The sequence below is a fragment of the Ostrinia furnacalis genome, unplaced genomic scaffold, assembly GCF_004193835.3.
Source record: "Ostrinia furnacalis isolate ACB-3 unplaced genomic scaffold, ASM419383v2 OfSCF5051, whole genome shotgun sequence".
Lineage (NCBI taxonomy): Eukaryota > Metazoa > Arthropoda > Insecta > Lepidoptera > Crambidae > Ostrinia > Ostrinia furnacalis.
The window spans coordinates 1,092,976-1,209,185 of NW_021135290.1; the positions used below are offsets into that span (position 1 = coordinate 1,092,976).

Sequence of the window (116,210 nt, forward strand, 5' to 3'; positions counted from 1 at the left end):
CAAATAAATATGATTTAATAGAGGGATTTGAAGATTTTGGTGGTGGGGATAGAATTAACAATGAAGCCAAATATGCACTTGTATTTGTTGCCAGGGGAATCTACACAAATTGGAAGATCCCCATAGCATATTTTTTATCGCAGAAAAACGTGCATGCTGATAAATTAAAAATGATTTTAGAATCTGTAATCGACAAATTATTTGAATGTGGCTTGTTACCAAAAGTAACCGTTTGTGATCAAGCTACAACGAATGTTAAATTGATCAAAAATTTGGGTGCTAGTGTTGATTCTCCTTTTTATTTTATAAATGGACATAAAATGTATGCAATTTTTGACACACCTCATTTGATTAAAAATATCCGGAATAATTTACTTCAGCATGATTTTGATTTAAATGGTGATCAAATTTCATTCAATGATATTTTGCATGTGTACAATATTGATAAAATGAATAAAAGTAAATGTTTAAGAAAAATAACGCCAGTGCACATAAATCCAAATAGCTTTCAAAAAATGAAAGTAAAACTGGCCACACAAATATTAAGTAACTCTGTTGCTGGTGCAATAAAAACAGCCATAGATAGCGGAGAGTTGAAGAGCACTACTGCAAAAAATACAGCTGATTTTGTACAATTATGTAATGATTTATTTGATTGTCTTAATTCAAAAAATAAATTTGATTCGAATCCACATAGATGTGCTATAACNACACCCCCTTTTACCGGCCTAGAGGCCGTAATCAATTTATTCGATTATGTATTCGATCATTATAGAACCTAATTAACGTTTTATTTTTTTGTTAACTACTTAGTCAATTAATTTATTCCATTAGGTATTTGATAATTAAAAAACCTAAATAAACGTTTTAATAAATAAGCAAGTCAGAACCTTATTAATTTTATAAAGATTAAGAGTGCCAACCCTAACACTCAGTCGAAGTGTAGGTATTTAACTCGCCGAAAGGGCTAAGTTTCCGTACTGCTTTAGCTCATATATCTACTGTGGTATTGCCTTTTTGGCGAAAATTTCATGTTCATTTTCTTAATTACGAAACAGATTAATTAGTTAATTTGAGCTAATTGACATGATGTTGCTAACATTAATTCTGACTATTCTTGACGTCGCTAACAGATGTGCTATAACAAATAATAAAAATTCGATTGTTAATCAAACTCTAATCAAAGGTAGGGAAATGTTTATGAATATAAAGAAAATTACTAAAAATCGTAAAAATGAAATACAAATGACACGACCCCCATGTTTCGACGGTATGATTCAGACGATAAATAGTGTTCTTCAACTCTCAACAGAAGAATTTTCGGATGGCACTGGCGTTAAATTTCTAATAAGCTATCGATTAAATCAAGATGTGATTGAAAATTTATTTGGAATTTATAGACTTAGAGGAGGATGCAATAAAAATCCCACGTCTAAATCATTAAGAGCGATTTTCCGATCAAACCTGTTGAATAATTTAATGAAATTTGATAAAACAAATTGTGAATCTGATTGTGAAATGTTCGTACCCATCCACCAAGCACATACAGAGCCTAAACCAACAACATCATCATCATCAGTAATGCAAGTTGATACAGATGATGAACATTCATTGACAACACATCTGCCGAATTCAAATTCGATATTATCGGAATCTTCCGAAGTATTCAGTAATTCTTCTGAAGTCAATTATGCTAATGCTGCAGATGAATCTGTTACAATGGAAACTTGTTCAGTTGTCTATTTTGCTGGGTGGTTGGGTAAATCATGCATTGATAAATTTGATTGTTCTGATTGTAAGAAAACACTGTTGAAGAATCAAGTTGATTTAACAGATAAAAAGCAATTGCTATTGATCAACAGGACATATTCCAATATAATAACTCCCACACTGAAATCTCCCAGTGATTTTTTATTTCAATTAGTAAATCAGTTGTTAGATTTTTACAATGAGCATATTGGCGACTTGCACAAAGTGAATTTAGTTGCCGATTTAATGAAAAATTTCAAAAATAAAATCAATTTTTCAGGTGATTACCATGATCCGAATCATTTTGACTACTTAATTAAAAAATTATTGGAGGTTAAGATTCATGATTATTGCAAATCGCGCAAGAAATCATTGCAATCAGTATCGAAATTACGAATCCTTCAAAACAAATAAGGATTTTAGTAGTGTTGCAGCCGAAACTCTTAATAAGTTATTATTGGGGCTCCCTTATTTTTAAGCACCTATGTTGATAATAATAATTATGTTTTTATTTATTTACCTAGCTAATCTCAGATTATGATAATTCTTTTTCATTTAAAGTAACACCTAGCTTTGTTATTTAATTTTTAGCGTTAAGAGTCGCATCTCAATTTATAATTTTCAAAACACCTAGCTTCTTTATAATGATCATTTATTTATAGTAATTATCACATTCACAACAAATCAGTCAAAATCGATTTGAATGATGTTCTAATCAAATTACCTACTTGTCAAATGGCAATGCCAGATTTTGTATGGAAGGTGGCGTCTTTTTTTTTTCGCGCGGCCATCGACCAAACCTTAATTTTTGATTACAAAATAGTGTAATAAACCAAACTTACTATGACATGTATACCTCTAAACTCAGTCTGAACTGAGTTACGAGCATTAGGAGTTTAATGATTTTACATACTAGATTTGCTTTCTGCGTGCAAGCTTTGTAAGAAATTGCAACAAAATAGTGACATTGTATGTGTAAACAAACAATAACATCAATTATAGGCTCCAGTCATCAGTATGGAGCAGAATCAGCGCAATAAAAAAGACGTCAATATTTTGTTGCAATTTCTTACAAAAAATGCGCGCAAAAAGCAAATCTTAGTATGTAAAACATCAAAATCAAAATCAAAAATATTTATTCAGTTTAGACCACAAGTGGCACTTATCAAACTTCTAATGCTCGTAACTCAGTTCAGACTGAGTTTAGAGGTATACATGTCATAGTAAGTTTGGTTTATTACACTATTTTGTAACCAAAAAACATGGTTTGGTCGATGGCCGCGCGAAAAAAAAAGGCACCAATTTCCGGCATTGTCTTTTTATGACTTCAACCCAATCGAGCTAACTGCTCTCCTGGCATCCGTAACGTCACATCGACCACAGCATCGACGCTCTGGTACGGACGGGGTAATCACGGGGAGGTGTGCAGTTAGCTCGATCGGATTGTAGTAATTGTTTGCTTGACGTTACTATTTAACTATTAGTTTATATTTTGTTAATATTTTACTATTGGTAGCAATATAACTAATATAACTAGGTACCTACTGATGATAAAAAGTCTGGGCCTAAGAGCTCCAATCAAAATTAGGTAACTTTTCATCATATTTTTTTCTGTAATTTTAGTTGAATAAATAAACATTTTAAACTACCTACTTTTTGTTTTTATTTTTGCGGCTATTGTCGCTTACTTAAAAAAATATTGAAAAACCATCATAAGTAGTCCGATCGCCGAGCAGATAGAATTTCGTAAAATAGCCCCACTACGCTCGCACACTCACGTGCTCTGTGCTCTCTGCGGCCGCCCCGTCGCACAGTCGCGACAGAGCAATAATATTACACGCGAGTGATAAGGATGGCTAGCTTGGGGTCATTGGACGAAATTCTACGCGCTCGACGACCTTACTTTAACTACATGTCAGTTTGCATCAAATTGTATTTCAGTTAATATATAATTAAAATCAAAATGCAGATTCATTCATGATATTAATCAATCTTACCTACTTACGTAAAAAGACTGGTGGCGCGCGCTTAATGAAAACAAGCTAGGTAGGCAGGTAGGTACCCATCCATTGAGGCAACTCCCAATCCAATCCTGTGAGTGNAGTACCTAACGTCAGAGACTCAGGTATGTATGCCAGCCATCCACGCAGCACGTGTGAGTGAGACGAAAATTATGATGATGCTAACTTATTTTGATTCCTCCAGATCAACAGGCAAGTGATAAAGAGAGAGCGAAGGAATAAAACCTCAGTAAAATAACGATTGTTAAAGTGTTTTTTTTTTACCCAGCTCAATTAAGATTAAATTTTAATGCAAAGACAAACTAGAATAGGTAGGTATAAAAGAATGCGAATCTAGATACCTTACCTAATTACAAGTGCCAGCCGCGGCACCGCCACCTAATTTTGTGCCAGCATGGTAAATAATACTCGTATACTCGTAAATAAATAGGTAGGTGCATAACACCATTATCGCGCGTGACGCGCAAACGAATGCAACAAAAGACCTAAACCTAAATCACAGATACTTAATCCTAAATCTTAAACAGGAGGCTATTATGTGCGAGCAATTGCTCTATCGATTAAAATGTAGGCATATTTTTAAATAAACTACGATACGAGTACGAAAAACTAAAACTGGATTTTGTATTTTTTACGAACAGTTCATTTGATATTTACTTGACTGCTCCAGAAGGAGAGTTATGTTTTTTTTACATAATAATTATTTCTGAATATTTTTATTGAAAAAATAAGTTTTTTATTGATATCTACCTTTATTACTGCATGTTTCGATATTGTCCTGTTTTATATACCTAATAAAATAATGATTTATAGCGGGATACGAACCCACGGTGCTGGATATTGAGCGTCGGCTGTGATCATTGTGCTACTTGGACATTATTATACCGTGTCGAAATTTTCAATAGCGTCTCTAATCTGTTTTTTGCTTAGTTACATGCCTTCATAAACAAAGCAGTAAACTTATTGGCTTTAGCGCCATCTTTTGACATAGCACGCCAAATAAATACTCCGCTCAAGTTGCTAGAATAGAAAGCATTAGCGGGTCGCAAACCGCGGGACGGTCAAGTCCGCTGCGGCACACTAGCGCGATCTGTTATCACCAGTAGTAAACCACGCGGGCCCGAGCAGTTTCAAGACTTAGGTCGGCCACATTTCGAGTATGGGATGATGCATCTGTACTAGTATTATATTATCTGTGGTCGTGGATTCGATTCCCATATTTGGTAATTCGTTTTTTAAGGTTTAGCTTAAGAAAAGAAAATGACTTTTAACGCAATTTTTTTTTAATAATTAATCTACCATTGTTGGAAAGGGAATAGGCACCATATTTCTCAATGAAATCTCAAAAACAATAATTGTTTATTAGTTGCCAGCTTACTTTGGATACACGAATTTTATTATCTCATTACTGTTGTTACACGATAATTGAACATTCAGCAAGTGGATGACGTAAGATACTACCATTATCATATGCGATTATGAAAAATACTGTCTTCAGAGATCAGAGCAAATAATAGAGCGAAAACAAACATTGCAGGTGTAAATATTGTAGTCAAAGTCAAGGTTACCTTCGGCGAACTGACCTAGGGAACCTAAATTGCTCTTGAACTCGCTCACACACTGGCCTCAATTGTGTTGTGTTGTGCCCCATCTAATGCATCGGTTAACAACCTCTAGTGTCAAGGTGCCTGCTGTTGTTTGCATTAAAAAGGGTAGCCTCAAAACTATTGACTATATTTAGTATATTCCCGTAATTCAAACTCCAGCTTAAATCAAAATACTCACGCTGGCTGCAATGATGCTGACCTAAATATTCTTACTTTCTTTTCTTTGCATTAGCAGGTGTAAATATGAACATAGTGTATTTATCAGGTATGAGTAATGAGTACCTACGTAGTGGTGTTGTGGGGTAGAGCTGCAGTAACCTCGTGCGTGACCGATAGGTGGATCTGGAAAATTCCTAACGGTTAGCTGAACTAAACGGTAGATTGCAGGCTCCATCCTAGTAAACAACATGCTTAAGGTGCGCATACATGAGTAATGTGCAATACCTGATTGCTTTTTATTCTTGAAGAATTTATGTATTTCGGCAAAATAGTTATTATTACCACTTTGGGGAAAATCTAGCCTTTCTTGTTGCTTAGTTGCACTTGTAAAAAAGTTGCGTTTGTTTTTCAAAAGATCTATTTCTTGGATTTTTAATTTATATCCTGTCTTATCCTATCCAAACAACGATGTAAGTTTGAATATTTTTTTTCCTGTTTTCGCAACATTTTTAATTGATGCTCTGCTCTGCTCCTATTGATTGTAGCGTGCGTGATGCCTAGACTCAATAAATGGGCTATCCAACACAAAATTCGGATTTTTTCCTATCGGACCAGTAGGTGCTGTGAATGGAGAATGGGGCATTATAATTGACCGTGTACAAGCACCTTGTAACTATCATCTCCTCTCGTCATAACGATATAGTTATTGACCAGAAGGCCGAAGGCTCTTAATCATATGCGATTAGGTTTATATACGGTTAAAGGTGCATAACACGGTATAACACCCGACTCTACCATATAAAATAATGCAAATCGTTAATAATGCTAACGTTATCAATATCATAAATTAACAATTTACTTACTTACATTAAGTACCTAATCAATAATCATTTCGTAGAATAGAAGTGCTTTTAACAGATTAATATTTTAGTAGGTGTAGGTACTTTAACTTCTTAAAAACTTTTACAGGGTTAATTATAATTATCGTATTGGCTTGGTTCGTTAAAAATAATATGTTTAATTTAATTTGAATTTTGCGAATGTAGGTGCTATATGGAAGTTCTTGGTCCTCTTATTAGAACCTCTAAGTGGTTTTTACCTCTCTATGTCGAGCTTAGAGCTTAAATAGGTGTAGGTCCCTTGGGGGAGGCCTTTGTCCAGCAGTGGACGTCTTTCGGCTGAAACGATCGAACGAACGAAACAAATTAAAGATTTTTTTTGGAGAGAAGTATTTAACGAACCAATTACCCAATAGGTGAGATGATTTTGTACTTTGTAGCTCATTTGGGTAAACATTTTTAAAAACGTTAACAATTATTGCCTCTACCAGCTTTAACTTATAGGACTCTACATAGGTGTAAAAATGTGTAAGAATTAGCGCACTTACTACAGATATTTTTAAAGTCGCAAGCTTCTATTGCTACATAGTTAGTTACATGTTATGGCGAATTTTGAAGAAAATTCATGAAATTAAGTAATAAATTACCTAACTAATTTATGTAAATTAATTTAAAGTTTAAACTAACAAAATGCAATAAACCAACGTTAAACTTACGAGTTTAACTTACGAGTAACGTCTGCTTGGACTGATGATCCGCCGCGTACCGGACTGACAACGCCAATTATTGCAGTTGCGGGCAAAAATAAAATCGTTTTCCCTTACGGGCTGATTTAGTTATCCGACGATTGAAAAATCAGCCCTAAGTATTTAACCGGCTGCAAAAAAGTAAGATAGTTGTATTTTTTGTGTTTGTTACCTCAGAAGTCTCAGAACTTTACTTATCTCCATCTTTTCTATGGGATTTCATCAACATCGGTTCTAGTTTAGTTTTAAGTCACGATAATGACAAGAAAATCAATCGTACATAGTTTTGTACCTACTTATTAACCTGTCTTGAGCTTTATTTGAACCATGTTTAATCACTTGAACTGTCTCTTTATTGCTTACCTTACTTCGTCCATTTGCGACGACAACGTGACATCTTCTGTGTTAATCTAATTGAAGATGTCACACTGTCGTCGCAAATGGACGACTTAATTATTTTTTTGATTTCCAAAGTAGTAATATAATGCGAACGACCTATTCGAAAACTAAGGCTGACTCTATCTTGTACGTAAATAGCTTGTAAAATTGTATTTAATTAACATATAAGTACATGGGATACTTATTACCCCTTCCCACTCTAAAATTAGCTCTTCCGAGTGATCGACCTTCTTCCACTTGACCTTTTTTTCTATCTTCGATGTCCATTCTTGTTCGGTTGCTATGCACCGCTCTGTTGACCAGCTCAGCTATTACGTAGGTATTAGGTTACCTACAATTTCCTAGGGGACGGAGTCAGTCTTTCGTCTATCATCAGATAGTTCTTTAATTTCTCGGATAATAAATACCTAAATTACTTTGCAATATGATAAACTACTGTATCTTTTTATTGAATAAGTATGCACAGTTACAATTTAACATCAAGCTTAAAATAAGTACGCTATCTGTCCGTGAATTGGTTGGTGCACACACAAACCGGGTAGTGATAGAGTCAGCTGAGATATAATTTCGTACAATAATCTGCATAGGTATGAAATAAATAGAGATCCGTTCAAAACTCGATTCAAACTCAAGCTTACATGTCCAAATATTGAAATTCACGACGCGTTGATTTGCATTTATAATAATAACAACATTTAAAAATGCTGCAAATGGTGTACTTAGATCAATATATATAATCTGTTAGATTAGTATCTAAAAGCATGGGGATATAAATAAAATCATCCATGAGGGATGACAATGACATGTCATTGGCCATTTATTAGAAGCGTGGGTAGATTTCACGATTCTGTTGCGAAGCTCGGGGGTGGTCCGGCATGCGGGCTCAGCTGCGCAGGAGTCGCCCGCTATTCGCAACGCTATTTAATTTCGCGGATGCGCTTTCCTTGCTCAAGATATCCGCTTCTTTATATCATTCCTTCCCTCCTGTACCAAAGAAATGGCGCAGCCAAAAACATAGTATGTACAGGCTACTCAATTGAGCGGTCGTTACTCACATTGTTAAATTCAATGGGACTTCAGAACATTTTATCAGTTAGTAACAAAATGTTTTATAACCAAACTGTGCAGTAATTTTATGAATTTTTAAGTGGTGTTAATTTAGTTATGTCAATGATAAACCTATTGATATGGACGTCTATTTAATCTCTATTCGTACAATCATAACACTGAAGACCAATTAAAATAAGTTCATACTGCGAAAGATTTCTGATTCCTGATCCTTAATCATCACATTCATCACCTAGTAATAATGTTGTCTCTATCAAACATTAATTTTAGCAGGCTTGGTCCTAAAAGACATTTTACTATCGTTGAGACCACAGTTCTGTTATGAGACACAGTTACTTACATAATATGTGAAAAACAGATCGTATATTGCTCTACCTACCTACAACTTCTACAGATCACGTTTTGAATAACAAACACAAACGTGTGTTTATAAAATATTTTACAAAGCGTTCAAACATTATTCGACTTGCAAAATTCTCGAGACATCTTGATTCATGAGCAATTAAGGTGACTGCGAGCAGCCAAAACAATCGATCGCTACAAATGGCCATCACGGGACACACATGCGCGTGCGACCCGTGTGCGCGCGACCATGATACAGCTAATGACCCGCGACTATATGCTGCGAATTATATTGTCTGTTTCCTTGTAAGGATCGCGTGATTCGAAGACTAAAGTCTAAGTACTTTTCCCGAAAAAGTTTCCATTACCTATGTGAGCCAATCACAAAAAGTTAGCGATGATGGTAGAGCTACCTAAATAACTTTAAACGGTGTCTTCAACTCACTGGTCGAAGTTTTTATCCATTTAAGTATTCAGTCATTTTACTTACTCAGGTCGTACCAGCGAATATTGGCTTACTTTCTAAATCCGCGAGATAGTTCCGTTATACCTACCCCAGGATTTAGATTTCGATCTCGATTGGATCATAAAGAGATGCGGGCATTTATCGTATCTTACGTCAAAATTATTAATAAAGCACTACTATATGAAGTAAAGATTTTGACCTCGAACTTACAAATCTCATTCTGGCTATTAAAAAGACAGTGAACAATGCTAATAATTCAATAAACTCTAATTAAATGATTTAATGAGAAAACACATCGCAATCCGTAGTTAATATGTGCTCAACATTATCGCGTCCTTGCTATAATTGATAAGAAACGGTTATTTATAAAAATGACAATTTCTACGTCGCTTTAAAACAAACTTGCAACGTTTAAGTCTGCTGTTAGTGGTCGCAAACGACTTCAACAATAAACTCCATTGATGCTCAGAGATTTCAGAGGGTGATAACTGCATTGTGCATATAACAAATTTTAATGAGGTACCTATATTCTTGAATACTCCAGCTACAAAGTTTTTGACTTAAGAAATATTATTGGTTTGTAGAGTAGAACTCTATACGCATTCATTTCAATCAATATATTTGATACCTAGTCTGATTAAGACTTCATAACAGATTATATTGATAAAAACGTATTTAAGTAAGTTAAAAATATCTGTAGAGTAAAATAATTGACTTCTAAGAAGAGTAGATTGCAATGGTTCCATTTCCACACCACCTAAGAGGTAAGAACCAATGGCGCGCTTTTTTTATAGAGGTGTCCCCAATAGGCCTAGTCCTCTAGAATCCCAAGTTACAATAGATGTATCCGGAACTCGGTTAATCAAAGTAACCGATGTAGAGAAATCAGAGTAACGTACGTTGAAATTAGGTAATGTGTCAGGAATTGTGTCACTCACTTGGACGGAGGCGGTGTGTTTGCACGTAGATTACACTGGGGAACAGTCATTTTGCGGCATGGTAGTTTAGAGTCAATTCTGTATGCGACTAGTATGCTGAATACTAGAAAAATATTAGATTTGTCAAATTGACTCTAGATCTTGAGATAAATACTATTAACTATTTATATGAAAAAAACCAAAATAAAAACACCAATCTGTATAAAAAAAATATTTACACTAAGATCCTATTTAAGAACGATATAAAAATTAAAAATATATTTGCTTTTCATCAAATAATAGAAAAAAAGAACTACAAAAATATTTTTCTGTAAGCTTTTATGTTATGGATTTGGTCAGGAAAATTCCATAATTATGGCAACAGTAATCAGCCATCATCTGGCGGCCCCATTGACCGTAGATATCATTCTACCACTATCCTGATGTTCTGGTAGAACCGTTCTGCTTATTCCTCACTGTAATCACCCAGATTACGGGAGAACCTGTCCAAATGGCTATTGTTAAAAAAAAATTAATACTCAAATTAGATCCTTATGTGTGTTAAATTTTTAAAACAATTTAGCTACCAATTCTGAAAAGTCTGGTGCTCTATGACTCCACAAATATTGTTTGACTACTAAAACAAAGCTTTGCCATGCTTCAGATTCAATTTGTGCTATGTGGTTTACAAATACAGTGTCTTAATAAGAGTACGGATTTGCGGTCAATCGAATTTATTTTTTCCGTATTCAAACGGACGTTTCAGGACGTAAAGGACTTTAATTTGGCTGACTTTTGATCATTTTAGTGATTAGAAAGCTCAGTTCATATCTTTGGCCTTTCAAATTGAAGTCCTTTACGTCCAGCTTGACTCCAGCATGGCAAAGAGTCTTCACGAGTTTTGCAGACGATATTGGACCCCCAATATTTATTATTTTATGGAAATTTTATAAGAAAATATGCTTGGTAGGTAGGTTTTTATCACTACCTCCGTGATCTTATTTCTTTGCTTTTGTAAGTTTAGAAGCCAAATATTAACAAAAACTGTTGGGATTGTAAACGCAAGGTTTTCATAATGAACTCATATTTTTGAGACAAAAAAGCTCTTTAAAAATTAATTTAAAAGACACAAACTGTTAATTTCAAGGTCTAGTAGCTGATTACTAAATTGTTGTAACTACAACTACACTAATACATGAGTAGAAAATAAAACTTAGTGGGTATAATAAAATTAATATAAGTTTAGGGAGGGTCGTTTAATTTTTTTCATTGATTTCTTGTGTCTCGTTTATCTCAAGAACCAGAGTCAATCCAAAGAAAGTAAATGCACACCATTTATGTCTAATACAAGTGTTTACAAAATCCATTAACAAAATAGATGCCGCAGATTTTTTTATTTTTTTTGTTCCGCAGTGTAATTAGCCGAGGGCAGTGTTCTTGAGAATGGTAGACAGAGAGTCGACGAGTATCTTCCTACTCGTTTGCAATAAACGTTTCGCCGCCTCCGATGATTTGGTATTCAAGAGTTGGGTTAATAGATAGTACTTATATCTAATTTGTCACGTAGGTATTACATAAATAGGTGCCCAGTTACAGATTTATTTTAAAATTAAAAGGGGATTCGCGATCCTTAACTCCAGGTCAGCACTCTACCACTCCACTTTCGCACATTCCCTTTCATTGAACAATGACACAGCAATTAACAACTTTATGAACAATCAGGCGAAAAGTTTTGTGTTGGCGGACACTCACTCTTCAGCTCAATTGATAAAATTGCTAATCTCTCTCTAACTGCAGTCATGGCCAACCTTTTGTTAAGCATTTGAGAAATATAATCAACATTATAGCGCGAAGGTGTTAAGATATACTGAGTGAGTTCAATATTAGTACTAATATTGAACTAATATTGAAGTCGTGCCTCCGGTATGCACAGAACATAGGTACAAATGAGTGCAACCCATATAGATATTTATACAGCACCTTCTCCTTGCCGACATAATACAATATATCAAGCGTCCTCTCTCAGTGAATACCACATTATCAACTTTGATATGCTAAAAATAATAATTAAGTAGTCACACGACGAGATCGAGACAAGTACGTGGGAATGTCCTGCTGCTCATAAGACACCTATAGGTATTGCGTAAACTATTTTAAGCTACTGAATTCCTTTAGTTAGGACGCGCACTACATTGCGATATGTCAATTTGTCAGTTTTGATATCTTGACCTTATTTTGGGACAAGAAACATCGCAGTTGAATAACTAAGATAAGTGTTTTGTGTAACTACAATTAAATAGTGCTTAAGTATAGTGTTTCTGAGAAGCACTAGACTATCATCGAGATGAAAATAGCCCGGTTTTATTTATAGGAACAAACAATGAAATGGTCAATTTAGTAAGCCGTTTTTCATTATTTTTTGTGACACGCCGATGTCTATTTAATTGCTCGTTGAAGGCAACGTGGCTGCGCAGACGCATAGACTGGCGTTAACGTTATCGCAGGTCGAAGCCCCTGTCATAAGCTAGAGTACTAGATTATATACATAAATGAACTTTGATAGCCCTGATTTCACAAGTCAATGGTTAACCCCTTTAACTGAGGTAAAGTATGCGACAGATTATATTTTACCTTGTGTATTTACCAAACAAAATTGAATTAATAAGTACCTAATAATGTTGTTATTTTGTTGCACTGACCTCTATTGTATTGATAAGTAGAGCATGAGTCTCAAAGTGCACTTACGATGACGAGGATTTTTAAACTATTAAAACTTCTACTAGGTACCTACACATTTCAAAGTTTAAAACAGATTAGCAAACGAAAATTACTTGTCAAACAATATGTGCATTAATGTCTCATATTAGTATGCAGGTGCTGTAGCAGTCGATCCCGATAGTAATCTGAACGATCCGTGGTTGTGGTCCTAAAGACAATGGGATACCTACACCCGTTGGAGTCCAACCAATCATTGGCTAATTAAAATTTGCGATGCGTGACGCGACCGCCAACGAACTGCCTTACTCGCATAAAAGCTGCACACGTGCCTGTCAATGAACTTGCAAACCAAATAACGTCTAGACCGTAAACGTGGCGACCATCGAACTATCCACGTGGATAGGCCTAAAACCTACTATCGAGCGCCAATATCATTTCAGGTCGTGGCCGGCTGGCCGCTCTGCATAGTTATGTATTATTTTCAAATGCACTATAATTATTAAACTCACACTGGGCACCAATTTACTAATTCGTATGTACCAGAAACGTTGAGAATCGAATGCCTACCAACAACTGATTTAGGGGCATCGAACTTAAAACTAAAGAGAGTTGTGATAAAGTGATAAAGCCCACTAAAGAATGAAAGGTTAATGTAAAAGATCAAATCGTCAGTACTAACGAGCAAAAACCAGGACATTGTCAGTTCGAGCAAGGAAGTCGTCCGGCTCGATGTGAGTGGTGAAGGTGCGCGTCGGCACCGGCGAGTCGCTCTGGACGCCCGGCGCCGGCGGCCGGCGCTCGTAGCGCTCCATGAGGTCCGGCGGCACCCGCGGCAGCTCCCGGCCCGTGGTGTTGGGCGCTTGCGTGAAGCCGAGCTTCGCCAGCAGGCTCTCACGGATGACGCGAAGACTGTGCTCGCGAGCGTTCTCGTACGAGCGACAGGAGGCGCACGCGTCGAGAGCCGCCGGTGGCTCCTGGGGACAGGCGAGGTCGGCAGCGACGGCCGCCAGCCACGCGGCCAGCAGCAGCAGGCTCGCGGGCCTGGCCCGCGGCCCGCGCGACGCGCCCAGCGGACGCGTGGTGCGGCAGAGCGGGGAGGCGGCGGCGTAGCGCGACGAGCGATGTGCGGCCGCGGGCGGCGCGTGCTACACTGCACACGACTCCGGCGCCAGCCACGCGGCTGCGGGCCCTCGCGCCCCGCCCCGGGGCCCGCTCGCTCCCCGCTGACTCATGCATTTGCAAATGTCGCGAACCCGCTCGCGCCCGTGACTCCTCTGCCTATCACCTGCATGAGGAAAACGAAACGCACCCACCGCTACGCTCGCGCGCTGCTACGGCCGCCCGCCCTACGCTTGAACTCTAGGGTGTAGGGCGCATCGACTACGAGACTCGTAACGAGATCGTAACGTACTGCTACGAGCCTTTTCAGAAGAACGTTTTTATTTGTTACTATTTACCTACTCTTGACTTTTCCTCGTAGCACTTTTCTCTGTACCTTTAAATTAAATGATCTCAATAAAAGTAAGGTTACAAAATCTATGGCATTGCTCAAAAATGTAAAGTTTCACATTTTTTTCTTAGAATAACTGCACTTAATATTGGAATGGAGTTATTTTTAATGCATCGCAGTAAGGCATAGTAAGCTTTAGGCAGAGTAAGGTCTTCACAATCAAAAAAATATTTATAACTAGCTTTGGACAATTTCAAAGCGGGTATTAGCCCCAAGGAAGCAATTATTATGCTTGTGTTATTATGGGTACTAGATATACTTTTTAAATTTTAGCTCGTAGAGACGATGGCCGTTGGGGCAGAAAAATTCTCGAATGGCGACCACGGGCTGGAAGATGTAGCGTGGGCAGGCCTCCTACCAGGTGGACCGACGATCTGGTAAAGGTCGCGGGAATAGCCTGGATGCGGGCAGCGCAGGACCGTGCATTGTGGAAAACCTTGGAGGCGGTCTTTGTCCAGCAGTGGACGTCATTGGTTGAAACGAACGAACTTTTTAAATACATACATAGTAACACCCAGACCCGTCACAGAAATTAAAATTCATCATTTCAATTTCTGCCTGGGCCGGGAATCGAACCCGGGACCTTTCGGCATAGTAGTCCGTTTTAGAACCACTACCTGTGCCACTACACCAAACGGCCGACAATATTGTATTGGCCGATATTGTAGGAAAGATAGAGCTACTTTGTAGTTAGTGTTCCTGGTGCAACGTTTAGGTACCTACATGACCAAAAGTTATTTAGTTATTATTTACGCTTAGGCGGATGACGTGCGAACGCGAGATTTTATACCAAAATTAATTTAAACTATTACTCATTTTAACGCTTGAAACAACATGGCATGAACTTTATGAGAACTCATTTTACTCCTGCGTGCAAGAGATGCCCATAGCCACTTCAGCTTGCTAATCCGTCGGGCTAGCTATGTCAGCGACTTTAGTTCGTTTACGGATCTCCTCATTTCTGTTTCGATCTCGCAAAGAAACACCAAGCATAGCCCTCTCCATAGCACGCTGTGCAACTTTGTGCCTCTGTATAAGGCCTATAGTGAGAGGCCACGTTTCCGAGCCATAAGTTATCACTGGTAACACACATCGGTTGTAGACTTTCGTCTTCAGGCATAGAGATGCGGCACTTAATATTTAAGCCCCGTATTTTTAGGGTTCCGTAGTCCTGACAAGGAACCATTATATGTACTTAGTTATATGTCTGTCTCTCTGTCCGAGGTTTTGCTTGGAAACTATTGGCATTAGGGAGCTATAATTTTGAGGACGTATGTACTCGTGGGTATATTAATCATTCCAACAAAACAATATAATCAGACATCACTTTAAGAGTAATAGTAGGTAATTGCTTGCTTCTGAAATATATTGTGGTAATGACGGACAACTACGGAACCCTACACTGCGCGTGACACGACACGCATTTGTTTTTATTCGAACTGCTGGATTTAATTACTGCCGTTATAATAAGTTATTTCAGGCTGAAACTAAAAATTTAACATTACCTGAATATAAACGCGAATTGCGTAATCAGATAAGTTTGGCGTCTGGTCTAGGTCATAAATCTATCAAAATTATGTAAACCAAATAGCACTTTACTAAAATTGAACGGGATTTGTTTTAACTGCGCGCAAAGTAACTGCGCGTTTGTATTGAAACGAATAAATATTTTGACATGCTCTGAAGTTTTAGATGAATAGATTGCATTCCAATCTGATTCTTGCAGATATTCCGTTCGATAGGTAGGTACCTAGTTTGAGGAAAAAATATACCTAGGTACTTACATATATACCTAGCTATACCTAAATTGATTGATGAGGAAGATCTTTACATTAACTTTTAGTAAATACCTACCTAATTAATAGGTAGACATTTTCCCTTGTGGTGCTAAATTAATTTATTCAATTTTGATTTTGAAAAACTTTTTTCTAAGTCTTTATTTATTGGGATTTGGGGCCAGTGGCGGGCACAAGGATATGATGATAATGATGACCAGGAGTTCGTGGTGATAAACAAGCAATATAATTAAAGAACACAATCCGAAAGCGTTGTTATGCCTTGTGCTAAAATCATTCGCTAAAATTGGAATTGGAAGTAGAAAGAGTTTATTACACGTTCTACTCGTCATCCACACATCGATAGGAAATGCTAATGAAAAGTTGTAGGCGTATCGATCAAAAGACTAGTAGAGACAAGATGGAATAAGTTTATAAGGACCTACCTACTCATCACATCACTGAAGAATTATTTTGAGAAACTTGTATCAACACTCGAAGAATGTGCGATTCCAGCAGCAGCGGAGAAAACGTCGATACAAGAGAAGCAGCATCCATACTCTACCCAGCAGCTTTGTGTGACTTCATTTTTTACCCGACTACGCAGAAGGAGGGTTATGTTTTTCGAGTGTTTTTTATTTTATTTTAAGATTTTTTGGAAAATTTACAGCTAAATGTTACATTAAGTAATGTTTATACAACGTGTCCCAAAATTCAAGGATAAGCCGGCGCCGCAGGATGGACATAATCATGACTACTTTAGGAAAATTAAGAAAAAAAATGTAACTTAATTATTTTTTAAGTTACACAATAAATTATGAAATTCGTCGAAAATTTACACCCCTTATGATATTTTAGATAGACAAATCCAACGAACCTAAACACGATAAGCTTCCGCCATTTCGTTTAGGAGTTCCTATGGCCAGCTCCTGGCCACCTCTTGACTTTATCATCAGGACCCTGGACATCATCTTGCACTAAAGTGCTAGAAAAGACAAATCCAACGAACCCAAACTAGATGCGATTCCGCAGTTTCGTTTAGAAGTTCCTATGGCCACCTCCAGACTCCATCCAGCTCAATGGTAGGTACTATAATATTGCATTGTCATCTTACTTACATAAGTATACCAAATCTCAGCTCAATTGGTTGAGGAGAACTTGTTTCAAATTCAGTTGCAAGATTTATCTCACACAAACTAACAAGCGAAGTGCTTGTACTCGTAAAAATGGTACGCATATCTTTTTTGTGACTAGTTTTCTTAGAGTATTATACCATTTTGGAATCATGGATAGTTGCGTAAACTTTATAAAAAACTTGCCGCAGTAGTGTTCATACTTTTTTTTTTACAAAACGACGAGTCAAAGTGGTGTGAAAGTAAAAATCGTCGAAAATTTTAAGGAGATAACATATTTTGATTAACTTTTGTGTAAAAACTGCAAGGATTCTGGGGGTTTTAAGAGTTGGGGTGGACAGCAACACTACTTAAGTTGCCGATACAAACAAAAAACAGAAATATTTTAAAAATTGTGGTCGTGGTAATGTAAAATATCATAAGGGGTGTCAATTTTCGACGAATTTCATAATTTAGTGTGTAACTTAAAAAATAATTAAGTTAGATTTTTTTTCTTATTTTTCCTAAAGTAGTCATGACTATGTCCATCCTGTGGCGCCGGCTTATCGTTGAATTTTGGAACACGTTGTATATAATTAAAGTAAGGCCAATTAAAAGTTCCCACCTATAGTTATACAATTAATTAATTTTATTGCGGACAGAAAACGATGTTAATTTATGAAGTTCAAACTACTATTTAACAAAGAAAAGATTATTAAATATTGTTTTAAGTATGTATGGTATATTTCTTTGGCACGGCCTACAGCCTAAACCGCTTGACCGATTTTAGCGTGAGAGGTGTCGTTAGATTCGTCTTAATCATGAGAGTGGTTATATCAAAATTGAAAAAAATCAAAATGGCGGATTTTAGGCGCCATAATCAAATACATATTGATGCCTCCGACTGCATTTGTGAACACTAAGGCTTGTTTTTATCTTTTTAGTTCATTTTTACGCAGTTGGGTTTTTTGTTTATTCAATAATATTTTTATTTAGTTGTGAAGTCCTAGAAGTTAATCAAAAGTTTGCGCACTGTGCAAACGTCTGGGCGAGCTTATCGCTCAAAAAGTAAATCAAAGCCCTAAAAAACTCAATGAATCCAAATATGTGGAAAAAGCTATTTCTACGCAACTGCAAAATGTGGGGACTTGGATTCAACGGAATTGAAATAAGAGGAAGGAGATTCCGAAAACGTAAGTACCTACATACTACTTACCTCTTGATAGATTTTTTTATAACTAAGTTGTGTGTTTCGGTGGCTTCTTGTAAATGAAGTTTCTCAAAATTAAAGTTGATAAAATCTTACTTTACCTACATCTACAATGATTCAAACACGGATACCAGTATTTCCTTATTGTCCGTATAGGAACGAGTTATAGTAGGCTAATGAAACAAAACAGTGCAACATTAGTTTTCAAATTATTTTGAGTAAATTCTCAGTAAAGAGCCACATCTTAACGGAATTTCAAGGGAATGGGAGGAATCATCTATCATCAATCGTTTATTTAAGTATAAAGTCATTACTTACGAAAAATTAGAACTAACGATTTTTCTGTATAGCATAATGCCTTTGCCTATTCCTGCAAAAAGAAGGTGTGATACTTGTTAAGTTGGTCTCGGGGTCGTGAAATAAGTTCGTAGGCACAATTCGATCATCAACAAGTATATTGTCAATTTAACACAACGAAATGTACATGAAACTTGGTTTATATCAGTCAAAACAATATCTAAACACCAAAATACTGGGAGAGTAAAATAGCGCGCGTCGCGGCCATGGGCGGACTGGCAATAGTGGCAATAAGGTCGATTTTAGAAAAGACGCCGGCGACCGTTGGTGAGAGCGCGCCGGCAGAGCGCGCGAGCCCGTGAGTTACGAAATAAAGCCCGCCAAATTCGAATGCGAGCATTAACCACAGAGGTCGCGTTACAAAGGGAATTATAAAGAATCGAACCCCAAAAAAAAAAGAAAACTGTCAACGTCAATCAGTTTTATGTCAAAAGTTTGACATTATCAAAATGCATCCTATATACTTGTTTTGAATCTAAGTTTTAATTAATATTTTTAAATATAATGGATAAATGTCGATTATGTTTGGCGACGAGACGAAACGTGCGTTCAGTCTTTGATACTGAAAATGATTATTCTCTAAAATATGTGCACATGATAACTTCTATAGCCAATGTAAAGGTAAGATTATTTTAATTTTTATCATTACTTTATTTTATTCAAAATCAAATACATACATCTTGCATATATTTAATCATTTTACCAATAGCCCATTGACAAAATATTTCTCTTTTATGTGGCATTTAATGTTTGGCCTATGTTATTTAGGTTAGGTAGGTACTACAGAATCTAGGGTAGGTCAACATTTTTATATTTACTTTTTTTGAGCCTCGCTTAAAGTCATACTCGTACAATTAGAATATTTCTGGATATGTAAATCAATGCTGAACAATGTAGTGCATAATTATTAGTATTTAATTTCTTAGATTCATGAAGCAGACGGAGTCACAGACAAAATATGTCTTGCTTGTCGCAAAAAACTGAAGGAAGCTTATGACTTCAAAGTGCAGATCGAAAAGTAAGTAAATATATTATCATCATTTAATCTTCATTTTTCACACATAAAAAAATCATCAGTGTGTTTTTTTATTTAATATTTACCTTCAGCTTGTATAAAATACTCATTTATCTGTAATCAGATCAGATGCAGAGCTTCAAAATACAGGAAATGGGAGAAAAATTAACTTTTATAATTTAAAAGATATTAAAATTAAAGTAGAAATAGAGGTCCCCAAACATGAAAATAATATTGATGAATACTTTAAAGATGGAGAGACATCCATTCATTACAATGATACAATAATAAAGAAAGTGGATCCTGAGGATTGTAATACTTATATAAAAAAAGAAAACGGACCCCTGTCTGTATTAGACTTTCTTAATACTATCAAAGAAGAATCAGAAAACGAATTCAATGATGTAAGTGAAAATACAATTATTAGAGCATTTAATTTTATAATCCACAGTTCATTTGATTCAAATGAATCTTTTTTGCAGGATTATGATGTAGATTATGAAGCAATGTCTGATGTAGATGATGATGATGAAGAATATCTTATACCTCTAAACAAAAGACTAAAACAAAAAAAGAATAAGAAAAAAGTAATAAATAAATCAACGCCAGCAAGTATGTTACTTATATTTACATATTGTGTTGACAGTATTGATAATTAAGTTGGTTAAAAGCAGTAGTTACCCTATGTATTCATTAAAGAAAATTACGCAATCAATTTTAGAGGAAGTCTTTTAAAATAAATCTGTAATAATATATTGCAGTATTTTTATTTATAGAATATGTATGATATGCTATGTACTAACATATTTTAATTTCATTTTTTATTATCTTTTTTCAGCTAATAAAAAAGTGCCAAAATATACTCCCGTTCAAATAAAGCCTGTATATTTGAAAGATCTCAGGGTATTGCCGACCAGGAATGACAAGCCCAAAATTAAAAAGAAATATTGTTATGATAAGAAAAAATCAATGTGTAATGTTTGTGGCAAAATGACAACCTGTATAAACAGTCATATACTGACCCACACAGGTGATGTTTTATTTGTACTAAAGCTGTTAAAAATCTTAAACTAAGGTACATTTTGTTTTGATGATCCTTAAAATTATAGGTTGTTTAAAAACTCACTAACTTCCTTTCGCGTCCCACAGTCGCGTATAAATAAAGGACTGTTTTATACAATATTTATAGTATGTTTTATAATTACAGGAGAGCGATCCTTCAAATGTGAAGAGTGTGGAAAAGGATTTCTGACTGCAAACTGTTTAAAATTTCATGTAAAGTACAGACATACCACTGAAAGAAACTTTAAGTGTGATAAATGTGTTGCTACATTTGCTAGTAAAGAAGCCCTTAAAGGGTAAATTATTACTGTTAGAATTTTGACAATATTTTCTTAACTCTGTTTGTTTTTAATTAACCTTTTCTTTTTTAATTTTATAGGCATATGGTACGACATACTGATGAGAAATCACATGTATGTGATATCTGTAATAAAGGATTCAAAAGAGTAAGTAAAGTTATAACTTTGCAGTTTGCAGTATGGTTTAAATTCAGATTTCTTTTAACATTGGTGTGAATATAAAAGTACAAGCTGCATTCGTGCTTACCTATATTATAGTATTATGGCAATCTTGCAAATTAATAGTCCAACATGTTTGAGTTAAGTTTATTTGATAGCAAAATAAAATAATATTAATATCATTTATATAAAATTCCTGATTATTTAGCGCTAAAACCTGAATAGTCGCTTTTCGCTCAAGAGTTGAATGTTATGAGTCCATCTATGTCTTTATTTGCAGAAACAGGCATTGAAGCGACATAAATTAATCCACAATTTAGCCAATAAACGCGTCAAATGCGATTTATGTAACATGTCATTTTTTAATAAATTTGGTTTAAATCATCATCTCAGAATTCATACTGGAGAAAGACCATACAAATGTGAGGTAAATACTTAGATATTATTATAATAATGTTAAATGATTAATGTTCCATATCTGGGGGCACGGCAGTGCCCCCAGTCGAGCAAAAAAGCGGCACGGCCGTACCATCCTTTTCTCGAAGCAATTCAGGCCATTTTCGACCGCCTGTAACTTCGTTGTGGATAAAACTAGAAGGCTGAATTTTCATTAACTATGCAGGCATTGTAAAGACACGGTATATTTAAAATTTCATTCAATTTGAACCAGTAGTTTAAGAATTATAACGGGTCAAAGTTACTTAATTTTGTCACTCACTGACTCACCGATCATCAAAACTCTAAGGCACTTCTAGCAGACCTAGAAGCTTCAAATTTGGAATATAAGTAGTGTTTGGTGTATGAATCAAGGAAAAACTAAAATATTTGGGGGCACGGTAGTGCAACCGCCAAGTCGAGTAAAATTTTTCAATTTCGGTCCAGTTTTCTAGATACATAACTGCTGTCTACAAAATACAAAAAGAAATGAGATCCCATCAAAAACAATACTTGTCAAAAAAACCAAGTCTCGCAACTCAGTTGTTCTACGGTAAAAAGTTGTGAGATCCATGTAATACCAAGTCCAGGCCAGGAAATCTTTAACGTTTTACATAAATATATTGACTTGGCCATCGCATGAAAACACGTGTAAATTAAATTATTTAGTGCGATGGCCAAGTCAATAATTTATGTAAAACGTTAAAGATTTCCTGGCCTGGACTTGGTATTACATGGATCTCACAACTTTTTACCGTAGAACAACTGAGTTGCGAGACTTGGTTTTTTTGACAAGTATTGTTTTTGATGGGATATTTGTGTACACCTAATCAATAACGTCATACATGTTCCAGATTTGCTCCCAGCCATACAGCTACAAGCATGACTTCAACAGGCACTGTTTTAAAAAACACGGAGTGTTTCTCAAAAGACGCTCTGTCAAAATCATGAACGAAGAAGTGTTACAGAAGGAGCGCGAGCTGATGCGCGACCTCATGCTCAAAATAAATGGATATATAAAAGAGGGTGAACCTCTTAATCCTTTCGAGGGTCCTCAAGGCTATTTGGCTTTTGAACAAGCCGTTAAAGCTTTGCAAGCTAAACAAATTCCTGTTGATTTTCATATTTAAATAGTCATTCCTTTTCACTGTTACATACATTGATTAATAAATATTTTTCTAAATCATTTATGTTTTACATACTTACATTATTATAAAATGACCTATGGATTTGGCGCCCAACGTGGTGGATCGTTCAGTGCATTAGCGCTGGTGTAAACTGTTGCCATCGTATTGAATTACATTATACATAGATTATGATAATATATTACTTTACGTAGTATTTTTAAAGAATTATGCTTGAATGTGCTAGGAACAGCATCGTTAAAGTAGGTACCATACTAATTCACCATCAAGCCAATAATATCTTAAAATATATTTTGTGGATTATGTGTGGGTAAACATCAACAACATGGACGTCAGATGGCTATTGTTTCTCACCCGTTTAGATAACGAAAGCATTCAGGTATAAATAGTAACAGTATCAAGTTGCTAATGGATCTGCCTTTGTGCTATCAATCAAAAGTAGGGGAGGTTTCCTATATAAGACGAGGTGGTAAGTTTCTACGCATTAGTATTTCGAGGTTCCCGAAGTGAACAGTGGCCAACATGGTAAGATTATTTTATTTATAAATATGTGCTCAATACAATATTAACGATTTCCTATTCATCAGTTTAAAATAATGTCCCATTTCCAGATTACTAGATCTTTAGTAAGGCTACTTGTATGTTGCGGGCTGTACATTCTAGTACAAACACTGATGCCCAAAGTATTAGCAATGAAAAGGACTTCAGACATTGAAGAGTATATGATCGGCGAACAAAGAACTAGAAAGAGGCAAAACTATGTAGAAAAAATGGGCATAGAAAATGAATTTTTTGAAAATGTTGACGAAGTCGGGCCATCTTACGACACGAAACTTGTAGAATCATCTAAAGAACAATTGCCTGCATTTATCCTAGACTATGCTAATATGATACGAAATGATATCATTCTATTAGACAATTCTGTTGAAACAAGAACTCGCAAAAGAGGAAACATCAAAGTTGAAAAACACAATGTGAGTACAAATTTTTNTTTTTGCACAAGGCTAAACAAGTCTCTGTTAGAACTTAGAACATGGATGAGGCTTTGTAGAATCAAGCTAAATTATAATAAAGGAATTTATTTTTACAGCATGCGATACCCGATCCGCCTTGCAACTGTGAGCACAACGTAAGTAATCAATATTCTTTTATTGTGAGCCGGGATGTAAGGCCGACCATTGCCATTGCTATCTCAATTAGTAGGCCCGAAGGACCGACCACGCGAAATCTAAGGGCGCCTTGAGAAGGTCTATTCTATCCTTTGATCACCCATGGAGTCCACATTGATCACCTAGGTGATTTTATCCATGGGCGATCAAAGGACACAAGTTTCCCCTGGAGACCACTTTGTGGAATAGACACTTAATATGAAATAGGTTTTAAATTATACTATAGTGCCGACTCTCTTGACACCATTGAGCAAGGTCATGCCATCTTTATCAGGATACCCCTCTACTGCACAGGCTCTCTAAGAATATGGTTTAGGTACATGACTCTCTGTGCGACACTGAACTTTTTGTCTACAATTGACTCACTGAAATGGATTTTTACGTTATGTGCACAATCCGATAACCTGTTTATTAATTATTTTTTGCAGAAGGATATCATCGACTTGGGTGAAGACTACTACCCGCGGTTTGTCGAAAATAGAACTTGTAGTAAACAAATGTGTTCCGATTTCTACATGTGCCAATCGAACTTATATGAGGTTCGTTTTTTATTATTTAAGATATTTTATTATTAATCATTAATTTAGCTACCTAATTAAATCAATGTTATTTGTTTGTTTTAGTTAACTGTATTGAAAAAGAGGATTTCTATGCAAGAATCTCAAGTAGATTTACCAAGTGACTTGAGACATCGTTGGGTGGCCGAAAAACAAATCGTGACTATTGGATGCGTGTGCACTAAAAATTATGGCATAAATGGTGAACATTAATGTTTATAAAGACCTCCAAAACAGACCTTAGTGTGTGACTTGAATGTTATTGACGAGCTTTGTAAATTATAGAAAATCACATTTATGATTGCTATAAGTTAGATATAAAAATAAACGACTTCTTCATTGGTAATTGTTTTATTTTAGAACCAAATGTTACATTATATTATAAACTACATATTATTCTAATGTAAAATATCCAACGTCATTATCCCATCTGGTTTGCACATATTGAAAAAAATTCAAGATACGAAAAAAAACCTCACCAAAATATTTGAATTCAGTGTAAGTTTATAAATTAATAAAGATAAAAAGGTGCATATAACATTAAACAAAAAAATTGCACCAAAGTATTATGAGAGTGAGCAGGTGTTAACTGGCTGAACCTTTTTATAAGCATGCCTTATAAGACACAATGTATTTACACTTAAATTCAGAATAAAATAACATCCTAACTATACAACCATTATTGGCTGTGGTTCTGAAAATTCTGAACAATAAATAAAATAATGATGCATAATACAGGCCAAAAACATTCCAAATGGCATTTTATTGATCATAAACAGAACTAGGTAATGAACCTAAAGCAGGACCCCGATTGCGCTAATTTGTAATGTCTCCAATTAATTCGCGTTTCATCTCCAATCACGCTCCAATATCATTCCAGCTGATGTGCAATTCAGTATCGCGGTAAAGTTCACACGCTACACGGATCACGGACGAACGGATTTATATACACTTTTCAATAAACGTCCGAACACTTTATTTTTAAACTAATATTGCAAAAAGACAGCAAATTAACCAAATAAACCATTTTTCTTTCTTTCTTTCAAATTTTTGTGAAGCGTTTGAGAAAGTTGCTTTGTGTCATATTTTTACACAAAGGTGCAGTTGCACTCCGTTTACGTGACGGCTTCGTTTGAACTAGCTGTCAAAACGATACCGCGGTACGGATTTGTGCAAACAGCTGAATTTCGTTCGTGTTCCAGTCGCGTTGCAGTTGAAAATGATTACCGCAATCGGGGTACGTAGCAGAAAGCGTTTTGACAGCTCATCTATGATTTGTGACGTCATGTACGCCTGCCGCGCCACCCCTATCACTGAATACGAATAAAGTAGATACGATCGTAGAGGAATTTGAGGAAATCTATACGATTTACATATTACTGTCAATTTACACTTGTTACAAAAACGTCATGACCGTGCCAAACCAACGCCATCATGATTGCGAATGCCGTCAGCTCTTGCATGTGAAGCAAAAGTCCATTACAGACTAACTATTAGGACTGTCAGATGTAGTTGACCGATTCGATGCCAAGATTAAAAATTCGGTTACTGCTGCGCCGAAACCCCCACAAATGTTTGATAAAAACAATAAGTTCATAATATAAATAAACATTCATACGTAAGCTTTGCTTAATGTAAAATAGAAAAAAGTCCAATTTTGCCTTGTTTGGGACAACATGAGGCTATGTAGTTTCATGCCGACATCACCGTAATTGCACTCCTCTGAATATACCTAGTTCGAACGCACGTCTGTACTGGTTTTAATATCCGAATTAAATAACGCTGAAAACTCGATTAAATCTCAATCATAAATTCTATCTTGATTGGTCTAGATATTAAATTAAACAAATCACAAGCCTCAATCTATGCTTGAATTCTTCGAGTTTTAAGATTCGTCCTAGCGTTGCAGGACCATCGATAAATATTTCACAATCGACAGTCGACCTCGAAAAATATTCAGGATACAGATAGTATCGCAATATATCGATACAATCTATAGTTATACTATCGACATTATTGCAAAAACGTTAATGGTCTTATCGATGCCCCGGATATACTGGAACGTTTAAAATTTGCCGTACCTCGTAGTAGCAGCCGCGTGCAAAATCGAAAGACGTTTTCTATCCCTCCGTGCAGGACTCGACTCGGTCAGCACTCCCCGTTACATCGCATGTGTACTTGCTACAATTCTATGCGTTTTGTCTTTGACATCTTTTTTGGTTCTCTCGTCTCCGCCAAGCGCCGTATCAATACGGCTATTCTTGATTTAAAATAGTCTAAAATTAGTCCAAATTTTGTTTAGTTCTGTGTAAATGTAAGATCTGGTTTATCTGTGTAATATTCTTAGTTTAAGGTGGTTTAATTAATTATTTTTATATGCATGCTGTGCTTACATCGAGTAGGGTAAATCAGTATGAATTGTTTTTTCACTCATTACTTACTTTTGCATGATATTTGATTGTACCCAGTTTTGTTAAAGCCAAATAAAAAAATAAAAAAAAAACTGTCGGAAATAACCTTAAATTCGACTGCTTGTTTAATGATCTTAGAAATCAGAATCAATAGTATTGCTCAAATAATCCTGTCAATAGTATCAATACTTTGCACATGACGATACTATCGATACCATATTTTTTTGTTGACTATCGATCGGTAGTGGACTACCGATAAGCAACACCACTTCGTCAGTGGTTCCGTGTTAGCCGCTGTACTCAGCGGCAGGCTGCAAGTCGAGCTGCGGCATGATGTACCTACGCGAGTCTCGCTGCCCAACCCATGTTGCGGCAAAGCACCTCCACTGTCACCTTGTGACTGGAAATTCAAGTCGATGCCATCATAAATGTCTCTTTTTGATTTTAACCTCCTCAATAGATAGTATCTATAGTTACTTCTGTCAGTTTTTGCAGTACTATCGATAGTATCAGGCGTAAAACTATCGATAGTATCAATACTATTGCACATGGCGATACTATCGATACTATGATGTTCTTGACTACCGATAAGCAAGACTTTTAGCCGCTGTACTCGGCGGCGGGCTGCGAGTCGAGCTGCGGCATGATGTGCGCGATGGCGGCGCGCGTCTCGCTGCCCATTCCCATCTCGCGGCGCAGCACGTCCTCCGTGACCGTGTGGATGGACTTGAACTTCAGGTTGATGCCGTGCACCTTGTACACGTGGTTGTTGAGGTTCACCTTGTAGCTGAACGCCACGTTGCACACCTGCAAGCGGAGAAAATCTGTGATGGGACTGGAACATTGGGGGCGTTTGGCCGAAAATAGCGCTAGTAAGAAAAATGGCGTTCTTTTGGCGGTAAGTACTGTCACAGTCAAAAAAATGTGTGGGAATACGTCACTTTTGAAGTTTAGCAAACGTGTCCAAACACATCCATTGATGTGATATGCTCTTTCTTAGTTATGACTGAGGGTCTGGTGAAAATCAACTGATCTATCTGAAGTTAAGCAAAAAAGACACAGCGCAGTGTACATAATCAAACGTTGGTGAAACCCATCCGAAATTTTAGGTACGAGAATGATGGTAAACGGCCCCTAATGAAATAAATGTAAAAAAAAGTACTACTAATTTCCGCCATATTGATTTTCAATATCAATATCATCTATTCATACAAACCTCAATGATACTGCAACTGTCAAGCCTTGAAAAATCACATAATATGTAATTTTACCCTGTTATTTCAGAGCCCTAGCATCGGAAATGTTGTCATGTAATAGTGAAAAGCAGGTTAATAATAACATAACGCACTGCACGCACATTTGAAGCATCACGGCATCACTTGGTTATTTAGCAACATCTATCACTAAGGCTGAGTTGCACCACCTAACTTTAACCGAAACTTTATCCGGTGTATTTTGTATAGAGTTTGACAGATTTTTGACGTTTTTTTAAAGTCAAAGTAAGACGGTGCAACCCAGCCTAAGACTAACCTCGCAAGAGTATGGCTTTCGACCCGTGTGAACGAGTTCGTGGTTTTGCAGATGGTGACTTTGCGTAAAGCCTTTATTGCAGAACGAGCAGACGAACTTTTTGTCGCCCGTGTGTATTCTCATATGGCGTCGTAGGGCCGGCGCCTGGAAAGAAACGCACCTGGCATGTATACGGGCGTTCCCCGGTGTGCATCCGCTCGTGATTTTGCAACTGGTGCTTCGCATTGAACGACATCGTGCACGTGGCGCACTTGTACGGTTTGTACCCAGAATGTATGCGGAGGTGCCGGGTCAAATCGCAACGCTGAAATATATCATTCGCTCTTACATTTGGAGCCTACGGATGTAGGACACTGGAGATTTATCAACACACCAATACGTAATTTAAGAACTCAAAATATCATGCATTTTACGAGGTTCTTCAGATCTATAATATTTTTAATAAAAACAAATACCATTTGAGCTTCAATAGCACAAACATTAAAATATTAACTACTAATAAATTACGATAAGTTATCCATTCCAATGAAAAATAATTATAAATATAATACAGTGTCAGATACTTACGGCAATAAATCTCTTATGACATAGGTGGCAAGGGAATGGTCTTTCTCCCTTATGTATTAGATTGTGTCTGTAAAAAATAATTAAAAATTAAATAGATATACTAGAGATAAAGCTTTATGTATGTATATCTTCTACTTCATAACTGCATCAAACTGAGTTTCCCTGCGTGATCGAATCAGAAATGAGGAGATCCGCAGAAGAACCAATGTAACCGACATAGCTCGCAGAATTGCTAAAATCAAGTGGCAGTGGGCGGGGCACATAGCTCGTAGAGACGATGGCCGTTGGGGCAGGAAAGTTCTCGAGTGGCGACCACGGGCTGGAAGACGTAGCGTGGGCAGGCCTCCTACTAGGTGGAACGACGATCTGGTAAAGGTCGCGGGAAGAGCCTGGATGCGGGCAGCGCAGGACCGTTCATTGTGGAAAACCTTGGAGGAGGCCTTTGTCCAGCAGTGGACGTCATTTGGCTGAAACGAACGAACATAACTGCATCATACTAAGTACCTGACTAAAGACTTCTGACTGTAAAATCCAGCTCCACAAATCTCGCAAATGTGATCTTTCACCCCAGAATGCTGTTTTGCATGAGCCAGCAAATTGCTCTTTTGCGAGAAGGTTTTCGAACATTGAGAACATGAAAACTTCTTTTTCTCTGCAACATAAATGATTACTTTGTGAGTACAAATCCATTGTCAACACATTCCAACACAGAGTTGATCAAAATAAAGAAAATTAGGTTATTGGTTCATCAGATTGCATAGTTTAGTAAATTAATAAACATAGTTGATTTACCTTGATGTGTTGCAATATGATTTCCCAGTGTGAAGGTAAGAATACCACACACAGGACACACAAGCTTTTCTCTTTGTCTCACAATGGGCTTGGCAGTCCTCACCATCCGGACTGTCTTGTCAGTGCGACGCACAACCTTATTCTGATCCGAAGATGCAGGTGTTGCTCTAACTTTGTAGTTAGGATGTACTTTAAGAACGGTAGCATCTTTTGGTCTCTTTAGAAGAATCGGTGGACCTCTAGTACCATTCTTCATTATAGGATCTAAAAATAATGATTCTATTAAACCATAGGCATTATTAGTTTTTAAATAAAAAGTGCTATGATAAGGTGCTCCCACACCAAACTTATTAATACACTAATAACATAACAAAAAAGCTATATCAAAATAAATGTAAGAAAACGTTTCAAAAGATATTTAAAAAGATTTATAATTAACTTTGGTTTTGGAACACCATTATACTCACAGCAAGTGATCATTGTGGTTTTTGTTTTACCATCTTCACTTCTGCCTGGTTCATCAATCTCTTCTTTGATCTTCTTAAGAACCTTTACTTTTCTCACAACAGTTTTCTTGCCCTTGAACACTTTTATTTCAGATAGTTTTGGCTTCTTGAATTTAGTTTTCTGTTTTCCTGTTGGTGGCACATAGTCATCATCATCGTCATCTTGGAAAATATCATCATCCAGATATTCAACCTACAAAAAAATTAATGTGTATTACTAGCTAGTCAGTTTTAAAATAATTACAATAGAAGATAGAAACACACTTACATCATTATCACTCTCCGAGCTTATTTTTGTAGATTTCCAAGTAAGATCAACTTCAGTGCTGACCGGGGCACTTCTAGGTTCTTCGTTGACATCAACCTTTCGGATTACAGTGTTAGCGATAACTATATCCTTTCCTTCGATAGTCTCAATAGGTTTTGTGTCAGCCAAGACGTCAATTTCCATTTCCCATTTTGGCTCACATTTTATATTCAAAGGTCCAATTTCACTTTTTATGTCAGTAAAAGAATCAAATGCAATTTTCTTTGTTGGAACTTGTTCGTGTGCTCTTGCCAACATCTTTCTTAGCTTCTTATCAGTTCTAGAATGAATATGTACTTGTTTAAAAATAAAGAAATAATTGATGCATGTTTGTTCAAGTATAAATCACTACTCATTTATGCTTACCTTTCTGCAACAGTTTTGAGCAGATAAGCTTTCTCCAATGCATTGCAACACTTCTGGCATATTCTGTCCGGCAAGCCATCACATGCAGCCACCTAAATATACACAAATACTTTAGTTTGCATGAAAGTAATGATTAATTATTAACTTGTTCTAATAAAGCTGTGGTGATGAAATCTTGAGCTATTTTCTCTAGTTTGTAGTAATTATGGGTTTAATTCATGAATGTAGATTTTTCATCAAACCTCAAAAGATATGGTTTTATTACTTACTTTTACATCAGCAACTGCAGTAAGCATTTCAGCGTAATTCCCGGACAATTTATACTTGAATAGGGGACATAAAGGTTTTTTATTAGACAAACATATTCGACATGATTTCATGTCAATAGCATCACCGGGATCAAGCATTTTTACTAATTGAAGTGATGACAACAAAACTAAAAACAATAATATCGAAGAACGGTATGTCGATTAGAAAACACTACATCCACCACTATTATTTGCTGCGATTTACTGTTGCGTCGCTGCACCACCTTTTTGATCTCTACGCTTCGCTGTTTTCTCTTCACCTCACTACGTTCTTGTTCCAGTGATTGTAAAAAAACTCTTGTTACAAATTTGACAAAATATAAATAGAATAATGTACTGAAAATGTCAATAATGAAATCAAAATTGGTATTGAAATCAAGGTGAGGAATAGCTTTCGCTAAATGGAACACAACGTNAATATAAGTAAATAAAATAAAAGAAAATTAAAATCTTCTTTCAATTGATAGCATCTTAAATTACCTCCCTAGCGGAATAGAGCAACAAAGAACTGAGCGAGCGAGATGTCACTAGTAGCAACACTGTCAAACATAACTTTTTGCAACTATTTGAAGTTTAATAACTTTACGGATATCATTGATTGTTTTACTGTCCAGTGTGTTTTTTGATTAGGTACATCATCTCATCTCACAGTTTGTTTCCTGTTCTCGAAAATTTCATAATCAGTTCACATTCAATGTTGCGACTTTGTTGCAATTTTTAGTATTTTGACGATCACCCGGCGATGATACGCAAGTATTAAAATAATTTCACTTCGCGATTAACGAGAGGTTTTGTCGCATCACTAGTTCACAGACTAAAAATTTTTTTATGTCAGTTGGCCATTTTTGATGACATTTCTGCTGATTTCTAAAAAATTAGACTGTACATAAAGTTAATATTCAGGAATATTAACTTTATGGTCTCCTAATACTAAGAACACACTGTTAAAAAGCTTTTGCATTAAGAAAGTGAGCAACATGGTTATTCAACTTTGAACAGAAAATTCTCTGGAGTTTGTTCATAAATTAAATATAGTGGCAGTGCCATATTTCAAAATAATGTAGTGCAATGGAATGTTGTAGGTTTTTTATTATAGTAGTAGTATATAGTATAGAATTCCTAAATTATACAAATTGCCGGTAACATAATTATAAGCGCAAGCAACCGGTAATTAAAGAATACGCCGACCGGTATTAGCCTTAGGGCAGTTTTACAAGAGTGATTGTGAATAGCTCCGGTTATAGAATTGTCTATGGTAATGTATAGTTTATCTGCGAAGGCATGCGCGATCAAATGTCAAAAATTATGATGGTTACAGGAAAACAGGGTTGAATAATTTATTTTAACTTATTTTGTCCGTGTATTAAATAATTTATGAATAACAGAAACGTTGTCTCGTTTTCTTACACTATTGTAAATTGGTAATATTTATAATTTGGTAAGTCCACGACCCGTGTGATAAGAGATGATAAAATGGCCTACGAGAATTGGTTGAGTCGTAGGAAAGGTAAATAATCCTCTAAAGTTTGATATTTGTGCAAATTCTTAGAGAAATCTATGTGATAAATATTCAACTATTAAATGTTTCTATAATTTACGTCTTCCAGGTAAACAAAGCGGCAATTTATTTAAATTGGACAGCAACAAAAGTAATGAAGAAAATATAAAAGAAATTATTCAAGGGCTATATCTAAAGAAACCTTATCAAAATGATGTTTCACCTACCAATAAAAATGTACAATCAGAAATTAAATTAGGCCTCCGGGGCATGCCAAGAAACAGTTCTGACAGCCGCAGATTGTCCTACTTAAATGCCTTAGTCACACTTTTATGTAAGGAAGATAGATTTAATTTGGGATTCACTAGTGATGAGTTAATGACATGGTGAGTACATGGTTATTTTAGGAGCCGCAGACAAATTTATGTGAAAATTATAAAGATGATGCTGTTAAAACCTTATCAGAGAAAGCTTTTGAACAGAACTTTTCACTTTTGCAATCATTCCTATTAGTAATTTGATAGTTTCAGTAGTATTTTGACTGCTTTTTATTGATCTAGGATAATATTCTTTATTTCTTGAATATTATATTGAAAAAGAACATAATCTATTAATGTTGTGTTTTGTGCACCTATACAGGGCCCCTTCTGTGTCAATTGTTATATGTAATCATAAGGCTTGGCTAAAACTTACACTTTAATTCTTACAGTATTCGAGTAAGCTTAGTGGATGAATCTATGGTAGTAAGAGCAGCAGGTTTGAGGGTCTTACGATATTTAATAAAGACTGAAAGTGACGTAGCAACTTTTAATACACTAAAGTTGCAATACCTTGTCACTAGGTAAGTTTTGCCTATCTAAAATACATTTATTTGTCAAGCTATGAAATATTCATGCTTGAGTTAGAAATAAAGATGTTAAAATTTTTATAAATTTTAATTTGCATAACTTTAAATCAAAATAATAATATATGTAATATTTATTTACTTATAAAATAATGATCTGTTGAAGAAGGTCAAGCTATATTTATTTTTCTGTATCAGATCCATAGACCTGATGCTTCGTAATGAGGAAGAACGAGCACAAGCACTTCGTGTAGTAAGAAGAGTGGTTGCTGTGGTGGGTGCCGCAGTAGGGCAATCCATGTTGCGTCATCGAGCGGTTTATGTAGACCAGGGCTTACTGCGCTGTCTTATTGCTGTCACACGCTCAGGAAACACCGGTGACGGAACAGGGGACAGGCTATCAAGACCTGCTATAGCAACCCTAGCAGAAATATGTGAGTACCTAGCTGTTTGTAAGCAGACTGATGAAAAGTTGGAAATTAATGTTGTAACAAATTAATTGAAATTAATAAATCACTTTCAATGCCTGATATATTATATTTATTTATATTAGTTCTATTATTTAAAAAAAAATCCTGTATTTAGAAGTACACATAATGTACATACTTATTGATGTAGAATTACATAGGCAGTTAGGCATAGGCATTTAGTACTAAATCTCCTGGATTTCTCCTCCTGTGGAAATCAAAGAATTTCCAGTGGAAGCCTTTGTCTAACAGTGGATGTCATGGCTGAAACTTATGAACGAACAAATTAAATATCCTTATTTTCTTGCAGGTGTGTTAAATCCAGAATTGTTCATTATGTGTGGGGGCGTGACGGCGGTGACACGCCAGTTGGCCGAGTGCGCCACTCCCCGAATGGCCGAAGCCCTCTGTGGGGTGTTGCTGCACACGCTAAACGACCCCGTCTCGCGGTTCGCGGCGAGAATCGACCTCACGTGTCTCAGCTCTCCCTACTGCGACTTCCATTTTCGACCAGCGGGGACTGACACTAGCAGGTGTGTGGTATTTTATGACATTTTTGAAAAGAAAGCCGATTTCTGCATTGCCTATTTAGGCTAGCGAGAGGAGCATGCCTGCGAATTTTTAGTCTATTTATTTATTTATTTTTGGAAACTCAACATCTTTGTCGATAATTTACATGTTACAAAGTAGTATTTACATAACTCTAGCCAATTACAAAGTCTCACAGCTAATATAAGTCTGTAGTCAATGCCATTTAACTCTCACCCAAGCTAATGTAATGGTTGGGTAGTTTGTTAAATGTAGGTAGTTCAAACTACGAGTGTGAGTGAAGGCCGAAGGGACAACCGACTGAAACGGTAGCCTACGACTGTTACTTGACTTTAGGCGATGTTTAAACATTAATTACATGAGACCGAGACAGGAACCTGATACCTAATGCCCGTTTTCACCATTAATAATCCTTATTTTTTAAGTGACCCCTAGTGACCTAAGTGCCCTAACAATCACTACATGTACATTATCTTGTTTCGGTTACGGCACTAAAGTCCGGTTGCCGAGCAGATAGAATTTCGTCCAATGACCCCAAGCTACTTATTCTTATCGCTCGCGTGTAATTATATTGCTGTCGCGTTCGCACACTCACTGCCCGTCGCACGGTCGCGACAGCATATAATTACGTGCGAGTGATAAAGATGGGTAGTTGGGTAGCTTGGGGTCATTGGACAAAATAGGGATGTTTCCTGGGTAAAAAAAGCAAGTTTTAATTAGTCCGTCAGTTAGCTTATCAAAAACTACTCGGCATGTATTTTTCACTTTTTAAAACTAATGAAAATGTAAAGAGAAACCGTGCCAAAGTTCTAAAAAAAAGGCCCGTGACGTCAGTGAGTGCGTAAAAGTGCAGCACTTTGTGACGTCGCGCGGAACTTCAACGCACTATAACTTTGTAAGCATTTGTTTGATTGACAATTAAAAATATACGTGTCCAATATTTTTTTATATTAAAATTGACGGACTAAAAAATTTTTTTTAGGAAACTACCCTAATCCGGAGTTCAACCACCACCTAATATTTGTTGTGACAGAGACGAGCGCGAGATGCGCTTCACGTGCAGCCGGCTGGCGCTGCTGTGCGCGCTGCGCAGCTGGCCGGGGCTGCTGCACTTCTGCCAGCCGCGCGGCGCCGGCCTGCCCGCGCTCGTGGCCGCGCTCTATCTGCCGCGCCTCGAGGTCCGAGTGAGTACGCACAGTTTATACTACGGGACTATTCCCACCTAGGGTTTCCAAAAACACAAAAGCCGGACTCTGTGCTTCATTTGGCCGGACATTTTACCCTAAAAGCCGGACATGTGACGGGGGGGGGGTTAGTTTCATATAGATTAGTGTCATAGCTCATCGTATCATCAGTTGCCCAACATCCTGATGCGTGCGCTTCATATTCTGTGTCTCGACTTTCGCCTGGCGCGGCAGGCTAAATAAAAAGCCTGCCAAAAGCCGGACAGGCCGGACAAGACAATATTTGGCCGGACAAGACCGTAAAAAACCAAACATGTCCGGCTAAAGCCGGACGCCTGGCAACCCTATTCCCACCGCTGCAACTCCTGTGCAGCCAGGATCTACCAATAAAACCCAACCAGTGAAGGTCAAGTTTGTCCCGGGGAAGTTAACTGTCATTGGACCCGCAAATTAATCAGAAGAACATAGGAGAAGTTCGAAGACTTGGCTATCTGTCTCCGCAGCTCGTGCTGGGATCTCGCTTTGCGTGAGTGGGATGGCAACATTCGAAACTTCCGGTAATCTTTTTCTGAAAAACCCCGCTTACTCGCAGTTTTTAGGGTTCCGTAGTCCTGATCCTGAAAGGAACCCTTATAGTTTCGATATGTCTGTCTGTCTGTGCTTGTTTCAATATCGATCATTAATTTCATAACCAAGCCCTGGGCAAGTTACAAAAGTGGGTTATTCCAAGGATGGTGACGAATGGGGAGTTGTGAATGAAAGTCAAGGGGGATAAGTGGAATAAATAACCCCAGTTTTAATTTCCAAATCGCTTCATGGAAAGAAGTAACTATGTTATAGCCTGACCAGGAACATAAAAACCCTGGCATAGAGGCGCGTCAATTGCATTTGATAGTGCAACACTGAGTACAGTCGTACCTGTGTTAAATTAATAGGCTAACTTTATGTATCAGGATTCAGGATTACGGGCTAATTTGATATTTTCATAAATTAACGAAAAAATATTATTATAGGTAGCCTGGTTTATATAAATTAAGTGAAATCATCAATCGAGCTAGTAGGATATATTTTATTATTCATCAATAATCAAATTCAGAACTTTAATATTCAACTGCAATGTCTGCTCATGAACGCTTCAAACTCGGTACTTCTTTCCCAATTCCATAAAATTGAACACTTACAAAGTGACAAAAAACTTTAAAATAGGTGGTTGAAACAAACCACAGCTAATTTTCATAATAGACTGTACTATATGATAAACATGTCAGTCAATTTGACAACCTTTGTCGGAAACATTATTCAATGAAAATATTGTCCGAACCCTTAGTATTTCTCTTCGATAAATACTTTAACACATTGTGAACCACTTTTCTTTCACGACTATAAAAATATTTTAGCAATTTAATTCACAAAATCAATTGCGCACATTTAAAATAAAGTTTTGTTTACACTTTAACAGCAATAGACTGACATGCAAGGTGACATGTCAATGAAGTTTTCAGTTACTGTTGCCATTAAAAGAAATTAGTACCATTAGTTTTCCGCAACATGGCGAGGGTTTTTATGTTCTTGGTCAGGCTATACATGTTTTGATTTTTTTCTTTTTCTGGTTTTAATAAACTGACAAAGCAAATGTCATTATTTTCTAGTATTTTCTGCATAATTTTTATTTGGACCTTGATTTCATTACAGAAAGCTATACTGGATTTGCTGTATGAACTAGTTGGATTGCCACAGCCAGAATGGACAGATGAGATTTCGGTAGCTCTAGATGCTGTAGATCCATCTGACTTCCAGGTATGTAATATGAAAAGCAGCTCACCCGAAAGAAGTTGATATTTAAAAAAGGTCTTCGTTATTAATTATTTTTTGTGTGATTTTTTAGGATTCCTGGCGACTAAACGAAGGGTTTGTTGCCGCGGAAGGCACTGCCATACTACCCCATCTAAGCGCTACTGGACCTGATATTAGTGAAATTCATCTCGCTCTATTGCTTCAGTGCTTTTTAGAGGTAATTCAGACCCGTTTATATTACATACTTACTACACATAGGTACTTTTGTAAAATATGTAGGTACTTATTGATAATTTTTCTTTCAGGCTGGATTATTAGACGGGTTAGCCGAAGTTATCGTAACGAGTGACACGTTTATATCAGTCAGAGCGACTGTGTTACTAGGCCAACTATTACATTTAGTTCATTTATTCGTACCATCTCAAATATGTAGCGTGACGCCCGCATTACCGTCGCTGATGTCTCAGGCGTCGGCGGGCAAGCCGCAGGCACTTGCGGCCATCGCTGCCTTACGCAGGCTCCACTCGATGCTTGAAGCGCGACCGGCCAGCAGCAGTTTGTTCCTAGACCACATCATACAGTACTGCAGCGGCGCGTTCAAAGAGAAAGTCGAGGACACCACCAAAAGCAGAAAGGAGAAAGACAACGCGAACATGGCGAAACCCAAAAACGACAACGCCCTGCACAAAGACAACAGCAGCGAGTTTCTTGACTACTCGGACAACGAGAACGAACCGAAGAGGCATAGCGTCGGCTCGCGCGCAGATGTCTCCAACAGAAACGTCAGTGCGTTAGTGAAAAGCAAAAGTGTCAGTTCTCGGACTAGTGCGGCAGTGAGCAAAGTGACTAAATCGGCCAAACTGAACAGACTCAAACTCTTCGAACGGGACAGCGATAGTTTAATTCGAAACACGTTAGTGATGCAAAACAAGGACGGCAACACTTGGGATTGGGAGATAATTCGGACTATATTGAAGGTATGGTCTACTCACACTACGCCGCCAGTTCGTTTAGGATTATTTTTGGACAGTTGTTTGGTATTGATTTGTTGTGTTTTTTTAAGGAAACCGACAGTGCTCCGTTACTGAATCTGAACGACAGTGGTCACAGGGCGTGGGTGGGGCGCATCATCAACTACCTGAAGCCATCATCGAATAAGTATTCCCACACCGACCTGTCGACCACGGGCCACGGTCACTCGGCCACGCGGGCTGGTTGCCAGCTGATAAGGCATCTATTGAGGCATAATGATGTGAGTTATGTTGAACATTTTTTTTATATAATTTAATTACCTGTCTTGTCTGGAAAATAACTTTTAGGATCATAACCCACCACCACCCATGGTTCTTCCTGCCTCACGGCGTACGAACCGAATCTCGGAAGAGCGCGCGGGTACATGCTCTGGGCTCTTTTCCCCGGGCGCTTTGCTTGACTCCATACAAATTTCTCTGATCCATGTCCCTTCTCATAGTCAATTCTCCCCCTTCTGGGGCTGGACACCACAAATACGGTACTTCGCGTCGGGCTGCTATCGTTGATAAATGTCAACACTTCTTCTCATAACTTCGCCTGATTGTGTGCCAGGAGTGCGCGAACTCGCGCAGCGCGATCCAGTTACTACGACTACTCGTGAGGTCCTGGTGATAAACAGGTCCTTGCTCGGCTCTTCAACTTTTAGGATCAATGTAAATAAAATCTTACTTCTTACAGCCTGACTGCCACAGGATGCTAGAGGAATTGTTTTACGACGTGAGCCGTCAAATCGAAGCGATCGAAACCGGCATCAAAGCCCACGGCTGCCTCTTCAGTCCTCAGCACATGTGTAACACGATGTGTCAGATGTACTTCCTTTTCATTGGGCAACTATGCCACTCGCACACTGGCCTAAGACTTTTTAAGGAGACTAGGTTGTACGAAAAGTAAGTAACAGTAAAATGTTTGTGAATGAACAATATAAACTGAACCTTATTATGTACAAATAATGCATATTATTGACATATTAGCTTTGCATGAATATGTTACCTACACTAATAAAACACAATGTTTTCAGTCTGTTAGAACTATCAACGAAAACACACCACAGTTGCTATGTAAAGTTAGTTATATCAAGTTTAGACTATACCCTGGATTCCTATCCTCGCGACATTCTTGCCAAGACCCTAACCTGCAGCATCCAAGCATCAAGACTATACACGACACAGTTCCTAAATGTGTTGCTGCGGGCGTCACGAAAGTCGCACGATTTGGTTCGGAGGAAGACGAAATTGAAGAAGAACTTCATTCAAGAACAAGTGAAGCCGCCGCATAGAGACGACGGCGATGTTAACGTCGGTGTGGATATGGACACGTGGATATTGCAGATGTTGGTTGGACAGGTGAAGGATGAGTCCAAACAAGTTGTGAAAACGTCGCTAGCCATTTTAGAAGAAGCCTACAGTGTGCCTGTAAGTAAATAACCTAAATATGTAATGATTTTATTGATAAAATAAAAATAAAATAAACCGTAACTGTCAAAAGGGCGCATAATTGGCGTAATAACCCCCATGTTGGTACCCGCTGAAAACCAGCTTCGTGGCTTGACGACTTGTGTGTGTCATGTCACGATTTTCGCTGAGCGGGCGCCTTTTCAGCATGGCTCAGTAATTTAACCTCTGTACAGTGTACATGTATGCACATAAATGTTAATGCTGAATAAAGGTATTCTATTCTATTCTATTCTATTGAATTCTATCACGCTAATGTTTCAAGTCAATTAAGAAACCGTGAAATTGAGATAAAAGTAGTTGATGGTTGTTAAAACCTTTCTTAATAACGTAAGATTATCTCTAAGCCTGTAGGTATACATCATATCTGATTAAAATAGATTGATTTAAAAACGAAGATAAGTTTTAATTTTTCTTTTGGTCACCCAGGTTTACTTCGACAAGCTGATGTCGATGAAAGAGGTGCTCTGTCAGAACTGCAGACTCGACAAAGCGGCGGAGCCGGGCTCGCTCGATTTCGCAGCGGTCGGCGACAGAGGCTACCTGCTATGGCTTGGGCTGGAAGTGGCCGCAGCCTCTCACACCTCTGATGTCAAGTCTGTGGCCTTTCTGAAGAAACACTTGGAGTTCTGGACGAAGTTTTATAACTACAGGTAATTACATTGACACCAATTTTTGCGGCTTCACCCAAGTGGCTTTTGGTCGGATACAGTCTATATTTCACGCTTATCTCCCTTAAAAAACGGGTCTCAAACATGAGTTTAAGCGTGAAAAAGTAATAAACATCCTATTCCTAGCTGTCCTTTCCAAAATCATTAGAATTGAGCGCTGTAAAATAGTACAATCAGTACAATCTCATCATTTCATATTGAGAAAATGTTCAAGCACGTGAGCAGCTTTCGTAGGTGAACAAATCCTTTATTTTCCTTTAGAGAACGACTTGCTCCTGCAGTGGAGACTAAATAAATGACCTTTATTTGATAGTGACCGTTATATTTTAGTCACTACAAATACGTGTGTCTATAGTCTTTTTCACGTAAGATGCTCCCTATGACACTTCAAGGTTATCCATATTACGCATACTACATATGCAGAATATTTTTGAAAAAATATTTGTATTTTATTAGCAATATAATAAAAAAAAAATAACTACTTGTCTTGAAATATAGTATAGTAAAATCTGAGTCTATTGATTATATTTTAATTAAATACGATGTAAAAATATTTTTTATTTAATGTACGCAATGTGTGAAACGGAATAGATTTAGTGCTGGGGTATTTCTTGTATAATACAATCGATTATTTCCGCGGGTCATTAATCGATTGCAGTGAATAATACATCACAGAAATCAACTATATTTTTCGATTATTGACTAATAAACGCATTGAAAATAAATGAATAGTTTTTAATTTAAAGAAACAGAATCAGTGCTTTTTAGGAATCGTTTTTTTGAACACGAACCATGAAATTTGAATATCTATATACAGGGTGTCCCGTAATGTAACGTCAAGCCGGAACTGGGTGTTGAGGCAAGTTGTGCTGGTTATCAGAAAAATATAAAAAAAAATCTATGTGGCATATTTTAAAAATAATAGGCATTTAAAAAAAAACAAAAAATTCTACTCCAGGTGACGGTCCTTTTGCTCGTGTTGCCACAAATCTTCACTTTTTCCAAATTTTTTTTTTGTTATGTAACCCTGAATAATGCTTATCTAAATTGTTATCAAAAGTACAAAACCAGCTGCTCCAGCTTGGATGAAAAAAAATACATTATTCCCAAAAAAAATTTCAAAATAAAATTTTTGCCTTGTTTAAACTGTAAGTACTGAAAAAAAAATGTACTACGCGAGTGTGGCAAGTGACGTCATAATTTGGCGCATTTAGTACGGATTCCAAAATGGTATAACACTTGGTAATTTTTTGCTGTAATTGTCGACAATTTTTGTTTTTTTGGAAATAGTCCCGTNTAGTAGTGCCTTCGTTACAAGGACAGTAGTAGAAACCACGCTGCTACTATGGATAAGTCTCGCCGTCAATACAAGGTTTGTATCATTATCTACGGTCAATCTCAGCTTTCTATGGTCAGACTAGGCTCATGCTATACAGCCAGCGTGCACGAGGCGCTAACTCTGAACGAAGCGGCGGGTCAACGTCCTGCCCCCCGCGCCCGCCGCCCCACCTGCACGCCGCGCTGGCTGCGCGCGCGCCGCCCGGCCTAGCACGAGCTTTGTTAGCTACCGTGCTGCCCATGCATTATAAGGTCAGTCACCAGTTGCTAGATAAATAAATAAATAAAAAGTATTTATTTCGGATAACAGGGATCCATAATGTTAGTAAAAACTTAGGCTATGTTAGTATCTTATTTCTAAAACAGACTTCGTCCTGCTGAGCATGTGGCCGATTCGTGGACAATCCCCACTATCGGCTATCTCCTTCAGTCTCCTATAGTCCGGTCGCCGAGCACGTAGAATTTCGTCCAATGACCCCAAGTTACCCATTCTTATCGCTCGCGCGTAATTATTGCGTCGCGTTCGCACACTCACTGCGGCCGCCCGTCGCACAGTCAAATTCTACGTGCTCGGTAGCCGGATTTTACCCACATGACGTATTGATCAACAAGAAGTTAGTAGTGCCCTCGTTACAAGGACAGGAGTAGAATCCACGCTGCTATGTATAAGTCTCGCCGTCAATTCAAGGTTTGTATCATTATATACGGTCATTCTCAGCTTTCTATGGTCAGACTAAGCTCATGCTATACATCCAGCGTGCACGAAGCCCTAACTCTGAACGAAGCGGCGGGTCAACGCCCCGCGCCCCGCGCCCGCCGCCCCACCTGCACGCCGCGCTGGCTGCGCGCGCGCCGCCCGGCCTAGCACGAGCTTTGTTAGCTACCGTGCTGCCCATGCATTATAAGGTTAGGCTGTAGCTAGTTAAAGTCCGGTCGCCGAGCACGTAGAATTTCGTCCAATGGCCCCAAGCTATCCATCCTAATCGCTGTCGCGCTCGCACACTCACTGCGGCCGCCCGACGCACAGTCGCAGTTCGCTACTCATACATGTATTGATCAACAAGAAGTCAGTAGTGCCTTCGTTACAAGGTCAGGAGTAGAAACCACGCTGCTATGGATAAGTCTCGCCGGCAATACAAGGTTTGTATCATTATCTACGGTCAATCTCAGCTTTCTATGGTCAGACTAGGCTCATGCTATACAGCCAGCGTGCACGAAGCGCTAACTCTGAACGAAGCGGCGGGCCAGCGCGCCGCCCGGCCTAGCACGAGCTTTGTTAGCTACCGTGCTGCCCATGCATTATAAGGTTAGGCTGTAGCTAGTTAAAGTCCGGTCGCCGAGCACGTAGAATTTCGTCCAATGGCCCCAAGCTATCCATCCTAATCGCTGTCGCGCTCGCACACTCACTGCGGCCGCCCGACGCACAGTCGCAGTTCGCTACTCATACATGTATTGATCAACAAGAAGTCAGTAGTGCCTTCGTTACAAGGTCAGGAGTAGAAACCACGCTGCTATGGATATACATCGGCATCTGTCTACCGAGGGACCTAACGGAGCTGTTCCCGAGGTTAGTGTATGTTGATGATGTTATAGCTTATACTAATGTGACTGGAAGCCCATCGGGTCGGACGCGGGGCGGGAGTCGCCGGCGCGGCCGCGGCAGAGGCGAAGCCACATGGCCCCGCCCGCGCCCCGCCCGCCGCCGCCGCCCGCATACATCGGCATTTGTTTACCGAGGGACCTGACGGAGCTGTTCCCGAGGTTAGTGTACATGGATGATGTTATAGCTTATACTAATGTGACTGGAAGCCCATCGGCTCGGACGCAGGGCGGCAGTCGCCGGCGCGGCCGCGGCAGAGGCGCTCCAGCGTGCCCCCGCCCGCGCCCCGCCCGCCGCCGCCGCCCGCATACATCGGCATCTGTCTACCGAGGGACCTGACGGAGCTGTTCCCGAGGTTGGTGTATATCGATGATATTATAGCTTATACTAATGTGACTGGAAGCCCATCGGATTGGACGCAGGGACGAAGCATGTCCCCGTCCGCCGCCGCCGCCGTCAACATAATATTGGCATCAGTCTACCGCGGGACCTGATGGAGCTGTTTCCGAGGTTAGTGTACGTCGATGATGTTATAGCTTATAGTAATTGTTCCTGTAGCCTATCACAATATGACTGGAAGCCCCTCGGGTCGGTCGCGGGGCGGCAGAGGCGCTCCAGCGTGCCCCCGCCCGCGCCCCGCCCGCCGCCGCCGCCCGCATACATCGGCATTTGTTTACCGAGGGACCTGACGGAGCTGTTCCCGAGGTTAGTATACGTCGATGATGTTATAGCTTATAGTAATATGACTGGAAGCCCATCGCATTGGACGCAGGGACGAAGCATGTCCCCGTCCGCCGCCGCCGCCGCCAACATAATATTGGCATCAGTCTACCGCGGGACCTGATGGAGCTGTTTCCGAGGTTAGTGTACGTTGATGATGTTATAGCTTATAGTAATTGCTCCTGTAGCATATCACAATATGACTGGAAGCCCCTCGGGTCAGACGTGTGGTGGCAGAGGCGCTCCAGCGTGCCCCCTCCCGCGCCCCGCCCACCGCCGCCGCCCGCATACATCGGCATCTGTTTACCGAGGGACCTGACGGAGCTGTTTCCGAGGTTGGTGTATATCGATGATGTTATAACTTGTACTAATGTGACTGGAAGCCCATCGGGTCGGACGCAGGGCGGCAGTCGCCGGCGCGGCCGCGGCAGAGGCGCTCCAGCGTGCGGGCCCGCCGCCGCCGCCCGCCTACATCGGCATCTGTCTACCGAGGGACCTAACGGAGCTGTTCCCGAGGTTAGTGTATGTTGATGATGTTATAGCTCATACTAATGTGACTGGAAGCCCATCGGGTCGGACGCGGGGCGGCAGTCGCCGGCGCGGCCGCGGCAGAGGCGCTCCAGCGTGCCCCCGCCCGCGCCCCGCCCGCCGCCGCCGCCCGCATACATCGGCATTTGTTTACCGAGGGACTTGACGGAGCTGTTCCCGAGGTTAGTGTATGTTGATGATGTTATAGCTTATAGTAATTGTTCCTGTAGCCTATCACAATATGACTCGAAGCCCCTCGGGTCGGTCGCGGAGCGGCGGAGGCGCTCCAGCGTGCCCCCGCCCGCCGCCGCCGCCCGCATACATCGGCATCTGTCTACCGAGGGACCTAACGGAGCTGTTCCCGAGGTTAGTGTATGTTGATGATGTTATAGCTTATAGTAATTGTTCCTGTAGCATATCACAATATGACTGGAAGCCCCTCGGGTCAGACGTGTGGTGGCAGAAGCGCTCCAGCGTGCCCCCGCCCGCGCCCCGCCCGCATACATCGGCATCTGTTTACCGAGGGACCTGACGGAGCTGTTCCCGAGGTTGGTGTATATCGATGATATTATAGCTTATACTAATGTGACTGGAAGCCCATCGGGTCGGACGCAAGACGGCAGTCGCCGGCGCGGCCGCGGCAGAGGCGCTCCAGCGTGCCCCCTCCCGCGCCCCGCCCGCCGCCGCCGCCCGCATACATCGGCATCTGTCTACCGAGGGACCTGACGGAGCTGTTTCCGAGGTTGGTGTATATCGATGATATTATAGCTTATACTAATGTGACTGGAAGCACATCGGGTCGGACGTAGGGCGGCAGTCGCCGGCGCGGCCGCGGCAGAGGCGCTCCAGCGTGCCCCCGCCCGCGCCCCGCCCGCCGCCGCCGCCCGCCTACATCGGCATTTGTTTACCGAGGGCCTGACGGAGCTATTTCCGAGGTTGGTGTATATCTGTCGCAGNCGTAGAATTTCGTCCAATGGCCCCAAGCTATCCATCCTAATCGCTGTCGCGCTCGCACACTCACTGCGGCCGCCCGACGCACAGTCGCAGTTCGCTACTCATACATGTATTGATCAACAAGAAGTCAGTAGTGCCTTCGTTACAAGGTCAGGAGTAGAAACCACGCTGCTATGGATAAGTCTCGCCGTCAATACAAGGTTTGTATCATTATCTACGGTCAATCTCAGCTTTCTATGGTCAGACTAGGCTCATGCTATACAGCCAGCGTGCACGAAGCGCTAACTCTGAACGAAGCGGCGGGCCAGCGCGCCGCCCGGCCTAGCACGAGCTTTGTTAGCTACCGTGCTGCCCATGCATTATAAGGTTAGGCTGTAGCTAGTTAAAGTCCGGTCGCCGAGCACGTAGAATTTCGTCCAATGGCCCCAAGCTATCCATCCTAATCGCTGTCGCGCTCGCACACTCACTGCGGCCGCCCGACGCACAGTCGCAGTTCGCTACTCATACATGTATTGATCAACAAGAAGTCAGTAGTGCCTTCGTTACAAGGTCAGGAGTAGAAACCACGCTGCTATGGATATTAAGATTTAAGGTACAATTCCAAGACGGGCCGCAGACCGCAAACTGCAACCGCAAACTGCAAAACTATGAAATCGGCAGCGCGGCATTGCAGCTGCGGCGTGTATACTGCAGATTTCATAGAGTTTTGCAGTTTGGCCTTTATCCGAAACTATCCGTAACTTTTGAATCAGTTTCGGTTACGGTTATGGACATTTTTTTATTTCGGATATCCGATAGTTTCGGTTACGGTTACGGATATCCATAACATCCCTGCTTGGTAAGATGGCCCTCTCCGTCCCGCTCATACCTTTTAAAATGGCTTCTCCACCTCACTTAAGCCAGAAACTTGAATTTTGGGCACATTAGAATAATATTTTTAACCAAGGTAGATAAAGTTAAAAACGGGATTATTTCCAATAAACAAAAAATTGTCGACAATCACAGCAAGATTTTACAAAGTGTTATACCATTTTGGAATCCTTACTAAATGCGCCAAATTATGACGTCACTTGCCACACTCGCGTAGTACAATTTTTTTTCAGTACAGTCAGTTTAAACTAGGCAAAATTTTTATTTTGATATTTTTTTTGGAAATAATGTATTTTTTTCATCCAAGTTGGAGCAGCTGGTTTTGTAATTTTGATAACAATTTAGAGAAGCATTATTCAGGGTTACATAACAAAAAAAAATTGGAAAAAGTGAAGATTTGTGGCAACACGAGTAAAAGGACCGTCACCTGGAGTAGAATTTTTTGTTTTTTTTTTTAAATGCCTATTATTTTTAAAATATATGCCACATAATTTTATTTTTATATTTTTCTGATAACCAGCACAACTTGCCTCAACACCCAGTTCCGGCTTGACGTTACATTACGGGACACCCTGTATATAAAAATGAAACCCGTTTTCCGTTGTCACGACATAACATGAAAACGGCTTGACCGATTTGGCTGATATTTTTTTTGTAGTTTTCTAATACTCTGTACAAGGTTTTTACGGAAAAAAATATAAAGAAAATCTCTACCCTTAGGCGGTACGAAGTTCGCCGGGTCAGCTAGTTATCAATAAAAAATTGTTACAATGATATTTGTAATTAAAAAAAAAAACATGTTTTTTGTTAAATAACACCTAAACAAAATAATTCTCTAAAAGTAGGTTTTACTAACTCTTCGAAAAAAATCGATAGATAAATCGCTATGGTTTAGTTATGTGACATCTCTAAATCTTTCAAACTCCAAACGTCATAGGGATCATCTTAGGTGAAAAAGACTATAGTGGAAGCTAAAGTCCAGTCGCCGGGCAGACAGAATTTCGTCGTGCACGAAGTGCTGACGCTGATTGAGGCAGCAGTAGAGACTAAATAAATGATCTAATGATGACATACTTGTTCACTACAGATACGTGCGTCTAGTGGAAGCCAGCGTGCACGAAGCGCTAACTCTGAATGAAGCGGCAGGTCAACGTCCTGCCCCCCGCGCCCGCCGCGCCGCGCGCCCGCCGCCCCACCTGCACGCCGCGCTGGCTGCGCGCGCGCCGCCCGGCCTAGCACGAGCTTTGTTAGCTACCGTGCTACCCATGCATTATAAGGTCAGTCACCAGTTGCTATAAATAAATAAATAAAAAGTACCCATGCATTATAAGGTTAGGCTGTATCTAGTTAAAGTCCGGTCGCCGAGCACGTAGAATTTCGTCCAATGACCCCAAGCTACCCACCCTTATCGCTCGCGTGTAATTATATTGCTGTCGCGGCACACTCACTGCGGCTGCCTCTTGCACAGTCGCAGTACGCGCTCAGCGACCGTACTTTAGCTACTCATACATGTATTGATCAACAAGAAGTTAGTAGTGCCTTCGTTACAAGGACAGGAGTAGAAACCACGCTGCTATGGTCGTCTCGCCGGCAATACAAGGTTTGTATCATTATTTACGGCCAATCTCAGCTTTCTATGGTCAGACTAGGCTCATGCCTATACATCCAGCGTGCACGAGGCGCTAACTATGAACGAAGCAGCGGGCCAGCGCGCCGCCCGGCCTAGCACGAGCTTTGTTAGCTACTGTGCTACCCATGCATTATAAGGTGAGTCGCTTCTGCCGTATCTGTGTACAGTTTTGTAAGCAAGAAGTTCGTAGTGCCTTAGTGACACAGGGTCGGGAGTAAAAAGCACGCTGCTGTATGGATTTTGTCGTCAATACAAGGTTTATGGCATTGTATAGACAATCGACCATAGGGTCAATTTCAGCTTTCTATAGCCAATCAATCGTATCGTATCGAAACCCCGCACCACCACCTGCACGCCGCGCTGGATGCGCGCGCGCCGCCCGGCCTAGCACGAGCTTTGTTAGCTACCGTGCTGCCCATGCATTATAAGGTTAGGCTGTAGCTAGTTAAAGTCCGGTCGCCGAGCACGTAGAATTTCGTCCAATGACCCCAAGCTAGCCATCCTAATCGCTGTCGCGCTCGCACACTCACTGCGCCCGCCTGTCGCACAGTCGCAGTACGCGCTCGGCGACCGTACTTTAGCTACTCATACATGTATTGATCAACAAGAAGTTAGTAGTGCCTTCATTACAAGGTCAGTAGTAGAAACCACGCTGCTATGGATAGGTCTCGCCGTCAATACAAGGTTTGTATCATTATCTACGGTCAATCTCAGCTTTCTATGGTCAGACTAGGCTCATGCTATATATCCAGCGTGCACGAAGCCCTAACTCTGAATGAAGCGGCGGGTCAACGCCCCGCCCCCCGCGCCCGCCGCACCACCTGCACGCCGCGCTGGCTGCGCGCGCGCTGCCCGGCCTACCCATGCGTTTTAAGGTCAGTCGCTTCTTGTTGCTAACTACCCGCATAGATTGACCGAAGCTGGATACAGATATGTAAGCAAGAAAAGTTCGTAGTGCCTAGGAAAGCACGCTACCTTGACAATGGTCAATCTCAGCGTTCTAGTCAGATTCATGTATAACAAATCGTTCGTCAAATGCCCCACGCCTTGAGCGTGATTTTGACCTTACATATTTAATTAAAACTATCAAAGATCATTCTTAAAATGTTTGATTACAGATATTACAACGCCAAAAATGTGCAACCGAGCAAGAGATCGTTGACCTGAAAGCGTCACTTTGGGCAGTAGGCAATACCGCAGTGACCCCTCAGGGTTTACAGCAGCTGATGAATCTGTCCAACAACTACTTAGAAGACTCAGTCCCTGTGCACATAGTCCGCTTGGCTAAGTACAGCCCTGTATACTCAGTTAGGGCCACGGCGTTCTATGTGCTCGGGCTTATAGGCAGCACTTATGACGGAGCCAATTTGCTTGCTGAACTAGGTAAGCTATTTAACATTTAATCTTTTTTTACACTATTACGAGTATACATAATTATTTATGCTGTAATTCCTAATAGGTTGGCTTTGCGTGAGGCACACACGACACGATCAGTTTCCCGTGATCCCCGAAGAGTTTTATCCAGCTGTATACGACTCGAGCGGCAACCAATACTTCGTGACCTCACCCGATCGCCGATTCAACTACGATGCGGATATCAGCGAACACTCCGACCACACAGACCAAAGCACAGCAGAAAGCCTCCACTCTGACATAACGAAACACCTCATCAAAGTTGGATCTATACTAACAGAACACGCCGAAGTGAAAGATATCGATGTAGTAGACTACAAAAGCAACTTCACGATCGAAGGTCGAAGGGAGCCGGATAAAAGGAAATCTCACACTTTACCCACTCAAGGCTGTAGCACGTCACACGACCGTCCGATGCTCTCCGAGTCTCGGACTGTAGATATACTGAGAGACTGTTTAAATTATGAAAGACAGAACCGGCTGCTTATAGGCAGGATGAACTCCCTCGAATATGCCCACGAAGGTCGCGTCAGGAATACCAGCGAGTCCAGTACCAGCGGTGTGAGCAGTTGCGATTCGTTCCTTGGGAAATATGCTATTCCGTAAGTACCATAATGATAAACAAATCTTATGACCTTTATCAGCTATAATAAATGCATAATTTTGTTAATATTATTGCAGTGATAGGATCTTGACTCTCAGTCCTATACCGAGTTCATCAAGTCTATACGGCATGAAAAGTAATAGCAGTTCACATCGCGCAAAGATATCTGAACTCCAACGACGGACATCTACCTCAAGTAAGATCCTACATTTATAATGTTTCACAATCTTTCTTAGAGTACTTTATTTAGATGCGATGTTACAATATTATTCAACATTTTTAGGTTTCACTGGTCCAGATGTGGCAAGCTCTCCGCCCAGTCAAGCAGACATAACTGGGTTTGCGACGCTAAAGTCTTTGAACAGACGGTAACTAAACACACCAATGCATTTTTGTAACAGGTTGTTTATAACTTTGGGTAATATAACCTTTTTATTTCAGGCCTCATTTATCGGAAAGTGCTGCAACTGGATCAAGTGACTTGGATGACTTGAGCTGGCTGTTATCAGAAAGCAACAGAAGGTCGAAACCGTTTTCCTCTCTCAGGGATAGAGCGAAATCTACAAGAGAAAGGATGACGAAGTTAAGGTAACCCTAACGCAGATGTATAAAATTCTAGATTATTCGAAACTATCGGTTTTGGTTTGTCACTCACTTACAGTGAGTTGCTGGTATAAGCAATAGTAACTATTTCGTTACTGCAGAGTAGCCCGCGGTTCCAAAATATAGCTTATTTGACTATCAACCAAATCAGTTAAAGTTTGGCTATGAATTGACATGACCCTAAACTACGGACTTTGACAAGTAGTCAAGAATTATCAATTTATCAGCACTGTCGATTATCGTCATGCCGTGCCATGCCTTTGAGCTATAGCTTCCTTCAAGCACGTGCTTCCTTCATTCTAACCTACCGTCTCTTACTTAACTTTGGTCCTGCAGCCTTCTAGAATACGACTGGAAGCCCCTCGGCTCAGACGCAGGGCGGCAGTCGCCGGCGCGGCCGCGGCAGAGGCGCTCCAGCGTGCCCCCGCCCGCGCCCCGCCCGCCGCCGCCGCCCGCATACATCGGCATCTGTCTACCAAGGGACCTGACGGAGCTGTTCCCGAGGTTAGTGTATGTTGATGATGTTATAGCTTATACTAATGTGACTGGAAGCCCATCGGATTGGACGCAGGGACGAAGCATGTCCCCGTCCGCCGCCGCCGCCGCTAACATAATATTGGCATCAGTCTACCGCGGGACCTGACGGAGCTGTTCCCGAGGTTAGTGTACGTTGATGATGTTATAGCTTATAGTAATTGCTCCTGTAGCATATCACAATATGACTGGAAGCCCCTCGGGTCAGACGTGTGGTGGCAGTGGCGCTCCAGCGTGCCCCCTCCCGCGCCCCGCCCACCGCCGCCGCCCGCCTACATCGGCATCTGTTTACCAAGGGACCTGACCGAGCTGTTCCCGAGGTTGGTTTTGCTTTCAATGGTTTGAAAACTATAAAAACAACAAAATTGTTGTCGTCTATGTAATATCAAACACATTGTTTCTTTAACAACCTATCGTTTACTGGTCAACTTATCATTTCGACGAGTCGTTTTTCCAGATTATAGACGGTGTTTGGGTTACATTGTATTGATTATGAGCTCATGGTGAATCTATTTAGTTCAGTCATGAATAAACATCATCATCATCATGATTTCAGCCACAGGACGTCCACTGCTGAACATAGGCCTCCCCCAATGCTTTCCATGTTGTGTCGCAGTCAGATTGTATAATCCGCCGTTTTACATTACAGCTAGGCATTTTGCATTACAGCTCTGTTTTGTAATACGGCGGCTTAACGTTTAGCCGGATTGAATACCGCTGAATGAAAATCCGCTGGAATGTATTCGGCGCCAAACGTTCTTCAATACGGCTAGCCGTAATGTAAAACAGCGTGTCATTACCCGCCGCTTGACAGTTTTTAGTTCCTATTTTCAATACCGTGGCGCTGACATGACATAACAACAACAATGGCATCGGATACAGAAATTGTATTGCTAAATTGCGCAGTTATTTGTGAATTTAACAGAGAAAACGTGATAAATAATTTGTCTGTCGACACTGGCTTTAAGAATAATTATAATGTGCAATTAAATAATTCAATGTGGAACAGTAAAACAACCGTGGACAAGGGAACGAGTTTTAGAGGTTATAACCCACATCAAAACAGCTAAAGTGCCTATGGATTCTGGTCGGCGGAATCCTACACAATATTATTAGTGTAAAAATATGACATTATGGCTGTGGCCGGTGAAGATAATTATTTTATCTTAAAGAAAAATAACCCAGAAAAAATGACTAAAACTTTATTGTTTTGAGTTACCTGTCCCCTGTGATCATTTTTAATGTCTAAAAAAGACTAAAGCCAAATATCAAATTAATTCTTAAAATGTTTAGAAAAGTTTAATTGTTTTGAGTTACTTTTTTTAGATGGCTATCCCTTGTGATTTATAAATAAGTAAAAAAAATACTGAAGCCAAATATATTATTTAGTATACAGTAACGAAGATAATAATTCTTAAAATCTGTCTTATTAAAATTTATTTTCATTAAACATAGTTTTATTTTGTAAGTATGGTCACCCTACAATCTAAATAGTAGTACGATGCGGCTAAACGTGGGCCACCGTATTGAAGAACGTATCGCAATGACAATCCGCCTAAACGTTGAACCGCCGTATTACAAAACAGAGCTGTAATGTAAAATGCCTAGTGGTAATGTAAAACGGCGGATTATACAATCCGACTGCGACATATCGATGATATTATTATTATAGCTTATACTAATGTGACTGGAAGCCCATCGGGTCGGACGCAAGACGGCAGTCGCCGGCGCGGCCGCGGCAGAGGCGTAGCCACGTGCCTCCGTCTGCGCCCCGCCTGCCAACCGCCGCCCGCATACATCGGCATTGTTTACCGAGGGACCTGACGGAGCTGTTTCCGAGGTTAGTGTATGTTGATGATGTTATAGCTTATACTAATGTGACTGGAAGCCCATCGGATTGGACGAAGGGACGAAGCATGTTCCCGTCCGCCGCCGCTGCCGCCAACATAATATTGACATCAGTCTACCGCGGGACCTGATGGAGCTGTTCCCGAGGTTAGTGTACGTTGATGATGTTATAGCTTATAGTAATTGTTCCTGTAGCCTATCACAATATGACTGGAAGCCCCTCGGGTCGGTCGCGGGGCGGCAGAGGCGCTCCAGCGTGCCCCCGCCCGCGCCCCGCCCGCCGCCGCCGCCCGCATACATCGGCATCTGTTTACCGAGGGACTTGACGGAGCTGTTCCCGAGGTTAGTGTATGTTGATGATGTTATAGCTTATAGTAATTGTTCCTGTAGCTTACCACAATATGACTGGAAAACCCACAAGTCGGACGCGGGGCGGCAGAGACGTAGCCACGTGCCTCCGTCCGCGCCCCGCCCGCCGCCGCCGCCCGCATACATCGGCATCTGTTTACCGAGGGACTTGACGGAGCTGTTTCCGAGGTTGGGTGTACGTTGATGATGTTATAGCTTATAGTATTTTTTCCTGTAGCTTACCACAATATGACTGGAAAACCCACAAGTCGGACGTGTGGTGGCAGAGGCGCTCCAGCGTGCCCCCGCCCGCGCCCCGCCCGCCGCCGCCGCCCGCATACATCGGCATCTGTTTACCGAGGGACCTGACGGAGCTGTTCCCGAGGTTGGTCTTGCTTTCAATGGTTTGGAAACTATATAAAAAAACAACAAAATTGTTGTCGTCTGTGTAATATCAAACACATTGTTTCTTTAACAACCTATCGTTTACTGGTCAACTTATCATTTCGACGAGTCGTTTTTCCAGATTATAGACGGTTGTTTGGGTTACATTGTATTGATTTCTCGAGTTGTTTGGGTTACATTGTATTGAGACCCGATGTCAACTATTTGTTTCACTCTCCAGAGAGGACGACGGAAAAGAGCGCGACGACGGCGAGGGCAAGCCGGACGGCGCGCGGCGCACGCGAGTACCTTCGTTCATGGCTGATTCAAGCAACGCAAGCACCGACAACAAGTCGCGCGCCACGCCGGATAGCCAGAAACTCACCTCGTACAGAAGTGAGAACCTTTTTGTTTTGTTTTAAGTTTTGCCCGGTGGGGTAATATTGATCGTTGAGAAGAATAGATGGTGAAATGAAATTTCGATACAAGTTTATCATTATCGTATTGGGTTTGAAATAATATTATTTTTAGTAGGTACCTTCTATTCTTCTTTGGTGCGTAGTTAGGGCTCATTGCTCTCAGCGATGTTAAGTGTTGACAATGGAGATTGTAGTTCCCTTGATATTTATAACATGCACTGATAATTTTATCCTTATTGTCTAAAATATTATGTTTTTATAGCTACTGTTGTCTTCAATGGAAAGTCAAAGTACTTCAATTTAAGAACTTTAATATCAAATGAGACATACTTTACCGTATTAATATACTTTTACCTCTCTGTTTCAGCTTCATTATTCGGTGCAACAGGCACCGGTAATGTAGGAGCAATGAACCCAAATAGCGGATTAGCCAAAGAGAGAGTGTTGAACTCGACGACCGTAGCCGAAATGACTACACCGGTCGACGCTATAATCGAGGAGCGGTCGCAGGACAGCAGTAACAGTAGCAACACGACGACTGTTAACGCGACAAGCACGCCAGTTCCAAACGCGTCTGATAAGACGGATAACGTTGAGAGTAGGCCAGAGAAGGCACCATTGGCCGGTGAGGGTGACGCGACGAAGAGCCACGCGGATAATGACAACAGCTTGAGCACGGCTGGGGGCGTGTCGTCGAGGAATGTCAACAGGTGGCGCCACTCTACCTCGGATTGCTTGGCGTGCGTGCGCACGAGGCCTCCGTCGTCGCATGAGCTTCGCGAAATATTCTTTGCGGGTAAGTAGACTGCATCTCACTTAACACTAGGTGCGATTGCGGTCAAATATTTGCCTTCTCAAACTATACTTAACTTTATTATTATTACCTTGATCACCAACCTCGTAGACTATGTGTTAACTTGTCTAAAACTGCGTTTCCAGTCGAGACATAGATTGGAATGCCTTGTTTATGAATTGGTTTCTTTATAACAAGTGTTTGAATAAGTGAAATGTTCAACGGCCATATTATGCTATGTAGCGTGTGTGGATGATGCGACATTCGACACGGATCGCAGTTCGCATCAGTCTCATGCAAATCTCACACGTCACGGAGCAAGAGAATAGACGTGTTGACACCACCAATCAATTGATGTACTTTTTAAAACTGTCAAAACGAGACTCCTATAGATTTTGTATGGTAATAGAAGCAAGTGACGTCACTATTTCGTCAACTCAAACTCCTTTTTTCAATTACAATTAATGCTACCTAAAATTTTAATTTATAGGTAATTTAAAATTAATTAAGTTGTTAAGATCAGAATCGAGTGTCTTTCAAAAAGTTGATTTAGAATTATTGGGGTATGGTCACAGAATAAGTAATAGTACAGGTACAGAAGGATTACTCCGCAAGACGATTTAAATAAATGCGAGTCTTGCTACGACGCGATACAGTGGAATTCAGCTCGCACAGCACTACGTAACTACAATTTTATTCACCTACAAGTTTTGTCTCTTTCTATCGCGTGCCTCTGAACTCTTCTTACGCTGTTAGGGTTGCTGTATAGTGAAAAAATAATTAATCTACTTATTTGTAATGAGGTACGTATATGTAGGTAAGTATGCATTCATTATGGAAAACCTTGGGAGAGGCCTTTGCCCAGTAGTGGACGTCATTTGGCTGAAACGAACGAACGCATTCTGAGCAGTAGTCATAGTAGGTTAGGTTCCGATACTATCCTAAGAATTATTGATTACCTACATGGCCAACATACCTTTCAGCATCTTTGGGAAGCGAAAATAAAGATAAATCCGGTAGATTTCTTTTCGAATTTAAACACCCGAACGCCGCACAATATTTCTTTCTCTTTGTGTCCATTTTTAAATAATACTTCGATCATAGAATTATAATCATACTACAACGCACGCCAGCGTCCTGACGGGCGCGCGCGTGACACTCGACTGATATAATACCCGCCGGCGCACTGTGATTCGTGTAGAACAAGCTAGCTGGACAAAAGTCATTGTTGAATTTCTGATTATTGTTTATAAAAAACGATAAACAACATCCCAGACATTAAGGATTCCACAATTTTTTACTTTGTTAATTACCTAGTTGTGAGTAATTAACATGGTAAGTGAGGATATGAGGATAGTGTAATTTTTAATTCCTAATTTTGCTCGACTTTCGACAACACCTGACATTATTTTTTACTATGGTGACCAAATATTTGTGTGATGGATTTTGAAGATAAGGGTAAGTACTTTTTATTTTCTGTACAATAAGGTGCATAATAATGCACATAGTTTTAAAAAGTATGGCGAAATGTTGACCTTTATATTTTTCTCAAAATTTTATGTTTGGAAGACTAGAAGTTGTATGCCCCCACTTGACCCCAGTCTGGAATTTATATATATTGTAGCTGTAACCCTCTAGTATTCAAATATACCAGTTTCAGTTTGCACACTTTTGCACAACAATTTTATTTTTTCAGATTAATAAAAAATCAAGTTTTTTGATTAATGATTAAAACATTGAAAAAGTGACCAGAATAGCATGATTTTTAATTTATATTCTCAAAATGTGATGTATTGGGATCACGAAAATTCGCTGAGAGAGTTGAAGAATAGCATCAGTCGCATTTCAATTTCATTTCAATGGACGAAATACGGCAAAACAGGGAACGCTTCATGAAAAACAAAACTGAGTGGATTCCCGGAGCCATAGTGTTACATGTTTCTGTTCATAAAGTTCAGTCTTCCACGTCGAAAGATTCTACACCTGGACGACCACTCAAGGAGTTCGACGAGTCCAGCAAAAAGACGAAAAGAAGAAGACTTTTAGACCTCATTTCCTCAAGAAGTACTTGAGAACTGATATTGGCTGCTGAAGCTGCAGCGCAAATGTCTGCTGGCCACAGCAACTTGGCAAGTCATTAATGTTGTCCCAGTCTACCCACTAAATTAAAAAAAACAGATTCTTTGTTCCATATAAATCGCAAAAATGTTTATATCGAAAAATTGATTTTCATTAAATTCTCCATAAAAAACGGGAATTTCATACTTTAACACATAATACATCATAAGACCAATTATTATTATACTGTAAAGTTAGTTTCTTCTTTCCTTTTTAGTCTGTTTCTCTTGATTTTAGGAAATAAATATTTTATTACCAAAAAAAATTTTTTTTTTCAAACCTACCTATAATAATTATAATAACAAGCCTAATTTATCTTAAATTGCACAAAAAAGTAAGTAATGCGTATATTAAACCCATTAAAGTAAAAAAATAATATTGTCCAGCTAGCTTGTTCTACTCGAATCACTGTGCGGCGGGGCGCTTCGCTGTAGGTAATTATCGGATGTACCGCGCGGAGTGAGCCAGGCCTGGTATGGTGTCAAATAGTCTATTCAATATTTTTAAATGTTTGTACCAGGCATGGACGGCGCGGGGGTGGGGACAGGGACTGGGGCGGGGCCGGCGGGGGCGGGGCCTGCGGGGTCGGGGGCGGGCGAGCCTCGCAGCCCGCCCGCCAGCCCGGCGCCGGCGGAGCGCTCGCCGCACGCCGAGGTGCTGCACCACGTGCACTACATGTCCAACCCCACGCACTTGAGACAGGTGAGACACATTTTATTCAATAACTAGTGTATTCGTACTTATTCGAAAGCCAACACTTTTAGGCCAAGTGAAAAAAATACTCATTGGAACCGCACATACATACAGGGTAGAATTTTGTAATCCCACCTGAAGGGAAAGTAAAGTACCTCCAGAGTAAATACAAATGAGTAGGTCATCTTCATAGAAACGCACCGAGCGCGGTTTGTATGTGAGCGCGCCAATATACGTATGCGGCGCGCACGCACACACTGACAAAATTCGGCGCTACCACGACTGGCTCCCCGTTATCCTCTGGTACCACACTCGGTAAGTGCCTGACGTATCTGAACGGCACAGGGTGGTGTGTTGTGACGTCAAACATCAACGCGACTTCAGACGTGCTTCAGATTTGTATGCTCTGTCACATCTTAAGGCGCCCCACTCTTGCCGCTCCCATATCTCCGGCATTGAGATCAGATCAGAGATCAGTTCTGCGCTAAACCCGTTGTTTTATGATCTTATACTAATCCAAAATTAATGCAAATATTTGAATTTATCCAAGTAACATTGGTTTTATCATCCACAGACTCGCTCAGCGCTGCTGTCGCTGAAGCAACGCCACCCAGACGTGTTCCGCAGTCCGTGCGTGTATTCCGACGTGTGCGCTTTATTAGCCCGCGACACATACATGCTGTGCGCGCGGCGTTTCCTGCAAGAGTTGTTCCTGGATACAAACTTCGAGTGTTTCGCCGCGGAGCCCACCGCCTTGCTCGCTCGCCGTGCCGACCACCGCCACAGCCAATAGCGATTGGCCACGCGTCTCTCGTAGCCGCGGTGACACGGCGGGGGCCGTCTGTGAATGACGTCACGAATAAAGCGTAGTTACACAAAGACAAGTGGTTTTATATTGTCTGTATTAGATTTTTTCTGCAATAATTGCAAGAAATATTGGCGGCTCTTAATTGTAGTGTTTGTTTCTTTGCATTGAAATTTTTAGAGTAATAATAAAAATAACTTTTCATAGCCTTGCCAGTCGCGATTAAACGAAACGCTTTTTTTGCTAAAAGCTGTTTGGATTGATTATGGACACACAAAATGGTAATAAGCATTTTATTATACAAATACGGAAAAAAAATTGGCAAAAACAATCAAGGACTTTCTAGGTTCAGTAGAGAAATATGATACAGACACCAATTAATGTCTTATATTCGTGATGTTATTTACGGATGACCCCGTTGCTTCCAGACTGCCAGCGTGGTGAGTCAAACTCAGTTCTCAAGTACAGTAAGAACCCCAAATATTTGGAAGCTTTTGTAAATTGTTAAATATCGTTCTTAATTGGTGTTATACCTTTTGACTAACAACTCTTGTGACACCCAAGGGCTTAATGTGGTCGGGGGCAATGAGTATTATAATTAAAACCTTAATAAGGTGTTTTGTTTCACGACTTGCGCAGCTATTACTACTATTAATGTCCACAAAGAAAACATTTCTAAAATGACATGTACGGCGGGCAATAAAAATATCTATTTAAGTANTAATGACGTCAATTTTGGGAGAAGGGGGGGGGGGTCATTAAAAATGACGCTAGGATGATTGTAGGGGGGGGGGGTCTAAAATCTGAAAAAATCGATGACGTAATTTATGGACGGCCCCTATGGTAATACAAGCAAGTGACGTCACTATTTCGTCAACTCAAACTCCTTTTTTCAATTACAATTAATGCTACCTAAAATTTTAATTTATAGGTAATTTAAAATTAATTAAGATCAGAATCAAGTGTCTTTCAAAAAGTTGATTTCGAATTATTGGGGTATGGTGTCAAATAGTCTATTCAATATCTTTTAATGTTTGTACCAGGCATGGACGGCGCGGGGGCGGGGCCGGTGGGCGGGGGGGCGTTGGCGGGCGAGGCTCGCAGCCCGCCGGCCAGCCCGGCGCCGGCGGAGCGCTCGCCGCACGCCGAGGTGCTGCACCACGTGCACTACATGTCCAACCCCACGCACTTGAGACAGGTGAGACAGCCCGACGGATCAGAGGGCAGAGTGTGTTTTTTTCAAACGCGCGTCAAAAAATGTCATTAACTATTTTGGCAAATGTGAAGTTTAATTGGTAACTCTATATGAGGTATAGAATGCTGTTTGTTTTCTTAACAATAAAATAAATAAATAAATAAATGTAAAACAGATTGTACAGCGCCCCTAGCGGGAAACTTTCAATAACTAAAATTTTCATACATTTTTTAAACGCGCTCACTAGTGATATAAAGTCACACTCAGCCCACAGCAAACTGAAGTGGCAATGGGCAGGGCACATAGTACGCAGAACTGACCGAAGCCGATGAGGCAGCAAGGTTCAGGCTGGTTTTAGTGTCACGCGAACTGTCAGTGCGGATCGCTCCGCACAGCTGATTTGCATTACTCTAAAACATCCGGACCGCATTACTCTAAAACGCTCCTTAGAAGTTCATACAGATTGGACGTGCGGAGCGGGTCCGTACCGGACGGTCCGCATGACACTAAAACCAGCCTCAGGAATGGAGGCCGCGTACCGGAAAACGCAGCGTGGGACGTCCACCCACAAGGTAGACCGATGACATCATAAAGGTAGCAGGGAAGCGCTGGACGCAGGCCACTACCAATCGATCAACATGGAAAGCATTGGGGGAGGCCTATGTTCAGCAGTGGACGTCCTATGGCTGAAATGATGATGATGAGACACATTTTATATAATAACTAGTGTATTACATACTTATTTGAAACCCAAAACTTTTCGGCCAAATGAAAAAGTCCTTGGATCCACACTGTATACTCCATTAACTTGTTTATTTCTGTTATACTACAGGGGGCGTAGTGTAAGTTTACGTCAAACGCGACTGCGTAAAAAAGTGACATTAAATGTATGACGGATTGTACAGCGCCCCTAGCGGAAACTTTCATGAACTAAAATGTTCATATATTTTTTTAACGCGCTCGATAGTGACGACGTTTGATGTAAACTCACACTAAGCCCTCAGGTCCATTAGCGCATAACTGAGTCAGTGCCTGACGTATGGGAATGGCACGGGATGGGGTTCATGTGACGTCAAACATCAGCGCGACTTCAGACGTGCTTCAGATTTGTATGCTCTGTCACATCTTAAGTCTCCCCACTCTTGCCGCTCCCATATATGATCGCCTACTAGCCGCTGTAGATCAGATCAGATCAGTTCTGCGCTGAACCCGTTGTTTTATGATCTTATGTTAATCCAAAATTAATGCAAATATTTGAATTTATCCAAGTAACATTGGTTTTATCATCCACAGACTCGCTCAGCGCTGCTGTCGCTGAAGCAACGCCACCCAGACGTGTTCCGCAGTCCGTGCGTATATTCCGACGTGTGCGCTTTATTAGCCCGCGACACATACATGCTGTGCGCGCGGCGTTTCCTGCAAGAGTTGTTCCTGGATACAAACTTCGAGTGTTTCGCCGCGGAGCCCACCGCCTTGCTCGCTCGCCGCGCCGACCACCGCCACAGCCAATAGCGATTGGCCACGCGTCTCTCGTAGCCGCGGTGACACGGCGGGGGCCGTCTGTGAATGACGTCACGAATAAAGCGTAGTTCCACAAAGACAAGTGGTTTTATATTGTCTGTATTAGATTTTTTCTGCAATAATTGCAAGAAATATTGGTGGCTCTTAATTGTAGTGTTTGTTTCTTTGCATTGAAATTTTTAGAGTAATAATAAAAATAACTTTTCATAGCCTTGCCAAATTTGTCGCGATTAAACGAAACGCTTTTTTTGCTAAAAGCTGTTTGGATTGATTATGGACACACAAAATGGTAATAAGCATTTTTTATACAAATACGGAAAAAAAATTGGCAAAAACAATCAAGTACTTCCTAGGTTCAGTAGAGAAATATGATACAGACACCAATTAATATCTTATATTCGTGATGTTATTTACGGATGACCCCGTTGCTTCCAGACTGCCACCAGCGTGGTGAGTCAAACTCAGTTCTCAAGTACAGTAAAAACCCCAAATATTTGGAAGCTTTTGTAAATTGTTAAATATCGTTCTTAATTGGTGTTATACCTTTTGACTAACAACTCTTGTGACACCCAAGGGCTTAATGTGGTCGGGGGCAATGAGTATTATAATAAAACCTTAATAAGGTGTTTTGTTTCACGACTTGCGCAGCTATTACTACTATTAAAATGTCCACAAAGAAAACATTTCTAAAATGACATGTACGGTGGGTAATAAANCGGGCAATAAAAATATCTATTTAAGTAAAGCAATAAGTAACGTAACGGTCGAAACGATAGAGGTTTAATCTATTATTAATAACGTTTATTTGGCTTGAAAGAATTGGTACTTTATTTACTTCGATTTGGATCGAAATCGTAGTATTTAACTATGAATCTTGCACGTCTACCTTTACCTAAGATATACCCAAAATCCTTCATAAACGGAAATGAAAAATAAATAACATAACAAGTAGCTTTTTGTGTCGTCCTTTAAATTATTGGGCAAGCAATTAGCTGTCGTTATATAATTTGTACCAGTTAAAAGTATGATTGTAAAGTTAGTTAGTCGTCTTCAGAAGAGAACGTTGACTTTATAGCTATTGCACACGTAACCGTCGGTTAGATTCGTGTATCGTCGTCTACAGTCCTCTCAACTTAAGCTGAGAATTGCATTTGTGTGAGTGCACACCGATAGTTTAGAGTGGCAATCGGCTTGAAGCGCGGCGCGTCCCGCGTATGGTTTATTATAGCAAGCGGCCTGAAGCGCGGCGCGTCCGCCACGCATCGCTTCCTTGTCGCTCACATATTTCACTTAACCCCAGGTACTGGTAGCAGATACGTGTAATTTTATGTAATTGTGTTCCAAATATTAGTGAAATGGCTCCTACTGTAAGTGAATTTCCTGTACGAAATCCATTAAGCAGCCAAGTGAAAGAAATTTTATGCAAATTGAATACGTATTTTAAAGGTGTGAACGAAAAGTTTTTAGTCTGTTTTTATTTTGTAATTTTATAAAGTTTGTCTTTTTGTTGTATTTTGTAAGGCTGGCTGGACGCCCTCTCTATAAACGGTGCTCGCAGAATATCAGCGTGTACTGGTAGCAGATACGTGTAATTTTATGTAATTGTGTTCCAAATATTAGTGAAATGGCTCCTACTGTAAGTGAATTTCCTGTACGAAATCCATTAAGCAGCCAAGTGAAAGAAATTTTATGCAAATTGAATACGTATTTTAAAGGTGTGAACGAAAAGTTTTTAGTCTGTTTTTATTTTGTAATTTTATAAAGTTTGTCTTTTTGTTGTATTTTGTAAGGCTGGCTGGACGCCCTCTCTATAAACGGTGCTCGCAGAATATCAGCGTCGAGGTACATCGTGCCTTGGCATATGAGCGAGGACCTGTTTTTATTTATTTATTTATTTAAAAGGATGTGTCAAGTGTCCTTACATCGGCCCAATTGGTAGCAAGTGTTTTATAGACTTCCTTTTAATAAAACATTAATTTTATTTGTATGTGTTTTACTAACGGTACTTTTGGCGATCACTCACACAAATGCAATTCTCAGCTTAAGTTGATAGGACTGTACCTACGCCAATCGGCTGGTATTCAGTTTTTTGATGGTTTGACTTCCTATTAGTCTTATTCTCAATATTTTTAATTGTTTTCTGAATATCAATTTTGATTACATGTAACATTGTATTGTTATGAAGTAATTTAATTATAGTGTTAACAACTATTTTATTGTATTTACATATTAATGCAAAATATAAGATAAGCTCTTTAGATATTGCTGTATCGCATTAATTAAGCACATGTATGCTTGATAATTTATATTATTTTGTAAGGTTAGTTATGTACCATGTCAAAAGAATCTTCCGGTATCATTAGCATTCGCGCGATGAGTATTGACAATGTTCCTTTCTAATGGTGTGGCTCTGTTAATTAATGTAACTTAAAATAAATGTAAATCTGAAGCTGCATTTAGATCATATGTGTAGGATTTGGAACTCCCGTCTCACTGCGCAACCACAATAGTGTTCGCAGACTGACTACGCACCATTCCCTATGATCCCATAGTTAATTTATTTAAGTGATGTGCCTATCCCACCTTTAGCAACGACGAGAAATATTTCCTATTATAGTGTTTCCTTCATAATTTAATACAAGATAGACAAATAGGTTTAATTACTACACAATTGTGTTCAATTTTTATGTCTTCATAAACATAAATGCATTTATTTCACTTATAATAATTGTTGTTATTTATGAAACTCAAACGAAAATATTATGTAACATTTTGATATTATATGCACCAAAATAGATATCAGGAAAACAGTATGCCACTTATTTGTTATAAATCATTGTTAATGTTCAAGAGTAATATTATTATTGTAGTAGGCTAAGTTTATTTTGTTTGTTTTTTTGTAAGCTAATAAACTTAAAATAGGTCCTCAAAGATATAACACAGTATTGGTAGTGTGTTATCATCTAAAAGTTGTACGTAGTTATACACTCAATACTGCATTTAAATATATTTCAGCATACGATAAAAATATCGTTGCTTTCAAATAAGTAATCTTCTTTACAATTTTATAGTATGTTGGCCTTTTTCATAGTCTTTAACTGTAAACTTCTAGCATTATCTCAGTACATACAAACTGTAACTAATAATGTTCATTGTTCATTTCGATTTCTGAGTTTGTCCTATCACTATTAAAAGTTAATTACTTCCAGTCCATAGTGTATTTTATCTTATATTTATTGTTGGCGTATTTGTAGTGTACCATTAAGTTAGTACATTTCAGGTAATTTACAAAATTTCGGAAGCATGTGCAATTTTATTGTGCATTGTGCAATCAGATTTGCATTTTGCGCCGAGGTTAACAATTAGAATTAACATTATAAAGCTAGTAAATGTTGACGCCAATGCCAGTCATAAATTATTTTGTATATTAATACATTATCGTTATGTGATGTGACACTCATCAATATTCGTAAATTGTTACTTTTATACGCTATTAAAATGTTTCCTCTATATTAGGGGTAATAAATAGTATTTATTTATGAAAAAGGCCGAAGTAAGCTCTAATAAAAATACATGATTATAAAGCAAGTTACGAACTGCAATCTAAAAATGTATTGTGTTACTGCAAAATAGGCAGAGAGTAAATGAAAATATAGTGCCATTGTGCTGGTTCCTTATTAAAATCATTATAAGAAAAACATACATTATAACTCAATTATGTTACAGTCACTTTTCAGTATAATAAAATATTATTTTATACTGTATTTATCGTGGTGTTTTATTGAATTTCATCGACTATCCTAAGGACTATCCGGCATCACTACTAGAAGTCTCTTTCTAAAACTAGCCCTACACAAAATCTCCCACCCGCCGCCTATGATTTAAAGTTTTTTTTTGTAGTTTATATTAATATTTAACATTTAACTATGGAGTGATTAACATAAATGTCACAAGATTTTCTGATAAAACTCACTCGACTCAGATAAATCAGATAGGTCAAACAAAACCTTTGTCAGATCCTCATATTTTGCATGTTAATTTGATGGGGGCCTAAAACCCTGTGCATAAGCTCGCCTATAACGAAAATTATCTGGAATAGAATTTCTGCGATCTAATTCAAAAGTTTAAAAAGTTGACTGGTGTGTTTTTTACATGAAATTAGAATTTAATATTTAGAATAGTAGCAGTACCACGCAGTACCGATTTTACGTGCTCTGTGGTCGGCACTCTGGCACACGGCATCACCATGGGCATCATACACCGCCGCACGGTAATAATATATTACCGTGCCCGCCGCGTTCGCGCCGATCCCTTTTCAACTTGTACATAATTTTGTCGGCCGTTTGGTGTAGTGGTTCAGAACGGACTACTATGCCGAGAGGTCACGGGTTCGATTCCCGGCCGGGCAGAAATTGAAATGATGAATTTTAATTTCTGTGCCGGGTCTGGGTGTGAGTGACTATGTATAATCATAGCTGGGCACCGTTAATCAAATAGTTAACTTCGTTAATCGTTAAACCGTTACTAAAAAAATTAACTTCGTTAAACGTTAAAACGTTACATTTCGGAAGATTTAACGCAAGTTAACGTTAATCGTTAATCCGTTAACACGTGATAATAAAACGAAAAAAATAATTGTATGCAAGGTTCAAATAAATTTAAAAAAAGCTTGTATCGCGAATGGAATTTATTCCGCTTTTATGTTTGCGCTACAAGCTTCCGAAATTATTTGAGCCTTGCATAAGTACAATTATTTTTTCGTTTTAGGACAACAGCATATTTTCAGAATAAAAGCTTGATTTTAAAAAAGTTTTTTTTTATTATAATTTTATTTTACACTTTTTAGTTGTATCTCAATCTCAGAGCCTTGGTACAATTACAATACAATTTAGCACCAAAGTGCTCGAAAAGAAATCCAACAAACCCCAACTCGATAAGTTTACACAGTTTCGTTTAGGAATTCCTATGGCCACCTCCTGACTCCATCATCAGGACCCTGGACATCATCTAGTACTAAAGTGCTCGAAAAGGCAAATCCAACGAACCCAAATTTGATGAGATTCCGCCGTTTCATTTAGGAGTTCCTATGGCCACCTCCTGACCCAACCATCAGACCAGCTCAATGGTACCATAACATTGCATTGTCCTCGTACTTACATAAATATACCAAATTTTAAATAACTGAAACTCGAAAAAATCGAATTGGTGGGACTCGAACCCACGACCTACCGCTTGCCGGGCGACTGCTCTTTCAACTGGATGGACCTGGATGAACCTGTCGAAATTTTCAAGTGTCGTGGGTTTGAGTCCCGCCTTAGGCAGTTCGATTTTTTCAAGTTGTTTATTTAAAATTTAGTTTGAGAAGCGACTCAATTCGCTAATAAATTTTAATAACGATGAGTATACTTTCAGCTCAATCGGTTGAGGAGAACTGGTCTTAAATTCAGTTGCAAGATTTGTCCCACTCATTATTAACAAGTGAAGTCAATATAAAGCTTGTAAATAAATTTAAAAAAGCTTTTTTTATATCGTTGCGTTAGTGATCTGGTTACAAAAACTGTTGTTTTGTGTTCTGGAAGTTCTGGAAGCCCGAACGTACTTGTCAGAACGCGTTTTTCTAGCGTTTTTCAGCGTGCCTGCTGTATCTTTTTGTTAAATAGTAGGTACTGGATTAACGATTAACGGACTTAGGATAATTTAACGGAAGTGTTTGCGTNCTAACATCAATTTTACGATTTGGCCACGATATAAATGAATATTAGTGTTAAATTTGACTTATTACTTATTAATCAATAAACTTAAATGAGAAAAATTCAATAAAAATAAAGAAAAGATACCAATTGAAATAATTATAAAATTTTTCGTTTTCACCCGGTGTAAACACCCACGGGTGGAATGAAACGGGTTTTTATTGGGTTTTTACCCTCATGTGGGTTTTTACCCGGGTGGAAACCCATCTCTAATCCTGATACATAAAGTAAGCCTATTAATTTAACACAGGTACGACTGTACTCAGTGTTGCACTATCAAATGCAATTGAGGCGCCTCTATGCCAGGGTTTTTATGTTCCTGGTCAGGCTATAAAGGAAAATACCCGGGAAGATTATCGTTATGCTATTGATATTGTCTTTGAAAGTGACAGTTGACCATAAACAAATAGTCTAATCTAATCTGTACGAGTACTAACTGACAGTGACAGACATGTATTACTTTTCTCTATGTTCTTGAATTTCTTGATGTCAGTCAGGCATGTCAGGTGGAGATTGTTTTATTTACTTTTCTTCTTTGATGGTTACAAACACATTGTACCTTTTCAGCTAATTTTCATAATTCAAAACTAAGTTGCCTGTACAATTCAATACGACAATATTAACTAAGCCTAACTGGATTATTTAGCAAGCTATTTAAAATGGACGTCGACGTACAAGAAGGTACATCAAATTCATCTGTTTTGCCACTTCCTCCTCAAGGATGGAGTAAAGAAGACAAATATTGTTTTTTGCAAGCTCTTAAATGCAGCAATTCCAGTTCAGCTGACGAAATCATAACTTTTTTTCCTTCAAAATCACCAGAAGAAATAGAAGAAATGATTAATTACTACAAGAAGAGAGTTGCAATGCAAACCCAAGCGAATATCAAAATTCCCACTGCAAAGAAAACATTAAAAAAGATTCCACGTGCCCCCATAGCCAAGTGGGCTAAACTTCTCACAGATTCATTATCTTGTAAGGAGTTGGAGACAGAAACTTCAACTGCTCTTCGTTTAATTGCAGAGTTTGAGAGTATACCTACATCATCAAGTACTGGCACAGTCGATTTTAAAGGTGTTTATCATACTATTGCTAATGCAATGGAAGGGAAAATATTGACAGAGGATAAAACAATAATTGCAATATTAGAAAAATGTATACTTGAAACTGCATTTTCAGGAAAAGCATTTATTAGGAGAAGTGCATTGCGAAATGTTATAAACGCTGTTAACTTGTCTGACAAAGAAATTCATGTATTTCCTAGACCTACAGAAAATCATGAGTTAGCAGCTCTTAGACATTTGAGTTCACAGCGTAAATATAATCCATTAAAAGTTCCTGATACTTTTCTAAAGCCTTCCTTCCAACACGACAGAAATGTATTTATAATTGAAGAAAATGAGGAAGAGCGGCAATTTTTTTTGAAAATGTTAAATAAAGCAACAAAGAACTCAAAATCTGAGAATTAAAAAAGTTGTTGAACTTCTTGTTGTCATTTTACTGAATACTGAATGGTGAAATAATTACTAATGTTATGTTTAAGATCTTATCTTTAAAATAAAGCATGCTGTGACATGACAGGTATTTATAAGTATTGCATTTGAGAATATGAATAAATGTTGCAGTAATCTATTTAATACTTTTTATTTATCTAAGTATGTAGGTACCCCAATAATATTAATTTCACAAAACTTATGAACCTGTACTATTATTGTGCACTGCCCTTTGCTGTCTTTCTTGCTGGTATGAGAGATAGCTAGCAACCAATAGACTTGATGAGATTTTTATTATATTTAAGTTAGAATAAAAGGCTACTTTACAATAAATATAGGTAAGTACACATTTATTGCTTACATTTTAAAGTCGAATCCTATCACCTATTCATGATAAGACCTAAAGTTTAATTTTAACAACAACATTTTTTTACATTATTTTCACTGATTACTTATTATTTGTCTTAAGCTGACTGTAACTACTAGGTTACTCTTAGACCTTATGGGTCATAAAACAGGTCATGAAGTTAAGAACATTATAAATCTAAATCTTTTTAGGGGAAAGTGAAGTTATTTATGTTTTGTTGTGTAATGGTAGTAGAGATAAATGTGCAAACTTCACAAAGCCACAATTAAAAATTAAATAAAGGTTTGGGAGTACATATAGTGAAAATTAATAATCACCTATTGTCGTAAGTTAAAGTAATTTTATTATTTGACTATTTACAAAGCATTAACCATTTAACCATTCAATGAAGCGACTGAAGAGTTTGACTGCGATACTGACGACTCGGTCCCAGAAGCTTGGTTCGTCTTGCGCATCCTCGCTTTGTGCTGTGGGGTAGTCGTCTGTGTCAAATGTTTCAACCTGCCTCTTTTCCCTCATTAACTCATTCACATTACCTGTACAAAAGACATAAATATGAGTTAAATTAAAAAAATTTAAGGCGCGCGCGCACGGGTGTAATGACTAAGTACTTAAGTACCTAGTCACCGTGACAGTTTCGCCCGTATTAACAAACATTACTATGAGGCCTCATAGTGCGCGTGGACGCACTGGGTGGGTGTCACACGAACCAATCACAGAGCTTATTAAACGCTGTGCGTTCGATTTACTGCTTCACTTAAGCAAGCTTCGTTTGTGAATACATGCGTTTATCTCTCTTGTTTCTCTTTAAAAAGGTGTGAAAAAAATACATCTTAGGTACCTACTGTCACGGACAAAAAAGTCACCCGTGCGTCCTTGGAGTTAGTTGTAACACAATAAATTCAGCTAAAAGTCATTCAATATTAGTTAGTTTCAAGTTCTAGTGATGTGGGAGTTGAATACGACGTGAGGAGGTCCTGAGTTCGACTCCCGGGTCGGACATGCAAAGTCAATGTCAATGTCTCCGTAGCTCAGCGGTCAGAGTTGCTGTGGTAGTTGCGCGGCAAGCAAAAGGTCGTAGGTTCTACCTACCTACTTAACTGAGGCAATCAATTTATTCATTTAGGAATAGGTACTCACTAGATAAAATTGAAGAATCACCGGAAATCTGAAAAAATATATGAAAACTATTAGACTATTAGTTATTATTGTACTAATATAAATAAGCACTGTTAAAAATATCATAACTTTTTTAAAGATATTTATGATTCACTGTAACTACACAATACACAATGATTCGGGGGTCTGGTACACGTGAACAGTGGATGCAAACGATCCACAATAACCAAAGCCATAAATTGGATTTAACAAAACATAAATTTATCATTTTATGGCAAAGGTACCAGTGTAGTCCTACAGAACTCGATGGTTCACTTCAGCCTTACGATGCACCAACCTTTCCTCCTTTAATAATCATTTAAAAGTTACAAAAGCTAAAACCACGAATTGGTCGAATTGAATATGACATACTTATGTAAAATCTAATTAATTATAATACTAAGTTCGCGAACTTCGCTGCCGGTTCTTTTTTATTTGGAACTAAGTTAAATTATTAAAAAATTGTATGTAATTAGGTATTACGTATAAAATATTCTTACATGATAGGCTGAACAGCATGAGATCAATATCGCCGCAAGTGCGAACAGCAGTACCCCAACACTTGTCGGTCTCATGTCTCCGGTTCCAATTATCGGTTTGACTCTCCATGACTGTGAACTTGCGGTTTTATATGAGGGCGTGGTTTTGCTTGATTGTAGCGGAAAATCATGCCAGGTAATCACAGGCCATGCGACAAGTGCTTTTAAATAGCTTGCTAATTTAATGTGCATTCGTGTAGCTACCCCTGTAACTTATTATTACATAACTAACATGATTAAAATCATAGAATACCTATATGCACAATACAAAACAAGATCTGTAAATTTAAAATTTATCTGTACGACTTTTTAATAAGGTAAAATTTACCACCTTACATTAGCGCCTACGCGCCACGGGAGTACGCAAAGTAACTTACTTCAATTAGGATACCTAGCTACTTATTTTTGTGGGTATCCTATTCCCACCGCTGCTACCTGGTTTACCTACAGCTTTACCGTCAAAAAACATTAGCACCTGCCTAGATAAGCTTACTGATTGTTACCTATTATTGTAATTAAGCTTAATTAATTTTGAAATCATAGAAATCTAAATCTAGTGGAAAGCTCCACCCACGCAGTGTCTGGGGAAAATATTAAATTTTATCGGTATTTATTTGCTAACAAAGTATTAGTACTACTTAAGTACCTATTTCTCAATACCTTTTGTAGGTTTATTTTAGCCCAAATTACAGAAGGAACCTGCCCAACTACCCACGTTCCACTTTAGGTACCTAGTACTTATACTTATTTTTACCTTACTACTAAGTGCCAGGTAAAATAGTTTTTTTGTGTCGAACATCATAAAATAGCCTCAACAAACACCTAATGTAATTCGGAGGGTAGATGTATTAAAAAGAACTTAAATCTATCTCTATCTTCGTAATAAGATGAATTATTATGATGACAGCATTTTGGAATATCAACAGAGGCACTTTCTACCAGTCAAATAGTGTAAGTAGGTAGGAGTCTGGCGAGTGGTTATATCATTCAGTCCTTCAAAATAATTTTCCCAAAAAAACGTTTTCGAAATTAAAGTACCTAAATTTTTAATGATTTTCCATTTGATTGTACACACATACGTGCATGTCGTTTTCATTATGGCGACCTTGTCGATTCACCAGCGTGTTCCGCATGAAAGAATGGATACAATAGGGTTCTAGATGGTGAATCGGATAGGCGTGGGCTACTGTGAAGACGAGTCATATCCTAACGTAACATTATCAAGTTTTTCTCTGAATTACGTTGATACGACAAAACATGGTCAAATGATTTTTATTACAAGCTTTAAGTAGGTATATTGACTTCAGTATGTGTGGGACAAATCTTGCAACTGAATTTAAGACCACTTCTCAACCGATTGAGCTGAAATTTGGTATACTTATGTAAATACGATGACAATGCAATGTTATGGTACCATTGAGCTGGTTTAATGATGGAGTCAGGAGGTGGCCATAGGAACTCCTAAATGAAACGGCGGAAACTTATCGAGTTTGGGTTCGTTGGATTCGTCTTCCCGAGCACTTTATTGCTAAATGATGACCAGGGCCCAGATTGAGATACCTACAACTAAAAAGTGTAAAATAAAATTTTAATAAAAGAAAACTTTTTAAAAACAAGCTTTATTCAGACATGCAGTTGTACTAAAACGAAAAAAAAATTTATGCAATGGTCAAATAATTTCTAAAGCTTGTAGCGCAAACAGAAAAATAAATTCCATGCGCGATACAAGCTTTCGAAATTATTTGACCATTGCATACAATTTTTTTTTCGTTTTATTATTTGTAAACTCGTGAGGCAGGTATAGGACATGGTTTCTGCCATTTAAGATAATGTAACTCTAAAATGACCGTAACTCCACTCTACATTGATTTCTTAAGTCTCTACGACTTATTCCCGTTGCCCACATTAGGCTTGTCCCCACTAGTGAAGACATCATCATCATTTCAGCCATAGGATGTCCACTGCTGAACATAGAGGCCTCCCCCAATGCTTTCCATGTTGATCGATTGGTAGCGGCCTGCGTCCAGCGCTTCCCTGCTATCTTTATGATGTCGTCGGTCCACTTTGTGGGTGGACGTCCCACGCTGCGTTTTCCGGTACGTGGTAGTGAAGACAACGGGAATTTAATGAAATAATAAATTTTAATTATATTCTTAACAGTGGGGACAAGCCTGAAGGAGACAACTGGAATAAACCTGTCCCTACTATTCTACGTAGTAAAATGTACTAAGTTCCAGCTTGTTAGAACGGTTTCTGAATTACTTATTTATTTTTATTTTGGCGGCGGACTTAATGCGCGGTGGCATTCTGTGTTAGTCAACCACACAATTACATTCTTTAAATAATATTAGCCTTCCTACATCAATTTGAACTTTATGCTGTGAAGGTTCAGTTAAAACCAATGACTTTTATCCTGCTTAAGGGTTAAATTCCTATTCATTGTCTACACAAGAATAACTGGCTTTAAAATCTTTGATTTAATAACAATATCTGTCTGAATCATAAAATCACTACTGTAAGGTATCTTCATAAATACAGTGTGAGTCACGTTAAAGTGTACATATGAAAATAGATGAAACTAGACCTATTTTTATCGACAAAAAAGAGGTCAAAAATTTTTTGAGATTTTTTTAAATTTTTTTATAGAATTTTTCGAACGATCATAGCAAATGTGATAGGGATAGAGACATGCGATTTTTGGTTTTACAAAGGTAATACGATAGAGAATAATACAAAGTAATAAAAACCACCTATTATAGGGGCATTTTTTGGAGAAATTCATCAAATAACCAAAAAAACACGAATTTAAAAGCAGATTTTTTTCAAAAAGTATCATTTTTTATTATTTGTTGGCCTTTTTTGTGTATTTTATGTATTTTTTTAGTATCGCCTATTATTTAGCAATATTACTGTTTTTATCAGGATATACCGCTTAGTTTAAAAGTTATTACGTTTTCTTTACAATAAGTAATTGGAAGAAAAAAAATTCTATAAAAAATTAAAAAAAAATCTCAAAAAAATTTTGACCTCTTTTTTGTCGATAAAAATAGGTCTAGTTTAATCTATTTTCATATGTACACTTTAACGTGACTCACACTGTATACCATNTAAATTTTTAATGATTTTCCATTTGATTGTACACACATACGTGCATGTCGCACGGTGGTCTGAAAATGAAGCTCCCATACCATAGAAACTTAATGTCAGAAATTAATAAATAAAAATATGTATTGTGTTTAGTATACCTCCCTTTGTTTTACTAATATAGTATGAAGGGTATGAGTAGCTCCATGTGTGAGAAAAAAAATATTTTTATTTTTTTTGTATGGAAAAAAACACTTAAAGTGGATTTTTTTTAAACTGAATAGAACTGAAGGGCTGGTACTCACATGAGCTATTGCACCATATACGGCGATCAAGATGACATACAATAATTCTTGTGCCTTTGGTTGCCGCTTTGCATGTACCAAGCTTTGGAAATTTTGAATTTTCGGTAGGTGATCTTTCAAGTCTTTGATGTTATTTTATTAAGTTATTAACCGCTTTCAATACGAGAATAGTATGTAAATTAATACTCATATAACTAGGAATATTTTTAAATAATTTTTATTTTGAAAATATAAAAAAATAAAACATTTAATCATTGAATGAAGTAACCAACTAGTTGGTAACTGACATTGTTATTAGGTACTAACCTGCTAATGACGTTTTAATGAAAATAATAGAAATCAATATTGATTAAATAAACAACTTAAAAAATTGAACTGCCTAATAGGCCAGTAGAATTACATTTGAAATCGGAAATAATTCCTACAATAGATTTTATTGTTTTAATGGCTTCATTTGTTACTCATAGTTAGTAGTTTTGCGGGGCAATCGAATACCGCACTTAGCCTCATGATTGTGCCATTGTGCGCGATTTGTGGTTTATCTTCCTGCTCCAACCACCCCAGATAGGCGAGTAGCCCGTCTAGGCTGCTAAAGGCCTCCTGTCCCTGTTTAGTCTGGTGAGTTAGTTTTTCGATACGTCCGGAACCGCATCTTTTGTTTGCCTGCATCCTTCGCTATTTTTCCATTCTGTGTGGTGTTTTTCTTCTGTTTTGGAACGCAGCCAGTTCCTGATTTGTTACTAAAGACTATCCTTAATTTTCGACTTCGACGGAGATGTGCTTAAGTGGTGGTGGCCCCCGAAAGGGGCGTTTTTTCGGTTTTACGGTTATATCGCGTAAAGGACTTACCCTATCGAAAACTGGTCTTCATGACGGGTGAAGGGCATTTGATCCTGCATTGAATAAGACCAAATTCATAATACATATTATGTATTGGACAAACCGTTCTCGTGCTTATCTTCAAAAAAGTACAAAATGTACGTATAATTATTGACCCTCTCTACGTCCAATGGCTCGTCACTCTCAGGCTCCCAAGCCTTGTAAAGGGCCGAATCAACCAGTTTAACCCTGTCAAGGCTTAAGAGCTGGATGCACCTATCCTTGTTCGTCCCAGTCGTTCCTTAACTGCGGTTACTGCACCTCTTTCTTGCACTCTCCTGAACGACTTTTAGCATACCATACCAGGCATCGATTAGGCAACGTATCGAATGGNTATACCATTTTCTTTAAAATGTAATTTGATTGAGCCTAAGCAATTTTTTTATTCCATACAATGGGAAAGCATTGCAAAAGAAACTGATTTGATACTATAGTTTTTATTTATTATTAATTAATTACGGTACATAAATTATCTAGGGAAAATAGAACTCATTTCTTTGATGCCCCAAAGCCGGAGAAGCCCATGATTTGTGCCAGTTCCGATGAGGCTGGAGCGTCTTCTGGTTCGTCGGTGTCTTGCAGCTTGCGCTTCTTGTCACGGCGTCTTTCCCTACGTAGCTCCTTAACTCTTGCCTCTTCTTCGGCTGCTTCTCTGAGCCTTGTGTCTAGTTCATATTCTTTCTTTTTCTCTTCAAGCTTTCTTTTGTTCATTGCAAATCTGGCTTTAACCTGAAAACGGGAAATTGTAGCCATTAATTTAATTACTAAAGTTTACTCTCAATACTTAATAGAAAGTGTGTAATTTTGACTATTTACTATCCTAAAAATAATTGTTTTTGTTTTTTAATTGTAATTATACTGTAATAAAATGGATTGCATTACAACCCTGAATTGAATAATACATCTGCAAAAATTTCTTATAAATAAATGATAATGTATTATATTTATTACGTTCCAGTGAAGTTCCATACCTGATCTAATGAGCTCCTCTCAATTTTCATGGACATGCCAAGATTCCGCTGATGTTTTTTGCCATTGATGTGATCCAAAAAGTTAATGGAGTCCTTGACGACACAGTCACAGACATTACAGTAGTATCCTCCTGATTGTGACGTTGGTGTGTTTTTGGTTATCACCACACTCTTGCCTAGCTTTGAGTCTAGATCTACTTTGTAGTCTCGCTGTTTTAGAAGCTCTCGTTTTACAGGTGGTGCTGAAATATTGTGAATAGTATGGTTAATAATCTTTACATATTTTATTCAGAATGTCATTGAATTATTTCATTAGAAGAATACTATTTTTAATAAATAAAATCAGTCGTAAATACTAAGAATAGCATTTTTTACCTTTCTTTTTAGATCGTTCTTCTTCCTCTAATTCTGCTTTTAGCCTTTCTGCAGCAATTCTTTCGAACTCGTCTTTGTCCCATTTTCTGCGATGATCATCCGGTCTCATACTCATTTTGATGAAATTACAAGTAGTTGAGTAATCCAAAAACTATACTACTATGTTGTGTGCAAGTAATAGCAAATGAATAAACTTGATTTAATACTTCTTTGCGATAAAATACGAGGGCATTCCACAACAATACACAAATTGATAAAATGACAATTGCATGACATTGACAGCTAGCTACGCAAGTATGACGTTTGTTTTTTTTTGTTAATCTATACTCTATGCCAACCTAAGATTTGGCCAAGGAACTTATATCCTTGGATTTGGCAATGAAATGAAGCTCCTCAGCAGAGGCGAGTTTTCAAAGGCACACCTATCAACTCGAAAAGGGATCCGTAGGGAAGGGAACCGACGAACCGTATTGCGAAGCGAACTTATCGCCTTTCGCCTCGTCTCGCGTCAATCTGAAACGTCAGTATTTATCATGTATTTATGCGCAAACATAGCGCCCTTCCTTCAGTAAAAGTCTTTTTAAGGACGTCAAACGTGGTTTATATTGGAACTAAAGATTTAGTTAACGTTAACCGAGGTCTTAACTGGGACACTTATGTTGTCCAACTATAACGATCAGCAGCGCCTGTTCATCACCTCGGCTACGGTGTGGGCGAAGCCGCGCTTAAGGTACCTACGGCTCGCTGACTGCTGGGCTGGCTGGTTAACAGTTGACCGCTCATTGACTACCATCACCACTAGAGGCACCAGAAAGTGTGTCATGCATGTAACTTAATTATTTTGATTAGTCAAAAACTCAGTTGAGTTCTGTATAAAACTAATTACAAGCTTAATTACCTATAGGTAAGGTACTTAGACATAATATCTATTTATAATTTGTATCGGCCATTCCTGCGTGGGAGGGGTGAGAAGGGCACGGGTGGACAAAGAGACGTAAACTTGGGTACAGAGAGCCGCTGCAATCTCGCGGACGAATGACGAGCCGCAAGCTCGCGGAAGCCAGTCGAAAAGCTTCAACTACCCCAACGCGTGCAGAGTCATTTCCCATATGATCGGGCCGTGATTGCACCGGCGATGGTGGTTGAAGCTTAAGCGCGGGGATGGTGAGCCGTAGGTAAGCTAGTTTACCAACCACCCATGCAGCGCAGTTTGTGAGCTTGTCCCACAGATATGGAGCTTGTCCCAAGACGAGGCGTTTACGTTACGAATCCAGTATGGAGTTTCATACCATGATACTGAACGGCTCGAGTTGATACGGTGAAGTACGATCCCTTTCCGAGTTGATATGTGTGCTTCGTCCTATATAGCAAGTAGGTAATGTGTACGGTGCCGCGCCTTCAAAGCTATAACTTAAGAAATACCTATACCTACTACTATTCAGTAGGTATAACATTAATAAAAAATAGCCCATCATCCATAGTTAGAAAATTAATTTTGAACCCAATAACTAAGCATACAAATTTTTTCAAGGTTTCAACACCCACACAATATGATAAAAAAAATGTTCTTAAACTCTGTTATTAGATAGGTATAAATTAAACGAGCATTTATATTGAACATTTTTTTTATTGTCTTTAACTTCAAGCAAATAACTTTTCATAAATCAGCTTCCATTCAGTCCACCGCTGGTTTCAGTTTGTTTTTATTAAGATAAATGTTAAACAGGCCCGAGTGATACCGACATACCGCGGAATACATTTGTAAGTGGAATATACGAGTCATAGACAAGTAGGGGTTAATGCGGTGCGATTTGGGACAAGAAGCCTGACGAAGTGTCGTCATGAGTGGAACGAGCGCGGCCGCCCGACTGTGACACATGGCAAGGCCGTAACATTATTATGACGAGAAATTTCTTCATTTTGCCCTTTTTGCCGTTGGGATAGCCGTTATCTATCATACCCTGTGTAATCTAGCTCGGCTATACTTATGCTTCTACGGCTGCCTGTGACGACTGTATTTTTTGCGCTCATTTCTCACGGACGTGTCCGATGGATTTGTTAGGTGTATCTATTCGTCGAAATTGCCTCATTTTTATTTCAATTTGGTACGAAATGATAAATGAAAGAAAAAAGAAAAACTGTAGGTCTTTTAGTTAAAGGTAAATACAATACTTAGGTACATTAGTTTAGTAGTTAATTGCGTACTCTCTGAGATTGTAAAAGGTTTACTTAGTTCCCTTCCAGAGATAAGTAAACTTAGTAAAATTCCCATATTTGGCTGTAGGTATATATTTTTCTGTACATTTTCTTAAAAAGCCACGAGTATGCATTACCTTCAGCGTACCCTCAGTAAGGGCTGTCCTCAATACCTTCGGCGCCGGCGAGGTTCGTTTTTTCAGCCGCTTTCGATGTAAATTGCATAGGTCTCGCGAGGCGAGCCGACGCGCTGCTCTGTCCGACACTCGTAATACAAAGTAACTTTTGCGCTCAAATACAGCTGGAACTCATCAACTGCAAGGTAGATCATGAAAAAGGCACTTATTTTTGCTTTCACCATAAAATATGTAATTTTAAATAAGGTATAGATAGAGCTCATTACTCTGAAGCTCTAGCCTCTAAGCATAAAACCGCACCTCTCCGTTTCATACTCGTAAATATGTAGGTATTAAGTACGAATATGTTCAACAAGTAACTAATTTTACAAGCAATTAATCTAATGCGCCCGATCTGAAATTGCTACACGAATTAAAGGCAGGCCAGGCGTAATGCGGCGTAAATTTAAATTTGAATACGGATGAAATCTCGGTTTCCTCTGGGAGGTAAATTCTAATGGCGAATTTAAAGAGAAAACAACAACATGTTGAATAGGCACAGTCGCCGGTGAATCGCGTGAACAACGAACATGTCTCGAGGGAATTTGCATGAATTATATAGGTGTTGTGGACAGAGGTACGGGACTATGCTTCCGGCTGTTTCTGCTTCGGTAAACTGCTGCTGCACGAGATAACTTCGTTTATTGACTTTGTTGCGAATGTTCGAGCACGTTTGCTCGCTGTTAAAGATTCATCAGTGACCTATTGAACACTTCATACTTCAAATTGGCCGCAACTGTATTTCAGGATTACTAGGTAGGCTAAGCTAAGAGTAGGTACGTTGTTATGACCAATTTTCAGCGTTTGTAATTGCTACTCGTACATGTTACTAATAATGAAAGTAATGAAAATGGAGAGCATTTACTTAATTTATTTAGATTTAAGCTTACTCTAAGAGAAAGACCAACTGAAACATTGTAAGTAAAACGACGAATTTATCCGTCGTAAATTGAAATGGCTGCATACCGGATGTAAGGTAGGTATTTGAAACAATTTTGAAGTGGAATTTTCTCAATATCGTAGAAACCTTGACTGGCTGTCATTTTCTCTCGCTTCTCTTGGTTGAAGAAAACCTCCGAGTCAGCAGGTAGATTAATTAAATAACTACCAAGGTAGTATGTGGTAGATCACGAATGTAGATTCTCTATAATTTTAAACACGCTAGGATTATATTAAGATTAGACGTAGCACACATAGAAAATGAGATAAGGTAAACTAAGATGGATCAATTAGCATTACTTATGTCATTTATAAATACGAGTATTTGTATGTACGAGTATTAATATGCGCGTTCAAGTTAAAAGCTCCGGAAAGCTCGCGACTTCCGCGGAACGTCACCAAAAGTGCAGACTATAAATAATAGCAGAAAGAGAGAAAGCAAAAGGGTAAACAAAACGAAGGCAAGTGCAGTGTTATTATCATCATCATTATCATCATTTCAGCCACAGGACGTCCATTGCAGAACAATAATCGAGATAATTTTTATTGTCGTTTCATCATAATTTCAGGCCTTGGATGGTCATTCCTGGACTAAGACAATGATTTTCAGATGGGTTGGATGGAAGCGGATTGCATTCATTGGTTTTAGTCATAACTATTTTAACACAAATGAATGAAATGGTATGAGGGATAGCAATCCGTTCTTATTAAAAATCAACTAATTTGAATAGCTTAATTTGTTTTAATGTGTGTATTGTACCTATACCTACTTTTATTTCCATCAATTCTGTAATACTTACTCTACATGCAGATGTTATGGTTATTGGTCGCAAAAATAAAATCCAATAAGTATAAAATGAAGCATTCAGAATGGCGATCCTAACAATAAAAAACAAATGGAAAGGTTCACAAAAACGACAAATTGTGTTGTGCCATCCTCGAACCAGTTTTTTAAATTCCCCTTATTTTACCGACCATAAGAATATGTACCTACCTATCTATCTATGGCTATAAAATTGTTTTTCAATATTTTTCACGAAGTTTATCTACCTACACAATATTAGGAAGAAAATTAGACAAACTTGCTTAACCTCCTATCACTAGATAGGCATAGTTAACTACCAAGTAGTCACCTAAGTACTCAGCGTGATTACCAAATGTTAATAAACTCTAGTCTCAACCAGGTACTTACATGAACCTCGGTAATGGCTATTTGCAATGGGCCTTATCGAATTAATCGCATCGGTTACGTCTCGGCGGAATCTCAACGACGTTACACCAAGCACAGTCAGCTTCAAAAATACACACACGTAATGTCTTGTGGGTGTTAATATTTATGGCAACATATACAATATTATAGTGAAATGAGTCCATCCACATTTGATACTCCAAGCCCAAAAAGAAAATATCGTTATGAAAACTACTGAAAAAGTTCAGCAAACAAAGATGTATTTATTTTACGGTTAATGTGATAAATTGAAAATTATTAATAATAACCGGTTATTATGAATAATTACCGACAGTCGCGGTAAAAGTGATAAATTAATCACATTTAACAGTGATTATTTAATAATTCAACCTTAGTACTAACAAATTTCATAAAATAGAACAACATCTTGTGTATGTGCTCGTGTACAGCCAAACTTTTGAACGTTTTGATATCATATATTAATATAATTTGGCATAATGAGTTTGGAATGTTTCTTGCATAATATTACTTTTCCATGATGCCTATAACATAATGTTTTGATTTAAAGTGAAAAATAGGTTAAGGTGCGGCGGGGGGGGCCCTTGGCCACCCCTAAGCCGCCTATTTAGTTTTATACACACATAAATGACCTCATATTAATCACATTTACTAAATCATGCGGTAATTATTCGTAATAACCGGCGATTATTCATAATTTTCACATTTATCACTTTTACCGTAACATTTACACCAATAATAATTGTGATAATAGGACTCCTCTAGATTCGAATGTTAGTCGGAATAAGTAAGTTTGTGAGATTGACAGATTTTATTCAAGCGAACTGTAGCCAACAGGTAGGTAGACCAGGTTACAGGGTCTAGCGAGTCATGAACAAGACTTTGGACTTCAAAGACATCTCTCCCAATACGTGAGGTTTCCTTTTCACTGAAACCTCTGCATGAATGAGTTTGCATCAGACCAAAACCTCATCATGATCTGAGTTTGTATCAGATTTTCACTTGAAATCAATGATAGACTAAATTAAATTACTTTTAGTGGCGTTAGAACTAAACCAATAACGCAGCTGATAGTTATGAAATATATTGTTTCGCATCCACATAAGTACATACTCATGTATGTAATATGTAAGTAGTGGCATGGTTTTGTATTGGCTTGACATTGCGAACGCGAACTATCTATCATATTTTACACATTGATACTCGCTGTGGAACGTCAATAATGTAATACTGGCACGACATTATTCCGCTTATTTCCCAACGGTTCTGTCTCATATTTCGTTGCAAAGACTGCATGCATAAAAGCATTGTTAGCATAAATGGCTTAGATGTCTAGCCCAGAGGGCAACCTAGCAATATTGTGGAAGGAAAATCTTGTTTTCGAGCAAGTAATAATCGGTAGAATATTTAATTAAATCACAGCGAAGCGACATTGCAATGCCAAGTGGTGGAACTAAGGAACGAAAGCTAGTATTGTACATTGATGTGGCTGATTTTTAACAACCTAAATTCTTTAAAATAACGAGAGCCATTTTGTGACAGACACAAAATATAGGTCGCCATTCTGGAAAGGCTGCATGTCTCGATGAAATTCTGTAAGTGCATGCCCATGTACTCTATCTTCGACGTCTGGTTACAATTTCTCTTCTAGGATAGTAACCACGAGGCTCTCAGAGTCGGAGTCATAGAATCTTAGCATAAATACTATGTGCTATGGTGGTACTGTAGAAAATTTGAGTTAGGCGCTTAAAACTATTTCATTTGACAATTCATGAAAGAAAATGTAGGCCTACTTTTCCTCTCGACGAGTATATTCGTAATAATCTTAGTTATCTAGAGCTAATGATTTTTAAGAAAGTTACTGGAAAACGGTACAATCATTATTTAGATAACAAAAAGGAAATTTCAACTTCAGCGAGAAAACTCAGCTTACATTTCCGATCGATTTTTGTATGACTTTGGGTGCTATGATTGACTTCCTTCGTAACCGCTTAAAAAGGTTTGTGTCTACATTGAAACATTTCTCATTGAAAAATATGATCGTGACGTTGATAAATGAAGAAAATCCATTTAATAAAGTGCGTGGCGCAGGCTGTACGCGTCCATAAATTATATGCTTTGTAGGTTTAGTTGTAGGTAGAATATAAATGTCTTGTGGCACTTTATGTGCTCTTATAAAGTTGGAGCTGTAACAACTAGTTAGTACTTAATTTAGGTCACCTTGCTGGCAACTAATGTCGTGAGCGGATCTCGTGTGGCAGAGGAAGGAAGCGTGCCTCCCATTTGTGAGGTAGAGCGCGGATGTGGAAATAGGGAGATGAATTCTCCAACTATACATGTCATTTGGAATTGTACGCTTAGAAAATGTGGCTTTTTGAGCATTTAGTAATATCAAAAGTCATTAAATCGAGTTTCTTTTTACAATGGTGTGCTTACTTAAAACCTAAATAAACTAGTTAACTGGAGTTCATAAACTCTCGTGGTAAAGTTGCAGTCAGTGCTTAGAGTTAGTTTTTTTAATTAAGTACTTACATACAAAGTTCTTTCGAACATTGGAAGTGAATTTCAAGATTTCTGGGCGCAGAAACAAAACTTTTGCTTTTATCTGAGCGTGCGATTGGTTCTTTGTTCGTATTTTCGCTGAAACTCAGTTTTTCTAAAGCCATTTACCTTATTAGGTTAACAAAGAGGGTTTGGTAAGCTAGTTTATTTATAGCCGGTGGATGGAATCCAACCATTCGGAATAGTTCCATTTACAAAATGATCATCAAAGTATAGGTGTTTTAATATCTAAATAACACAAAAAAAGGCACCACATGAGGGCAAGGTAATAATATTATTATAAGTGGGCAAAACCTTAAAGTATGTTATTTTTGCTACTGACATACTTTACAAGGTGTTCCAGCGATCAGCTTTCAATTGAATGATGTTGGTTGTTGGAGCAAGTAGATACTGGAGTGCTTAGTATGAAGCTATTCGAAGCCGATATTGAAATGTTGTTAGCAACTTTGTAGTTTCAGTGCAGCGAGTTTGAGGTGCACGAGTAGTACTTACGTGATGCTTGTATGACAAGTTTTGAGAGTCCTGTTATATTAAGATATTATCGTGGAAATGTTAAGCTACGAAAGAGGAAAGTTTACGATGTGAAATCGATTCAATCGACTATCTATTGTACACATTAATAATTAAAAGTGATTGATGATATAAAAATAAAATAAATAAATTTAGGTTTTTATAAATAGTAAACAGCAAGTAAACATGTTGAAAGCTTTTTGGCTGGAAATCTCTCGAATATAGAAAATCCTTTGTAAAAGCTCCGTAAGTATATTCGGTGGGTTTTCGATTAATCTTTTTGTATATGAGATTTCAGTGGGCGTCGGAGGATTATTGGGGAAAGCTACAGTTCAAAAGTAAAATAATGAAAATATGAAGGTAGTCGCTGATCTCACACATTCACATTCTCTTGCACAATAACACTTAATATTGAACAGAACTATGTAATTAATTATAAGGTTTAATAATTGTATACATCTATTGAAGAGCGGACCCTCCAAACACAGGCATTTTTTGCTTAAATGGAGGCTCCAATCTACTTATAAACTAAAGAAACCTTGTAAACGAAATAAAATTATTTTATTATTTTATTTTATTTATTATTATTATTATTGTCCCTGCCGGCCTTCCATTGTTCTCAGATAGCGTCCGCTTAGGACAACAATCTGGGGAGATGCACGGACGATGTTCCCCGAACGTTTGTACTAAAATCATATAGGATCTAAAGTACTACCTTAGTCACGTTAGCTAAGCAACCCGACTTAAACTAGAGTTGTATATCTTGCCAATGAACAATTCGCGTTCATTGGGTAAATTAATTGTGAAACAACAAGAGTTGCTGCCAAGAAGCTTAGTCGAGCTTTGAAGCAATCCGGATCGCCTAATATGTTTACCTGATCAATTACTCGGTGTCTACATTGCGATTTATACAGTCGTTTGGAAATAGCACTTTTATGTGTTAACCATACATTTGAAATGGTTGTTGATGTTTTCCTTAGCTTAGTTATGGATATGTTCGTAAAGTAAAGAAAGAGAATAATATTTTTAAGAAACAAATTGCAATTTGCGAGATATTTACAAAAAAGCATTCAATGAGAAATGTTTAGCGGGATTTTCAGGGTTCGTGCCCATTTAATTTAATATTTCTTCGACGTCATTTTATTATTTTATTACAGATACTTTTATGAAGATGCTAAATTTTATTATTTGACAACTAAGCCAAGATTTAATAGAAAACGCGGACACCAACCAGCTGTTTACGCGGCCATAATGAATGTAAGTGGTGAACGATAAAGTAGAATAGAGGCCATAGAAATACACGATTAAGATTTATGGTCTGTATTTGGTTTGTAAAGTTGTAATTGATGGCATTGCACACATTGTCAACGGAATTGTTTGTTTAGCGTTTTACTGTTTCTATTTGGACAGTATGTTGAATATCCAGTAATAAATCGCGAATAGTTGGGCCATTTTGTTTTCGTTTGTATGCGGCGGGGTTAGCGGCGGAGGCGCGGGCCCGCCCATACATCCCGAGCCTTCTGTTATGGACCATTACCAGCGCATTACTGCGCTTATATGAAAATTACCAACGATACAATTCCAACAAAAGGAACGTGAAAATACCTATTCCCTAATTCGCGACGTCGTTGAATGTTCTTTTGGGTATTTTGACGGAAAATCATCTTGCGACGCGACACGATTGCTTTGTTTTTTTATGTTCTTATTAAACACAAATGATATCTGTTTATGTGTTAAAAAACTTACTTAACTGAAATTGTGAACATCTAGTCTAACGAATAGTCGCGAATTCCTAAGTACCTAACTTCTAAGAAACTTTCAAAGTTCTGTACTGAAACGAAAAAAATCTTGTGGGCGCTAATTATAACAGTTCGGCCTTCTTTCCCAGACGGTCATAAGTTACACCATTCGGAAGTTTTTTTCATTTTAGCTCGGAGAGAATTTGTAAAGTTTTATTCGTCATCATTCTGCGAACGAAGTGGAAAACAAGGCAATCACAACTTGGTCCGGAAGGCGAAACTTTCTGTGGAGTCTGAGGCAATTGAGTACATTGTGCCACGGAGAGCTCACGTCATTGCAGCCGTGACAAATGGCGGCTAAGATGTAGGTTTAGGCAAACGCCGAAGTGAAATACCGAACTATCTGCCGAGTTGTTCGCCCACTCAATAAATAGTGTACTAGTTTATTTGTGTAGGGCGGTGGGGGTTGGAGCTGAGCCTCAAGATGTCTGGCAGCCGTATACAGCTGATGAGTATCAGTTGTCAAACAACATAATTACTTATAACGAGTAAGTACTAATTAATGTTTGTGCCCATAGATAGAGAACAGCGGCGTCTTATATTTAGATAGTTTTGGATTGGTATTTATTTCGGTCTACTGCCTTAATTTTCTGAATAACTCGAGCGAATAGGTTCCTATTCCAACTGTAAAATTGTGTTTCTATTTGTTAATGTAAATAATCTGCGGAAGACGGCATAGCTTCTTATTTAATAGTAACATGAGTTATTTTGAAACAAAAATGTAGAGTCGTGATGTAGGTACTGTAACAGTTTTTTGCTAAGAATCTTCATTACAAACCATCCTGGTTGTATCTGTGTAGGTAGGAACCCATTCTCAAGCTAAGTAATTCAGGCAAAAGCACCGACATAGTTTATGCCCAGCCTTGAATGTTGCCATCTCAGAATGTAAAGCGGCGGCGGTAGCGATGTAAATGGATCGGGGATGTAATTGCACGTATAAAATATCAATTTGGCGAGTGCCTGTCACCTGCGACCCGGGATTAAGCCATCTACACAATTCCTCTTAATATGCAAATGAGGCCCCTTACATTATGACGGCAAACTTGATGCTCCTTCGAAACAGTTTTCTGGTTTCGTGGAGCTACTGTCTCTTGTGAAAGAAGATTATCTTTTTGTAGAATTTCTGTAGAATTAAGGAATTGTACCTGTATTCAGCAATGTTCATAGATAGGTACAATATTTAACGACAGTCAATGTAGTAGAGTTTTGACTTGAAAACAAGGCTATATCAGGTTTCATGTGTATGAGTCACGTAAAGACAGTTTTTGTAAAGAATACAAGCAAATCCACGTATCTAACTACAAGCAATCAGCTGTTATTTTGTATATGCCATTCTGCTTTGTTAAGGGCCGAAGGTAATGTATTATTTACTCGAGGGGCATCACGTACCGTGCTAATGTGGGTATGTGTCTTTGTTCTCGTTTCGCAAGTTGCGCCTGAATATTACTTTAATGGCATGCGTTAATGGTTTGAAAACGATTTGTAAATCTATAGGAACATCGCTTCAAAGAGCATAGTTTTGAAACACAATGAGACAATACGAATAGTGCTGTAGCGCTAAAGGCAAATGCCCCGCATTCCTTCAGATCCAGTGCCAATAGAAATCGAATCTCACTCCTGTTCATTCAGGGACAAGTGATATGCTATGGGCTTTACTGCAACGGTGCGCAAATGTATGCTGTTTGTATTTATTGTCATAGCCACGAAGCGTGGCGTGCAGTTTGAGTAAAAAGTCTTCAAACACAGCTGCGACGTATCGACCGATTGGAATCTTGGGGAACAAAACGGTTACTATGCATAGCTCTTCCAGTTTTTCTAAAGTATTTGTTAATCATACAAGCACATAGGCCAAGTGGACTAAAATACTNAAGAGCATTTAAGTAGAAGAACCAGTTAAGTTATCTTTTATTACGAGTAGCTTCAGGTTTAAACCTTAAGTTGCAGTAAGTATGATTGTCTATAACAAAGGGTTTCGTATGAATAATTAAAACTAACCATTATATAAGTAGTAGTTGTCTCACCTGTTATGGGTTTCTGTTATCAATGCCTATTCTAATTAATCGATAAAATATTCCTCGCTATATTTAAAATTGATTCATTTTATTGCTCGTCGGCACGGATAGCCCAATAAGGTCAATAAAGTGTATTTAATTTTGCGGCCGCGTAATCATCACAACGGTACAACTATATCCACAAATTGCTTGGGCCGGGCACCTTAATTACCTCGAGGCAAACACAACAATACAATCAAGAGTGCGTGATAAAAATACTGAAAAGGTTTTATCGCCCCTTATTTTAATCGCTTTTTAAAGGCCTAAAAGCGAATAGCTGTTTTCATTACAGCCGCACTGTCTATACAGAGCTGGCTTAATTCTTTTTTCGTCGACCAATTCTAAAGCTTTTCAGATATAAAACGACGAAAAATGTGTCATACTCATTACACGGCTATTACGCTCGTTTTTACTCTTTATGTTTCTTTAAAATGTTCCAAATTTTATTCAGCGGAGGTAAAAATTAAATTATCATAGCAATTTTACCATTCATGATTTCAGAATGAATTTAAGAACTTCAGCGTTACATGTTTTTAGTTAATGAACATTTTATAAAAATCGGCATTCCTTTTGTGTTTTGCACCATTCATTGACGCTTAGGCAAATGTTTGCGGTCTGGCTGGCGCAAGGATTTTAGGTACTTGTCTGTATCTATTATTAAACTGAACTACATGCGGAATCTTCGGAGAACCTTTGTTTCCTAAATTCCTATGCATGATTTTGTATTGTGTAACGCTAAGATATATTTTATACGTAAAGTACAGGTAGGGAAAATCTGATATAACAATAACTGAGCTTACTCGAAAAGGATAATACAATAACAAAGATAAATGTCCTATATCCAAATTTCCTAGGAGGATTATCGGAGGAATATTACCACCAACGTAAAAACTTGAAGGATTACACGCGTATAAATAACTCAGCGTGAAAATAACAATATCGCGTGGAATTCCTTGGTAATTTTTCACTCGACTGTCAAATGCTCGTAAAAGATATTGGAAACAATTTGAGCGATCTCTTGCCCCCACCGACGTAGGGATGAGACGTCTTTTATAAAAGAAATATGAATAGCGATCGCTTACCGGAGCTCGTATCTAATGTACCTACTGAGAGGCGAGACAATTTCGTCAATGAACTGAATTGATACAGTTAGTTCGCAATATTTGCGGTCTAAGTTTTCATGTTACTGTTGTTATTATTACACATACCTGTACATATTACTTAGGATATCTGATTCTTCTCTATCAAATATTGAAATCACGATATAGACGACTGGCACTGGAGTAAGGAGCTACACAACGTTGAAGTTTTGACCTATAGATAAAATGTGTAATATTGTGTACTGTTTTTAAAAATATAAATTTTACAGAGGAAAATGGTTTAATATGTACTGTTCGCAAGAAAATCATCAACTTCTAGCCTTGGGGAAGCGTCTTGTTTATTTATGTGATTGCCTCGCTTCATTCCAGCTTTCTAGAGAACCACTTAATTTTTTCTTTGAGCTATTCTATTGCGGTACACATTTTTCAAGTTTAAATTTTAATGTATTTCCTTCAGTAAGTTAAGTACCTGGATAATTTTAGCTTTTGTTTTTGCACCAAGTTACTAGTACCTAGTAATACCAGGGAGAGGTGAAAAAGTTTACCTATACTTTGCACAGGTAAGTTACGCTACAAAATATCTTCTCTTATTATACAGGGTGTGGTTTTGTAAAACAACGCCCATCTCAGGGGTAGTATACACGACACTGATGCCAAAAAAAAACCTTAAATTTTCATGGAAAAATCCATGATGTGCAGCAAACAGAAGCAGTATAACGAAATATACTTGACCTACATGATAATATTTATTTTACGAAACAAAATTAAAGGCCGTTCGTTAAACGCCGCAGATGGTAGAGTTAGAGAGCATCGCCACACAACTTAATTGCTGTACCCGACAGAGTTTTTATAGTATCTATGTGAACTAACATTCTAAGGTTTGAATCTGAATTCCTTTGCGCTTCGCGGACACCGGTAAGTTCTCTAAACATGCTTCTATTGTCTTCCTGTAACTGTTTGGTTTGTTTACGAGTACAATAGAAGCGACAAAATGTGAAATTAGCTATACTTACCTAAATGTTAAGCTATGTAGGTAGCGAACGTCCCTGTAGTATTAAAATTATAAAACTTATTTTAATATTGACAAAAAAATTAAGAAATCCATACATAATTAGTTTGGTACATATGGCATCTTACGAAAGTTAAATACTCGTCAGATTCGAGTTCATCAATCTCTTAAAAATAATTTTGTATTCTCCACGTTCTTCATTTTAGTGAAACAAATGAAAACTACACTCACCGATGTGGCTTTCGGCTGATGGCTGTAGGGCAGGCGGCAAGCGGCCTCATTAATTCCGGGCAGTCGGCGCAGTGGGAATGACAGCCCTCGTTAGTTATCCATCCAACTGTTATGTAGTTATTGCCCACACACAATCTATTGACGCGTTTGAAACAGTCAATTGACAATACTTAATTTGTTTTTGTACCGTTTTTTGTTTAGATATTCTGAATAAATTAAGGAAAAATACAACGCGAAACGAAAACGATTACGCGCCTACTTTTTACGTGGCTGTCTTTTCAGTATGGAACGGACATATGAATGAAAATTGAATGAAAACAAACGCGGAAGATAAAAATTATTGGGCTGTATTATTTTTTCCAAATGCATTAACGCTGGAATAAAATGCTCGAAACATAGGTTTTTAAAATTGAAGTTCTTGATAAATAAAGCTGATTATGAATAAAACGCATAGTGCAAAACCTTGGAGGAGGCCTTTGTCCAGCAGTGGACGTCATTTGGCTGAAACGAACGAACGAACGATGAATAAAACGAAAGTTGTAGAACAAGCACTATAACCACGCTAGCGCTGAAGTGTAAACGTGGCTATCACGCAAAAGTGTTATGCGAACGTCTGGCGGAGTGCACGAGCGCTGATGTTACATTGGAAACTAGACGCTAAAAACATAGTCAAGTGCTTTAAATTAGCTATGATGTTTAGTACCTATTTAACATTTACCTTCATTATGTTCTTCTGTTTTTTTTAAAAAGAAACCATAAGTAGGTTTGCACTCGTGCGCGCCATTTTTACCATTGAGGTTGCTCACTGGTCGACTGGTCACTAAGAATTTTTTGTTTTTCTTGAGAATATCGACTGTCAATTGTTTCTCTCAGGAAATTTTTTCCATGTTACTATTTTAACGGCACCAATGAATACGATACAATTTAATTTATTAATACCTACTCCAAAAAACCCACAAAATATTCGAAGTTTACTAACAAGAGTTCATGCACGCACAGGTATCATTTATCATAATCAGTTTTTTGTGAAGACTGAAGTTTTGTGTGTAGAAACTAAAGCTAAATGAAAATATTTAGGTCAGTAGCCACCGGAATGAAGAAAAAGAAATTCTAAAGCGAAGCGTTTTCCCGCTTTAAAACTGATTCAAATGTGAGTATGTATTGCGAACACACTAGTTTTTATGCGAGTAGTACTTGTCTACAGGTAGTAGAATTTTATGTTGACGATAGCTTCAATATTGTTTCCGAGATTTTAGGATGAATCTAAGAGTTTTAACTATGTTGTTTAATTTGTTAATATGAATTAACGAACATGTAATTAATAATTCAAAATAAATAAATATCCTTGGACATTTTACACTGCGCTTCTAGTCCCAAACTAAGCAAAGCTTGTACTATGGGTACTAGACAACGGATATAAACATACTTAAATACTTTTTTTTTGTAAATACATACATTATATTATACATAGAAAATACCCAGTCCAATACAAACAAATATGTTCATGCACACAAATGTTTGTACTGTGCGGGAATCGAACCCGCAACCTCCGGAATAGTAGTCCGTTTCGAACCACTACACCAAACGGCCGACACAAATGATTATTCTAATTTCAACAATTATTCTAATTTAGTTTAATAATACACTTTTCATGGCGAAAGGTAAGAAGATTTATTTATTCGTGCTTTGAAGGTTTCAGTGCCATTAATTTGGAAGTTTAGGCTTTAATTTCGCCCCTGGCATGTTAGTTAACTTGCAAGTCCTACTAAGACGCTGAATGCGGATCTAACGTTGAACATACATACGTAATCCAGCGCTGAGTGAGGGTCGCAAAGTGTACACGCAATTACAACGGTCTCGCCACCCTGACTCTACTCGGAGACCTTCTCCAGTATATATTACAGTAAATAATTAACGAACACCACTTGAATTAGGACACGCGTCCTCCTCGTAGACCCAGCTCATTTTATGTTTATAGTGACAAATATAGACGCTTAAACTTGAAATTACGGATTAAGTACATAAATGTGTGTGAGCACCATTTGGCCGTTGGAAGGAGGGACTGGAACGATCCCGTCATTAGCAATTCATAGCGTAATCCGTAGTCACCTATTCCAAGGAGCTAAACAACGTGTTTTCTCGTCTCCTAGCATATTATTTTTGAGAGCAATTTCCCTAATAACCTCTGAGCTCTTTAAAGGAAATTGACGACTTGCCTTGACAACACTTTGATCTTTCTTGAATGTTTCCCCACTGAAACAGTCTTCTTAGAGCTTGCTCGAAATATAAACTACGCTAATTTCTTTTTACGACTGTTCTAGGACGAAGTTTGGGTAAATTAAGACAGAACACTCAGGTCGTCAGGCCCGCCGCAGAAACATTTAACTCCGCTGCGGTGAGCGGCACAAAAACCAAAACGACGATTTGTCCGTTGATCTTTTCTACACGAGAAAGAAACAAGGCAAAAAGGTTTAGTGAGTTATCGATTATTCGAAAAATATCTGTGTAACTGGCCTAGATAGAATTAGAAAATGAACAGGAATGCTTTCGGATTTTAGGTCGCGATCATTTCAGTTCCGTAACGTTGGCTGGTTGGATTCACTAATTATTGCTTATATATCCAGACGGAACTTCGTTATCGGAGTGACGAATTCCGTTCGTCCCGGGATAAATTACAGTTGGGTGGAAATGTAATCAGTTTTAGAAATTGAAGAGAAATCCAGATCTTCGGCACAATAGGGTGGATCTTGAGTAATGTGTAATCAGCGTAGTAAAATCTAAAATGGCTTCGCTCAAACAACGTCATGCCTTTGTTCTCGTAATAAACTGTCAGGGTACAAAAGAAATTCACCGACATCGGATGTCACCCTGTTGAATTTAGAGCTTCTCGGCTGTGGTGGCGGGCATCCCATTCACTCAAAAGCGGCTTATGAAAAGAGCGAGCTCTTACAAATAACTCTCTATGCAGTTTACTTTTATTAGCCTTGTTTTTACACGGCTCCGTAATATATTAACGGGAAAATACGCTACGTTAGCCATGTTTTCCCAGTTTATGCTTACACGTCGACTAAAGCAGAATTCGCATGTGATGTATTTGTTTACTTGGTAATAAGGATTGGATCCGAGAAAACGTTAACATCCTTTACATGATATTCAGATATGTATCTAACCGACCTCTTAACTATACTAAATAATTGTAATAGAGAAACAGGAAGTTACTGTTTCTGAAATAATCATAGATTATATTAATTTCTGAGGGNACTAAGGGTAAAAGATGACTAAATAATGTATTAGACTGAACAAATGTTTCTATTGTAAATTCCACATAGATGCTTTTAATTAGAGCATAGTTAATATTCAACAGTTGCAGTTACATAGTTTATGTAAGTACAATAACACAGTGCAAATGTCATTCAGTTACGTAAAATAAAAATAGCATTGCAGTTTCAAAGGAAAATATAGCGCGGAATTGTTTACAGGGGCTCAACTGTGCGGTGAGCCGGAGGTGGCAAATCACTGGTCGTTTCCGGAGGGACCGGCCCGGAAATTGAGAAAGTCTCCGGCTGTGACGTCACACCGCGGCGAAAGAAACTCCGCTGATCTTTTGCAATTCGACGTGATTGCTGCGACCAAACGTAAGTACTCTACATTCGTTCGCTGCACCAAAAAAGAACAACTGGCCACACTGTTTTTGTAGAAGGAAAGACAAAAGCGGACTCGATATTTTTTATAAATCACGTTAGCGGGTGGCGGCATGAAACGATAAATCACTACATTTTTCCGGTCACTAAGTTATTGTGTTTATTTATTGATCGAGACAGTTTGTGTGATCGTGACGGGTAATTGCTACATAAATACTGACGCTTTTATACTCGAGTGGAAAATTACTTGTTGTAGGTACTCTAGCGTTTCCAATGAAATTCTAAAGATAAATTTACCTTAGAGCTTAGCAGCTATCTCGTGAAATTGCCTAGAAACGGTTCAAATTGTGTATTCGGGTTTGGGTATAAAATAAACAAATACTAAAATGAAAAGATTCGGGTCTCAGTGATTGATTGTATTTCTATTGTGTCCTTTTCATTTACACGAGGCAGGATTAGAGTGACATAAATGATATTTTTGAACAACCTTTACGTGTAATTAAAAAGTTATTCAGACACTTTCATATTGGGACGACATAAATTCGACAACCCGCTCCACCCACGCGTCCGGAGTGGGCAAACAGAAAATGTAACGAGGACCGAAAATCAACACGGAAGGCTGTTTTTATTACGATCTTGAACGTTTTAATATTCAGCAGTACACTAATAAAATCAGTACCTCTGTGGCGGTGTTTGTGTATTTAATTTCGAAAGTCAATTTTCAATTTGCAACTTTATTAACGGGGGAATGTCACAGTATAGGAATGAGAGCAATTGAATCAAGATAAACCAAAGGATAAAGTTTTATGCATGTGGCGCGTGACACGAGTGGGGAATAGACTTCTTCCGAATTCAGAGTTAACTACCCACACGAATAGCTGCACGCCGCGGGTCACTCAGCGTACTATTACAGTATTCTGCAATGTTGTACTTTTTTACTGTGTCAATTATTTTTAACTAATATTCTAATGTGATACAAGGACGCCACTCCGCAATGTGACTTTGCGGTCAGTTTACATAATCACGACCACGACCTCACGGATGCTGAATCAATTTATAGATCGTGTCTAAAAGAGCCCGCCAATAATTGGAAATGGGCAAATGCAAATAATCCTTTTCCACATTAGCATATCTGGAATTATTTTAGTGTCCGTTTAAGGGCGCCATGGGACGAAAGTAGTAGGTCAGCCAATGAGTAGGTACCCGAGTTTCTAAATTGGTTCCGTTTGGAACAGCTCCCCGAGGAATGACAAATAAAACTTCAGCATGATTTTTTGGTGAAATTAGCTTAGAGTAAAGTTTGGGACCGATCAGGTGTTCCCTGGGGCGGGGGTGAGTAATGAGCGGTCAGAGCCGCCGACTGCTCGCCCTTGGGCCCCCATTCGCTATGTTAAAGTAAAATGTGCTGGTCACATTAACCTTCAATTATCCGAGTTCTTTTTTGGTCACATATTGTAATATGTGCGGCACGGAAGAGTCGGAAGAGTCAACAAAGCGTGTGTAAGATAAATAATTCACGTAGCGAATGCAGTAGGTAATCACCAATTGTGTGTCAACCGATAAATGATATAAAAGATGATGTAGGTAGGTACTAATATGGGAAACTCATTCCATATGATATCAAAACTATTTTTTATGATTTTATTAAAAATAAAGTGTTCGATGTTATAATTTTGAGGAACTTAGGTAAAGTACAATAGTGAATGTAGGTCAAAATTAACGAGTAGAAAATTTCAAAAGGCAATCAACTCAGTGTTATGAGCACAAGATTCCACGGAGAAGAAAGCAGTTCTATTTACCTATCGAGAAAGTTAACAGCATAATGAGGATATAAAAGCGGGTTTATAGGATATAACAGCACAATAACACTTCAAAAAATAGCCAAGAAAGACATAGGGTTTCGCCCCTACCCGTATCGTTATGGGTTTATTTCCAACACAACGACAAACAAGCTGTTGCGTGGACGATTCTTCTGGGTAATTAAATTTGTCGGACGCAATCGCATAACTCATTCGATGTGGATCAATTCCAGGCGAGTGTAGATATTTATTTTGCCAATTTGCGCACATTTGTGACTCTGTCAGATTTTCGAGTTGTGAATAACGTCAGGCTGGATGATGGACGACTATCATTCTGCAATTTGTGTAAGCATTTTGATCGGATATATGGTACTACAAACATACGAGTACCTATACATACAAATAAAATACAAAACAAAAACATGCAAAATTATAAAACAATGCCTAAGAGCAGAGGTAACAGGGAGGTACCGGTAAAACAATAGCTTGCCTGGAGGGGTTAGTGGGACTTATACTTTTTTAACCAATAAATAGTACAAACAAAATGAAAACTTTAAAAACGGTGAAGATTTCATTGAAGTCGGTATTTTGTGTTTCTACATAATATACCTGAAGGTTATGCTAAGCCCTCAGCTTAAAAGACACTATCTCACTCGTGCGGTTTCTGTAACGAATGCAGTGGCTTTTTTCTAAGAGATTTGCATTTCAAATCCAATGCAAATCTCAATAGGTAGGTATTTATAAGCATTGGCGTGTGCTCGATATCTTGCTCGGTATTGATTTTGAATTTATATGGGTTAATTTGCTTAACCCCAAGGATCTTCTGTTTATTAGTTTGAGAAATACGAGCATAAGATCATTTTCGATACTTACTAAAACAGACAGTGATATTCAAGTTTTCAGCTAGGTAAGTATCTACGAAGACAAGTTTATAAGTCTTGTCTACTAGGTACTACTACTTAAGTCTACCCACTTTGGTAGTAACAATAGGTAAAGCTAAGTAAAGTGAGTAAATGCAGCCAATATTCTGGTTCCAGGCAAGTTGTTTAAACAAATAATTACCTAATTGCTTTTTACTGTATTTGAAGGTTTTTGGTTCAATCATTTTATGAGTTTTTCATTTTAATACCAATAAATATTCCGTTTATTGCCCGATGTTTCACATCAGTGATTTCTCGCCGGGGCTCCTGCACCGATATAAAGGTCGCCCGTTTTGCTTGCGCGCACGATTGACAGTCGCCTGGAGAGCTTGTTTACGGCGGTACGCACAATTTATGCCCACTTGCTCTGCGCTTGTAATAAACCAGATAACTCAATTTATGGCACTAAAACGGAGGCTATATCGTTTACTCGGGTTCGCTGCCTATCTCAACTAAAATATGTTGACGATACTCCAGCTGTTGTGGGACAGTTATTTTGTGATTTATGGATTGTGCATACCCATATTCGAGTTGTTCGTGTAAAATTCAGCATGTTTTTGAAGATTATTGTAGTTTATAATTTATTATCGCTGTAAAAGTACCTACTACCTACAGAAATCTGTGTGTTCCCTGTACGTACAGTCAGTACAGTGCACAAGAAAATACAATGTAAACTTCAAAAAACTTCTGTTCTATTTTGAAAGAGTTTTACGAATCACAAAATGGAAAATTTAAGCAATGTTGTCATTAAAGAACTTGCAAAGGAGTTTCTAATACATCAAGCTTTAGGCAGACCACAAATGTGGCCACTGCAGCGAGAGAAAAAGCTGATAAAGATGCTTGTTGCTGATTCGAACTGAAAAGAGTTTTACAAACTGTTATGGCTAATAAATGGTTTGTACTTAATGTGTCTTACTAAGACAAAGACAAACCAATTAGTGTTAACAGATATTTATGAAACCTGCAACATACGGTTGGAGTCGCCATTTGCGCAGCGCCTTAGTCTACACTCGCGCGTAAGGCGCACATACGTCGCCCCCGGTTGTTTGAGTTTGATAGGGCACGCCCTAAATTTTCAACAGCTTATACTGGAAAAGATGATAAATTATTCATTATGATGTGATTATAAATTTCGTACAATCATAACCTACTTAGAAAGTAAACAGCAAAATTAAATTTCATTACAGACTGAGCCTGTCTCGAGGCTTTGCATAAAATTAAGAAAAACCTATTTTATCTACTAAAATTGTTGATTAATATAGAAAGTTTATACCTCAAAGAAACTATAATTGTAATTACCACTAAATTTTGCTCGTACCTAATGGTTTAGTTTAGGGTAATTCCAGGATACATGCCCCAGTGGGATAGGTGCCGCGATTTTAAGTACACTATGTTACAAGCAACTTAGCCTATAGTTATAGTACGTATAATAAAAAGGGACCTCCCTGTACCACTTTTCGCCTCGCAAACCAACAAAGAGTGCGTTCGTTTAGCCAGTGAGAGCAAAAATCTTCCGCGGCCAAACCTTAGCGAGCGTCGAAATAAAATTGGTAAGTATCTTTTAATGGATAATTTTTTTGTCAGCTGTAAAATGAAGCAGATTTTTATATAATTTGATAGACTATCTTATAAATTAGACGGGATAGCTATGTTTAATTCGATTTTTAGTATTATTATATTTTTTAATTAAAAAAGGCACCTATCCTATGCTAAAAGAATAGTTGCCTAATTTTTTTTGGGTATAGATGCCCTGAGGGCCATGTCCCATGCACCTAGGGGCATCTATCCTAACCTGCTCTTTTTGTCACAAGTAGCAAGTAAGAAGAAAAAAATAATGTAGTACCGCTAACCTTAGGAAAGTAATAAATAGGGTGCCCTTCTGATCGAATTACCTTTTTACCCGACTTCGGGTGGATGTAGTATGTACTATTTTGAATAAAAAATATTAAATTTTATTTTTAATTCATTTAATAACAAACAATATTAAATAATAATACTTGGCTTGTTTGATTTCAAAATGCATTTGATCCTTAGAATTAAAAAACTGTATTAACGAGTCATCTATCCCTGCATCAGGCATCTATCCTTTGAAGCAATCATACAGTGAGTCTTCTATCCCCCACATTAGGCGTCTATCCCACTTTTTAGAGGTCAATTAAAATGGTATTTACTCAGAATCGGTATAACTTACACTAAAATAATTATAGTAATATCATAGACGAAAGACCAAAGTTTACAGATACTTAGGTGAAATTGTTGATAAAAACTTACTGACTGAGTTACAGAGCTGTTTCAAAAAGTGGGGCATCTATCCTGGACTTACCCTACATGATGAATTATATTTTGGCATACTTTAAACTCTACATTTATTTTAATCACGCAAGATAAGTTTACTTAAAAGCGAAAGCACCCTAATGAATACGGGTAATGAATTATATACCTAGATAATAATATGATTTCATATACGAGTACCTTGAATGGCGATGCATATAGACATTTAAGTATGCTAACATGGCAAACGGATTCAATTAACGAAATTCAGTGCTTTGGGAATACATTACGAATATAGTGTAACGTTCTAGTAATTAGTACTTATTNTACTTATTTGTTGCTGTGTTTAACTAAAAAGCGATGTCGGTAGAGAGGAAATCCTTCCGTTGGAGAACTCAAACCAATTAGTCACTGGAAACTCATTACTTAGGATCAAGTGGCAAATAGCCAAAGTTGAAACACAACTGTCGCGACGTCATGTGAAATATAAATGAGACCACAAAGGAAAGAGGAGCTTTCCATTCCATGTCTATAATTTAATAGATAAGTATTGGGTGCTGAAATCGCGAAATTTTCTCGATTAGTGTAGGTATTTTGCATGAAAGTTTTTTGGTTTTGGTATGTTGAAATTAGATTTATACCTACCCAAAGATTTTGAAATTAGTATTAAGTAATTCTATGTCTGCGTTTCAATTTTCTTAATTAAATCACTGGAAGAATGAAAACTGAAAACCTACTGAAAGTTTTGTGATTTCACAATTTGGTCAAGTTCGATTTTTCTTTATTTTTATATTTTCAGCTAGGCAGCATGATTTATGTCCTTTGCTGGTAACTTCGACCTTCTTGCATAAAGAGTTAAAAGGAAAGAAGCCACCAGCGGTCGTCAAGGTGCAGTGAACCGTGACGGCTTTACTAAAATCGCACCTGTGCACGGTCTTGATAGGGCTGTATCGTAATTTGGATTTAAAATTAAATAGTATAAAGTTTATTTTAATTTAAATATCTAGGTACCTATATGAACTTCTTGGTAAGCATAGGAGAACAATCTTATTTATGAGTGTCGCTATAGCGTAGCCACTCAAATCAAGAAAGTAATTTAGTTACGAAAATAAAGTTGTAAATTGTGTTCATTATTCAATTTTCGTAAACAAAAAGCTAACTTTAATAAACATATTTAATTTTATTATAACGTTTAGTGCGCAGTTTTCGGTTTACAGCCCTCCCAAAGTTATTATCAGTTTATGTACGCGGGTGGGAAGTCTTTACATTCAACGATTTTGGGAATTTCAGTCGTGTAAAAAGTTAGTATTAAGTGAAAATAATAAATGTATAGGAGGAGGAAATGGATGGAAAAGTACGGATGGGTACAGAACCCACACTAGACTTGAATTTTACCGGTTTTAATTGAATTTATTTAAAACGGAACAAGTTTCATACATTTAGCAATAGACAATGAAGGAAATCAACTTAACTCGTAGGAAGTTTAATGGTAAACTATAATGTTATTTTGTATAATTTCTAAACCTAATTCTATCAGAATTCAAGTGGTGTCTAAATGAGCTGTCATATTCGTTCGTTTCAGCCAAATGACGTCCACTGCTGGACAAAGGCCTCCCCCAAGGTTTTCCACAATGAACGGTCCTGCGCTGCCCGCATCCAGGCTCTTCCCGCGACCTTTACCAGATCGTCGGTCCACCTAGTAGGAGCTGTCATATTACCATCTACCAAATAAAACTTTTAAACCACTATAAATTGGCTATTCTTCAAATCAATACAAATTTTTGTACAATAGCTGCCAGAAAATCTCACAGATTTCCATCACTGCAGCGAGAGTGTTGGATCACAATACCTAATCGTTTGAATTAATTGAGACAGGTTTTAACGCGATACGCGGATAGCGATAGGTAATATTGAAATATTACCTGTATTTGCCTGAAGTTTCAAACCTGTTTAAATTATTCAAATTATGCAAAGCGAAAGTTAAAAATTGATTGTCACATTTATAATCGTTGCGTGTAAAGCTCTCTTACCCAAGGCTGTCAGTGCGCGTGCGACAACTCGCGGGACGGGCGCTAATACATTGGGACGTCCCATTGTAATAGGGTTCAAACTTTTAGTTGAATATGTAGCTATTTGTCAAGTCAATTACTAACTTTTAATTGTTTACTTCCGTCTACGCTAAATAATGATTTTGAAACACCCGCACGGTTGTCGTAGTGACTTTTTTATTAATAAGTATACCTACCATTTCTGTATATTTTTAAATGTTGGATTCGTAATAGCAATTTACTCTTTTAGCTCTATCAATTTCAGAAACCACTAGTAATATCGGTGAACAACCATGCAAGTAGGTACTAGAATATAACATAAACTGTAATGTTCATCCAACTAAGTTATGATTAACCAGTTTCACCATCAAAATTACAAAAAACAATCAACCCTAGTTTTAGCTACGTAATAAAGGTTTAAAAACTAATAAAAAAAATTAGATCGTTAGACGTTACTATGAGTAGGTACGTCACTATACATTTTGTAATTTGTTTAGTGACTTATAGTAACGACACTGGCTTTCACTTTGTAATTTACGCATAATCTGATATCAGCATTAAAATTAAGTGTTGCGAGCAATCTTGCAGCTGAGGCAAGTAATTGAAGGGCGGGATTAAAATTGCCATTCCTCACAGATGGTCACGAAATTATTAAAAGAATCCTCATAACGTTTATAAGCCAGGGATCAGGCTACGACAAATGTAATTGACTTTAATATATTTTTGTTATTGAGGAAAATTGCCTTCGCCTGTCTGCATAATTATAATAAATATTTATGCACAATAAACTAAGAGTGATTTTAACAGTTGAGAGAGACACTGAATTCTAATCAAAGTTATAGGCAAATTGAGTCATAGATCCTACTTTTGATTGAACCAACATTATTTCATTAGCATTCGTGTGGTTAACTTCGAACAAGCTCTTTCAAAGTAGCTCTTTAGGGACCAAAGTAAAAAACTTTGGATATAATAGCTAAAATCACTGACATAAAAGTCTCTCAGTTCAAACACGTGTAGCGCTACGCGTGTAGGTATATAGTATTATTTTGCTATTTTGTTGTATTCAAAGTTCAGAGAATTTTAAAACGGACGTTATGTGGCTGTTGTCGCGTAGCAAACACCCCTTTCAGACATTCCACTTTTAAATTCTTGTTGTGAAGTTTCACATGGATATCTTAATGGCTAATAATGTTCACGACACTTTTCTGCTGCTCGGCTTAACGTGTTGGACCATATCCAGAACTACCACATTTTAAAATGCCAGATAGTACATGAGCGAACACCAACTTTTTCCATTATCTTGCAAGATATTTTATTTACGGCACAAACTGCTTTTTAAAGACGTCATATTTCTCGTAGGTAGCCTAATCTGTATTTAGGATTTGTTAAGGAAGTAGGTACCTACTTACTTTGCATCTTCATGATTTCATTTCTTGGTTGCTGAATCGTTCCAATAATTGTTTGTGCCCCCTAAACACAGGGAGAAGGCCCCCAAACAGCGAAACGTGACGCAGAAATATCGTTGGGTAGCGAGCAAACCTCCCGTCGAAGACGGCCAACAAATTGGAAATTGGATGAACAACGTAAATAAAATATAAACTAGCCAATTTCGTTATTATTGAGACGATGTATGATATAGAAATGCTCGGAGGCATCAACTGGAGTGCTTTGAAACAATTTTTAGGAGAACTGTAAAATTAAATGCCGACATCAGTCAGGAATAAATTGTACTTACCTTTGATAAAAACTTTTCAAATATATTTTATCAATTCTCATTTTGGTGGAATATATTTGAAGTTTTAAATAATACCAAAGGTATAACGTGCTTAGTTTTTGTTTGAAAATACTTTGAAATAATATGTAATATTTTTTAGTTAAATACCTAAAGCGACTAGGCTGCTTAAAGGCATTTTTATCTAGAATGACCGTGTACCTCAAGTTTAACTTTCTGATAAAAACTAGTTACTACCTAGGTAACAGGGACGTTTTCAGCTGAGGTTATAGCCCGAAGGCAAGAATTTTATTGTCTCAAATTTTATACTAAGGGCCGATTTTTCAATCGTCGGATAACTTTAAACTGAAGAATAACTTTGGCACATTGACAGTTTTAGTATGGGAATTTTGTCAAAATGCAAGTTTATTCTATAGTTAAAAGATATCTGACGATTGAAAAATCAGCCCTAAGTCTAAAATAATTAAGTTTTGGAACACTGGATAAAATTATGTTAACAGATTAAATTAAGTCCTGATATTAGGCCCGTCGAACCAAATTAATTTTGAAAGTAATAAAAAGTGTCAAAATTGAAAACTTTCTCGATCACGTCGCCTTTGGATTGGAGATTTTGAACGTTCATAATCCTGTGAGTGAGAGAAGTGATATTGCAGAATTTTACGTGATTTAATAGTAAGCTCTCGGACGAAAGCTGATTGCTTTTGGCGATCGGGATTTGGGTGGGATTGGTTTTAAGTAGCAATGGAGACGCAGTGTGATTTTCATCAAAAACAATAGATTGTTCCGGGAAAATACGAGGTAAAATTAAATTTGTATTGGCACAGTGAAAGCTGTCAGAACCCGTTATCGTATGAAATGCAGCTTTAAATACATGATTACCTACACTTAATAGCTAACGGCTTGCTAGTAATACGCTGCTATGAGTTTAAAGAAATTGGTGTTTATGAAAAGGTTTATGCAAATTATAGGTAATTACAGGCAATTTTCAAACTGATTTCACTTTTCATAATCATGAAATGAATGTGGTAACGCGTAAAGGTCATTGACTACGATGTGTACTACGAAAACTGTCGTAGCACTTGCTACGACGGTAAGTATGGCAATATTATTTTTCGTAGCAGATTAGACTCGAAAACTTTATTCTAGACACAGTGTCTAGAATAGAGTTTTTAAGTCTAATCTGTGGAAAATATTCTTGTCCGTTACAAGGATAACTGTGTGTAGGAAACTGGGATGGGACAAAAGAATCGCAGGTAGGAGTCGAGGGAGATGTGACGGTAACGCTCCATTATCCCGCGCAGTCTCAGGAAGTTATTACGGGTAATGTAGTGGCGGCGTACCAGCCGGCTTTTTGTGGCTCGGACAAAAGTGCGCTGAGATAGTTCCTTGCAAACAACGAGGCTGCCTCCTGTTTCGACATGCTTGTGGGTGTGGTTATTATTTTATATGAGCACTTAACACTTATTACTTATCTATTCGTATTCTCCAGGTGAGTGAACTGACAACATGCAAAAGGTCGCTGAAAAATTTTAGATAAACCAAAGACAGGGTAAATGTCGCATATTGAGCCAGTCGAACGTCCAACAGCACTTGCAACTGCTTAGCTATTGATTGTGATTATTTATGCATGTTTAAAGTATATTCGCTTAACTATTGGAACTAATGTTCAAAACTCATTAGGTACTATAGCTAATCGTCGCACTTAAGTTCTCGACCTAGTACTTACCTACTTACAAAGGAATATTGATAATTTGAAATATGACTTTATGTAGGTCATAATGTAAACGGTTAAACATTTCTGATTATAGTTGACTGTAAATACTGTAATTCGTATTGTAAGTTCTTCTTTACCTATCTACTTTAACATCAAAAAGTGATGTGCCACTCATGAATAACATGAAGTAATTAAACAGATAAAAGTAATGATTCCAAATACATAATGCAAACACAATTTCGAAAACAAAGTTATTATTTTCACTCACGTTCCCGTGAATATTCATTATAATTACACCTAATCCCGCCTACCTGTTTTCGTACATACATTATTCTAATGAGACCATAAATACTGAATTTACAGCTAAACTGAAACTCAAAGGTTGTTGCGAAGACGGCGCGATCTCCGCAGAGAAGTTACGTACTTGTCTGGTTTTATTAAAAATACTAAATTAAATAAGCACCGGGCTAATGTATAATAGATGTTAGGCCTTAATTAAAACCCTACACCCTACATTAGCTTAGGACTCTGCTGTTATTAACATTATTGGGCTTCACATGATACCCAAGTAACCTCTTCAAATAATGTATTACAGTAATGAAATACTTTATGAGGTACTTAATAATTAAAATAACAAGAACCTTTATAGATGGTTATTATCATAGACTAGCTGTTCCCGCGACTTCGACGCGTGAAAATAGTTTGCGTACATTTCATATAATACCTTAGATTAATAAAGCCTAGTAAAGGCAAGAATTAATGTGAGACAATTTAAATGGACCATTGTGGCTCACTTGAAAAGTCACATCAACTTTCGGATGACTCTATTATTCTAAGATTATAAAATATGAAAAAAAAAATACTTTATCATAATAACAAGTTTAAAATTAACCATTTTGGAATTGAAAACAATATAGGGTGTTTTAATATTGCAAAGTTGTATTGTTTGTTCAGCTGCATAGTTTATGAAACATACAAAAGGCGATTCTTTGTTTATCCTTAAACTTTGAAATTATTAAAAGCTTGTTCAAAATGTTCAAATTGAAGACATAAATTAGTTTTGTTTTCAACTTTGCCATTGAATCCTTCTAAATTGCAGAATAGCGTAACAAAACATTTTCAAAGAGAGCTTTTATTCAACATTTCTTAGATTCCATTTAGAATATCTTTCGTAGCTTTATTTTTCCGACCAAACCAATGTAACTGTGTATTCTTTCTTGGTATCCCCTTGTAAACATTGTAATGAAATTAGGCTTAAGATACTTGTAGGGTTTCTGTATCTGGACGATTTATTGGTTGTTGGTCGAGATCAGAAGTTTTTATTATTAAGTAAAACTAGAGAAAGGTCTAATTATCGCTTTTATATGATTTGAGGTATTATTAATTATTATTATCGATAAAATTTACCAGTTTGATTGGACTTTGCTAGTGTCCCGTTAGTATTTTATCCCTTCTATCAACGGGAGCGCGTGGTAAGTAACTTGCTTCTGAATGTATGTAACTTCCTACTTTTTTATATTTTTTTATATTTTTAAACCGGCAGACAGTGGTGACTGAGTTTGTTGCGGCGCTTCTTCTCAGCACTTGCCAAATGTTTGTCTCGAAGCGCTGGTAGGGCAAAAAAAGAATGAGACATGTATAGGCTCCTTAAGAGCATTTGACGATTTGCAAGAACTAATTTAATTAGTCTAAACAAATAAAGATAATTTTGATTTTGATTTTGAGAGTTTTTCAATCAATTTAGCACTGAAGACTATTTGAAGTGAAAATAGAACATGTAAATGGTGTATAGTTTCTTAAGCAGTGGTTAATCTATTATTGTTTCACTGTATGTTTTCCAAACAAAATAAAATAAAATAAAATAAATAAAATAAAAATCCTGTCAAATGCAAAATACTCAATTTAATTTCAAATCTAGTTATTAAAAATATTGGAGAACAAATTGAGATCCTCACAAATATGTAGCCAGATAATAAATTTGAATTCGCTGTTTTCTCAAGCCATGAGAAATAACTAGTGAACTGTGGACGAAAATAGAAGTCTTATGTTGAATTCAATATGAATTGATATCTAATAAACATCATGATCTAGCGACTACAGCGCCGTAAGTCGGCGTACGTCGTTCTGCAGAATATAATATTATTAGAAAAGTGTCGCGGTAAACTCCTAACCGGAGGACGCGACGGGACCGAATCGCTAAAACTTTCCTCGTTTCTTTCCGTATCTGTGTACCTACCATGAGTTTACGTTAGGTGTGCTCGTTAGCGAGTACGTCAAAAATCTCTATGAAGATTTTGTTTCTTGAAAGTAGCCGCTAGGGGCGCTGCACATTATGTCATATAATTAATGTCATTTTTTTACGTAGTCGCTAGCGAGCACATCTAACGTAAACTCATGGTAAGCACACTGAAGTGGAATTGTGTAAAGCAATCGTTATCATCTGACAGTTCATAACGTACGATTATTCTGTCAAACGCTTTGTATCTCTTGTATCTTGAACTGTCAAATGATTATGATTGCTTTACACAGTTCCACCTCTGATACTATATTTGATATCGTTTGAGCTTATTACAGTTATAAAACTACAAAAAGTACAAGAATATTTTATTGTGCAATAATAAATGAAGATGCCTATTCACTTTTTGTCTGTATAAAATAAATTTAATCAACGTGTTTTGATAAAATTATAGGGCTTAAACTTTAAATTGCAATGGCAAGTTCTCTTTTGATATTGCCTTTTATTTTATTCATAACTATGGGTATCAAAGGGATAGCATGTGTAGTCAATGATGGGATTGTTGCGGCGGGCCGGGGCAATTCTGCGAGATCGAAGGTAAAAGTTGGGGACAAACCCGCCGTGGAATTAGGTTGGACTGTGAATAAATCAGGACAGAGTCCGCTAGAGAGGTCCGGCGTGTCCTCCGTCGCGGGCTATACCGCATCTATATGAGTTCGTTATGAGCCCCTAGAAATACCCTATCCTGTTATCGAACTACAGAACCCTAGTAAGATAGACGTAATTTGGATTTTGACGATCCTTTGACCCTCGAGGGCCTTTGACCGCTAATCCTGGCGCTACTGTTACATCCTTCGCTTGCTCTATATTTGAAAACATAAATGTTCTCTTACTATGCGCTTTATCTTTTTGGGAATAGTTGTCGGTTTTCAATAATTTTTGTAATCTTTGAAACACAATAGCAAGGACGTAGAGCCTAAAATCGGTAAGATAGATCTGACATAGACTTAAACTAATAGCCACCCCATCCCCGAATCAAAATTCTAAGTTGTTTTAACAAAACATATGAGATTAGGTATCTATGTTGTTACTGCTATTTATTCTAGTAAAAGTTGGAGGCGGAATCGTTTTAAAGTTTTGACAGTCAAAAATGTGAAATAGATTTAGGTTTCGCATCGTATGATGCTATTCAATAAGCGATTTGTGGGAATATGCAAACGTTTGTAGACGGGGGATCGTTACGCCGCCGACACCTGCCATTCGGCTCTCCCGGCTTTTTGTACCGCAGCAGACGCGCCACCATTTTTAGTTCTAGTGCATGACGTAGGTAAACAATGGAAAAATGCCTCGCTAAAGTGGAATAAAATTCCTGAAAATGCTAACACCAGCCCGCACGGTTATGTAACATGGATAGCAGTACAGTTATGCTGCACTTTTTTCAACTGTGTAGTATTTACTCCGTTTTTCTTTTCAGCGTTATTTAATTTGGGTTGTAATTGGATTGTTCAATAAGGCGAGGGTCTCTGAAAGCGCTTTAGCTATTATTCTTTTGTTTTTCTGGGTTGTATTTACCACAAAGGCAGAGAAACGTCTTCACTTAAGCTAGCAATATGCTTTACTGAAACACTAATGTAGTCTGGAACCGTGAATGCCCATTGCACATGTCCCTGATTATGTTTGGGAAATTGCTCCATAGCCTCCGGCCTTAATAGTGCTATGCTCAGAAATTTGAACATGGACGAAACTTGTCATTGATATTAGAAGCGTATTCCGTAGAGATGTCTTTTTTTCATAATAATTTTACACATAATATCTTTAACATTTAAGGTATAATAAGTACATTCCTTTTTAAGTATAATGTATAAAATTAAGTAAGTATTATCTAATCTAAACATTAAATTCTCAACCTTTAATTCAACAAGCCTCTTAAAATAACCACAAAATTTAGGTTTTCAGTTAAATATAAAATTCTGTTTAGAGAAACTGCTGATATTACTAACATTCGAATTATGTTTGGTCTACACGTAACAAAATAAAAGCCCATATTTCTGTAAGAAGATACTATTTATTTTGTCCAGACACTTCATGTGCTTGCTGTGACATTTATGACACGGTTGCCACTTTGTGGGGGAAAAATTATGTGGCGGAAAACTGCAGCTAAGGAAATTAAAACGAGCCAAAAGTCGGAAATTGAAGTCGTTGCGGCATCCTCTCTCTCGGTACTCGGGTGAATCAATGGCTTTTGAGATTGACACCCTGTATAATGAGTCAATAAGTCGGCATAAAAACTTATTTCAAGAACACGAAATGTGTTTATTTAATTAATGAAAAGGAAAAACAGATATTTCTTTAAAGATAAATGTCGATAAAAAACGTTATAATTTGGAAATAGTCATCTAAATGCAACCTAATGCAACGCAGCCTAGGACTTGAAAAATTACTATACTTATGAAATCGTATAATTTTCTGAGTGAGACAGGTGGTAGGCTAAAACTTAGTGAACTCAAGTTGGAAAACATCTTGGGTTTTCTCTGCTCTTTTTGGTCATAGCTGAACTCATTGTTTATTACCTACTTCCTGTTTACATCCTGATACTACTCGTGATATGAAGTTATGTTACGAAGGTACGAAAACTGTGTATAGCGTAATAAAATAAACCCCTTAGACCCATAATTACATTCGTTTTCTAATAACCAAAGGACGTCAATATTTTCCTTTGGCAATTTCCTTCCTTTACACGTGAAGGGAAAGTAACATCACATAGAGAGAGGAGTAATGAACCGCGTGAGAGGTGCTGATATTTGATATTTCATCATATTTAATATTGGATAACAGGATAACGTCTACTTACCGGAATACGTAAATACAGTAATGGATCGGAACGTGATAAAATAGCACCTGACAAAGAACGGTGCGTGCGGGCGCTTCTCGCTCGGGTGGCATTACAAAATCGTAAAATAAAAATGACTGCGTCTATATTACAGAGTGCGGTGAGATTTCGAATGGCGGCCATGAAATAAAAGGGCCAATGTAGCGTGACAGTCACCTGTGTCTCTGATATATCGCGTTATTATGTGCACAGCATTACGCCGCGACGTCTCATTAAAAGTTAAGACTCCGAATTTTGTCCCCCACGTCACGGCGTTAGATTGTGTTTTTTTAAAAGGAGTTTTGCCGTTTCTCTTTGTTTCGAGCGACACTGAAATTTTCAATTTACATACTTATGAAAGGTTTCATAACGAAAATCCGAGCGTGATAACCGGTCGCAACGGAAAATTCCCTTTGTCTGAACGGTACAGTTTCACTTTTATTGCCTTCACTGAAGTCGTTTATTTTACTGCCGTGAAAATATAATTGAACCCTTGTATTTGAAGATATGTTTTGTTTTGATTTAGGTTGAATGGACATTTTGTTTGTTTTCACTTTTCATTTTGAGAGCTGGCTACAAAAATGGCACTTTATGTTGAACAAAACCGTTAGCTTTATTGTAACTTGTTTATGGATTTGGCAGTGTGCTTATACCTACGATATTTACCTTTAATAATCAAGTAGATATCCTTGCAGAATGTCGTATACGTCATAACTATTTCCTATCCTCCCATGATCATAATATACGGAGAGTAAATACAAACTGATGGCGCCAACTAAATTATTGTTTAGGATTTATGGAACTGACAAACTAATAACATACTGTGGTTTTGATATTATATTAGCTACTGAGCTTTTACTTCGTGACAATATATTATTATGTCATATTGCGATATTAGTAGCGTAATTAATACTCTGTATTATTCCTTAATAAGTATTTACCTACCTGTCTGATAGCTTTGCGTAATGATGTGATTTCTTTGTTTATTAAGCTAATCTAATGGCTATCTCGTTTATTTTTAGATGGATAATGAATGTTGTCGCTAAGGCAAGGGGAATAATCTTCTATAAATATTCTTAGTAGGCGAATAAATGAAGTGAGAGCGAATTAGTTTCGTACTTCTCAAGTTTCCTTTGGATCCAAATTGATTAGTCAAAGTTTCTGTGAAGTACACAGAATGTTAACGGTTTGAAATCAATAAAAAAAACTCCATTAATCACATATAGTAAGTAAGGGGTGTAAATTTTCCATATTAATCGAAATGGCCGTCAGAATTTCGTAGCCTAAATTAATGGGTGACGAGAGACATAAATTCACTGTATTGGAGCAATCCTCGCTCGGACACGTGATTTATGAAGACACGTCCAAAATATGATGGATAACAATAAAATGTAATTAGATTTTGTGCCCAACCATTTTTAAAGGTAATATTAGCTTTAGTTTATCGATAACTTGTAGGGGTGGATAATGTGTGTAACGTGCACACGAGAATGTCAATTTATCAATCATAGAATGATAATAACACGAACAAAAGGAAATAGAAACTTCGTCTAATGCCTCTCCATTCTCAAAAATAAAATACTAAGAAACTGCGGACATTATTCTTAGGATTGACCAAAAATATTCTTATTTTGTAGAAACCGTCAATCATTTCAAACCAAGAAAAATGAATTATAGAAGCTAAGTTTGGAAAATATGTTATTTTCAAAAAATATTTACCTATTTTGTTCAGTCAGCCATTACTTATATTGTATCTTGAGCTAAAATATTAAACCAATTTATTGATCACAGCTGAATTCATTATTAAATTACGAAAAAGCATGTAGGTACAACATGAAAACTAAATGTAAGTAGGTACCTATTTACAAAAAAATATTAAGTAGGTATAATTTAGGTGTAATGTTTTAGGCAGTCAACAAATTAATATGCGTTTACTGAAGTGAAAATGTTTACCTTCGTAGTCAAAATTGTGTACCTATCTAGGGAATTTGTAATTACTTAACACAAGGAAAATACAGAGGAAATTGTGAATTAAATACATTCCCACCGCTACATGGTATTCTCTGGGCATAGCTGGGCATTAACTCGTTAATCCGTTAATCGTTAATTAACGAAGTTAACATTTCTATTAACGGATTAACTTTTAAGTTAACTTTAAAAAATGTTAACGGACTCGTTAACTTCCGTTAAATTATCCTAAGTCCGTTAATCGTTAATCCAGTACCTACTATTTACCAAAAAGATACAGCAGGCACGCTGAAAAACGCGTTCTGTCAAGTACGTTCGGGCTTCCAGAACGTCCAGAACCCAAAACAACAATTTTTGTAACCAGAGGGCTGAGTGTGAGTTTTTATCAAACGCGCTTACTAGTGAGCGCGTCAAAAAATGACATTTAATGTATGACGGATCATTGTACAGCGCCCCTAGCGGGAAACGTTCAAAAACTAAAATTTTCATACAATTTTTAAACGCGCTGACCAGTGAGCGCGTTTGATGTAAACTCACACTCAGCCCACAGATCACTAACGACACTTGTTAGTATGTGTGGGACAACTCTTGCAACTGAATATTTCCTCAACCTATTGACTTATGTAAGTACGATGACTGTCGATGACAATGCAATGTTATGTTACCATTGAGCTGGTCTGATGATGGAGTCATGAGGTGGCCATAGGAATTCCTAAACAAAACGATGGAAGCTTATCGAGTTTGGGTTTGCTGGATTTGTCTTTTCGAGCACTTTGGTGCTAAATTAATATGTATATTATATATACACCACTACTTTTTTATCACCGGAAAAATTTTAACAGGTTATGTAGAAATGTGTAAAAATTATAAATTAAAAAAAATATTTAAATTTTTATAAAGTTAATTTTTATTAAATTTTCTTTAGTCTCTATTTTACGCGTCACAGCTGGGCCACTCCGCTGCTCGTTCATTCAGTAGAGTAGTCGTACGCGCTCGCACATTGATCTGTCTGTCTCGCTCACGCCTTGACCACGCTTCCAGTGTTATTATTACTAACTTAGACCATTTTAATGCAACATTTCAAGTAATTTTGAGTTCTAATAAGTGTTTCATTACACTTACGTACTTCTTTACGTGGTATTCTGACTTTTAACACTAATTGTAAGTTAATAATACAATGAAATACCTACCTACCTACTGTGAATACGTTACGAATACACACCAATGTGTCGTTACGAGGCTTATTATTATTGGTTTTTGGGCCTTTATTTGCGCCAACTCGACCAGGTTTGATCTATTGTGGCGTTACGAGGCTACTACGACTTTAAAGAAATATGTAATTCAAAGATCTGCCAAAACAGCGGCTTTCAGTGTTATCATCACAGAATAATAATAATGTATTACTTAGCTACCTATCTTAGGCTATTTTTATTGCAACATTTCAAGTAGGTAATTAGAATTGTAATTAAACGTAGGGCAAAGGACGAAAACAGTAATTTAGTAATTACGTAATACGACACGTTGTATTTCAGTGAGTTTTTAACACTAGTTAATAATAATACCTACTGTGTAACTCCAATTGAGATCGCGCGTCGCTCGTAGTTCGTGAATTTAAGATCCGCCGTAACAGCTGAGTGGTGCGAACAGTTTTAGATGGTGGTTTTAGTAGGCGGTTTTAATAGGGATAGGTAAGTAATATTTTCAGGTATCATAGATAATTATATCATGCATCAATATAAAGTAAATATAGCTGCCAATTTTCTAGGACAACGGAGAAAAAAATGTTTTCTGAAAATCATAAATTATTAAATAATTCCTAAATTACTGCAGCAATAACCATTTATTTTTGCATAAAGGTAGACGTTATAGTGATAGGTAAATTTATTTACAAAATTCTGACTTAATGTAATTTTTTTAGAAAATATGCTTCTAAAACTGTTTTTTTATAAAATCACAAAATCGAATATTTCTTCGAAACTAAACAAATACAACTACTAGTTCCTTCATCAATTTTATACATAATAACTAGTAATATCTAACGATTGAATTAATAAAACAGGGATGTCCGCTTCTAAGCCAAAATAAAACACTGTGCGCCGCCTTTAGGAAGCGTCGGGCCGGCAACGTCGCATCTCTCTCCATAGTAACGGGCGGCCTAGCGTTGAGCGTAAATAGTGCTAGGGACGCGTGTGTCCAAAAATTACCAATTTTGGGATGAAATTTTGAGTAGCTTTATTTAACTTTTTTTTTTGCATAAATAGGATCAGTATCAATAACTCATTACCCAGAATTTTTTTTTTCGGTGATAAAAATGTAGTGGTGATAAAAAAGTATCTTTCTTTCTTTCTTTCTAAATTGTAATTGAACCAAGGCTTTGGGATTAAGATACTACTAAAAAGTGTAAAATAAAATTATAATAATTATAAAACTTTTTTAAAAACAAGCTGTTATTCTGAAATGCAGTTGTACTAAAACGAAAAAAATAATTGTACCTACTTATGCAAGGTTCAAATAATTTCGAAAGCTTGTAGCGCAAACATAAAAGAGGAATAAATTCCATGCGCGATACAAGCTTTCGAAATTATTTGTACCTTGCATACAATTATTTTTTTCGTTTTTTTATCATGTGTTAACGGATTAACGATTAACGTTAACTTGCGTTAAATCTTGCGAAATGTAACGTTTTAACGATTAACGAAGTTAATTTTTTTATTAACGGTTTAACGATTAACGAAGTTAACTATTTGATTAACGGTGCCCAGCTATGCTGTTTGGGCACAAGGCCTTTATTCCCGATTCCATTTACAGTCAAGACCTCACTACTTATCCCGACTACGTCCGGATGCTCCAACACCGACTTAAATTATCCTGGGAACGGGCTGTTGAAAACATCGAAAGATCCAAAGAAAGATCCAAAGGTTACTACGATAGCAAGACTCGTCCCGTTAAATACAAAGTGGGAGACTTTGTATATTTGAAAAATCATGTAAGACTGCGTAAAGCACTTTCACCTATATGGAAAGGTCCATACAAGGTTATTGCTGTTCATAACAACAATACCCTCACTCTTTTAATCAATAGACGTCACGTCAAACATCACTGCGACGAGGTGAAATTAGCTGGCGTCTTTCCCAGTTCTCCTTAGTTAAGTAATATAATAGGTTAGTTATCACTAGACGTTAGAACTTACTTTTATTTTGTTTATTTTCAGCGTGTCGGCTACGGCTACGCCAAGTTTCATAACACCAATACCCACAAGTTCAGGCATCTATTTTGACTATATTGGAAAAGCCAAAATCATTAGTGGAAATTTAAGGATACTGATTCCATTAGATATTTCATATATAAGGCCGCATATACAAAATATTAATCAGGAACTGGATAAGGTCAAATTCATTTGCGAGAAAATAAAACCGCTAGATAATTCCGAGTGCTTTAACATCCTTCAACCTTTTGCAATCCGTTTTAAAGATATAATCAAAGATTATTCTTCAATAACTCATTTAATAGACAGTAGAGTAAAACGTAGCGCATGGATCCCCGGAATAGGCTCCCTTATGAAGCAGATCTTCGGTACTCTGGACGAAGATGATGCTATCAAATACGATGCGGCTATAAAACATGTACAAAACAACCAAAAGAGATTAGCTTCATTAATGAAAGACCACATATTAGTCACTACATCTGTATTATCCGCTTATAATGAAACATTAAGTAAAATCAAGGTTAACGAAGATAATCTCAGTGCAGCTATCAACAAGCTCTCAGCCAAACTTATAAATATCTCTGATACTACCAATAGTCTATTAATAACTTCTGAAATAAATGAAATTTTCACCAATTTAGAATCATCTTTGCTTACCTTATCGTTTCAGATCGAAGACATAATCAATGCAATCTTATTTAGTAATGTTAACGTCATTCATCCGTCAGTAATAACTCCGCAACAACTTTATAGAGAGCTTGCCGATAACTACCGACACTTACCCAGTGATTTGGAACTTGCCGTAGACTTAGATATAAGTTTGATTCATGTTATTTTAAATCTTAGTAATTTAGTTAGCTATTATGTTAGTAATAAGATAATGTTTGTACTACAAGTGCCCCTAGTAGGTCCACGCCAGTTTTACTTGTATAATAATATACCGTTACCAACTCCCCATAACTTAACAAGACCAGACTCATTCAGCGTTGTAATACCTAGCCATAAGTATATCCTTATAACAAAGGACAAACTACACTACAATAACTTGGATTCCCTCGAAAAGTGCAAACATACC

General features: G+C 38.0%; 6 protein-coding genes across 9 annotated transcripts; 4 read left to right on the forward strand and 2 right to left on the reverse strand.

Annotated features, from left to right (window-relative positions):
* Positions 1–19,443: 19,443 nt before the first annotated feature.
* On the forward strand, positions 19,444–23,151 carry LOC114360453 (zinc finger protein 62). Its single transcript, XM_028315169.1, has 9 exons — positions 19,444–19,616; positions 19,922–20,013; positions 20,135–20,414; positions 20,493–20,622; positions 20,849–21,040; positions 21,218–21,368; positions 21,452–21,518; positions 21,811–21,957; positions 22,820–23,151. The coding sequence occupies exons 1-9, from the start codon at positions 19,500–19,502 to the stop codon at positions 23,093–23,095; spliced, it is 1,452 nt and encodes a 483-aa protein (XP_028170970.1). The 5' UTR covers positions 19,444–19,499; the 3' UTR covers positions 23,096–23,151.
* Positions 23,152–23,361: 210 nt separating this feature from the next.
* On the forward strand, positions 23,362–25,178 carry PTTH (prothoracicotropic hormone). Of its 2 annotated transcripts, XM_028315171.1 has the most exons (5): positions 23,362–23,635; positions 23,722–24,084; positions 24,201–24,239; positions 24,708–24,818; positions 24,903–25,178. In XM_028315171.1, the coding sequence occupies exons 1-5, from the start codon at positions 23,633–23,635 to the stop codon at positions 25,047–25,049; spliced, it is 663 nt and encodes a 220-aa protein (XP_028170972.1). In that variant the 5' UTR covers positions 23,362–23,632; the 3' UTR covers positions 25,050–25,178. The 2 variants fall into 2 exon arrangements, with proteins under 2 accessions (XP_028170972.1, XP_028170971.1); XM_028315170.1 differs by having other exon boundaries at positions 23,623–24,084.
* A 489-nt stretch (positions 25,179–25,667) lies between these two features.
* Positions 25,668–32,030, reverse strand: LOC114360452 (zinc finger and BTB domain-containing protein 14). Of its 3 annotated transcripts, none has more exons than XM_028315167.1 (9): positions 31,585–32,030; positions 31,316–31,407; positions 30,911–31,229; positions 30,604–30,835; positions 30,137–30,400; positions 29,849–29,996; positions 29,345–29,411; positions 28,778–28,921; positions 25,668–28,054 (listed from the first exon to the last, which is right to left on the reverse strand). In XM_028315167.1, exons 1-9 carry the CDS (start codon positions 31,720–31,722, stop codon positions 27,848–27,850), a joined length of 1,611 nt encoding a protein of 536 aa, XP_028170968.1. In that variant the 5' UTR covers positions 31,723–32,030; the 3' UTR covers positions 25,668–27,847. The 3 variants fall into 3 exon arrangements, with proteins under 3 accessions (XP_028170968.1, XP_028170969.1, XP_028170967.1); XM_028315168.1 differs by lacking the exon at positions 28,778–28,921 and adding an exon at positions 28,938–29,081 and having other exon boundaries at positions 30,634–30,835; positions 31,585–32,029; XM_028315166.1 differs by lacking the exon at positions 28,778–28,921 and adding an exon at positions 28,938–29,081 and having other exon boundaries at positions 31,585–32,027.
* An 883-nt stretch (positions 32,031–32,913) lies between these two features.
* rictor (rapamycin-insensitive companion of Tor) lies at positions 32,914–62,701 on the forward strand. Its single transcript, XM_028315205.1, has 30 exons — positions 32,914–33,130; positions 33,231–33,507; positions 33,831–33,962; positions 34,164–34,399; positions 34,743–34,965; positions 36,015–36,165; positions 37,858–37,962; positions 38,051–38,176; positions 38,265–38,936; positions 39,023–39,211; positions 39,670–39,878; positions 40,010–40,403; positions 40,872–41,095; positions 48,211–48,400; positions 49,872–50,136; positions 50,213–50,768; positions 50,848–50,966; positions 51,054–51,138; positions 51,212–51,358; positions 51,710–51,877; positions 52,081–52,227; positions 53,951–54,097; positions 54,146–54,292; positions 54,342–54,488; positions 54,729–54,883; positions 55,274–55,702; positions 58,338–58,519; positions 59,085–59,277; positions 60,359–60,513; positions 61,804–62,701. The coding sequence occupies exons 1-30, from the start codon at positions 33,097–33,099 to the stop codon at positions 62,020–62,022; spliced, it is 6,423 nt and encodes a 2,140-aa protein (XP_028171006.1). The 5' UTR covers positions 32,914–33,096; the 3' UTR covers positions 62,023–62,701.
* Positions 62,702–68,270: 5,569 nt separating this feature from the next.
* Positions 68,271–70,173, forward strand: LOC114360463 (uncharacterized). Its single transcript, XM_028315183.1, has one exon. It carries the CDS (start codon positions 68,441–68,443, stop codon positions 69,248–69,250), a length of 810 nt encoding a protein of 269 aa, XP_028170984.1. The 5' UTR covers positions 68,271–68,440; the 3' UTR covers positions 69,251–70,173.
* Positions 70,174–76,027: 5,854 nt separating this feature from the next.
* LOC114360467 (zinc finger matrin-type protein 2) lies at positions 76,028–77,206 on the reverse strand. The gene is made up of 3 exons (XM_028315187.1): positions 76,953–77,206; positions 76,578–76,819; positions 76,028–76,335 (listed from the first exon to the last, which is right to left on the reverse strand). Exons 1-3 carry the CDS (start codon positions 77,065–77,067, stop codon positions 76,096–76,098), a joined length of 597 nt encoding a protein of 198 aa, XP_028170988.1. The 5' UTR covers positions 77,068–77,206; the 3' UTR covers positions 76,028–76,095.
* Between the last annotated feature and the right edge of the window lie 39,004 nt (positions 77,207–116,210).

Coding starts and splice junctions, on each gene's coding strand:
- rictor (XM_028315205.1), top strand. CDS start 33,097: ATGGCCTACGAGAATTGGTTGAGTCGTAGGAAAG. Junction 50,769..50,847: donor CTTGGGAAATATGCTATTCC/GTAAGTACCATA, acceptor ATATTATTGCAG/TGATAGGATCTTGACTCTCA. Junction 51,359..51,709: donor GAAAGGATGACGAAGTTAAG/GTAACCCTAACG, acceptor TTGGTCCTGCAG/CCTTCTAGAATACGACTGGA.
- LOC114360453 (XM_028315169.1), top strand. CDS start 19,500: ATGGATAAATGTCGATTATGTTTGGCGACGAGACGAAACGTGCGTTCA. Junction 19,617..19,921: donor CTTCTATAGCCAATGTAAAG/GTAAGATTATTT, acceptor TTAATTTCTTAG/ATTCATGAAGCAGACGGAGT. Junction 20,014..20,134: donor TTCAAAGTGCAGATCGAAAA/GTAAGTAAATAT, acceptor ATCTGTAATCAG/ATCAGATGCAGAGCTTCAAA.
- LOC114360467 (XM_028315187.1), bottom strand. CDS start 77,067: ATGAGTATGAGACCGGATGATCATCGCAGAAAATGGGACAAAGACGAG. Junction 76,820..76,952: donor AGAACGATCTAAAAAGAAAG/GTAAAAAATGCT, acceptor ACAATATTTCAG/CACCACCTGTAAAACGAGAG. Junction 76,336..76,577: donor AGAGGAGCTCATTAGATCAG/GTATGGAACTTC, acceptor TCCCGTTTTCAG/GTTAAAGCCAGATTTGCAAT.
- LOC114360463 (XM_028315183.1), top strand. CDS start 68,441: ATGGACGTCGACGTACAAGAAGGTACATCAAATTCATCTGTTTTGCCA.
- PTTH (XM_028315170.1), top strand. CDS start 23,707: ATGTCCCATTTCCAGATTACTAGATCTTTAGTAAGGCTACTTGTATGT. Junction 24,085..24,200: donor TCAAAGTTGAAAAACACAAT/GTGAGTACAAAT, acceptor TTATTTTTACAG/CATGCGATACCCGATCCGCC. Junction 24,240..24,707: donor CTTGCAACTGTGAGCACAAC/GTAAGTAATCAA, acceptor TATTTTTTGCAG/AAGGATATCATCGACTTGGG.
- LOC114360452 (XM_028315167.1), bottom strand. CDS start 31,722: ATGCTTGATCCCGGTGATGCTATTGACATGAAATCATGTCGAATATGT. Junction 28,922..29,344: donor GTCATAAGAGATTTATTGCC/GTAAGTATCTGA, acceptor GTTTCTTTCCAG/GCGCCGGCCCTACGACGCCA. Junction 28,055..28,777: donor GAAAGCCATACTCTTGCGAG/GTTAGTCTTAGG, acceptor CTCCGCTTGCAG/GTGTGCAACGTGGCGTTCAG.